The sequence below is a fragment of the Bufo bufo genome, chromosome 9 (assembly GCF_905171765.1).
Source record: "Bufo bufo chromosome 9, aBufBuf1.1, whole genome shotgun sequence".
Lineage (NCBI taxonomy): Eukaryota > Metazoa > Chordata > Amphibia > Anura > Bufonidae > Bufo > Bufo bufo.
The window spans coordinates 11,284,014-11,411,581 of NC_053397.1; the positions used below are offsets into that span (position 1 = coordinate 11,284,014).

Below are 127,568 nucleotides of genomic sequence, written 5' to 3' on the forward strand. Positions count from 1 at the left end.
TACTGTCCTCTGTAGTATATATACAGTATACTGTCCTCTGTAGTATATATACAGTATATTGTCCTCTGTAGTATATATATATACAGTATACTGTCCTCTGTAGTATATATACAGTATACTGTCCTCTGTAGTATATATACAGTATACTGTCCTCTGTAGTATATACACAGTATACTGTCCTCTGTAGTATATATACAGTATACTGTCCTCTGTAGTATATATACAGTATACTGTCCTCTGTAGTATATACACAGTATACTGTCCTCTGTAGTATATACACAGTATACTGTCCTCTGTAGTATATATACAGTATACTGTCCTCTGTAGTATATATACAGTATACTGTCCTCTGTAGTATATATACAGTATACTGTCCTCTGTAGTATATACAGTATACTGTCCTCTGTAGTGTATATACAGTATACTGTCCTCTGTAGTATATATACAGTATACTGCCCTCTGTAGTATATACACAGTATACTGTCCTCTGTAGTATATATACAGTCTACTGTCCTCTGTAGTGTATATACAGTAGACTGTCCTCTGTAGTATATATACAGTATACTGTCCTCTGTAGTATATATACAGTATACTGTCCTCTGTAGTATATATACAGTATACTGCCCTCTGTAGTATATATACAGTCTACTGTCCTCTGTAGTGTATATACAGTATACTGTCCTCTGTAGTGTATATACAGTATACTGTCCTCTGTAGTATATATACAGTATACTGTCCTCTGTAGTATATACGCAGTATACTGTCCTCTGTAGTATATACACAGTATACTGTCCTCTCTGTCCTCTGTACTATATATACACACAGTATATTGTCCTCTGTAGTATATATACAGTATACTGCCCTCTGTAGTATATATACAGTCTACTGTCCTCTGTAGTGTATATACAGTATACTGTCCTCTGTAGTGTATATACAGTATACTGTCCTCTGTAGTATATATACAGTATACTGTCCTCTGTAGTATATACACAGTATACTGTCCTCTGTAGTATATACACAGTATACTGTCCTCTGTACTATATATACACACAGTATATTGTCCTCTGTAGTATATATATATATATACAGTATACTGTCCTCTGTACTATATATACACACAGTATACTGTCCTCTGTACTATATATACACACAGTATACCGTCCTCTGTAGTATATATACAGTATACTGTCCTCTGTAGTATATATACAGTATACTGTCCTCTGTAGTATATACACAGTATATTGTCCTCTGTACTACACACACAGTATATTGTCCTCTGTAGTATATATATATATACAGTATACTGTCCTCTGTAGTATATATATACACAGTATATTGTCCTCTGTAGTATATATATACACAGTATACTGTCCTCTGTGGTATATATATACACAGTATACTGTCCTCTTCTGTGTCAAATACTTTACACAGTTTAGTGTCATCTGCATATTATTGCCATGCAGAAATCACAGTACTACACCATGGAACACTAATAGTGTTGTAATAATCCCACCATACAGTGCCACATCACAGTGCCCGCAGCACCCACATCACAGTGCCCGCAGCACCCACATCACAGTGCCCGCAGCACCCACATCACAGTGCCCGCAGCACCCACATCACAGTGCCCGCAGCACCCACATCACAGTGCTCGTGTGTCTGGGGGTTTAGAGCAGCTGGTGCATAATGGTGATATGGCTGTAGCCTATACAATATCATCAAACCTCCCAGTGCTACAGCACCAATGTATAAATCCGCCCTATAGCCTCCTAACAAGGACAACCACGCCAATGTCACCCGCTTGTAAATGAGACCCAGAGGGCGTATCTCTGGACTAAGAGCAGATTCAGGAGAGCGGGGGAGATTTACAAAACTGGTTTAGTTACCCGTAGCGACCAATCAGATTCCACCTCTCATTTTTCATCACTCCTTTGGAAAAACGAAAAGTGGAACCTTATTGGCTGTCAATGGGGCAGCGCAGATTTTGAAGGGGTTCTGCACAACTAATGTAAATTCTGGTGCAGAGAACAAGTGGGCCCTGTTTGTGGTGCCCCCTCCCCATAATCTGCCCGCACTCATATCCATGCACCCCAGTGTCTTCCTACACGCAGCCTCAGCCGCACTGTTCCCTGTGGCCTCACCTGCATACTCAGCTCTGGCCTGGTTCTTAAAGGCACAGGACCCCTTTTTAATGCAGTGCACAGAGAAATGTTGAAGTGAGAGGCAGGTGCACCTGAGATGGTCATCAGAGCTGATTGTCAGGTGTATATAAGGTGCATGAGCTGCAGCGGAGCCCAGAGGACTACTGATCAGGAGGAAGCATGGCCCCCAAGAAAGTGGCTGCTGCTGCTGCTGTTGTTGCAGTATCTGCTGAAGAGAAAGTGGCTGCTGCATCATCTTCTGCTGAAGAGAAAGTGGCTGATGACCCTGCTGCAGGTGAGGAGACTTGGAGAGGGGCTTGATTCATGTGGGATTATATAGGAGGTGTAGGCAGAATAAGGGTTTAGATGTTGAGGCACAGTTCACATGTAGCTGATTTAATACAGGTTTTTTTTTGTGTGGAGTCTATGCTGAAAATCCACTGGGCAATGCCAGGCAATGGGTATCTGGGCTGTGTGTAATACTCCTCCTCACCTGTAGAGGCTGCTGTAGCAGATCCCAGCTTACAGTGCCTGTACCAGTCCCCTGGTTGTGGTGGCTCAGCTTCATGGGGTGGTCTATGATGGGGCAACCTTCAAATAACTGGACTGTCCCAGTCTCCTAAATTGACCAAGGTTAGAAACTGTGCTGCACTTGCCCACAGGTTGTCTGGTATTGCATCTCGGCTCTATTGAGGTGCATGGTGCTGAGATGCAATACTGCACTCAACCTGTGGACAAGTGTGGCGCTGCAGCCATGACTAGTGTGTAACCCCTTTTTAATTAAACTATCTGCAGTGAAAACTAAAGTAAAACCCAAAGTGACAAAGCTAACCACCACGGGCCACCCCACAACACTTGCCATGGTGGTGGAGGTTCTAAAGAAGAACTCCGAGCGGAAGGGGACGTCGGTACAAGCCATCCGCAGTCGTATCCTGGCCACACACCCCACCGTAGACCCTGTGAGGCTCAAGTCCCTGCTGAGATCTGCTCTGAACAAAGGGATTGAGAAGGGTATCCTCATCAGGCCGCTGAACTCCATCGCAACAGGGGCCACTGGCCGATTCAAGGTAAGCGAGCTGATGTTGGAAGGACCCCTGAAAATCTGAGGTTTTACTGGTCTATTGCTGTGAAATTGGGGGATGATGGGGGTTATACTTTACTTGACAGCTGGCGAAACCTGGACCAAAGTCAAAAGCTGGAGAGGGTGACAAAATGTCTGAGAATGTGGATCCCAATGAGCAACCAAAGGAGAAAACTAAGGAAAAGGCCAAGAAGGTGGTTAAGAAGGTCCCCAAGAAACCGAAGGTGGAGAAAGAGGAGACTAAAGGTACCTGGGTACTGTGCCCCCAGTATAACATCCCTGATGCTATAGGGGGTAATATGGTGGTGGGCTTCCATTGGTCATGGGGCATTGATCTGGATATTAAGGCTACTATTAGTCTGACTTTATTTCTTTCAAGGAGATGAGGTGAAAGCGACCAAGAAGGAAAAGATGCCTGAGGTGAGGAACCTGTAGTGCAATGTGGTTGCTGTCATGTACGCCCAGCCGGGACCTCCAATTAGTGGCTGGTGCAAATCTACAACTCCCAGCCTGCTCCACACTGGGGGTTGTAGTCTTGCAATGGTTGGAGGTTAGATCTTGGGTGCCATGGGGTGGAACATGGTTACTGGAAACCAAGATGACTAGCCTGTCTGTGTCCAGGTGAAGCCTAATGATGTTCCAGCTGGAAGCCCAAGGGGAGGGGGTGAAGCATCTGTAGAGGGTCGTTGGGAGGCAGTAGATCCAAAGAATCTGTTAGATTACATTGACAATTAAAGGGGTTTCCAGGACTATCTAACATGGTGGCTGGCTTCCAGACATGGCACCACCCTCTCCACACGTTGTGTTCTTACAGCTCACCTCCATTAAAGTAAATGAGCTGAGCTGCTGTACCAAACATGACCTGTGGGCAGAGGTGGAGCTGTTGTAAAAAAAAGTCATGGTCAATGACCTGTATTCTCTTCCTTTAAGGCCAAGGCAAAGGCCGCTGCCAGTAAACCGAAGAAAGATGCTGCAGAGAAGACTGACAAGGCCCCGGTGCCCGCCAAGAAGCCAAAGTCCAAAACACCGGCTGCAGAGGAAGGCACGAAACCCAAAAAGGAACCGGCCAAGAAGAAGGCGGAGCCCTCCAAGGCAAAGGACTCAGAGGAGAAACCGGCAGCTAAAGATGGCAAGAAGGGGAAGAAGTGACAGCGGGAGGGCAGAGGGGCTTTTATCTTGTGTAAATGTGACTTTAAATTCAGAATAAAGCTTTAATATAATGTGAGGTTGTCCTGGTGCCTCTTTGGCAGTCTGGGCATCTGCCCTGGCACTGCCTGCTGTCAGAACTGTGCTTAACTTGCAGGTGTCATACATAATTTGTGAATGCAGCTTTTGCTGTGACTGGAGTATATGGCTGGTGTTCTGTTACTTTCTGCAGAAAGCTTCACTGCTGGTTCAGTCTCTGCACCGGCCAGACCCAGGAGTGATGTGGGTGCTGCTGGGAAAAGTGACTGCCGCTTTGGGAGTAGAAATGTAATAAAGTATCAGACTTTAAATATTTAATTACAAAGAACACAATGTCACCATAGACTTTAATACATAAAGGGATCTGGCATTATATACATCTACATACAGTGTGCATAATCGCCTCGCTGTGCGGGCCCCTGCCACCAGAGGCATTAAAGGGTTAAAGTCTGAATTTCAGACCCTGATCTACTGCTGCCCAGTTACTCTGTGGAGGGTGGTGGTTGTTGTCCGGACGGATTATCCCAGAGACATACTTGAGATTGTCAGTCTGTGTTCTCCAGACTGGGGTAACAATAGGTAGTGCCATTCTCTGCATGGAAGTGTCCCACAATGCATTGCAGGTGAGATTGGTGGCACTTGATTAAAGCTTGAGGGGTGCAGGCTTGTGGTGCCTCCTCTGCTCGGTGGGTAGACCCTGAACAAGTCTGTGCAGTGCGGAGAGGCAGTCTACTGTGCTGTCTACTCAGTGCATACATCGCTTCTGTCCTTGAAGGTGGCAGAATCCACACGAGGATGGAGTCGGTCTATGGCACTTGATCAGGTGCAGAGACACTGGAGGTTTTACCACTTGTGTATACATCACTTAACTACAAATCGGACAGGTGACCATTGATTGCTTCACCCACAGAACCAGTGACATTACTGGACACAGTAATGTTATGGGATTCCTGACACCCTGGATGTTCTAGGTTGACAACCTTGAACTTATCACAGACCCTTTCACTCCCCTAGACCACAAGGGAACTTGCAAATTCTCCTTTTACTCCCCTAAAACATCAGGGCATCTGCAGATTACCCTTCTGCTCCTAGACCACTAAAGAATTTGCAAGTAACCCTTCTACTCCACTAGACCACCAGGGAATTTTGAGACTAGGGGCAAAAATGGCGCGTAGTGGGCCCTGCCTTGTTTTATTTAATAAAACCAGCTCTGGGCACTGACTACAGGATGACCATGTCCTCTCCCCTTCATTGATATATTGCATCGTTATTGGTTCAGCCCCATGTGATGGCTGCAGGTCCACGGTGCTCGATCAATCTGCTCAGCAGATCTTCACCGCGTTCAACATATGGCTGTTATATATTAGTGATAGGTTTTTGTGATGGCATCCTGGATTGAGCAGCCATATTTAAAAGGCTAGGCTGGAAGTTTGCAAGATTTGAGGATTTATCCGCTAAGAGCAGCCATCAATGGTTTGACCTTCTGCTCAAGAGAAAAGGGCATGGAAGCTACAAAATTCATCTGGTCAACGACAACTACATTTCAAATGATGCAAAAGCAGTCCTACAGAATCACCAGGCTTAGTCGTCGTCCCCCCCCCCCCCCCCCTTAGCTGGAATGGATTTGAGTGTACAGTGACAAGCTCCACATGTTTCTTTCCAAGGGTTAAATGGTGTCACTAGATCCTGGAGATCACTGCACTCCCTGTAAGTATGCTGAGATCTAGGACTATAAGGCACTCGCAGAGTGATGGGTGTATATGAGACCCGAAGTCAGAGTTACGGACCCGTAACTCCAGTGGTTGTGCCCTTGCAGCTTTGATGCGTTTCGAGGACAATGGAAGAGTCTTTCCAAGAAGGGATGTGAAATGCCCCATGGGCCTACAGTAAAGGGTTAAATATTTTGTGACTGGCACAATGAGTATGTCCAGAGCATAACCCAAAGAACCCAACACTTCTTGGTCAGCTGATGGCCGAGAATGTCCTTAAGTGGCCAAGTCTTGAAATTTCCTCGAGTAGATGTGGTGGGCGATGACTTCTAACCCTCTTGAGCCTGCTGTCTGTAGAGTCCAGTGCACACCTTGAGGGTCATTGATATCTGCCATCTTGGAGGTGGCGAGTAGTGCCATGATTAGAAGTTCCACCAACACCAATTCTGCAACAAGACCTTGGCCTTCAGAAGAAGCTGGGGATTCATCCCGACCCTTCTACGCTTCACTGCTGCACGTGTAGATATCGTCCTCCATCAGGACAATCAGTTGCTCAAACTTGTGCTGCAGTTGGCCTCGTCGGGTGATGGGATTTGTTTCCAGGGCGTTGACGATCTGCGGGGCAAGAAGGTAAAGACGGGTCACGGCCTGGTAACAGTAGAGTGTTACGGAGCGGTTTTTGGCGCTGCTTACCTGTGAGCGGTATTTCTTGGCATACTTGTAGATTTCGGCCAGCGCCACGTTGGTGTTGAACTTGTTTTGGTATTTCTATGGAAAATGGGGAGAAGATGTAGGAAATGTGGATGATGCCATCTCATGGCAGGGCCTAGGTGTCTCATGCTCCTCTCATGGAGCCGTCACTTACCCGCGACTCCTCGGCCAGGTGGGCGTTCATCTCCTGCTCGCTCAGGGGGCTCATCTCCTTGATCTGACGGTAATATTTCTGCACAATCTTCCTGTATTCGGGAATCTCCTTGGCGTAGAGCAGTTTGTTGGTGGGTGAATCCTTGGATAGGTTCAGAAGACATACATTTTAGTAGAGACTATGACGGGGGGGGGGTCACCCACAAATGTGACGCCCCCATAGACTATATGCTATAAAGTTCTCCTCTAAACAGCAGCACTATCATCCTTTTGGGGGGGGGGGGCCCCCATGGACAGACTCGCTGACAACCCCTCCTCCCTGCGCTCTCACGAGGTCTCCTGTGTGTGGTCTCTTGTACTGTTAGTCTGCAGTCTTTTGATGTCCCCCCCCAGAGGCGCTATCCTGCAAGTATTTATCTTTGTAGGTCGCTGAACCCTGGTCACCGAAAACATTCCCAGCTGTGCAGCGACCTCCGGAGGCCCAACCCACAGTGCAGGCAGAAAACACCCGCGGGTAACGGGGAGCCCGTCACATGTGGCCGTCGTCTTTGCTGAACTGTAAATAAAGTTTGGGCTCTGGGTTGCGCCTGCGCCACCATGACACCTGTGTGCAGGGAAAGCATCTCACAAAGCAACAGCATCAGAGTGCAGACACTTGGACGCAGCTTTGGATGTGAGCGGAGTATAAGAGAGGACAGCACTAGATAATTAAAGCAAAAGTGCTCAACTTTCTGTGCAGACTTCACTTCTACAGTGAAGTTCAAATGTAATGAACCCCTAGTCGTATATTACAACCCCCGATATACGTGACTAAGGCTGCGTTCACACGGGCGAGATTTCCGCGCGGGTGCAATGCGGTAGGTGAACGTATTGCACCCGCACTGAATCCCGACCCATTCATTTCAATGGGGCTGTTCAGATGAGCGATGATTTTCACGCATCACTTATGCGTTGCGTGAAAATCGCAGCATGCTCTATATTCTGCGTTTTTCATGCAACGCAGGCCCCATAGAAGTGAATGGGGTTGCGTGAAAATCGCAAGCATCCGCAAGCAAGTGCGGATGCGGTGCGATTTTCACGCACGGTTGCTAGGTGACTGTCTGTACACTGTATTATTTTCCCTTATAACATGGTTATAAGGGAAAATAATAGCATTCTGAATACAGAATGCTTAGTAGAAGGTCAATTGAGGGTTAAAAAATAAAAAAAATTAACTCACCTTGTCCTCTTGTTCGCGTAGTTCTCCCGGTCTTTAGTTCTTTAAAAAGATGAACTATGGGCTAAAGGACCTTTGATGACGTAAGATCACATGCTCCAATCACATGGTCCATCACCGCGGTGATGGACTATGTGATTGGAGCATGTGATCTTACGTCATCAAAGGTCCTTTAGCCCATAGTTCATCTTTTGAGAAGTAAAGAAGAGACCGGGACTTACGCGAACAAACGGAGAAGGTGAGTTAATTTTTTAAAAATTTTTTAACCCTCAACTGATCACCTACTATGCATTCTGTTTTCAGAATGCTATTATTTTCCCTTATAACCATGTTATAAGGGAAAATAATAACATCTACACAACACCGAACCCAAACCTGAACTTCTGTGAAGAAGTTCGGGTCTGGGTACCATAGTCGGTTTTTTATCACGCGCGTGCAAAACACATTGCACACGCACGATAAAAACTGAACAACGGAACGCAATCGCAGTCAAAACTGACTGCAATTGCATTCCTACTCGCGCGGGTTTGCCGCAACACATCGGGATGCATCCGGAACTAATCCGGACACGCTCGTGTGAACCCAGCCTAAGTCTCGAATAAAGCCCCACTCTACATATCCGCTCTATCGTCGGCAAATGTAATACATCTTACCATTATAGCTCTTTTCATCCTTTTTTCCCCCCTTCTTTTTTCTAGTACAATCTAATATTTTTAAATGGAAACCATCAGCAAGCTGATGTTGACAGATCTGTTGCAATCAGAAATATAGTGTATATATATATATATATTAATCCGGCTGGATGTTCCTTGTGTTAATAAGTGTCAGATATTGATGAGCTGGGCCATTTTTGGCCTCCCTAGAGTTCTATGTAATTGGAATCTAAATCAAACCATTCCTAGGACTACTATCCTACTTGCTGACGGTTTCCATATCGCAACAGATTAAACATAAGCAGCATAAGAGTTGATGAATGTCTATTGAATATAGTCGTCTGAGGTCTGTGACTGGCATCGAGGGGACACGTGAACAGCAGTAGATGCGGGTTTGGGGCGCTCATAGGAAAGAAATGAACAAAGCCGATCCGTTCTACCCCTGAGACGTTAAAGGCTTAGTAAGAAAATCTACAAGACGCTCGGCGCTGTCCACGCGCGATGCCGTCTCACCTTGCCCAGCTGCATGTCGGAGATGGAGCAGGCGTCGATGAAGGCTTGGGCGATGACCGACAGGCAGGCGTCCATGTGGTCGGACTTCTCCATGTCAAACACAAATTCTGGATTTTTCAGGATATTCACCCAGAAGCGCAGGGGGAGACTGGAGGATAGAGAAGTAGAACGGTGGGATGGCATCATCCTGAACTTGCAGCGCTCATCACAGTGCATCTGTCTTTTAGGCTAGGGCCACACCAAGACTGTATCTCAGGTTATAGCTGAGAACGTCACATCTAATTGCAGACAAATCGCATGCGTTTTTTGGCTGCACGACTCGTATGCCACCTTAACCTTGCCATGCGGCCCTAGCCTAAACGTGTTGTCCACCTGTGTCAGCCAGACATGGTCAAAGCAGCTCGTAAATGAGAAGGTTTCCACTCACTGGCAGCAAGCAGAGATATTGACTGTGGTAAATCTCTTTGCGATGGGTCTGTCTATAGACCTGGATGCTGCCATTTGCTTCTCACCTGTTGGTCTTCCATATGTGCAGGGTGTCTGGGTCGGAGATCCCCCTCTTCTCTGCCTGCTCCTCGAGGAAGTCAAAGAAGTATTTGATGGCCAGGGGCGGCCGGTCGTCGCGGATGCTGAGGATGGCTCGGAAGAGGTCGTCCAGGAATTTCTGCAAGGTTCCCTGAAAAGCAGTAGTAATGTAGAAGATGACCCCCAGAGAACCCAGACCATCAGCCAGCGCGGGGGCAGAGGACTACGATACACCCTATAGATGAGTCAGGAAGCCCCATTCCACAATGGTCGCCATCTTTAATAATGGCGTGTCAGGGGCAGGACACAATCCTGACATTCAACTGTCCGCGGCTGACGCAAGTCAGTGCTAATGCCAGGGACAGGTTCTCCTACCTTTGTGGACAGCAGGCGGGTGAGATAGATTTCGGGCAGGACCTTCTTCCTGTGACTCTGCCGGTGAGATTTCCTATTTTCTAGAATGTCGTCAGTTGGGAGAACCTGAAATGTGAGCATAGATATATATCAGGGTCAGTATCACTGTGAACATGGTGCCTTTATTTTTTAAAGGGGTTCTCCACCCCTGATTATGGTAGATAAATATATTAAATACATGATTTGGACACTGCCCAGCCTCCCGCCATGGGGACGCATCAGGTAATCTGACAGACTGGTTGCTAGGAACAACTCCACTGAAAAGACTGGTTGCTATGGACAAATCCACTTAAAAGACTGGTTGCTAGGAACATCTCAATTGAAAAGACTAGTCGCTTTGGACAACACCACGGAACAGACTGGTTGCTATGGGCAACTCCATTGAAAAGACTGGTTGTTAGGGAAAACCCTACTGAAAAGACTGGTTGCTAGGCAGTGTATCCCTAGCAACCATTCTAACTTGACCATTCAGCTGTATTGGCAACAGAGAAGTGGGAAACAACCCCCCCCCCCCCCCCGATACCCAGGGTCCATTTATAAAAAAAACAACAAGGCCCTAGAAAACAAGCAGAGTAGGGGCCCAGCCGCCATTTTAGTCACTTTTACTCCTAATTTCAGAAATATTGATGGCAAAAGCAGGGAAGAGGTTGATTTAGCATTTTCTGGCGGTCAGTGGTAAATTCAGACTGCTCCTGTGGGGGTCCCATTCTCAGGAGCCCGGGCAGTTGCCCATTTTGCCATCCTATACCACCCTCCTAACGCCCCTCAGTCACCCATTAAGGGGGTCCCCCTATTTCTTATTTGCCCAACTGTGAACAAGGAGGATGAGGCCTACCCGAACCGGAGCCTCTTCCCTCTATGGACCCCAAAGTGGCCGCGGGGCCCTTCTTTGTGGTAAAACGCCCTTGTCGCCATCAGGTCTGCAATGGTGGCCATGTTTTTAAGGAATTTTTCCTGTGAAATAGACCTCCGAGGGGCAGGGCTTATACAAATGTGCCTGAAAGCAGCCATTTTGGGGAGGTTTTGTGGACTTTCCATTGAATGGGGACTGAAATGTGGGAGGTGTAATATTTAGGGAAGTCGCCCGGTGGTCCCCCCCATAGAGACGTTATGAGGCGATGTACCCCGATGTGTGTGACAACTCTTAATATATATCGGAGAGTAGTGCGGAGACGCTGCTGTAACCCGGCATTCCTGCGCTGACCCTGCCGGAGCTGACGGAGTGCGGGCTGCTTCCAATTACACAGCGCTGTGTCTGATCGCCGTCTGCTTCACTTTACTTTCTATAAATATACATTTATCCGCTGCCCCCCCCCCCCCCCTCACTAGCGGCACAATGCAGCTCTAGGCGCTACCCTTTATGTGCCGCCATTGCTTTGGCTGCGCCAATCGGCACCCGGCTGCAGTGCACTGTGGGGGTTGTATGTTTTGTTCACCTACCTACGCTGCACTACCTACATCAGCCTGTCTCAGGGTAAATTCACAAGCGGCAGATTGATTGCAGAATTATGCACAGAGGTCCCTTTTCTCACGGGTCTTGCAGAAATCACGGCCATTTAGATGAATTGAACCGATTTTTCATGGTGGGAATTCCTGCAACAAATCTGCCACATGTGAACACACCCCAACAATGACAGTTCTCTGGATGCAAATGTGCAGACACTGTAGCAGCAGACAGAGATCAGCTTCTACAGTCTCTGCTTGACGCAGCTCTTGATGTGACTGGAGTATAACACTACAATGCAGCGCAGCAGAGCGCGCTCTGTGCACACGACCCAACCACCGACTACTTACCAAATGAAAATACTTGTCTGTGTCCAAGTCTTTCACTGCAAGAAAATAAAAGGTATACTGAATTGGACAATCACTCCCATCATTGCAGATGCATAGTAGTCTATGGCCTTTAAAGGGGTTTTCCAGATTCAGGATCTGCAGACTACTGGCACCCCCACCGGTCAGCATCCATTGCTGTGCCAATGGTGCCACCAAATGAGACGGTCCAATCTTGCATGGCCGCCTGACACAGCTGCAGGGCTCATCACAGTGTGACACCGCTATATATGGGTCACATGGACATAATAGAGGATCCGAAATGTGAACAATGGCAACTCTATTCACTGACAGCAAGCGGAGATCTTAAATTAGTGAGAAACTGACACCCAAATCTATTAGAAATTTGCAGAACCTTCCGTTATACAATGTAACGCTCTATTATGTGTGGTTTTCAGTCTCACCTCGCCCCAGGGTGTTATCATCGCGTTGATCTTTCAGACTCATCGCCAGCGATGCGCCGTCACACACCTGGCACATTACGAAAAATAATAATAATAATAATGTTATATACAAGTGACTGTAATAAGAGTATAAACACCGGGAGGTTCTTATAAGCAGTGGGCAGGTCCTCGGGGGACTGGGATCTACATGTATATGATACTGGGGAGTATTAGATTATAGGAGGGGGCTGATTGGACAGGGATGCGGAATATACTGGAGCTGAGGTCACATGGGCATAAGTTTGCGGTCAGGTACCTTATAGTGCGACAGAGTGTTCAGTTTCTTCCTCCCGTCCTCCATGATGGACGAGTCATCGAGATCTCGAAGGATGTAGCCCCTCGAACTGAAGGCAAACCATTCTATGGGAAGGAGGAAAGACGTGAAGAGCTGCACAAGTCATACACACGCGTGTCACACGGGTGTTAGCAAACCGCGCACAATATGTCAGTAAGATACAGTCTATAAAACGCGTGGGCGTCACCAGCGCCATTAGACACAGGTCATAAAACGCGTGGGTTAAAAAATGTGACTGTGGGATCCATGTTGGGTCATCCAGACACATGCAGCTCATGCCCAGCAGACGTGGTGTCCACCGGTGTATGATGTCACCTCCAGGTTTACCTAGGTCCACGTCTTCCACTTGCGGCCACTGTGAGTAGGGCAGGTTCTTGCAGAAAGCTTCCAGTATCTTTTCCTTGCACTGGCTGACGGTGTCCGTGTCCAGCACGCGTACAGGCAACGAGTCCATGCCGCAGCCCTGGAAGGAGACGTTGATGTTCTGCCAAGAGAGGTCATGAGAGGGGGTTAGTCGCCGACCAGTGATAAAGAGCAAAAGATACATGTTAATACCCATCGGGGCGGGAGATATTAGCAGCCACCAGACAACAGGAATCAGAGGAGGACTGGACTATCCCCCCCCCCCCCCCCCCCCCACAAAAAAAACAGGAGACTCAACAACCTCTATAGCGAAATTTCCATTTGTTCAGACTTCAGTAGTGTCTGTCTGCAACTTTTTAGGAACAAGGAACAGAATTGTGAGTGCAGCTCTGAAGTATAATACAGGATGCAACTCAGGATCAGTACAGGATAAGTAAAGTAATGTAATGTATGTACACAGTGACTGCACCAGCAGAATAGTGAGTGCAGCTCTGGAGTATAATACAGGATGTAACTCAGGATCAGTACAGGATAAGTAATGTATGTACACAGTGACTCCACCAGCAGAATAGTGAGTGCAGCTCTGGAGTATAATACAGGATGTAACTCAGGATCAGTACAGGATAAGTAATGTATGTACACAGTGACTGCAGCAGCAGAATAGTGAGTGCAGCTCTGGAGTATAATACAGAATGTAACTCAGGATCAGTACAGGATAAGTAATGTAGGTACACAGTGACTACACCAGCAGAATAGTGAGTGCAGCTCTGGAGTATAATACAGGATGTAACTCAGGATCAGTACAGGATAAGTAATGTATGTACACAGTGACTGCAGCAGCACAATAGTGAGTGCAGCTCTGAAGTATAATACAGGATATAACTCAGGATCAGTACAGGATAAGTAATGTATGTACACAGTGACTGCACCAGCAGACTAGTGAGTGCAGCTCTGGAGTATAATACAGGATGTAACTCAGGATCAGTACAGGATAAGTAATGTATGTACACAGTGACTGTACCAGCAGAATAGTGAGTGCAGCTCTGGAGTATAATACAGGATGCAACTCAGGATCAGTACAGGATAAGTAATGTATGTACACAGTGATTGCACCAGCAGAATAGTGAGTGCAGCTCCGGAGTATAATACAGAATGTAACTCAGGATCAGTACAGGATAAGTAATGTAGGTACACAGTGACTACACCAGCAGAATAGTGAGTGCAGCTCTGGAGTATAATACAGGATGTAACTCAGGATCAGTACTGGATAAGTAATGTATGTGCACAGTGACTCCATCAGCAGAATAGTGAGTGCAGCTCTGGAGTATAATACAGGATGTAACTCAGGATCAGTACAGGATAAGTATTGTATGTACACAGTGACTGCACCAGCAGGATAGTGAGTGCAGCTCTGGAGTATAATGCAGTGATTTCCCGCTGGAGTGCAGCTCTGGAGATTAATCATATTGTGACCTGGTGTTTAGAGTAGAATATATGTTTTGCCGAAGCTGCCTTAATTATACTTTTCTTGCCTTTCATTCTAGAGATGACATGTTGCAGTTTTACTTCCCGTTTTATAATGTGTTGTGAGTCTCGTTTATTTCCTTGCTATTATGTAACATTCCTGTGTAATGACGTCTTAATGAGATAACTCGATTATCATATCATCTGAATGGCTGGAACCTGATAGTGTAAAGTCTCCGCTGATATCATCAGCTGTGACATCACAAGAGGTCAGCAGAGGGGAGCCAGCGTCCCTTACAGATATAAGACGACATTCCTCCACTGGTTACATTGTAAAGCACTGCGTTCTGGTCGATGTTTCCGGACACAGAGAATCGCAGTAACAATCCTCCCCTTATATCATGTCTGCTGTTCGGGGTCTCGTAGATCTGGGCGCAGCCGTGTGAGACCCATAATCACAGCCACAATGTGACTTATCTCTGACCGGCGGTTTATGGAAATTGCAGTTTTTGTATTAAATTCACCATGTTCAGCCTTTTCTCACTGATATCCGTTTCTTAAACTCTGGGCCAGAATAATTCACTGCCTTATAATATATTCTGCAAATCTCTGTCATACTTTAGATTTTGATTCCTCGTCCTTTTTAACATCTCTGCTTGCTGTCGGTGAATGAGAATGCTGAAAACCTGTCCAGATCTACGGTAATACTTCTCACAGCAGAGGGCCTGCTACAATTGTATCCAGTCTAGACAGTCCTCAAACCGTCAGCACAAATCTCTCTCCTCTCCTGATAGTTTGTTACAATGTTTTAGTGCAGGTAACATGTATCAGGCCAGAGTCCAGGCTCTTTATATCACAGAGGATTGTCTAGGCTGGAAACAACTGTAACAAACCCTCAGCAGTGATAGTATCAGACTCACCTTAACCATCGCCGCTTGCTGTCAGTGAAGGAGAAGGCTCTTGTTTACTTACAGAGGCTTAAACCTTTACTGACCTAAAACTTCTCACAGCTGAGTGTTTGTTACAATTGTATCCAGTCTAGACAATGAGATAAATCATCAGCAGTACAAATCTCTCAGTTGTCCTGATAGATACAATGTATCAGTCTGGGGGCATTGTATAGACTGGATACAACTGTAACATAACCTCAGCAATGATGGTGTCAGATATTAGTGTGTTGTCATTCACTTACAGCAAGCAGAAATATTTTAAACAGTGAGAAATTTAAGCACAAGGGCTATTAGAAAGCTGCGGTGCTTTTCATTATCTGGCGATCAGACCTCTGCCGGGAGCTTCTCTCCCCTCCCTGGAAAGTCTACATAGGAAATGAATGGCCTTCCCTTCTGTCTGTACCTCGCTCCCCGTGAGGTAGGAGCCATAAATCACAGCTCTCCTGGGGGACGAGAGCCTCCATCATCCATCCTGCCGCAGCGGATGGGGCCGCGGGTGAAATCTTTCCTCTGTCTGGGATATTTCAGGGAATGTTAGAAGAGACGGCTCGAAAAACAATGGATTAGTTCCGTCATATATCAAAAGCTTCAAATCCGTTTATAAAAACATGAAATATTTTTGCGCTCATTTTTCATTCTGTCACCCTGTGTGTACTCAAGAGGAGGCCACGCCCGCTCCGATGACGTCACTTTTTGTACTGGACAGCAAGGTTTGGGCTCATGCGCACGACCCTGTTTTTTTTGTCCGCATCTGATCCGCATTTTTGGCGGGTCGGGTGCGGACCCATTCACATTCACTGTGTGCTATGCCCATTCTGCGGCCTCGCAAAATTAAAAAAAATTAAAACGGGACAAGAATAGGACTATTCTATAGATGTTACGTTCTGCAAAATGCGAAATGCACGCGGCCGGTATCCGTGTTTTGTGGACACACTGCAAAAATGCATGAGCCCTTTGTCATAGGAGATCCAGACCGCCAGGCCAAGCTCTCCTATAGGGGCCCCAATTTTCTAGGGGGCCCCTTCTCTCCTATGTATAACCCTGGTTGCACATTCTCCTGCATGAAGCCAAGACAACAGCTGCGTCTCTTCCTATGGGAGCACATGTCACTCAGGAAGCAGCCGGCCATCACTTAACAGGTTAATCCCACCTAACCTAACAGCTGTGTCGGCCATAGCCTGCCCTGCGGGGGGCGCTACTTACCATGGGCTTGGCCTCAATGTTCTCTCGCAGCAGCCATTCCTCATTCAGCGTGTATCTGGCCTTCCCTGTGATGGCGTCAATGGATCCCTTGTTGATTTGCTGTTTTATGGCGCAGAGCAGCAAGAAAAACGGCTCCCCCACCGTCTCCTGCGGAAAGACAAGCGGATTAATCCCACGGGGCGTGCTTAATTCTGCAATGATACAGCAGCGCTCAATGCATAACTAAGGAGATTTGTTATTCGGACACTTGGGGTGGAAGGACAGCCTAAATGACTGCCACCCAACTTTCCCAGGAACAGATAAGCAAGCTGAATACAATTGTCGCCCCACAGACAGACAAGGGGGAGTCAAGATTTTAGATTTGTTGGCGATTCATGATTTGGGAAGATAGGATAGGTCACCAATATAAGATCGTCGGGGGTCAGAGTCCTGGTACCCTCGATGATCAGCTCTACAAAGAGGTCAAGCCGCTCAGTGAGCCCTGCGTTTTCTTCCTTGGCCAGTGACGTCACATTCAGGTGAATGGAGCTAAGTTGTAATACCATGCACTGCCACTATCCTATGTATGGCGCTGTGCTCGGCGATCTGTGAAGAGGCCGCAGCGCTCACCAAGGCTCGGGTGTGTGCCACAGCTTCCTCAAACAGCTGATCGTTGGGGGTGCCAGAAGTCGGACCCTCACCGACCTCATATTGATGAGCTATCCTGAGCAGATGGCCATCAATATGAAAATCCCAGAAAACTCCTTTAAACATGTCAGCATGATCAACCCCAATACACCAGCCATAACCTGGCACGGGTCATCCTGCTGATTAAAATGATACCTGTCTGGTGTATCAGTTGTGGCGTTCCAGAGAAAAAAGACATCTGTTCTTTAGGCAAATGAGGACCTCAGTGCACCAAGCGGCAGGGCCTAGCCCCTCAGTGCACCAAGCGGCAGGGCCTAGCCCCTCAGTGCACCAAGCGGCAGGGCCTAGCCCCTCAGTGCACTTCAGCTTTCTAGTGCTGGCCCCACCACCTCTGTGAATTTTTTTCTCTGGAACGCCACAACCAATTTTCCTGAGACAGATGTCCTTTTAAACAGCAGGGTCAACCCTACCAGACAGTGTGTCTGGTGTAATAGGGTAGATCCTGCTGACACGCGCCCTTTAAATGTATATCGGCACTGGGAACCTATAATGTTACCAGCCTGGATGCAGATGTCAGGCCGCTGAGCATCATATAACAGTACAATGGGTTGTAGTAATATATCCACGCTAGGGGCTGGGTGGTGACTGGAGGCGACGGCCGCACAGACGGCGATAATCCCACAGACCCTTCCCCAAAGTCTTGAAAACTAATATTCTAATACAGGACGTCTGGGTGCAGTGGATGGAAGAGTGCAGACAGGCCGTGCAGTCACCCTCTGCCACCCCCCCCCCCATCATCCTCTCCTGGTCCACAGGATCACAGAGGTAATTATATTAGGATTTGTTTGCACAATCCAACTGACTGGAACTAATCAATTCCAGGCCGCTCCCTCATGCTTATTAGTGGGGGGCTTCACTATCATAATACGACCTGCAACCTTTCACCTCAATGCCAGGGAGGCAGCAGAGAGGGAGATGGAAATATAGGATGTAAAAAATGCTGCTGAAAATTAACTGGATCAAGGAATTTTTTTTCTTCCTCCTAGAAAGTATCTGATGTATCATCCTGAAAGCTCAGGTCCGTCAGAGTCCATAGTGACGCGACATACGAAGTACACGCAGCAGATCAGCGGTCGTTGGGACCTCCGTACCCTCAGGCAGCTGTACATGCAGATGGACATCCAGTTGGTCAGCATCTTCTCCACCACCGATTCTGTCCGGCGCAGCATCAGTTTGGGGTTTTTGGAAGCCGAGGAGTCTATGAGGTCGACCAGCAGATCCTTCATAATACTTGTGTAGTACTCCAGCTTCCCGTGGAGGGCGATGGTGAGCAGAGAGGCCAAATTACATCTGGAAAAGGTAGAAATGATGGAGATGAAGCGTCAGAGGAGCTTGGACATGGGGCGAACGTACAGAAGGGCAACTCGTGAGAATTGCAGGTGTTGCTTGGTAAAGGCGGTGAGTTTACCGCCATTTTGTACCTTCTATTATTAATAAAATGACGCTCCCTATATAAAATGTCACATATGTACGTCCCACCGATAACCTACCACACTGCCATCAGTCCACCATCAGGCTATAACATTACTTTAAGACCTTCCCTACTTGATAGGTTGTGCTACTGCCATAAGCTCGACCCCTCCTCAATAGGCCATACCACACCCTAAGAACCCGCCACTCAACAACAGTAACACCCCCATAAGCACCACCTCTGCTTATCTGACAGTAACACCATCATAACTCCAACCCCTGCTTATCTTGGAGTAACACCACCATAGGTCCCACCCCGGCTCACCTGAGAGTAACACCATCATAAGCCCCACCCCTACTCACCCGGCAGTAACACTACAATGGGTCTGACCCCTACTCACCCAACAGTAACACTGTCATTAGCTCCACCCCTGCTCACCCACTAGTAATACCGCCAAAAGCCCCACCCCTGCTCAATCAGTAGTAACACTACCATAAGCTCCAACCCTGCCCACCGGGGAGTAACACCACTATAAGTCTCACCCCTGCTCACCTGGTACTAACATCACCATAAGCCCCACCCCTGCTCGTCCAGGAGCAACATCACCATAAGCCCCACCCCTGCTCATCCAGGAGTAAGATTACCATAAGCCTCACCCCTGCTTATCCAGGAATAGCATCACCATAAGCCCCACCCCTGCTCACCTGGTAGTGACACCATCATAAGCCCCACCCCTGCTCATCCAGGAGCAACATCACCATAAGCCCCACCCCTGCTTATCCAGGAGTAAGATTACCATAAGCCTCACCCCTGCTTATCCAGGAATAACATCACCATAAGCCCCACCCCTGCTCGTCCAGGAGCAACATCACCATAAGCCCCACCCCTGCTCATCCAGGAGTAAGATTACCATAAGCCTCACCCCTGCTTATCCAGGAATAGCATCACCATAAGCCCCACCCCTGCTCACCTGGTAGTGACACCATCATAAGCCCCACCCCTGCTCATCCAGGAGCAACATCACCATAAGCCCCACCCCTGCTTATCCAGGAGTAAGATTACCATAAGCCTCACCCCTGCTTATCCAGGAATAACATCACCATAAGCCCCACCCCTGCTCATCCAGGAATATCACCATAAGCCCCACCCCTGCTTATCCAGGAATAACATCACCATAAGCCCCACCCCTGCTCATCCAGGAATATCACCATAAGCCCCACCCCTGCTCAGCAGACTATCTCACTAAATATTTCATTTAAATGTAATAAATGAGTCCAAGTAGCAAAACCTATTAAAAAACCCTGTAAGGATGAAGAATTCATGGAAAAGTGCTGAATATGCAGGAAATGATCTATGTGAGATCTCAGAGACAATTTTCACTTGCAGATTTTTTCCTTCTACAAAACACGTCGCGGCCTCAGGTGAAAGTAATCAAAGGACGATAATGTATTTTCATAATCTCCTCCTGTTGGGAATACACAATGTGAAATACGGCCGCTACCTGTCTCGCACGGCGAAGTCCTTCTGCGCCTCGACCGCATGGATAAAAGTGACCAGGAAGTGGCGGTTGCTGAGCAGGGTGGACAACGTTGCGATTCCTTCCTCCATGTTTGTGCGGCAATTCTCTGGAACCTGCCAGGGGGACAACAGTGATAAATTGTTGCAAGAAATATATTTACTGCTTGCTGTCAGTGAATGGTAGTGATGAGCGGCAGGGGCAATATTCAACTTCGCCATATTTAGCGAATATTTTGTAGAATATTCGTCATATATTCGCGAATTCGCTATTATTTTTTTGATTGCGAAATTCGGCAATGTAATATTCGCGTAAAGCGCGCGCAATACAGGCGTGGGTCACTTTTGCTACATTTTCCAAGCTGCTAGAAGTTTCCTGAGACTGGAGCAAATGGTTGGCACGGCAGAACATAAAAAATGGCTTTGTATACAGATAGAGGGCTCCAATAATTGCGCTAATCGGTAGTTAATGATGAGCATATTTGGCGCAATACGTGAAACTTTACATTTTATCACGTCTGACTACATATTACTGATTGGTGCACTATATATTGTTGTGACATCACAGCGCTGTGTCTGTAGCCTGTATGTATGGACAGCAGAGAAACAGTAATCCCTATCACACTACCTAACACCCTGCACTGGAACAGCTACACTATATCACTATCTAACCTACACCCGTGCATCCGTGCACCTGAGTCATTTTTTTCGACTCTGAATAAACAAAACATGAATCGAATATTGCATTTCCATTCACTGACAGCAAGCAGATATCTTAAACAGTAGCTGCAGATTTTTTCATTAAGTTATGATTAAAATAACAGCTGCCAACAGTCGTACTCTTGCAGGACTGTCTCACAGAGAGATAGAGGTTAGTCACATTGCGTCTATGTGAATTGGGGGACATTCCCTGGGTGGCGCTAAAAGGGAATCTGTCAGCAGGATCAACCTCATGAAACCAGCTGAATAAAAACATATCTGTCTTCCGTCGATCTGTTACTATGTTTAGGAGAAATACATTTTTGTTTTATTTTTAGATGCAAATTAAAGCTTAAGTGCAGAGAGGGCAGCGCCACAGTCAGGAGTCAAAGTGGTGTGGGGAGTGTCCAGGGAAGCAGAAAGGAGGAGCCAAGGTGCACAGAGGGGCTAGGGTCCGCCCTCAGTGCATGTAAGCCCTAATTTGCATATTGTTTAGACATGTATTTCTCCTAAATGCAGCAACGGATCGAGGAACGAAATGGTTTTAATTTGCAGGATCAACCCTTCCATGCATTAATGGGGTATTCTGGTTATATCAAGTTATCCCCTATCCTATCCCAGTGGTAGAACCTCAACCGATCACGAGAACAGGGGCCCCTAACCCTGTGGAGCCCCCCCTGAAATGAAAAAAGAGGGTGGTCTGGAGTGTGCATGGCTGCTCCATTAATTTCTATGGGAGTTCTGGAGATATAGCACTCGGCTTAACTTGATATAACTGAAATACCACTTTAAAGATGGTTCAATAGGGTTGATCCTGCTGATAGATGCCTTTAGATATTGGGAGGGATGGATGACACCAACAAGCAATCGCATTTGAGTCTTTTGTTTTTTTTCCCACTGCTTTTATAATATGCTTTCGTCCCGGCCCCGCTAAATAATTTGTGATTTCCTGCAGGATGATAAATCGATTCTTAGTGAAATAAAGATATCAAGAAAAAGGGATCACAAGACGTAAAAGGATACAACAAAGACGTTATAAAAAAGAAAAAAACTCTTTGTGCGCTGATCGTGTGACTGACCTCGTTGCCCACGTACTGAAAGGTGACCATTGTGTCAGTGTCTGATCTATTCCCCGATGGAAAAACGCAGGGCTGCCTGATCTAGTCCCTGATGGAATAACACAGCGCCGTCAGATCTAGTCCCCAATGGAAATACGCAGGGCCGCCTGATCTAGTCCCCAATGGAAATACGCAGGGCCACCTGATCTAGTCCCCAATGGAAATACGCAGGGCCGCCTGATCTAGTCCCCAATGGAAATACGCAGGGCCGCCTGATCGAGTCTCTGATGGAAAAACGCAGGGCTGCCTGATCTAGTCCCCAATGGAAATACGCAGGGCCGTCAGATCTAGTCCCCAATGGAAATACGCAGGGCCGCCTGATCTAGTCCCCAATGGAAATACGCAGGGCCGTCAGATCTAGTCCCCAATGGAAATACGCAGGGCCGCCTAATCTAGTCTCCGATGGAAAAACGCAGGGCCGTCAGATCTAGTCCTCAATGGAAATACGCAGGGCCGTCTGATCTAGTCCCCGATGGAATAACGCAGGGCCGTCAGATCTAGTCCTCAATGGAAATACGCAGGGCCGCCTGATCTAGTCCCCAATGGAAATACGCAGGGCCGCCTAATCTAGTCCCCGATGGAAAAACGCAGGGCCGTCTGATCTAGTCCTCGAAGGAATAACGCTGGGCCGTCTGATCTAGTCCTCAATGGAAATACCCATGGCTGTCTGATCTAGTCCCCAATGGAATAACGCAAGGCCGTCTGATCTAGTCCCCGATGGAATAACGCAGCGCCGTCAGATCTAGTCCCCAATGGAAATACGCAGGGCCGTCTGATCTAGTCCCCAATGGAATAACACAGGGCCGTCTGATCTAGTACCCGAAGGAATAACGCAGGGCCGTCTGATCTAGTCCCCAATGGAAATACGCATGGCCGTCTGATCTAATCCCCGATGGAAAAACGTAGGGCCGCCAGATCTAGTCCCCGATATAATAACGCTGCGCCATCAGATCTAGTCCCCGATGGAATAACGCAGGGCTGACAAGACATTGAGAAACATAGGCAGGATGAGGGGACATAGGAAGGATGGGGGAGGGAACATAGGCAGGATGGGGGAGAGAACATAGGCAGGATGGGGAGGGAACATAGGCAGGATGGGAGAGGGAACATAGGCAGGATGGGGGAGGGAACATAGGCAGGATGGGGAGAGAACATAGGCAGGATGGGGAGAGAACATAGGCAGGATGGGGGAGGGAACATAGGCAGGATGGGGGAGGGAACATAGGCAGGATGGGGAGAGAACATAGGCAGGATGGGGAAGAGAACATAGGCAGGATGGGGAGAGAACATAGGAAGGATGGGGAGAGAACATAGGCAGGATGGGGGAGGGAACATAGGCAGGATGGGGAGAGAACATAGGAAGGATGGGGAGAGAACATAGGCAGGATGGGGAGAGAACATAGGCAGGATGGGGAGAGAACATAGGAAGGATGGGGAGAGAACATAGGAAGGATGGGGAGAGAACATAGGAAGGATGGGGAGAGAACATAGGCAGGATGGGGAGAGAACATAGGCAGGATGGGGGAGAGAACATAGGAAGGATGGGGGAGGGAACATAGGCAGGATGGGGGAGAGAACATAGGAAGGATGGGGAGAGAACATAGGAAGGATGGGGGAGGGAACATAGGAAGGATGGGGGAGAGAACATAGGAAGGATGGGGAGAGAACATAGGCAGGATGGGGGAGAGAACATAGGAAGGATGGGGGAGAGAACATAGGCAGGATGGGGGAGAGAACATAGGCAGGATGGGGGAGAGAACATAGGCAGGATGGGGAGAGAACATAGGCAGGATGGGGAGAGAACATAGGAAGGATGGGGGGGGGGGACATAGGCAGGATGGGGGAGAGAACATAGGCAGGATGGGGAGAGAACATAGGCAGGATGGGGGAGAGAACATAGACAGGATGGGGGAGAGAACATAGGCAGGATGGGGGAGAGAACATAGGCAGGATGGGGGAGAGAACATAGACAGGATGGGGGAGAGAACATAGACAGGATGGGGAGAGAACATAGGCAGGATGGGGAGAGAACATAGGAAGGATGGGGAGAGAACATAGGAAGGATGGGGAGAGAACATAGGAAGGATGGGGAGAGAACATAGGCAGGATGGGGAGAGAACATAGGCAGGATGGGGGAGAGAACATAGGCAGGATGGGGGAGGGAACATAGGCAGGATGGGGAGAGAACATAGGAAGGATGGGGGAGAGAACATAGGCAGGATGGGGGAGAGAACATAGGCAGGATGGGGGAGGGAACATAGGCAGGATGGGGGAGGGAACATAGGCAGGATGGGGAAGAGAACATAGGCAGGATGGGGAGAGAACATAGGCAGGATGGGGAGAGAACATAGGCAGGATGGGGGAGAGAACATAGGCAGGATGGGGGAGAGAACATAGGCAGGATGGGGGAGAGAACATAGGCAGGATGGGGAGAGAACATAGGCAGGATGGGGAGAGAACATAGGCAGGATGGGGGAGAGAACATAGGCAGGATGGGGAGAGAACATAGGCAGGATGGGGAGAGAACATAGGCAGGATGGGGGAGAGAACATAGGCAGGATGGGGGAGGGAACATAGGCAGGATGGGGAAGAGAACATAGGCAGGATGGGGAGAGAACATAGGCAGGATGGGGAGAGAACATAGGAAGGATGGGGGAGAGAACATAGGCAGGATGGGGGAGGTACAGGCAGTGTCGGACTGGGGTACCTAGGGCCCACCAGTAAAATTTATTTTGGGGGCCCACCGTACCATACATTCGAATATAATAAATAATTTAACAAGTTTTTTATATGAACATAGGCTGGTTGAGGTGCTGTACATTGAATATATGTATGTAGCACAGTCAATCTAATGTATGTGCCACTTGTACTTGGGGTGGGAGACTAGGGGCCCACCTTGCTCAGGGGCCCACCGGGGGATTCCCCTGTACCCCTGTGGGCCAGTCCGAGCCTGGGTACAGTTAAGATACTGAGACATAGTTTGAAGCTTCAAAAGGCTAAACATTCACCTGGTGCCCAGATTTCACTTGCCACTAATAGCACTGCTGCTCTCTTATGTGACATAAGGACCTATGGACCCCACATTTGCCGCCTCAGGATCCCCTGTAGCTACATCACTGTACAGGGAATGGGAGAAAAGGCAGGAGCATGGTGGGAAGAGTCCTGATAACATGGAGACGCACAGGAGGCGGGGCTGTGACAACCCCCATTGTGGCTGCACTGCTAATATATGACACTATACAATGGAAGAAATAAGAAACAGAATGTAAGTCTGAATATGTCCTATAAACGTGAGAGCGCCAGAATCGAGAGTCATGGAAAACCCCAACACGGGTGGAAACAGATGGGAATTTCCACTGATTCTAAAGATTCTTTGGGGAATTTTTGGTGACATGATGCAGAACCAGACAAATTGGGGGGGGGGGGTTGGAGACTCACCTTCCATTCTGAGCACAGTAAAGGGTGCGTCTCCGGGACCTGTATCCCCAGCTGGTTGTTGAAGTTTTTGGGGGGTAGGATGTAACATTCTTCGTAGATGGAGGAACACTGTGAAAAGACGGAATATAAGAAATATGTCTCAATGTCATCACTTTCCCAAGATGTCCTGCCACTTGGACCTTCGGTGATCCATTGTGATCAGTGGATGAACCTGGCAGCAACTGTGTAATTTTCCTGCAGTGCCACCACAGGTGAAATAAAGCATTACATGGCTGAAAGTGAAATCAATGGGCAGTCTGTGTAATGCAGGACATGATGGGTCCTCCAGAGTGGGAGACACTCACCATTCTAAAGGATATATATGAGGACCCTCAATGAGTGGCCCTTTAATTGACGATCTTTGCCCTGGTTTTCTATAAACCTGCCCCAATCAGAGTCCAGATGTCCACAGAATGGGAAGTTGGGGCACAGAGTTTCAGAACATGATACTTTATTTATGACATGTGCTTTCCTTCCTTATTTCCCTCCTTGAAATAAAGATGTCATCTCTTCAACATTAGGACCTGTGGCGCCCAGGCCTCTTCTCGCTTCCTCTTCTGTATTTGCAGTTTCATAAACCCCCTCCATGAACTCCGCTAGTGATATGAAGCCCCTGCCTCACCCCTGGTCTGCATCCAAACCCCTGCAATGTATACTAGCTACACAAGAAATACAAAGTATCACGTCTGCCTCTTGTGTAACTATGTATCATCCTGACTGTAAAGTCATTTTTAACCCTAAACCTAATTCTAGCGATCTTTTCACTATTCTTGGTATGGTTGTGTGTACTCTATAAGCGCTCATGCACACCTGCGGTGCGGTATCCTGCAGAGGAACAGTTTGCCGAAGTTCACCGGATCTGGCCTAGATGGATATTGCTGGGGCTCATTGACTATAAAGGGATCTAGATGGTTTCCAGCATGAGGGCTGGGTCTCAGCCGCAAAAAAAACAGTGCATGCACCAGTTATCATCCGGCTGAAACCCATCGCTCATGGCAGAAACTGGCTGCATCCCTCCCGGATCCCATTATAGTCAGGGGGTCCAGCAGTGCACGGCCTACTATGTAGAATACGGTGAACTCCGGCAGGCTGGTCCTCTGCCGGGATACTGCAGGTCTGTACGTGGCACTATTGCTGTTACCAGCCATTTAGGGACAGGGGAAGCCTCTCAAAAGCACCTGCAAATAGAGTCAGACAACAAGACAGCTGAATACAATCTATTGCTCCCTGTTATCAGCCATTTGTAGGGGTTGTTCTACTTACTTCCAGAAACAGCGCCACTCTTGACCATGGGTTGTGTCTGGTATTGCAGCTCGGCTCCACTGAAGTGAATAGGGCTCAAATGCAATACCACAAACACCCTATGGACAGATGTGGCGCTATTTTAGGAAGAAAGAAGCCATGTTTGTTTACTGATGAACAACCCCTTTAAAGCTAGTGGCAAGTGCATTGTGGGATAGGTCAACAATCTACTGGTCCCAGTTATCAGCCACATCAAGCTATAGGGCAAGTTTTTTTTTATGCTGCCTTACCTTTGGAAAGAAAGTTCGAGTCACAAAATGTTTGTACTCCAGGAATGGGATTCCCTGGCTGCGGTTTAACTCCTTGGTCAGGTCTGTCATGTCAGTCTGCAGTTCTGCAAATCCTACAAAGAGAGCGGAAACCTCATTAATCCGGATATGAGGGACGGAGCTAAAACTGGGGGCGAAAATGAATATTTGATCTTTTTGTATGATATAGATTGTATACAGCCTGATATAGGGTAGTAGTGCACCAGATATGGCATTTGGCCTGGAGCTCCACACTCCGCCGCTGCTTGCCCCCCCTCACCATAATTGCAATTACAGTAAAGCAAAGTTCTGCACATTCATTGGTGACACTGCTGCAGCTGCTGCAAAAAAAAGTCATCTCCTTTCTTTACCTTTCCGGATCTCCTCCCGTATCTGGGACTCCATTTCCTCCATCTGCACCAGAGTTTTCTGCCAATAGCGCTCAGCCCTGCGGCTCTTGGTGCAGAAAACAAAGAGGGCTATAAGAAGAGAAGAGATCGGTCATAGAAGTGACCCCCAAAAATTATCCAATGGGGGGGGGGGGGGGGGGTGGTAAGTAGAAAGTGCACAACTTACCCACTACACAAAGTAGCAACAATACGATGAAGACGACTATGGAGATGATGATGGGCATCTCTATCCCGGCCAGGTGCAGCATGGTGATGGTCTGGTTAAGTTTACCCACTTGTATCTACATAATGCAAAAAATAAAAAAGTCAATATATTTTCATAAACGCTTTACATATAAATATATATGAAGTGATGCTGCCGGCAACTGAAAGTGACACTCGTATCAGTCAGGCTGAATGTGACTACACACTCGTTCCAGCAAAACCTGACAACACTTTTCACTTGGTTTTCACAGGGGAATGTGTCACTTTCATCGCTGCAAAAATAAATATTTTGTAAAATAGTATCAGCAGAACAATCTGCATAGAGCAATAATCTGTGCATGATAGCAATAATCTGTGCATGATAGCAATAATCTGTGCATGATAGCAATAATCTCTGCATGATAGCAATAATCTCTGCATGATAGCAATAATCTGTGCATGATAGCCCGTATATACCGATAACAGACAGCTCGTCAGAAGAACAGAAAAAAAACTGATCCTTTAAAAAATAAAAAACGGAACCTGTGCACATAAACGTTTATTTTTCCAGTTTAGGCCTCATGCACACGACCGTTGTTTGCTTCCGCGTCCGTTCCGCCAATTTTAGCGTTTCAGGTGCGGACCCATTGATTTCTATGGAGCCGTTGAAAATGCAGATAGTGCACCGTTTGCCATCCGCGTCCGCAATCCGTGGTTCCAGTCCGTCAAAAAAAGATAACCAGTCCTATGCTTGTCCGCGGAAAACATTTTGCGAACCGATTCAAGTCAATGGGACCGCTAAAAAACGCAGAGGCACACAAGATTGTCATCCGCGTCCGCGCGTCCGCGTCCGTTTTATTCCTATCATTTGCATGGCAAACCTGTCTTAGACTTTTTTTTTACCTTCCTTTATGTCTGGCGGTCCTCCAAAAATAAAGGAAGACACACGGAAACAAAAACGGAAACGGATCACGGAACAACTGAACCCCATTTTGCGGAACGTAACACAACAATGGTCGTGTGCATGAGGCTTTACTTTCCGTTTTATGGCGAACTATTCATTGTAATGGATCCGCAAATAAAACGGAATGTACTCCGTATGCCTTCCGTTTCCGTATTTCCGTTTTTCCGTTCCGTTTAAAGATAGAACATGTCCTATTATTGTCCGCATAACGGACAAGGATAGGACTGTTCTATTAGGGGCCAGATGTTCCGTTCCGCAAAAAACTGAATGCACACGGATGTCATCCGTATTTTTTGTGGATCCGTCAAAGGATCTCAATACCGGAGGAAAACGCTTCAGTTTTGTCCCCGTTCATTGTCAATGGGGACAAAAAGGAATGGAACGGAGTCACGAGAATGCGTTCCATTCGGTGGTTGTGTTCTCATAAACAGCAGTTTTCTGCCGGCATGGGATGCAGAACAAGACGGATCCGTCATGACACACAATTATTTTTTTGTATAATCTCATTTTATTGTTTTAATTGTTTCAAGTAGGAATAAAACAATGACTTCTAACAATTGAGATACACAGCATCTGAAATGATAAAACATCATTGCAGCATGACATAAGACAAAGCTGTATATGTATATAAGCACATCACAATTAGAATGTGCAAAGGATACAAAAAGTGCAAAAAAATACTAAAAAGGTGGGAAGAACTGGGCTCTGAAGCGGCAGGAGATATGACACACAATTTAAGTCAATGGTGCCCGATCCGTTTGCTCGGACACAAAAGAAAACGGATCCGTCACCCATTGACTTACAATGGTTTTAGTGCCGGATCCGTCTTGGCTATTTTAGAGATAACACAACCGGATCTGTTTATAACGGATGCACGCGGTTGTATTATCGTAACGGAAGCGTTTTTGCTGATCCATGACGGAGCCAGCAAAAACGCTGGTGTGGAAAGTAGCCTTAGGTGTAATTGTATCTATGTGAATCAGAACTGGTTCAACATAGAGGCAAATGCAAATGAAAGGCTGTCCATAAAGGGTTAAAGGTAAGTGCGCCCACTTTACACCCGGTGAACTGAGGGCAGCACAGCCCAGGTTGTCACTGGTCCAGTAAGCAGTGCAAGGCATAGCCAATCAGTGTTACTGTAAGGGTGCGGACACAAATATTCGGTCGTCTGAATGAGCCCTGACTGAGAACCTGAAGATAGTTCATTGAGAAAGTGGGGCAGCAATGGTTACTTGGGTGGCATAAACAGTGGACTTGAATGGGGCTAGATTGCATTACCAAACACAACCACATGGACAAGAATGCCACTGCTACTGAAAAAAAGCGGATTTTTATTTCTGGACAATTCCTTTAAATGGCATCTGTCAGCAGTTTTGTCCCTATTACACCGGCTGACCTGTTTCATGTGCACTTGGCAGCTGAAGGCATCTGTGTTGTTCCCATGTTCATATGTGCCCGCATTGCTGAGAAACATGAGGTTTTAATAAAGGCAAATGAGCCTCTAGGAGCAACGGGGGCGTTACCATTACACCTAGAGGCTCTGCTCTCTCTGCAACTGCCGCGCCCTCTGCACTTTGATTGACAGGGTCAGACACTGTAAGCATCATCATGCCTGGTCCTGCAAATCAAAGTGCAGGGGGCACAGCAGTTGCAGAGAGAGCAGAGCCTCTAGGTGTAATGGTAACGCCCCCGTTGCTCCTAGAGGCTCATTTGCATATATTAAAACATAATTTTTCTCAGCAATGCGGGCACATATGAAGATGGGACCAACACAGACGCCTTCAGCTGCCAAGTGCACATGTAACAGGTCAGCCAGTGTCATAGGGACAAAACTGCTGACAGATGCCCTTTAAGGGCTCATGCACACGACCATTGTTTTTGTCTGCATCCGATCTGCACTTTTTGTGGTTTGGATGTGGACCCTGCAAAAAAAATTTTTTAAATAGTATATGTTTTATTCTTCTCTGTTCTATTATGGGCCGGACGTTCCATTTCACAAAATGTGGAATGCACACGGCCAGTATCTGTGTTTTGTGAATCCGCAAAAACAGCTACGGCTGTGTGAATGAGCACTAAGGCAGAGACCCTTTAAAAGGACAACACATCATTATTAGATGCCCCGATGACACATTGTTCTCAGCCCTGTAGGGAATTTCTGGATTTAGAGGGGATTTCATCTGAACTCACACGCATCCATCATCTGACCAGACGGCAGGAAAATGCTGCTAATTTCATGGAGTCATAGCGCCAAGAATAGAGAACAAGGATTATTCTGATCAGTTCTTCCTTCTGCTGAAGGGTTGTGGTCATCCCAGCATGTGACCAGCGTGTGTTACTAAAGATTCGCTGTATCATTTAAAGACGGAAATGATTGCTTGAGAGTCCAGCTGGACAACCCAAAATATTACACGGGTAACATCCTACATAGTCAGAAGAGTCCCTGAAAATGAGATGATTGTAGTCTATCCTTATGCAGAGACCTCCAGCGATGATTTGTAACCTGTAGAAGAAGCTCGCAGGAGGTGTTTGCTTTCCCTACAGCACCACCGCAGGGAAAATGAAGTATTACACTTTGAAGTCCTTTGGCATGGACTTGTCAGGTCCTCCAGAGTGACAGACACTCTTGATAGCTTCTCTTTGCTATGGTTAATGGATGGGGGTCTTGAATCAGGGACTCCCATCTACTAGGGATTCCATGACAGGATCTTAGAGTTTGAGGTTTGAAAGATAATGTTAAGACATGAGATTCCAGTGGTTGTTCTGAGATGGTTGATTGCATTTTAGTGACCACCACAAAGGTGGGGAGGTGGTGAAGTGATGACTTTGCATATAGACATTTTTGTGAAGGTCATGAAGAAGTGGTCATAGGACAACCCTCTGCCAGGATTTTGTAGACTTTCATCATGAGGTGGCAGTCATGGGATGATTTGAAGACCATTATGATGGTGAAGATATGTCTATGTGATGTCTACATTGTGTAAATGCAGCCAAACATAGCATATATTAAAGGGGTATTCCCTACTTGTTGAAGGATTGTTTGACATATCACAAAGTGTCCTCCCTGCTAATAGGGTGTATGGAAATAGTTTATTTTATTTTATTTGAGCAACCCCTGAACGAATAGCTATATCACATGAAAACAGATACTTGACCAGTGTCCAAATGATACTGATGAGGATATTTTTGATAACATGAAAAACCCAGTACTGGTTACTACTTACTGTCACAGGTAGGTAGTGGTCTGAAGAACTTAGTGATTCGTTGATGCTGCAGTGGATAACTTTGTCATTAAAAACTATCAGCTCGCAGGGAATCTGTCCGACCTTCACTTGGTATTCATCCACCCTCAAGCCCAGATCGTCATGTTCTTTCTGTAAGACATCGGACAATTAGAAAAGAATCAGACCTCGATAAGTCAATGTTTGTTTGGTCAGCCCATTTGGATTTCTTACGTGTATCACTAGGGTCAGCGGTTCTCCGACGTGGTGCTTGATCAACTTCTCCTTCTTGGCGGTGAAGAACATGGGATCGGGCTGATACTCCAGGCTGAACCTCTCTTCTAAATGCTCCTCTGCAGCTGGGTCATCACTGAGGTCGGTTCTCTCATCAGACACATAGACGCCATTGATGTAGAAGCCCACACTGACATTTTTTCTCTCCAGGGTGGAGTTTGGGGCAGTGGGAGAAGGGCAGATGATCACAACGTCACTGAGAACGGTGCAGTTCTAGGAAGAGGAATCGAAGGATCAACCATGGCTTTTGTTGATGTCTCAGGGCCCTTATAGACGACCACAACATCATCTCCTTCGAGCCCTCCATACACATGCAAAATCAGATCATGCAGTAAATTTCCTGTACCTCCCCATCCCCATCCATTGTCCAAACCTTAGTCCATGTATCACTGCTCCTCAAGTATTAAGACTCACCATAAGTTCTCCCTTGTGATTTATAATCTTCATCTTCACATCTTGTACCATATCGAACCTTTCTCCAGTCAACGTGATGATCCGGCCACCACTGAGGACAACATAAAACACATGGTGGGCATGCAAAGCCTCAAGACCTTCTGCTATTATAGTGTGGACCTGCCTTGGAAGGGTCATTATCTGAATACAGGCACCATTTATGCTACTACTGCAGTTCCCATCAGGGAATGTAAGCAAAGGAAAGCTAATCTGTGTGCGACCTAATGCCCCAACACCTAGTACAGTGAAACCTTCTGTAGTCTTCATGGTACAGACCCCAGGAGACGTCCCTACCTCATGTGACTACTCCTAGGCTCCATACTTCTGATCACCGGGTCTTCCTTGTACTGGAACGTGAGGTTACCGTTCAGACATGATTTTCGCTCAAACTGGACACAGACGCTGACGCTCGTGCTGGGAATGGACCCCATTGCTGGAACAGTGCAGCGGATACTGCTCTCCGTTCGCCTGGTGACACAACATGAAGGAGAAGACTTGAAGATATAAGATGGAAACCAATCAAGGGAAGGATGTGAAGAGACCATTTCTGGTGGTGGCAACATACGAAATGTCTGAGGAAAGGGAGAACATCAACATACGAAATGTCTGAGGAAAGGGAGAACATCAACATACGAAATGTCTGAGGAAAGGGAGAACATTCTGAGATTAAGATGCTCACACAAGGTCTTTGCAGTCCAGGGTTTCGTTAAACAGAACGCGGACTTCTCCACCGATGTCCAGTTGGTTGCCGGATAGGGTGATCTTTGTTCCTCCAGCTCTGGGGCCAAAATCTGGAGACAGGCTGAAGACTTCTGGTAACTAGAAATACCCGAAATAAGGAAAGATCTGTAATATGTGCCATAATGATATGATAGCACAAAAAGGGACTCTGTAAGGGACCTTGGAGCGGGGCCACACCCTGGGTATGACCAGTAAAATCTAGCATTGGAAAGGCACTTCTCATTCCTGTATTCAACACATCTCCTATGCTTCGCCTACACCCTCACTACCTCTATCCTTTCACCCCCTCCACTTCCATGGAAGCTATTATGGCTGCTACTCTAATGGTTACATTGTATGAACAACAATCAACATATCTTCTACAAAGAGCTACAAGATAACACTCCAAGCATAATGGATACATTTATATTACTTCTATGCCTAGTGAGGACCTGCAAAGAGAAGCTCAAAGAGAGTATCATGTGCTCTTCAGGCCCTGCTCTATACATAGCAGCAGTTCTGCCCGGAGTCCTCCTTTAATGTGACTGTGGATTCCTTCCTGATGTATTTTCTGATATGAGACATTCCACTATGATGGAGTAACACTATTCTTACCATAAAGGAATATTTCTCCTTGGATCGACCTCTCCCATTGATGTCTACGGAGACCCATTCGCTGAGCTCTGTTGGGGACTCTCCGGTCACGCACACAATCCTAGACATAAAGAATACTTAAAGGGGTTGTCCACTTTCTTCTTACATTTGATGCAATGACATATAAAATGCTAAAATGGTACGTCCATAGAAACCCCCTCTGCCCATGAGTGGCGCATATGAACACAGACTGCCACATCCCAAGTGTCGGGGTTGATTTCCCCAAGTGACCATCTCTCAGGCTGCGTCCTCTACTGCACAGGTGCAGATACAGGCAACAGAACCTCCTGCGTCAGCGCCTGTACTGGACTCTTCCCGGACCTGCACAGTGGAGGATGCAGAGAACGCATGGCTGCATAGATGGGCAGATTAGCTTTTTAGAGCTTAGAGAAATCTGGGTGATTTTCCCTGCAATGGCAGCCATATTGTCACCCACTTTTTAAACTTTTGCAAGGCATGATCCAGCTTATGTGGTGGGTGTTCAGGACCCCAATTCATGTCCTGAAAGGGGAGGTCCTGACACATAGTAAAGGGTCAGGCTTGATGACAACCCTTATGTAAGTTTTAATGGCAGTCATATTGGTTGTCAGAAGGAGGACAGGGAATCAGGTGGAAATGTCCTTCATTTAATGACTGTGTAGCACTCACTCTTCAGACACCAGATATCTCTCCAGGACGGGGTAACACGGAACGTCTCCGATCTTCACCTTGTCAACAATGTCGCTAAAGCGACTCCCAAGATTGCGCCCCTGTATGGTGAGCAGCGTGCCTCCGAGCAAGGGGCCGCTCACCGGCTCTATCTGAAAAGACAAGGAAATGAGCAAACGGCGTCATTAAAATTACATGAGCTGCAAAGCAATTCCCCACGGCCCCTGGTAATGTCTCCATATTTACGAGCCAGATCCTAATAACGAGCCGCTCGACATGGAGAAGACGTCACACCATAGTGGCCTCATCCCATAAATATGCAGCTGGTGCTACCTTCCTAATCTCTGGGGTTGGGCAGGTGTTCTGGATGGGTAGCAGTTCACTGTTCAGCCTGCAGGAGGCGCTGCTCTCACTCCATGTGCACAGGTGTCCTAAATCTGTCCGTCCAAGACATCGGGAGCAGTCCGTGGCTTCTGAAGCGCAATTGTAGACTTCAACTAGAAGACAAAATACAGAATCAGCGCCCGGCGTCAGGGAGAAGGTGAAGAAGTCCTCCTCAAGTCTGGAAAAGGCAGGTCTCCAATATGGACAGGATGAGGGGTAATTTGGGTGACAACCTCTGTGACAGTCACATCGGCTGCATCCTGTGTTGTCATTTGAAATTGATGGTCACTTAAAAAAAATAATAATGCAAGTTCCCCTTTAAATATAACATTACAAATCACACAATAGAAAACGGATCCGTCCCCCATTGTCTTTCAGTGGAGCTCGTGACGGATCCGTCTTGGCGATGTTACAGATAACGGATGCAGACGGTTGTATTATCAGAACGGAAGCGTTTTTGCTGATCCATGACGGATCCAGCTGGTGGGAAAGTAGCCTAACTCACATCAAGACCTACACGAAGCTGGATTATTCTAAGCTCTTACACATCCCAGCAGCCCCTTCTAGTTCATGCTGATTTCTAGGAGTTCTGGTCTCCCAAAATTCAGTGGAGCAGATGTTCAGGGGAGTGGCTGTCGACACAATGTCGATTGAATGACTGATTCCAGATAACAGCCAGAAGAATTGTGAATGCAGCTCTGGGTGTAACAATGAAACAATGTAACACACTGTATTTTCGGTCCGTGTCCGATCTGCATCTTTTGCAGACAGCACACAGACCCATTCATTTCTATGGGGCCGCAACAACATGTGGACAGCGCACGGATGTCATCTGTTTGCTGAGCCGCAAATGATAGAAAATGTCCTCTCCTTGTCTGTTTTGCCGGATGAACATGAACCGCATCCGCGTTTTGCACACCAGCAAATTTGTGGACCGCAAAATAGATACGGTTGTGTGAATGCCCCCTTTGTGTGCGGAAAATCTGCACCGTGGGTCATGTACATTGTATTCTATGAGAATTTGAAATTCTCATGCGCACAATGCGGATTTTTTCAGTGCGGATTTTGACCTGCAGTGCGGATTTTAAAATCTGCAGCGTGTCAATTTATTTTATTTTTCCTGACCGGATTTTCTACATTCACTTCAATGGGGAGAGTAAAATCCGCATGCGGAAAATCTGCAACAAATCCGCATGTAAATCCGCACCAATTGATACAGATTAGGCTACATGCACACGACCGTTGTGTGTTTTGCAGTCTGCAAATCGCGGATCCGCAAAACACGGATGGCATCCGTGTGCATTCCACAATTTGCAGAACGGCACGGACAGCCTTTAATATAACTGCCTATTCTTGTCCGCAAAAAACGCAGAAAAGAATAGGACAGGTTATATTTTTCTTGCGGACCACGGAACGGAGCAACGGATGCGGACAGCACACGGAGTGCTGTCCGCGTCTTTTGTGGCCCCATTGAAGTGAATGGTTCCGCATCCGAGCCGCCAAAACTGCGGCTCGGATTAAAACACCTGCAGATTTCAGTGCGGATTTACCCTAAGGGGTCATGCAAACGACCATGCTTTGCAGACAAGAATGGTAATTTCTAGTAATAGGTGGGAGAAAAGTGCGGATTGTATACGGAAGGTGTCCGTATTTTGTTGATCCGTGGTTTGCGGACTGCAATAAGAGCACAGTCCGTACGGGCCTTAATGCATCAATTACATTTAGATATAAACTAACAAAACTTTAAAAAATTGAAACTTTGTCCGAAATTTTGTTACATACTGCGGCTATACATTTACTATATGGCAAAAATGTTTCCTAAAATGTATCCTTTCCTCTGTGTCTGCTCTTCTTCCCAGCAGACAGCCGTCCCGGGGGTCATCGTACGGACCATATATCCCCTGTGTTTACTGTAACGTTCACCCCCTGTCTGCAAAGTGGCGTAAAAAATGATTCGGCTTCAAAAAAGCCTCAACTCCCCGACTTTTCCTCCCACACGGATAAAACTTCCTGCGCCTTTCTTCGGGGCGGATTTTATAACTTGGTAAAGGAACAGGGGCCAAGTTCAGCAGCCTGTTATCATCCCGAGCTGTCTCCTTGTATATAGTATACATCAAAGAGTGTAAGAGTGACCTCCCTGAAACACATCCACAAGCAGATAGCGACTGCTTATCATTGCCCCAGCAGGGGGCGCCCACGAGCCCAGGACAAAGCTCCCCCCAGAGGTCTGTGCTCCAGGACAAAGTGGCATTTAGCAATATCTATCCTATAATTGTCATTAACATGTGACTCTGGGATGATTACTGTGTATTCTGTGCTAATATTAATGGTGTCTGGAGTCGCCCTTTAAAGTTTCCACATTATTGCTCCATCTGGGTTCGGCTGCCATTGTCTGACGTTACCCATATGCGATATAATTGTAAGCTATAAATTAAACCTAATATATGACATAATAAATGCAATAGCCATGATAAATGTGATTAACGCACCAGTCAGCGTGTCCGGATTGTCCAGAAATTGTCCAGAACGGTCCATTAGCTGCAGGTTGACTGGGAATTTCCGGCTGCTCTCCGACGTGTGGAGCTGGTGGAAAGGAATATAATGGAGGATCAGTCCTGGAGACGGACATGCAGCACCCCGCTCTAGAGATGGAAGAGGTGGGTGCAGCCCCAGGTAACTAAGAGGTGGCAGGTCTGGAGACGGGGATCAATACTGACGTGTGCAGGGCCAGAGCACCACCGACCTCTGGAGATCCCCAGATGCATCAAAACCAAAGGGGTCTGGCCTTATACTGGGGACTGGCAAGTCCTCGACACCCACTGCATAAAGTACCAAGATTTGCCATTCAGGAGTCTGGGAAAGCTGTGTGAAATGCATGGTAACGGCAGCATTATTAGTTGTCACCCAGCTTCTTGGGACCCCTGACTGGTGAATCAGCTTCATTATACAGAGATGAGGGAGCATCGGATGGATCATCCAGGAGTCTGGGAAAGCTGTGTGACGTGTCCTGTGATGGTGGTCGTATTGGCTGTCACCCAGCTTTCTGAGACCCCTGAGCTGTAGATCATCACATAAATAATGATATGGCTGCCACCCTGCTTTCCCAGACTCCTGAATAGCCCATCGCTGATGCAATAATACATCCACTGCTCCTTTATCACTGAGCTGATTTACGTACCATTCAGGAATCTTAGAAAGTTGAGCTGCCATTAAAAGACAATCCACCCAGCTTTCCCAGACTCCTGCAAGACAAATGGCCATTACTCACTTATGTTACATAATAACTGGCCTGTGTTGTCATTCAGGAGTTTCAGAAAGCTGGGTGACCACCCTTACTGCCCATCGTCAGTGGAGCTATGGACAGAGCTGAGTTTGCAGTCGCACACGAGGTGACACGATGGCGGCATCACATATAGAAGACCATTCTCCTCACCAGGACGTTGCTGCATAGGACGGACGTGGAATTTAACCATCTGGCTGGGAAAGTCTGTTCTCCTCCAAAGTCACATTCCAAGGCGAGATCCTAGAGGGTGAGAGACATAGGAGACATCTGCTGGGCCTGCAGCGCCGCTAACTTCACAAAGTACGAGCCCGCCGGGGTCCCGGGACCACTCAGCTCCTATATTTCATTTGAAGTTTGTCCTTATGCTTGTGGCAACTTCTTGAACGCTATGGATCTATTCGCACATTGCATTCATGCTGTATTGTTTGCTGCGTGGTATGTGGGGCATAGCGGAATTAAAGCATGAACTCCATTGGGTCAAGAATAAGGCCCATTGCACACGACCGTATGGCTTTTTCAGTATTTTGCGGTCGCGCAAAAAATACGGGTGACATCCGTGTGCATTCCGTTTTTTTGCGGAACGGAACAGCTGGTCCCTAATAGAACAGCGATATCCTTGTCCGTTATGCGGACAATAATAGGACATGTTCTAATCTTTGAACGGAAGAGAAAAACAGAAATACGGAAATGGAATGCATACGGAGTACATTACGTTTTTTTTGTGGACCCATTGAAATAAATGGTTCTGTATGTGGACCGTATACTGAACGCAAAAAACGGAACGTAAACGGAAAAAAAAAATGTGATTGGATAGGCATACAGGTGTCTATAAAATATTCGGTAACTATTCGTTCAAATCTATACCAGAAGGCGGAGTTCTATCCTATAGTTGTCACTTAAAGGACATTTCCATCCAAAAGTAAGAAAAGGTTTTTGCTACAGTAGGTAAAAAAAAAAAAAAATACTACTAATAAAAAATTCTATAATAATAATAATAATATTAAATAAAATAATAACCAAAATAATATTAGGGATAGAGATTTCCTATCCATTAACATGTCCCTTGGATTCAGCTGATGCTTATGTTTGCTGGAGGGATGGAGATAAGGGGCCGCCTCCGATGCCACTTATTTCAGAGGCTCAGACAACTAGATCTATGACCCAGTTGCTCAGATTTATGTCTGGCTTTAAAATGTCGGGCCTTGAATAAAATCTTAATACTCTGCTATGATAGGTGTAACAGGGGCGGGGCTGTGACAACTTTATAGAAAAGGTTGTCACTACAAAAAAAAAAATATTTAAAACCTAATAATTTTCATCTGGGGGTCAGTATTACCCATCTGTAGTGGGATCTGACTTATAGAATTTTGACCTATTCTACCGGGAGATGACCCCCTTCCTGAGTTTTAGACCATGCGGAGCATACAGTAGCGGATAGGTTACCTGGGGCGTGTTGACATTTGCTACAGACAGGATGAAGTCCTTCGCGATCCCCGTCGGCGTCGGTGCGATGTGCCTGGTGGTTATCTGCGGACAGTCTGTGCTGTTCTGTGGAGGACAGATAAAGGTGTCAGTAAGCTGCCGCACGGCCGACCATTTTCAGTGGTGCTGGAAAATGAACATTTACGATATTGATGCGTTGCTTCTTTTTGTTACATGTCATCACGTATGTTACTATGTTTGTGCTCCTTGGTCCGTCTATAGGATTTCCCTCTCAAAATAAGGCTGCGGCTCCGAACAAACATCATTTTAAGTGGAAGCGAGAGCAATTGCAATCACCACACTGCGTGCGCCATGCGGACGGCAATCAACCATAGTTCCCATGATGCATTGCATGAAGAGAACATACCATCACGTTGGGGATTTGGATCTAATGCTCTGGACTTTATGAACTGGGATTTACTGGAAATATACTACAGGGAGTTGTCAGCTTGTCTGGGGGGGGGGGGGGGGGGGGGGGGTGTCAGCCGGCCTTGGCTTGATGAATTCGCTTTTATCCTGGTAAAAAATCTAAACACAACAAACAGACAAATCAGCCGGGGGGTCAGAGGACAAGGGGAGAGCGTCATATGACCAACATGGCTTAGAACGGAGGAAATCCGGGCTGCTTCTCAGTGCCCCCTAAATGTAGCCCCTCACACTAATTACTCCATTGGTTTATGTGTCACATCCGCCCGCACTGTACTGTACACTACTCCTGTGCTGCACCTTCATGGACAAAAACATGTAAAAAATCCTCTATCATTTATTGTTTTCTGCCTCTATATTTGCAGTACCTTTTTATTAGGGCTTTCAGCAACCAGCCTGACCTTATTTATTGCATTTGCTCTTTATTTTATTTCTTTCTATTTAACTTTTTTTTCTTCCGATTGTACAAGGCCTTGATAACAGTACAGAAGGGGCGAACCCTTTGCCCGTACAGACCATACTAGCGCACGTATGAAGAAGATGGCGGAGGAAGTGGCGCGGGACGACTTATTTCTCCAGTCTCAGGTCACACAATCTCTTGGGACTTTACACTGTGCGCCTATTGTTCCAAGTCCAAGTTTCCTCCAATTCACGGCTCGCAGCAAAACAATAGGGGAGTCTCTGGAGCTTCCGTTTGGGAGGTCGCGTTCGGGACAGGTGACCTCGGCTATTTTTAAAATGGCTTTATTTTGGATTCGGATAATGGCTTCCTAGTGTGTGGTCCGATATACCGCGAACGGAGGAATCCGGATGAGGGTGCAAGCAGGAATGTCAGAACCTGAAGAAGGCTTAGATGCTGGTGGAGTGTCTGAGAAGAACACAGTGTGAAACAATGTATCGAGATGTTCAAAACAAAACAAACAAAACTTCCTTCTATGATACAAAGTATCAATTATAAGTGCTCAATGCTGAAGTGCTAGTGAGGGGCTGGAAAATAAGTTTTCACAAAAACCTCTACACTTTTTGAGTCCTCATATGAGAAATCCCTTCACAGTCCTGATCCCCTTAAAATATGAAGCGTCACAGTTTTTATTTTATTGGGGCGAAGCATATACCCCTCTGACTCTGACTGTCACTCAGAAGGAGTCATTGCACCACATTTACCAAACTTTTAAAAAGTTGCATCAAATACGTGCAAAAAACTAGGCCAAAACTAAGAGGAATAGGTGTCAATCTATGGAGCTCATAACAAATTTAGGTCAAAATGCGTCAAATTTATTGAGGCAGACATCGTTTAAAAAAATTTGCGTAAATGACTCCAACTACCTCCTCCACTTTGACTGCAGCTTTTATACACAAACTTTAATCCAAGAGAAACCTACAATGGTTAAAAGTACTGGGGGTCATTTATCAAGGCCCTCTGTGCCAGTTCTAAGCGTACAAAAGTCGCACGTTACTGGGGACTGGCGGAGACATGGTGGAGGGGCCCGGCTATCAGCCCCAGAAAATTCATTAACATTTAAACCTGTTTCCAGACGTAAATGATTGAAATCTACTCTAATCAGGGACTGGAGAAGATTTCAATCTCAGCGCAGGGACTGCCAGAGGATGCACCTAATTTATGAGCAGGTCTGCACCTCGTTAAAAATTAGGCTCATCACCGGGCAGCGCGCGGGGGCGAGCAAAGATAAGCATAAAACCTGGTCTTTGATAAATGACCCCCATTCTTGCAGATTATCTCATTTGCATAATATTTTTCCCAGGAGGCATTGCCAGTCTCCCTAAGGGCTCATGCACACAAACGTATTTTCTTTCCATGTCTGTTCCGTTTTTTTTTGCGGACCGTATGCGGAACCATTCATTTCAATGGGTCCACAAAAAAAATGGAATGTACTCGGTGTGCATTCCATCTCTGTATGTCTGCTACGCCAAAAAATAGAACATGTTCTAATATAGTCCACATTACGGACAAGGATAGGACTGTTCTATTAGGGTCCAGATGTTCCGTTCCACAAAATACGGAATGCACACGGACGTCATCCGTATTTTTTGCGGACTGCAAAATACATACGGTTGTGTGAATGGACCCTAACGCTATTCTGGTGAGTATAGAGGTAGATAATCACCGCTAGGTAGATATAGGGTACGGGTACACAGCACCTATCACAGAATTTCATTATTAACACTCAAAATGATACATTTTGTTGGTCTGCGTTAAAATATCCCCAAAATGAAACAATTTTTAAATAGATAATAAAAGGAACTAAATACCGTAATACTATTGTCTTATATAATGCACGAAGCCAGATTCTACAGGAAATGCTTTTCACATTGAGTAAACCGTGAACGCTCTCGTGTGTATAAACAATTCTTACGGCCGTAAACCCTGCATACTTCACGCTGTGTGAAAACTTCGACAATTTGATCTGTATGACCGTAATGGAAGCTCAAGGCATTTCAGATGTGATATATCAGTCGGTGTATATGACAAGTTTCCTGCAAATTGTCACGTCGACTGGACAAAAACAAAATAAAAGAAACTGCAAAAAAAAACAAAAAAACATCTCCAGCCACCGGCCTAATGCAGCTGCTAATTAGATAATGAGTTTTCAGACCATCTTTTCTAATTAAGGGATGAGATTGCTCGGTAAAGGAAGATTCAATTTCACTCCTGGTACAGGACGCGCCTAATGGGATTATGGCCGAGGTCTCGCAGTTCAGGTAGGGGCCTCATTAGTTCATGTCGCTTTGTGCTGACACCTTGGTAACACTCGGGGCAGGACGTAATGAGCAACTAATCTTTTTGTTTTGCTGATCCTCAAATGGCAGCTGCAGTGACAGGGGCTGCGGACAGCGCAGATATGGCGGGCACGCCGCGGCATCAATCACAAGAGGCATTTGTTTTTTACATTTTTGAATTTTGCAACTGAAATGTCTCCAAGTAACGTCCTAACGAGTCGGGTTATAAGAACTTCTACTGACAAAACCGGGTTGGGGGACGCTGAGATATGAACCCAACACAAATGGACCCGTCTGCATTTTCCATATCTGACACTAATGGAAAGAAAAAGCCATTGTAAACATCATCACACATCTGCAGGCTCCAGAGCTGAAATCTCACAGCACCCGCTGCATGGCTCATATGGGAACTAATCTTACTCTGGTGATTTACATTCTGGGAAGTAACTCAAGCGCAGTACCTGCCCTTTACATTATAGGAGCTCAGCTAAGCCATGAGCTGATCACCACGAGCTTGTCAATGGTTTTCAATAATAACAAGCGGAATAGCGAGTGCAGCTCTGGAGTATAATACAGGATGTAACTCAGGATCAGTACAGGATAAGTAATGTATGTACACAGTGACTGCACCAGCAGAATAGTGAGTGCAGCTCTGGAGTATAATACAGGATGTAACTCAGGATCAGTACAGGATAAGTAATGTATGTACACAATGACTGCACCAGCAGAATAGTGACTGCAGCTCTGGGGTATAATACAGGATGTAACTCAGGATCAGTACAGGATAAGTAATGTATGTACACAGTGACTGCACCAGCAGAATAGTGAGTGCAGCTCTGGAGTATAATACAGGATGTAACTCAGGATCAGTACAGAATAAGTAATGTAATGTATGTACACAGTGACTGCACCAGCAGAATAGTGAGTGCAGCTCTGGAGTTTAATACAGGATGTAACTCAGGATCAGTACAGGATAAGTAATGTAATGTATGTACACAGTGACTGCACCAGCAGAATAGTGAGTGCAGCTCTGGAGTATAATACAGGATGTAACTCAGGATCAGTACAGGATAAGTAATGTAATGTATGTACACAGTGACTGCACCAGCAGAATAGTGAGTGCAGCTCTGGAGTATAATACAGGATGTAACTCAGGATCAGTACAGGATAAGTAATGTATGTACACAGTGACTCCGCCAGCAGAATAGTGAGTGCAGCTCTGGAATATAATACAGTAAATAGTAAATCACCAAAATATATAATGTTAATGTCTATTGGGTTGCAGAGTTTTGCAGTGGGATACATTGTAATGACCAGTAAGTGGATTACACTGTAATTATTTCTTTTTTTCTTACCTTGACAGCAATGTCACATTGTAATGCGTTGTACATGCACTTGTACTGCTTCTCGCACCACGTACAGGGCCACGGGGAGGTCACACAGCTTGTGCACCTGTGGTTATTATAGGGACTATGGTTAGAAAATGGGAATTCAGGGTATTTCTATGATAAATTACAGGCGAGGTAACTTACGATGTTTTCAAGTGGATCCTTTGTGTCCTTTCACAGTCATAGATCACAAAGCTTTGCAGAGCGATATGGATGCCGTCTACAGTGACAGCCATGGGAATGGTCACGTGATCTGGATGAAAAACGTGGGTGTGAGAACTTATGAAAATATAAAAGTCAACATTCTGCTTTAAAAACCATTTCCATAGGGATGTAACGCATACTTGAAAGAATGATATGCCTGAGGCCTAATTCAGATGACGTGTTCTCCAGGGACAGCACACGTACCCATTGATTTTAATGTGCGGATTCACATATCCCTGATTTACTATGGTCTGGGGGTCCGAGGTGACGCCACAGAAGCATGCCCTATTTATGTCCGTGTTTACGGATCCATCATACCCATTATAGTCTATGAGTCCGCGAAACAACACGGACGCGACATGGATGGCATCCATCTTTCATATGTGTTTCACAGATCATTGCTAGGAGATGGTCTTGAAATTCATTTTCAGCCTAGCAGTGTCCGTGAAATACAGATGACACACGGAGGACAAAAAATGGCCGAGCCACGGACCGTCGTGTCACTGATGTCATCACGGACGTGTGAATGAGGCCTTAGAGGTGCAGGGTTACTGTGGTAAAAGACTGAATAACAGGACAATTTCACGGTAATCATCACAGACTATGGCAGCTCAGCGCTTGCAGTTTCATGGTAATTTGGCCATTAAAGGGGTTTCCTGTTCTATGTAACGATGCAACAAAATGTATCCATTTGGAATCCAGATTGTTATCTAGAGGATTATCTAGACTGGATACAATTGTTGCGAGTCCTCAGCTGTAGGAAGTATCAGGACAGAATTTCAGACTCTTGAATTAAACGAGCATCTCCCATTCCTTGACAGCAAGCAGACATTTTGAAAATTGTCAGAATTCTTAACTTAATGGGGGGTTATTTACAGAGACCAGCAATTTACGCCAGTCTTTGTTCCCCCATGTGCTGCTCGTCATATATTAGGCGCACCAGTCCGCATGCTTGGATTAAAAACCAGGGGTCTTGCTACTTTTTTAAGCCAAAAACTAGTGTCAAAATGTGAGTAAATGACCCCCTATACGGATCACAACAGAGCACTGTAAAGATTGATGTCATGGGGCTACACGCTAACATTTGTAGAAAGTTCCAGGCTTTTCACTGCTTGCAACGTACCTCGATTATCAGGGAATGCTGGGATTTGATCTTTTGGAAGGAAGGCACAATGGGCCCATTGCTGGGAAGTATCGGCATCGTAGACGATGATCGCCGGCATGAACGCGCCATTCCCGTAATCACAGGACGTGTTCATGAGCGCGAGGCTGGGAAGATTCCCCGTGATTTGTAAGAGGATTGTCTAATGGAGGAAAAACAGCAGGTTACATCAGATCAGCAAATGTGGTGCACACAGTCCGCCTTCCTTCATCTCACTGGGGTCCAGGAAGCTGAGATATGGGGAGCTGTATGACAAAGTCTTCACACTGTAGACCTGCTTCATCTACCTCTCCATTACCAGTGACATGGTGGAGGCGGAACCAGTGTTATTAGGTATTTTCCATCCCTGACTAGTTAACAGCTCGTGGGATATTGGGGTCAATTGCAATTATTTTTTGGTGAGCGGCGTTCAATGTAGAGACATTGTTAAAGGGGTTGTGTCACTTCAGCCAGGGGCATTTATTATACAAGTGCCATCCTCTCTGGTGGCCAGGACCGTGGGAGCGCACATAGGCTGGCGCTTTTTCCGATAGTGTGCAAGCACGACCACTGCTGATGGATTGCAGGGTGGTTGTAACCATGGAAACAAGCAGTGTACAATGTGATGGAAAAATGAATGAAACCAGCAAAGGAGGCAATATGGAGAATCACAATACATTAGTAAGGGCCTTGTGTTATCTTTCACTACACAATAAATGCCATTTGCTGAAGTGACACAACCCCTTTAAGGAGGCATGTGGCTGGCACTATTATGCTGACAGAAGGGCATTTTGGGCACTTTTATAGTGGTACTGTTCCTGGCAAAACTGTATTAATGTTGCTGTAATAGGGGAGCTGTGGTTGGTTTGAATGTGAGCCCTTCGGCTGATGCTGTGATAGAGCCGAAGGCTGGCAATGATATGGGGGCACTGTGTCTGGTGCTGTTATATAACCATTATGACTGGCACTATTATAGAGGTCTTTAGTTGGTGCTGTTTTAGCGCTATTCACTTGCACTGTTCAGGCTGATTTTGTAATATAGGCACTATGGTTGACATTGGTATAGAGGCAGTGTTCCTGGTAGTGTTATGGAGGCACTATGTCTGGTGCTGTTATAGATGCACTGAGCCTGGTGCTGTTATGGAGGCACTGTGCCTGGTTCTGTAATGGAGGCACTGTGCCTGGTGCTGTTATGGAAGCACTGTGCCTGGTTCTGTAATGGAGGCACTGTGCTTGGTGCTGTTATGGAGGCACTGTGCCTGGTGCTGTTATGAAGACACTGCGCCTGGTGCTGTTATGGAGGCACTGTGACTGGTTCTGTAATGGAGGCACTGTGCCTTGTGCTGTTATGGAGCCACTGTGCCTGGTGCTGTTATGGAAGCACTGTGCCTGGTGCTGTTATGGAGGCACTGTGCCTGGTGCTGTTATGGAAGCACTGTGCCTGGTGCTGTTATGGAAGCACTGTGCCTGGTGCTGTTATGGAGGCACTGTGCCTGGTGCTGTTATGGAAGCACTGTGCCTGGTGCTGTTATAGAAGCACTGTGCCTGGTGCTGTTATGGAGGCACTGTGCCTGGTGCTGTTATGGAAGCACTGTGCCTGGTGCTGTTATGGAGGCACTGTGCCTGGTGCTGTTATGGAGGCACTGTGCCTGGTGCTGTTATGGAGGCACTGTACCTGGTGCTGGTATGGAGGCACTGTGCCTGGTGCCATGCTCTGTGTCCATGCTTTGGATTGCCCCCTTGCCTTCACCCTCCAATTAGTAATAATACCTGTTTCTACTGTTCAGTAATAAGCAGTTATCATCACCTGGGTATCGGAGTACACGTCGATTTCCTTAGGGATAATCTGCAGCGCAGGGCACAGGTCTACGCCATCTCTGCTCGGTCCAGTCCAGAACATGGAGTCCTCCGAATGTCGGCATTCCTGCTGGATGGAGCACCTGTACATAGAAGAGACGGTGACATGTAACGTGGGCACCGGCTCCACTCACCCTCCAGAACCGCAGAGTCCGCCCAGACAATGGAAAATTTCCGAGGTTATAGACGCAAGCCGAAGTGAAATTAATGAGCCTGATACGGTGTGAGCCGGAATGGAGATAAGTAATTAGCGGCTGATCGGACACTTTCGCTTCCGGTGACCTTCACAACTCAGTGACAGTATCTGAAGCTCCCGTCAGCGGTGGCGCATATATTAATCTGCTGCCTAATTAATCAGATGGAAGCATCAGGATGAACCTGGGACGCCGGCGCTGATTTACGTCCGGTCCATTAATGAGCACATTCTATGTTATATTGCTATCGGTGGCGCGTGATTAGTTTATTTGGCGCCAACTGGGATGGATTTCATGACACCTCACAAATTAAGATCTCCACAACCATATCAGATCATTGCACGGTGTAATTAGCGGTCTGCCCCAAGCCAGGGGTCCTTTAAAATCTCCCAGTAAGGCTTTATGACCAGAGGAAACAAATACACAAGCAATTAATGGGCCGTCAAATTGGACGTGGCTCGTAGACAGCACTGCGCATTGGTGGTAAAGAGGAAATCATGGACATGGCTGATCTTAGGGCAGAGCGTAGGAGAAGGAATCGTCCATGAACCTCTCAAGAATGGTGAAGGTGGTGGCACCATCTAGAGTGACTGACCTAGCCTCCATGGCACACCATCCGCAATAGGGATCGGCAGCTTGTAGGCACTCTGAGCAGGTCAGGAACTTTTCACAGTCAGCAACTTTCACTCGAGTCATCTGCAAGATGAGAAGATTGAGGGGGTCACAGAAGGCACTTAGTTCTAAGCTTGAGGTTTGATCTTTGAGACTGGAGAAATAATTGATGAGATACCTGGTGAGAGGTCATCACGTAGAGGTAGGTGGGATCCACAGGGTCAAACTGCATGATGTGGTGGACCGGCTGCCCCCGAGCGATCTGTATAGACTGTCTGCTGATAATATTCATGTCTGCATCAAGATTAATCTGTAGAAATACAAACCAGTCAGATCTCAGTGTTACATTGTATCTCATACTTATCTGCGCTAAAACAGATGCCGAGGTGTGAACTTACATCTAAGTAACGACTGAAGGGGGAGACTTACCTCATACTGACTGTCTTCACTATTGCAAAAAATGTATGATAATAGTGATCAGTGACTCCAGCTCAGCTACATTATCTGTTGGAGTCTATTGGTAATCTGAATCCATATCCTAAAGAAGTCTATGTTTGGAAATATCTCCTACCTGATTATTATTGTGCATAGGAGCAGTATTATAGTAGTTATATTCTTGTACATAGGAGCAGTATTATAGTAGTTATATTCTTGTACATAGGAGCAGTATTATAGTAGTTATATTCTTGTACATAGGAGCAGTATTATAGTAGTTATATTCTTGTACATAGGAGGCAGTATTATAGTAGTTATATTCTTGTACATAGGAGCAGTATTATAGTAGTTATATTCTTGTACATAGGAGCAGTATTATAGTAGTTATATTCTTGTACATAGGAGCAGTATTATAGTAGTTATATTCTTGTACATAGGAGGAAGTATTATAGTAGTTATGATCTTGTACATAGGAGCAGCATTATAGTAGTTATATTCTTGTACATAGGAGCAGTATTATAGTAGTTATATTCTTGTGCATAGGAGCAGTATTATAGTAGTTATATTCTTGTACATAGGAGCAGTATTATAGTAGTTATATTCTTGTACATAGGGGCAGTATTATAGTAGTTATATTCTTGTACATAGGAGGCAGTATTATAGTAGTTATATTCTTGTACATAGGAGCAGTATTATAGTAGTTATATTCTTGTACATAGGAGGCAGTATTATAGTAGTTATATTCTTGTACATAGGAGGCAGTATTATAGTAGTTAAATTCTTGTACATAGGAGGCAGTATTATAGTAGTTATATTCTTGTACATAGGAGCAGTATTATAGTAGTTATATTCTTGTACATAGGAGGCAGTATTATAGTAGTTATATTTTTGTACATAGGAGGCAGTATTATAGTAGTTATATTCCTGTACATATGAGGCAGTATTATAGTAGTTATATTCTTGTACATAAGAGGCAGTATTATAGTAGTTATATTCTTGTACATAGGAGCAGTATTATAGTAGTTATATTCTTGTATATAGGAGCAGTATTAAGTATATAGGAGCAGTATTATAGTAGTTTTATTATTGTACATAGGAGCAGTATTATAGTAGTTATATTCTTGCATATAGGAGCAGTATTATAGTAGTTATATTCTTGCACATAGGAGGCAGTATTATAGTAGATCTATTCTTGTATATAGGAGCAGTATTATAGTAGTTATATTCCTGTACATAGGAGCAGTATTATAGTAGTTATATTCTTGTACATAGGAGCAGTATTATAGTAGTTCTATTCTTGTATATAGGAGCAGTATTATAGTAGTTATATTCTTGTATATAGGAGCAGTATTATAGTAGTTATATTCTTGTACATAGGAGCAGTATTATAGTAGTTATATTCTTGAACATAGGAGCAGTATTATAGTAGTTATATTCTTGTACATAGGAGGCAGTATAATAGTAGTTATATTCTTGTACATAGGAGGCAGTATTATAGTAGTTATATTCTTGTACATAGGAGGCAGTATTATAGTAGTTATATTCTTGTACATAGGAGCAGTATCATAGTAGTTATATTCTTGTACATAGGAGGCAGTATTATAGTAGTTATATTCTTGTACATAGGAGCAGTATTATAGTAGTTATATTCATGTACATAGGAGCAGTATTATAGTAGTTATATTCTTATACATAGGAGCAGTATTATAATAGTTATATTCTTGTACATAGGAGGCAGTATTATAGTAGTTATATTCTTGTACATAGGAGCAGTATTATAGTAGTTATATTCTTGTACATAGGAGGCAGTATTATAGTAGTTATATTCTTGTACATAGGAGGCAGTATTATAGTAGTTATATTCTTGTACATAGGAGCAGTATCATAGTAGTTATATTCTTGTACATAGGAGAAGTGTTATAGTAGTTATATTCTTGTACATAGGAGGCAGTATTATAGTAGTTATATTCTTGTACATAGGAGGCAGTATTATAGTAGTTATATTCTTGTACATAGGAGCAGTATTATAGTAGTTATATTCTTGTACATAGGAGGCAGTATTATAGTAGTTATATTCTTGTACATAGGAGGCAGTATTATAGCAGTTATATTCTTGTACATAGGAGGCAGTATTATAGTAGTTATATTCTTGTACATAGGAGGCAGTATTATACCGTCTTTCCCCGAAAATAAGACATCCCCCGAAAATAAGACCTACTTCCAGTTTTGCCTCTCGCTGTAATATAAGTCATCCCCCCGAAAATAAGACCTCCCCGATAATAAGGCCTCCCCGATAATAAGGCCCCGCCAGAATATAAGGCCCCTGACGCTACCATAGGGCGTCTGATTCCTCTGGACTGTAGCGGCGGCTGCCGCCGCGCAGCTCACTGATTGGCCGCAGCGCATCCAGAGCTGTTCAGGCAGTGCGAGGTCTCTTTAAATCAGAGAGCCTGCGCTGCCGCCAGGAGAAGCTGCCGCCTGCTGCTCGCTCTGCCCTGACGGAATCTGGCTGACTCGCGATTAGACAGTGAGTCGCGCGGGGCAGGAGCTGGGCACATTGTGTGGAATCTGGCTGGCACGGACACACAGGGGTGACTGAGGTGGTGGTGGGAAATGTTTGATAAGGTAGTGGGGGATGTCTGGTGAAGGTGGGAGGGGGGAGAGAGACTAAATAATCCACTGTCCACTGGCACAGGGCAGTGGGATCACTTAAAATAACACAGGGGGATCAGAGGTGGGAATCAAAATGACACAGGATGATCAGAAGGGGGTACTACCGTAAAATGGTAATCCCCCTCCCCTCTGATTCTCTTGTGCCATTTTGATTCCCCCCTCTGATCCCCATGTGTCATGGAAAATAAGACCTAGCGCATTTTTGGGAGCAAAAATTAATATAAGACACTGTCTTATTTTCGGGGAAACAGGGTAGTAGTTATATTCTTGTACATAGGAGCAGTATTATAGTAGTTATATTCTTGTACATAGGAGCAGTATTATAGTAGTTATATTCCTGTACATAGGAGCAGTATTATAGTAGTTATATTCTTGTACATAGGAGCAGTATTATAGTAGTTATATTCTTGTACATAGGAGGCAGTATTATAGTAGTTATATTCTTGTACATAGGAGCAGTATTATAGTAGTTATATTCTTGTACATAGGAGCAGTATTATAGTAGTTATATTCTTGTACATTGGAGCAGTATTATAGTAGTTATATTCTTGTACATAGGAGCAGTATTATAGTAGTTATATTCTTGTACATAGGAGCAGTATTATAGTAGTTATATTCTTGTACATAGGAGCAGTATTATAGTAGTTATATTCTTGTACATAGGAGGCAGTATTATAGTAGTTATATTCTTGTACATAGGAGGCAGTATTATAGTAGTTATATTCTTGTACATAGGAGCAGTATTATAGTAGTTATATTCTTGTACATAGGAGGCAGTATTATAGTAGTTATATTCTTGTACATAGGAGCAGTATTATAATAGTTATATTCTTGTACATAGGAGCAGTATTATAGTAGTTATATTATTGTATATAGGAGCAGTATTATAGTAGTTAATTCTTGTACATAGGAGGCAGTATTATAGTAGTTATATTCCTGTACATAGGAGCAGTATTATAGTAGTTATATTCTTGTACATAGGAGGCAGTATTATAGTAGTTATATTCTTGTACATAGGAGTAGTATTATAGTAGTTATATCCTTGTACATAGGAGCAGTATTATAGTAGTTATATTCTTGTACATAGGAGCAGTATTATAGTAGTTATATTCTTGTACATAGGAGGCAGTATTATAGTAGTTATATTCTTGTACATAGGAGCAGTATTATAGTAGTTATATTCTTGTACATAGGAGGTAGTATTATAGTAGTTATATTCTTGTACATAGGAGCAGTATTATAGTAGTTATATTCTTGTACATAGGAGGCAGTATTATAGTAGTTATATTCTTGTACATAGGAGCAGTATTATAGTAGTTATATTCTTGTACATAGGAGGCAGTATTATAGTAGTTATATTCTTGTACATAGGAGGCAGTATTATAGTAGTTATATTCTTGTACATAGGAGCCGTATTATAGTAGTTATATTCTTGTACATAGGAGGCAGTATTATAGTAGTTATATTCTTGTACATAGGAGGCAGTATTATAGTAGTTATATTCTTGTACATAGGAGGCAGTATTATAGTAGTTATATTCTTGTACATAGGAGGCAGTATTATAGTAGTTATATTCTTGTACATAGGAGCAGTATTATAGTAGTTATATTCTTGTACATAGGAGGCAGTATTATAGTAGTTATAGTCTTGTACATAGGAGGCAGTATTATAGTAGTTATATTCTTGTACATAGGAGCAGTATTATAGTAGTTATATTCTTGTACGGAGGAGCAGTATTATAGCAGTTATATTCTTGTACATAGGAGGCAGTATTATAGTAGTTATATTCTTGTACATAGGAGCAGTATTATAGCAGTTATATTATTGTACATAGGAGCAGTATTATAGTAGTTATATTCTTGTACATAGGAGCAGTATTATAGAAGTTATATTCTTGTACATAGGAGCAGTATTATAGTAGTTATATTCTTGTACATAGGAGCAGTATTATAGTAGTTATATTCTTGTACATAGGAGCAGTATTATAGTAGTTATATTCTTGTACATAGGAGGCAGTATTATAGTAGTTATATTCCTGTACATAGGAGGCAGTATTATAGTAGTTATATTCTTGTACATAGGAGCAGTATTATAGTAGTTATATTCTTGTACATAGGAGCAGTATTATAGTAGTTATATTCTTGTACATAGGAGTCAGTATTATAGTAGTTATATTCTTGTACATAGAAGGCAGTATTATAGTAGTTATATTCTTGTACATAGGAGGCAGTATTATAGTAGTTATATTCTTGTACATAGGAGGCAGTATTATAGTAGTTATATTCTTATACATAGGGGCAGTATTATAGTAGATATATTATTGTACATAGGAGCAGTATTATAGTAGTTATCTTCTTGTACATAGGAGCAGTATTATAGTAGTTATATTCTTGTATATAGGAGCAGTATTATAGTAGTTATATTCTTGTACATAGGAGCAGTATTATAGTAGTTATATTCTTGTACATAGGAGCAGTATTATAGTAGTTATAGTCTTGTACATAGGAGCAGTATTATAGTAGTTATATTCTTGTACATAGGAGCAGTATTATAGTAGTTATATTCTTGTACATAGGAGCAGTATTATAGTAGTTATATTCTTGTACATAGGGGCAGTATTATAGTAGTTATATTCTTGTACATAGGAGCAGTAATATAGTAGTTATATTCTTGTACATAGGAGCAGTATTATAGTAGTTATATTCTTGTACATAGGAGCAGTATTATAGTAGTTATATTCTTGTACATAGGAGCAGTATTATAGTAGTTATATTCTTGTACATAGGAGCAGTATTATAGTAGTTATATTCTTGTACATAGAAGCAGTATTATAGTAGTTATATTCTTGTACATAGGAGGCAGTATTATAGTAGTTATATTCTTGTACATAGGAGGCAGTATTATAGTAGTTATATTCTTGTACATAGGAGCAGTATTATAGTAGTTATATTCTTGTACATAGGAGGCAGTATTATAGTAGTTATATTCTTGTACATAGGAGCAGTATTATAATAGTTATATTCTTGTACATAGGAGCAGTATTATAGTAGTTATATTATTGTATATAGGAGCAGTATTATAGTAGTTATATTCTTGTACATAGGAGGCAGTATTATAGTAGTTATATTCTTGTACATAGGAGTAGTATTATAGTAGTTATATCCTTGTACATAGGAGCAGTATTATAGTAGTTATATTCTTGTACATAGGAGCAGTATTATAGTAGTTATATTCTTGTACATAGGAGCAGTATTATAGTAGTTATATTCTTGTACATAGGAGGCAGTATTATAGTAGTTATATTCTTGTACATAGGAGCAGTATTATAGTAGTTATATTCTTGTACATAGGAGGTAGTATTATAGTAGTTATATTCTTGTACATAGGAGCAGTATTATAGTAGTTATATTCTTGTACATAGGAGGCAGTATTATAGTAGTTATATTCTTGTACATAGGAGCAGTATTATAGTAGTTATATTCTTGTACATAGGAGGCAGTATTATAGTAGTTATATTCTTGTACATAGGAGGCAGTATTATAGTAGTTATATTCTTGTACATAGGAGCCGTATTATAGTAGTTATATTCTTGTACATAGGAGGCAGTATTATAGTAGTTATATTCTTGTACATAGGAGGCAGTATTATAGTAGTTATATTCTTGTACATAGGAGGCAGTATTATAGTAGTTATATTCTTGTACATAGGAGAAGTATTATAGTAGTTATATTCTTGTACATAGGAGGCAGTATTATAGTAGTTATAGTCTTGTACATAGGAGGCAGTATTATAGTAGTTATATTCTTGTACATAGGAGCAGTATTATAGTAGTTATATTCTTGTACGGAGGAGCAGTATTATAGCAGTTATATTCTTGTACATAGGAGGCAGTATTATAGTAGTTATATTCTTGTACATAGGAGCAGTATTATAGCAGTTATATTCTTGTACATAGGAGCAGTATTATAGTAGTTATATTCTTGTACATAGGAGCAGTATTATAGAAGTTATATTCTTGTACATAGGAGCAGTATTATAGTAGTTATATTCTTGTACATAGGAGCAGTATTATAGTAGTTATATTCTTGTACATAGGAGCAGTATTATAGTAGTTATATTCTTGTACATAGGAGGCAGTATTATAGTAGTTATATTCCTGTACATAGGAGGCAGTATTATAGTAGTTATATTCTTGTACATAGGAGCAGTATTATAGTAGTTATATTCTTGTACATAGGAGCAGTATTAAAGTAGTTATATTCTTGTACATAGGAGTCAGTATTATAGTAGTTATATTCTTGTACATAGAAGGCAGTATTATAGCAGTTATATTCTTGTACATAGGAGGCAGTATTATAGTAGTTATATTCTTGTACATAGGAGGCAGTATTATAGTAGTTATATTCTTATACATAGGGGCAGTATTATAGTAGATATATTATTGTACATAGGAGCAGTATTATAGTAGTTATATTCTTGTACATAGGAGCAGTATTATAGTAGTTATATTCTTGTATATAGGAGCAGTATTATAGTAGTTATATTCTTGTACATAGGAGCAGTATTATAGTAGTTATATTCTTGTACATAGGAGCAGTATTATAGTAGTTATAGTCTTGTACATAGGAGCAGTATTATAGTAGTTATATTCTTGTACATAGGAGCAGTATTATAGTAGTTATATTCTTGTACATAGGAGCAGTATTATAGTAGTTATATTCTTGTACATAGGGGCAGTATTATAGTAGTTATATTCTTGTACATAGGAGGCAGTATTATAGTAGTTATATACTTGTACACAGGAGCAGTATTATAGTAGTTATATTCTTGTACATAGGAGGCAGTATTATAGTAGTTATATTCTTGTACATAGGAGCAGTATTATAGTAGTTATATTCTTGTACATAGGAGCAGTATTATAGTAGTTATATTCTTGTACATAGGGGCAGTATTATAGTAGTTATATTCTTGTACATAGGAGGCAGTATTATAGTAGTTATATACTTGTACACAGGAGCAGTATTATAGTAGTTATATTCTTGTACATAGGAGGCAGTATTATAGTAGTTATCATCTGAACACGCTGAACAGCAAACAGTTAACAATGAGAAGAAGTATCTAATGCTTCTGTCACTGACAACAAAACAATAGTCTATAACCACTGAGGAAATTCCATTAAAGCATTTCCCAAAAATTGCACCCCACCTCCTCCTCATCTCATTCATCACCTCCAGCTCATAACCTCAGTCTTCTCATTCCTGCTTCCACTGCCCCTTGAGAATATTAAGCGCCTCAGTCCCCCCCACAACATCGGCCGCTCTCTCCGGCAGGACCGAGTCGCCTCATTTCCATCACTTTGGTTATTAATACTGTGACGCCATAAGATGCTGCTACCGGGGGAGATAGGTGTGAGAAGAAATACTGTGCCCAGGATCGCTAATGACCAGCCGCTCCCTCTGGAGGACTAAATCCGGGGGAAGTTTTCATTCCAGCTGTTAATACATTATCACAACCTCGCCCAGAAACACGGATTTCAATTACACGCTATTATCGGGAGGTTAGGGGTCTCCCTAAGTAGGGGGAATTGGATTAGTAATGTATGAGATGAGAGAATGAGCGATCGCTGTAGATAGGAGGCGATTTCCACTCTAAAGCATCACAGAAAAAGTTTATCAGATAAACAACCGGTGAGTGGTGACCACTAATAGGACCACGCCGACGCTGGACAGTCTTAAAGGGCCAGTGCACCTAAAGTTTGGAACTGATAGAGATGTATCTGGAGCTTCTCAATGCAGCTATAATTTAGGGAGAGTTCAATTCATGGTTATTTTCCATTCTTCTGATCCGTCAGAAGAACAGAAATATAAAGGGAAAAAAATGAATCCTGTAAAAAAAAACACATCCTGAGCATCCGTTTTAGCCATTTCTATCTCAGATCAAATTTTATTTATTTTTTACAGGAAAAAAAGTCCTGCATGCATTTTTTTTTTGTTTGTTTAAGGATGCATTCACATCGCCATTTAGCTTTCCGTTCTTCTGATCCGTCAGAAGGAGCGAGAGAGAGAAGAAAAAAAAGCAGATCCTTTTGCATCAGTTATGCATAGGATTGTATAGGATCCGTTTTTTTTTTTAACAGGATCCTTTAAAAAAATGAATCCATTTGCATTAGTTATCAGTTTTTTAGACTGAAAAAAGTACTGCCTGCAGGATTTTTTTTACCCCCGTTTTTTTTACAGGATCCTGTTTTTTTTTTTCTTTCTCAGAAGAATGGAAAGCTAAACGGTGATGTGAACGCACCCTCAGAAAATGCATCTCAGACGGAAATGGCTAAAATGGATGCAAAATGTGGAAAACAAATCCTCAGGGACCAATTTTTTTAAAGGATCCGTTTTGTTACAGGATCCGGTTTTTGTTCTTCTCAAGGATCAGAAAGACGGAAAAATAACAGTGATGTGAACTCTCCCTAAGGGCGCATGCAATTGACCATATGTATTTTGTAGCCTGCAAAACACAGATTCGCCAAAAAAACTGATGACATCCGTGTTGCATCAGGTTTTTTTTTTGCAGATCAATAGTAACAACTTCTATCCTTGTCCGCAAAACGGACAAGAATAGGATGTGTTCTATTTTGTTTGCGGAACAGACATGGGGACATACGGACACGGAATGCACATGGAGTCATTTCAGTTTTTTTCAAGTTCCATTGAAGTGAATAGTTCTGCATATGGACCTGTAAAAAAACGGAACGGAAACAGGAAAAAATATATATGTTTGTGTTCATGAGCCCTGATATTCTGTTACTCCTGGCATCAGGTTCCATAGTGAACGGTTCTCGTTTCTTCTGCTCTGCGCTCTTTTCCTCAGTCGCACCCACACGACTTCGGAGGTGCAAACAGAAAACGTGCACAAAATAACCTCAATTATGGCTAAGGAGAATTTGCAGTTTTCACAGGAAAGGTACGAAGCAGCGACAGATGCGGAATAGACAAGTAGCGCGGGTGAGAGGAGGCAGCGAATATTTACCAGGTAAAGGTGAGACGGAAAACTGGGGCAGAAGAAAGAGAAGCGGTGAGAAGGGGCGAGCACAGAAAATCCTGATACTACGGCAGCCTATAATCCAGAAATACCGTGGGACTGAATTATTATTATATTCTGGATTACCAGACTCCTTAGGGCGCATTCAGACGACCGTAGTATTTTGCGGATCTGCAAATTGTGGATTCACAAAACATGGATACCGGGAATGTGCGTTCCGTAATTTGCGGACCGCACATGGCCGCAACCATAATAAAAAATGCCTATACTTGGGTAATGACTCAGAGTGCCATTACCACTCCGCACCCCGCTACTGTCTTCTATGGGCTAACACAGTGTCATCTTGTGCATTTATTTCCGTCCACTACAATGTGCAATGCTATTTCTATGCAACTGTTCATGTTCATGTAATGTACCTGGTTCACCAGAAGGTGGCAGCAAGCATGGCAGAGCTACATTTGCAGAGGATGGAACCTTCTTTCCATTCTAATTCTCCCTCTAAGGAGGAGTTTAGTTAGTTAGAGGTCAGTGGAGAGTACCCCCTGCTTGGGGAAGGAAGCAGGTCCATGTCCCTGCTGCATGTGTCCTGCTAAGCCAGCTAGAGCACCTTCAGCTCGGCTAAAGCCCGAAGCCTCTGAAGCCAGGAGGTATAGATTCCCTGGTATTAATCTAGAGACCGACTACAGAGAGAAGTTGCAGCATAAAGAAAGAAGCAAAGTTATACAGTAAGCTTGTCAGCACAGCAGAGCCAGAGAGCAACAGATGTAGCAGAGTTGAGTTTGTTTGCCTGCCAGAGTTAATGCTAATGCCTGCTGGGAACCAAGACAAAGCCTGAAACTGTTGGAGAAATGTTTATTCAAGTAAAGCTGTTATTGAACTTCATCACAAGGTCTGGACTCAATTTATTTCTTCAAATCCCTCGATTATTCCCCCTATTTGCTCTGCTTCGGACGACACTGCCTAGGGTCCAGCGTATCCAGGTAGGAGCACCGTGACACGTGCACCAACATTAAGGGACATTTAGGCCACCCTACACCACTCTGGCATTCCTACACCTGGGTACCATCTACCACACTATCACTAAAAAGGGGCCCTGTGCCCTTGTAGCTTCACTGCAACTGGCGTCACGAAGAACATTTGCTTTAAGGGACCCACAGCCGGTTGCCATGCGTTGCACTTGTCTAGGACATGCTCTATCTAGCTGCAAAACCACATTAAAGGGGCATTCCCTAGACATATGTATATATATATATATTAATAGCATGCCCGCAGTGTCCAGACTTACAAGGAGAGACTTACCATGATGTACGGTCCCTTACTGGGCGAGCTCTGAGCGTCCCGGGCTAATTCCATTGCGGGCGCTTCTGGGATCATGTGCCGTACATAAGGGAATGTACATCATAAGTCTGGACACTGCGGGCACGCTGAGATAACACGGCCATCACTCCATTCACTTCTATGGGGGCTGATGAGGCTCCCATAGGAATGAAAGGAGGGCGGCTGCGCATGTGCGTTCCCCCCTCGCCCGGCACTTTGCAGGCTCAGACATTGGGGGCATATCCTAGCGACATGTATCCAATGACTGAGATGGGAAAACCCTTTAAGGGCTTGTTCACACGAACGGAAGGGCTCCGTGCCCGTGCTGTGGACCGCGAATTGCAGTCCGCAATGCACGTGCACCGACCGTGGGCCAGCCGCATGCGGATCGTGGAGCCATTCACTTGTATGGGGTCCGCGATCCGTCCGTTCCGCAAAAAGATAGAGCAAGTTCTATGTTTTTGCGGTGCGGAGGCACGGAACAGAACCCCACGTAGTGCTTCCGTGGGGTTCCGTTCCGTGCTTCCGTTCCGTTCCGCACCGCATCTTCGGACCTGCGGACCCATTCAAGTGAATGGGTCCGCATCCGTGATGCGGAATGCACGCGGCCTGTGCCCCGTGTATTGCAGACCACCCAATACATCCATCTTTATTTCACATGCATTGATCAGGCAGGTGGCACATTCTTGTGATTTACCTTCTGAAGTTGCCCCCCGGCCGTGCCCAGAAATGCCACGTTGTAGCCGCCGACATTGGCCACTGCCACCGAGGTCAATCCGGGAGCCTTGAAGATCGCTGTGGCAGACAGAGGGCGATTGATAGCTAGCGGGTGCTGGAGATGAGCCGCTCCACAGTCCAACTGCTCTTCCTGCAGCTGTAAAGAATAGAGATCAGTGTGAGACAAGGGAAGTGGTCGGGGCAGCCGCGAGGGCGCTCGGCCGCACAACACGCTTATTATACGCAGGCACTGGCATCGTCATCTCAGTCAATTACAGGGGGCCGCTATGAGAATCAGAGGAGAAGGATCGGGGGGGCTTTATTATCAGATCATAAAATACATAGATTCTGTAGTTACGTAAATCACTCGTTTCAGCGAAAGGTCAATTAACTCTCCGGTTGCCAGAGTGCTTGCAACAGTTGCCACTGAACATGGGATTGAATAATCAAGGTCTAATTGTTTCTGTCTGGAGTCTTTGAGATAATTACTACAAACTGTTATTTGGGATCGTGCCAAGGCGGCTGACACCCCGCACCCCCCTCCATCCGCCTTTCCCCCCCCCCACCATCCATTCGCCGCTGGGGCACATGCAAATGATACACAATACAAAAATACTCTCTGAGAAAACTGCTCCCAGGAGCCGGACGCCACGATCTGCACATTCCCAACGTGCATCCATGGCGGCTGCAATTGTATGCACCAAAAAAAGGAGAAAATAGGGTATGCGTTTTCAAGAACCAGCTTGCTGTCAGTGAATGGAAACATTCTCATTTACATGAAAACCCGTCCTGATCACGTGCTGCTCACACAGCTGTGTGTCTGGTGCTCTCTTGTAACAAGCTATGCACATGGGTCCGGCAGACATGATCGGGACAGCTTTCCATTCACTGCGCCAGCAGAGATCTTGAAAATGGCAACAAAGTATGTCAGAAAGCTGCAGAACATTTTATTACTGTGGCTGTCATGGAATGCTGAGGGTTGTAGTTTCCCAGCAGCTGGAGAGCCACAGGCGTTGGAGGACTGGTCTGCAGCTGGAGAGGAGTCACATGACGCGCTTGATACAATGTGATATATGAATGATTAGATATGATCTATGGAAATACAGTTTCCTCCTCATAGACCCCCCGCCCCCCCCCTCTCTCCCAGCCCTGGGAAGCATGCAGCCTAAATTTAGAAAAATTCCATTGCACTTATGCGGCAGGATTCCCAAGACTCCAAACATTTCATTTTGGGTCCATTGTCATGAACTGGGGTCAGCAACATTTATAAAATTACTGCATTATTTGTTCAGACGTCAATGACACCAACCAAGGGCCCCCCTCCCCTGTCCCTCCGCGTGATGCTGTCCCATTATCCCAAAATTCCCCATATCCCAGCCCCTACGGACAGTGTCTGCAGATGTAAGTAAAGTATTGGATCATTTTCATTCCTGGGTGGTGGCGCTGTTGCATTGATATCTATAGCACTAGCTCCATGGTGAAAAGAGGTACTGCAATTTGCAAGGTTATGTCCGAGTTGGCTGTTTTTGCCCTATTGAAAATGAACATTCAACTTTTGCAAAACATCACAATTCAAAGTTTTCAGCTCCTATGTGTCTCCATGGTAAAGGACAAGAATGAATCCCTGCTTAGTCCGTTGTGGCAGTCGCTACCTTCACAATCTGAGTATGAGACAAATAGAAAAAACAACCAGACTACACAGAGTTTGCTTGTAGTCTGTTACCATGGAGATGCATAGCTCAGAGCTGTAGACTCAAAACGATTGGAAATTTTTTAATTGAAACTATATAGAAGGTTGCTTTCATTTTCAATTTAAATTCACCGGAGAGATAAAAACAAAACGCGGACTTCGCCTTTAAATGATAACGCTTATGTGATATTTAATAGGTGTTACGTCCCCTTTAAGACTCCATCCAACTACTGTACAATGGATATTGGAAAAGTTACCCTAAGAGGATTAGTATCATTAGGTAGCAGTGTTTTTTTTCCAGAGAAGACCCAGACAGAGATTATCCTGGATATCCTATCCCTGGCTATAGGCTGGAAGGAATGCTTGCAGTGCTTACATTGCCTGCTGTGGCAATATCTGTCGGCCTGCCCGGATTACGCCGCTGGCCTCACACACTTCCCCGCATTCTGTGCTCTCCAGGATTTCCAGCCACAGATGTTTCCAGTTGTGTGAATATATTAAGCGTCCATGAACTACCTCCCCCCTCGTCCTCACAGCTGTTCGGAGTCCCTGCCAGTTAAACAAAGAGGATCTGAGGCATCAATGGCGCTTACAAGCGTGCCCGGCGTTTTCTGGCGCTGGTCATTCATATAGAACAGAGGGTTATATCATCCTATGAAAGGAGCTTATAGTGGAGGAAACACAAGGGTAGTCGCTGCCATGGAGTAAGAAGGGTCGGTCCCGGGCCCCTTGAATGTGTCCCAGGTAAAGTTTAGCAGTAGCTGGTATTCTGCTCCTAGTTCTGTTCTGCCGACCCGCGCTCAGTCCGAAATGTTTTAAAAAATCATTAGACGGAGCACTCAGTCAGGCGGAGCACTCAGTCAGACCTTAGGCTAGGTCTACACGACGACATTTGTCGCACCAATGTCGCGGGACAATTTTTATAATGGCAGTCTATGGTGTCGCACTGCGACATGCTGCGATGTGACAGTCGCAAAAAATCCATTCGTGATGGATTTTTTTACGACTGCTGCATCGCAGTCGCAGCATGTTGCAGTGCGACACCATAGACTGCCATTATAAAAATTGTCGCGCGACATTGGTGCGACAAAATTTTGCACGACAAATGTTCCAGTGTTGACACAGGTGAGGCGCTGACAACACTGACAACTGCAACATATACCATCCTGATCTAGTTCTAGTAGTGCCCAATCCAGCTATACCAAGGCATTCTCAACAATGGCAGCTGTACCCTGTGAAACCCTGGTGGCACCCTAATCCAGCTGTACCCAGTCAGAACCAGATGGCACTCTAATCCAGCTGTACCCAGTCAGACCCTGGTGGCACTCTAATCCAGCTGTACCCAGTCAGAACCAGATGGCACTCTAATCCAGCTGTACCCAGTCAGACCCTGGTGGCACTCTAATCCAGCTGTATCCAGTCAGACCCTGGTGGCACTCTAATCCAGCTGTACCCAGTCAGAACCAGGTGGCACCCTAATCCAGCTGTACCCAGTCAGACCCTGGTGGCCTCCTGATCATGCTGTACCCAGTCAGACACTGGTGGCACTCTAATCCAGCTGTACCCAGTCAGAACCAGGTGGCACTCTAATCCAGCTGTACCCAGTCAGAACCAGGTGGCCCTCTAATCCAGCTGTACCCAGTCAGACCCTGGTGGCACTCTAATCCAGCTGTACCCAGTCAGAACCAGGTTGCACTCTAATCCAGCTGTACCCAGTCAGACCCTGGTGGCACTCTAATTTAGCTGCACCCAGTCAGAACCAGGTGGCCCTCTAATCCAGCTGTACCCAGTCAGAACCAGGTGGCACTCTAATCCAGCTGTACCCAGTCAGAACCAGGTGGCACTCTAATCCAGCTGTACCCAGTCAGAACCAGGTGGCACTCTAATCCAGCTGTACCCAGTCAGACCCTGGTGGCACTCTAATCCAGCTGTACCCAGTCAGAACCAGGTGGCACCCTAATCCAGCTGTACCCAGTCAGAACCAGGTGGCACTCTAATCCAGCTGTACCCAGTCAGACCCTGGTGGCACTCTAATCCAGCTGTACCCAGTCAGAACCAGGTGGCACCCTAATCCAGCTGTACCCAGTCAGAACCAGGTGGCACTGTAATCCAGCTGTACCCAGTCAGACCCTGGTGGCACTCTGATCCAGCTGTACCCAGTCAGACCCTGGTGGCACCCTGATCCAGCTGTACCCATCAGACCCTGGTGGCACCCTAATCCAGCTGTACCCAGTCAGAACCAGGTGGCACTCTGATCCAGCTGTACCCATCAGACCCTGGTGGCACTCTGATCCAGCTATACCCAGTCAGAACCAGGTGGCACTCTGATCCAGCTGTACCCATCAGACCCTGGTGGCACCCTAATCCAGCTGTACCCAGTCAGACCCTGGTGGCACTCTGATCCATCTGTACCCATCAGACTGTGGGGGCACTCAGATCCAGCTGTACCTAGTCAGACCCAGATGGCACCCTGATCCAGCTGTAAGCAATCAAACCAAGATCCAGCTTACACAGGCAAACAAAGGTCATTCCCTGATACAACTATGCCCATTAATGCCCAGGCAGTGCTATGATTCAGCTGTACCCAGACAGACAGTGGTACCTCAATTCAACTCTGCCCAATGAGACCCTGGTGGCATCCCGATTCAGCTGTACACGTTCAGGGTCAGATGGTTCCCCGGTAAGCTTGTATAATCTGTAGCACATAAGACCCAGGTGGTACAATCATAACCCAGCTGTACTCAGGCCAACAGATGCCACGGTACCCAGCTAGGCCCAGTAAACCTTACAATCAGACCCAAGTGGCACCCGGATACCTCTGTACTAAACCCAGGTTGCACCTTTATCCAGCTGTACCCGGCCAAATTCTGATTGTTCCCTGGTAAAACTGTCAATCAGACTCAGGTAGCGCCACGATACAGCTGTACTCTAGGTGACAGAGCGGTCGGACTGTACCCAGACAGGTTTGGATGGGTCTCTAGGATGGTACAGAACCGGGTGGCATCCTGACCCAGCTATCTGGCCAAGCACAGATGGTTCCCTGGTAAAGCTGTAGTCAGTCAGTGCCAGGTGGCATCCAGATCCAGATGTATTCTGTCAAGCTCTATGCAGCTGTTCCCGGGCAGACCCAGGTGGCACACATGCCCAGCTGCAGAGATCTGGGTGGTGATCGTTGGCGGTTTCTGGCAGCTGACGCTCAGCAGTATACTTTACAGTGAAGCGGGCCATTATCAGGCTTTTTATCAGCGCTCATTAGATTAGTGTCAGGAGTGCGGCAGGGAGATGGATTCGGAGAGCGGCGGTTCCAGGCAGGCTGACGCTGCTGTTCACACGTTATCGGGGGCAGGGAGCAGATGCTCTTGACACTCGGCTCAGGTACCTGCGAGCTGAGCTGGCTTCTGTCACGTACAACAGGTGACATCTCACATTAACCCACAGATTACTGCGCCGGTCACTGCCTGATCAGACCGTGAGCTTAGACACCTCCACGCTGGGAGTTGTAGTGCACAGCACAATGCTGGCCACTTTCTGCAAAAAATGCTGATTGGACGCAGACCCAAAATACAGTTGTGTGCGTGATGGACACAATCATTTTTTCCAGCCGTGTGATGCCCAGATTTTTCCACAATGGCCCAATTCATTTCTATGGAGCCATGCACACATGCTTTCTTTTTGCTGATCTCTGTGGATGTTCCCTAAATTCTAGAACATGTCCAATTATGGTCCATTTAGTGAAGCATTTCTATTGATGGGGGTGAGAAAAATGTGGATTGCACACGGAAGGTGTCTGTATTTTCAAGATCCGTGGTTTGTGGACCGAAATACAGATTTGGTTGCGTGCAGTACACAGAGCCTCCACTAGAGTGAAGGAGCGCCCAATGATTGTCTCACTGTCCGTCCCTTGAAGCTAATTTTACTGGTGTTACTGGGAATATATGAAGCCTATGGGAGCGCACAGGGGTGTAACTATACTGGATGCATAGGTAGGAGCCCTGCTAATTCCGGTGATAGTCTACTTTCACACTCGCGTTTTGGCTTTCAGTTCAGGGCTCTCACAAGTGGTCCAAAACGGATCAGTTTGCATTCTAATGCATTCTGAATGGAAAAGGATCCGCTCAGTTTGCATCAGTTCCGTCTCCATTCTGCTTGCAGCGTTTTGGTGTCCGTCTGACGAAACTGAGCCAAATCTGTCTTGACCACCATTGAAAGTCAATGGGGGACGGATCCGTTTTCTATTGTGCCAGATTGTGACAGTGAAAACAGATCCGTCCCCATTGACTTTCACACTTGCGTTAGGTGCGTGAAAACTCAGATCCGACAGTATATTCTAACACAGAGGCGTTCCCATAGTGATGGGGACTCTTCAAGTTAGAATATACTAAGAACTGTGTACATGACTGCCCCCTGCTGCCTGGCAGCACCCGATCTCTTACAGGGGGCTGTGATCCGCACAATTAACCCCTCAGGTGCCGCACCTGAGGGGTTAATTGTGCGGATCTAAGCCCCCTGATCGGGTGCTGCCAGGCAGCAGGGGCCAGAACCCCCTCCCTCCCCAGTATTAAAATCATTGGTGGCCAGTGCGGCCCCCCCTTTGGTGGCCAGTGCGCCCCCCCCCCTCCCTCGCACAGACCTGTCACTTACCAGTAGGAGGAGCACCGGCCGGCCACAGACAGCACATGTAAGTATTAGCTAAGTAACCATGGCAGCCAGGACTGCAGTAGCGTCCTGGCTGCCATGGTAACCGATCGGAGCCCCAGCGATTAAACTGGGACTCCGATTGGAAATGCCGCTCCGCTGCCACCAATGATGGGGGGGGAGGGGGGTTGTTAGCCTGTGGCCACTGCCACCAATGCTTTTAATACTGGTGAGGGAGGGGGGGTCTGGCCTCTGCTGCCTGGCAGCACCCGATCAGGGGCTGAGATCCGCACAATTAACTCCTCAGGTGCGGCCCCCTGTAAGAGATCGGGTGCTGCCAGGCAGCAGGGGGCAGTCATGTACACAGTTCTTAGTATATTCTAACTTGAAGCATCCCCATCACTATGGGAACGCCTCTGTGTTAGAATATACTGTCGGATCTGAGTTTTCACGATCTAACTCAAATCCGATGGTATATTCTAACATAGAGGCGTTCCCATGGTGATGGGGACGCTTCAAGTTAAAATATACCATCGGATTGGAGAAAACTCCGATCCGATGGTATATTAATAGGGACTCCTGACTTTACATTGAAAGTTAATGGGGGACGCATCCGTTTGCAATTGCACCATATTGTGTCAATGTAAACGGATCCGTCCCCATTGACTTGAATTGTAAGTCAGGACGGATCCGTTTGGCTCCGCACGGCCAGGCGGACACGAAAACGCTGCAAGCAGCGTTTTGGTGTCCGCCTCCAGAGCGGAATGGAGGCGAAACGGAAACAAACTGATGCATTCTGAACGGATCCTTATCTATTCAGAATGCATTGGGGATGAACGGATCAGTTCGGGGCCGCTTGTTAGAGCCCTCAAACGGATCTCACAAGCGGAACCCCAAACGCAAGTGTGAAAGTAGCCTTACATTGTGTGTCAGGACAGATCCGTTTTCACTGACACAATCTGGCACAATAGAAAACGGATCCGTCCCCCATTGACTTTCAATGGTGTTCATGACGGCTCCGTCCTGGCTATGTTACAGATAATACAAACGGATCGGTTCTGAACGGATGCAGACGGTTGTATTATCTGAACGGATCCGTCCATAACTTATCTGCACAAAACGTGAGTGTGAAAGTAGCCTTATAAATGGCACATGGTAGGCGGGGGCCCTGTTACAGATTTTGCATTGGGGCCCCAAGACCTTCACGTTACAACTCTAGGATCGCTATCAACATGGCTTTGGAGATCAAGAGACATCTGAGCTAAAACTCGGAGAGTCTGAAATTCAGAGGCTCCCATACTGCAAAAAGTTTTGAAATCTCGGAGGTACACTGCCTCATATTTTTTGATCAATGTCCATTTGATAACTCACCCCATCATCCCCCCCGGGTAGTCGTACACAGTTACCAGCGCAGCACGGCCAAGAGAGTTATATATTCTACCCATTTATTTAAGTAGCACCAGATGTGATGCAGCATTTCCATGTATCCATCAGATGTCACCATCATGATTGCAGCTCTGGCTGCTCGGCATTGCCCTGTAACCCCACAAGGGGAACCTGACACTGCGGCTGCCCTTGTCCTGTCCTGCTCACATTTGACTGTCAGAAGGCTGCCTCCAGAATCTGATCCTCATGTTAAGAGAAGCAATCATCGCTCCCCGGCCGCTGCTGTGCACCGCACTTGTGTTTTCAAAGCATCTGAAGTGGGATTAGGAGGTGCTGACAGCCGGGATGTTGAGACATTTCTATCCACATCAAGGCAGCAGTGGAGTGTGCCCCAGCCAAGTGTCATACTGCATCATGCTGCCAAGTGAGGGGCGTCATTATTGTCCCATCTCATTAACCCCTTCACTGCCACACTGCAATGCACTGCGCTGGTCAGAAAATAAATGACAGGTCACCCCCTAAATAAGGTATTAATAAAACCACAGTTCTTCAACTTTCTTCAAGATCTCTGCTTGCTGTCAGTGGACAAATACTGTGGGAGGGGGGGGGGGGGCTTGTTACAATTGTATCCAATCCAGAAAATCCTCTGTGAGCTCAAACACATCAGCAGGGCAAATCTCTCTCCTGTCCTGACAGCTTGTTACAATGTATCAGTGCAGGTGACATGTATCAGTCTGGAGTCCTGGTAGCTTAGGCCTCTACACTTTGGGATGGAGCTGTGCTTCCTGCTCCATTCAAAGAGCTAGTTCTATCTATCCTGAGGATATGTTGTCAATATCAGGAGCCTGGAAATCCCCTTTAAGATTTTTTTTTAGCTTCCAAAACAGGAAAATTGCTACTTTGTAGAAGCCGCAAAATATCACAATACAATAATAAACACCAATAACAGCAACACTATTTACAAATAAATCATTTCAAACAAAAAATGAAAACTATATATAAAGAAAATTGTTCACATTCACTTACAGCAAGCAGAGAAAACGGTGAATAATTGAAACACTAAATATATGCAGTTGCAGGAATATTAAGCTCGGCATTGGGGAATTATTAATTAAGCAATTTTCTTCATTTCTGTAGAGTGGAGTTTCGCCAACATCTTCTGTGACTCATTAAATGAAGACTAATCATAGACAAGCTTCTATCTTTGGTGGTGTCAGTTTGTAAAAGGGAACCACCAGCAAGCAGATGCTACTACTGCTTTACTCTCTGGGTTTGCAGTCACATCTCTTACATAAACTAATAACTCTCTATATTTCTATGAAAAAGTTCTGAGAAGTTTGAGGTCAAGACCTACAAGAATAAGGAGATAATGCAAATGGAAACTCCAGGCGGCTCAGTGGTTTCTTTTTTTACTGACGTGTAGAGATTTTCTTGCTGTCAGTAGATGCAGGGGACATGGTGGGGTTATCGTCAGGAGTCTGTCAGCGGTGTCTACCCAACTCTTAAAATGATCTTACTGAGTGATAATTGTGTGTTACATTATAATGATTGTGGAGAATCATTGAGTGACCGCAGTAGATCGTCTTACCAATGAACTCTCAAAAGAGGGCGCCGGGGAGCAGGAGGGTCAATGATAAAAAAAAAATGGGGTGGAAACATCAAGATCCCTGGAGGGGGGTATCCATGAAAGCATCAGATCCTGGCATGTTGCAGACTGGTTTTGATAGGCTTAGATACACAGCTCAGCAGACAGTATCACACATGATGGGCTTAGATACATCAGCTCAGCAGACAGTATCACACATGATGGGCTTAGATACATCAGCTGAGCAGAAAGTATCACACATGATGGGCTTAGATACATCAGCTGAGCAGAAAGTATCACACATGATGGGCTCAGATACATCAGCTCAGCAGACAGTATCACACATGATAGGATTAGATACATCAGCTCAGCAGACAGTATCACACATGATAGGATTAGATACACAGCTCAGCAGACAGTATCACACATGATAGGATTAGATACACAGCTCAGCAGACAGTATCACACAGGATAGGATTAGATACACAGCTCAGCAGACAGTATCACACATGATAGAATTAGATACAGTTCAGCAGATAGTGTCACACATGACGGGCTCAGATACATTAACTGAGCAGAAAGTATCACACATGATGGGCTTAGATAGATTAACTGAGCAGAAAGTATCACACATGATGGGCTTAGATACATTAACTGAGCAGAAAGTATCACACATGACAGGCTCAGATACATCAGCTCAGCAGACAGTATCACACATGATGGGCTTAGATACATCAGCTCAGCAGACAGTATCACACATGATGGGCTTAGATACATCAGCTGAGCAGAAAGTATCACACATGATGGGCTCAGATACATCAGCTCAGCAGACAGTATCACACATGATGGGCTCAGATACATCAGCTCAGCAGACAGTATCACACATGATGGGCTTAGATACATTAACTGAGCAGAAAGTATCACACATGATGGGCTTAGATACATCAGCTCAGCAGACAGTATCACACAAGATGGGCTTAGATACATTAACTGAGCAGACTGTATGACACATGATGGGCTTAGATACATCAGCTCAGTAGACGGTATCACACATGATGGGCTTAGATACATCAGCTCAGTAGACAGTATCACACATGATAGGCTCAGATACATCAGCTCAGTAGACAGTATCACACATGATAGGCTCAGATACATCAGCTCAGTAGACAGTATCACACATGATGGGCTTAGATACATCAGCTCAGTAGACAGTATCACACATGAAGGGCTTAGATACATCAGCTCAGTAGACGGTATCACACATGATAGGCTCAGATACATCAGCTCAGTAGACAGTATCACACATGATAGGCTCAGATACAATAGCTCAGCAGACAGTATCACACATGATGGGCTCAGATACATCAGCTCAGCAGACAGTATCACACATGATAGGCTCAGATACAATAGCTCAGCAGACAGTATCACACATGATAGGATTAGATACACAGCTCAGCAGACAGTATCACACATGATGGGCTCAGATACATCAGCTCAGCAGACAGTATCACACACCACGGGCTCAGATACATCAGCAGACTATTTTCTGACGCTGGCGGTGTTCGCGTTGTTGATGCGCCCAGGTCATTATTGGTCTCCAAAGCTCTAGAGAACAGACGGCTGCACCCTGCCAGCTCTGCTACATACTATTTCTATTACATGCATTGTCTCCCTCTTCCGCGTCATACAGACTTCTCGTGTGAATTTCGCCTGGTGCAGAAGTAACAGATTTGCGATCTGATGGGCGTTCCCCTCTTCTTTGGCTTCTTCACCTACATCTTCATAATGTTCCTATTACCCAGATATGTAATACAGCAGACATCCGATTACTTCCAGACCTCCAGCGTTTATCCTGATTGATGGCTCTGAAAATGATCGCTGAATCTTCCGTTTTGTCGCGGTTACCTGATAAAGGGCTCCTGTGCACAGGTAGGGCTAGGATACCGCTGATGGTGACCCTACAGAAAGACCGCACTAGGGCTGGTACTATTATATGGACACTGGTATGGCTGGGACTGGGAGATGGGTACTGATAAGGGTGACATTGTATTGCCAATAGTTTGGGGTTACTATTAAATGGGCACTGACAGGGCTGCTGGCAATGGTAGGGTTGGTTCAGTTATATGGACACTATTAGGAGTAGTACTATTATACGGATACTTTTCGGGGTGGTATTATTACATGGACACTATTTGGGTTGGTACCAATATATGGATACTACTAGAATTGGTACTATTACATCTGGCAGGGGTGGACACTGCTAGGGGTAATACTACTGTACAATATGGACACTGGCACGATTGGTACTATTATTATGGACACTGTCATGTGTTATAATTGAATCTGTTAGGGGAGGTAATGTTCCATGGGCACGGCATTGTTGGAACTATTATATGGACACTATTGGGGGTGCTAATACTTTATGGGCACTGGTTGGGCTGGTACTACTATATGGACACTGGTACTTTAACATGGACATTGGTAGGGGTGGTTCTATTGTATGGTTGGTACTAATATACTGACACTGGTAGGACTGGTACTATTACATGGACACTGGGAGGGGTAAATCTATCGTATGGACACTGGCAAAGCTGGTACTATGACATGTGCGTGGCCATAAAACTGGCACAGATGTATGGGCACTAATATGTCCGATTTTACATGGGACTGATATGTGGTTTGCACTCTTTTATGCACAATGTTATAGCTGGCACAATATAATGGAAGGCACACAATTGTATAGACACTAATACGGTTGGTTGTACCTATAGAAACCTGAGGGATTGGACTTGAGTTTTTGATTTGTGGTGGGAAATTTTTGGGTGAATGTTCCTTTAAATTTGCTTTAAATAACAGCAATAGCAAATGGCAGACAAATGAAATTAATTAAAATCATCCCTTTTTATTATAAATAACCAAAAAAAAACAATTTTCAGCTAATATGGCTTCTATTTAATTGAATTCTAACATCCTGTAATTTACACCTTGCTGCTCAAGGACTCACAACCGAATGACTGGAGTTGTGCTGTAAATTAGTGGTCAGCACCGGGTGGAGTTGGACATATTTCCATTAGGCTCTGGCCTGAAACCAAATGACCTAAAAATACCTTAAAGGAGTCGTCCAGGATTAGAATAAGAATCTGCAGAAACAGCGCCACGTCCACCCATGTGGCTGTATATGGTACTACAGTTCACCTTCCTTCAAGTGAATGGAGCCAAACTACAAGAACTAAACTTCCATAAACTACATCCAGACGTGGAAAAAGCATTTAATTATGGACGTCCTCCTTGAGGCTGAAAAGTTGCAAGTGTTCTAGAAATTATTGTAAAAGTTCCAACTGTGATTGTGATGTTTGCAACTTTATTCCCCACATGGGACAATAAAAACACAAGGTGACTGAGCTTTTCTCATAATACTAAATTACCATGTTACTTTGTGAATACGTAACATTACATCCTGTATTATACTCCAGAGCTGCACTCACTATTCTGCTGGTGCAGTCACTGTGTACATACATTACATTAGTTATCCTGTACTGATCCTGAGTTACATCCTGTATTATACTCCAGAGCTGCACTCACTATTCTGCTGGTGCAGTCACTGTGTACATACACTACTTATCCTGTACTGAACCTGAGTTACATCCTGTATTATACTCCAGAGCTGCCCTCACTATTCTGCTGGTGGAGTCTCTGTGTACATACATTACTTATCCTGTACTGATCCTGAGTTACATCCTGTATTATACTCCAGAGCTGCACTCACTATTCTGCTGGTGCAGTCACTGTGCACATACACTACTTATCCTGTACTGAACCTGAGTTACATCCTGTATTATACTCCAGAGCTGCACTCACTATTCTGCTGGAGCAGTCACTGTGTACATACATTACCTATCCTGTACTGATCCTGAGTTACATCCTGTATTATACTCCAGAGCTGCACTCACTATTCTGCTGGTGAAGTCACTGTGTACATACATTACTTATCCTGTACTGATCCTGAGTTACATCCTGTATTATACTCCAGAGCTGCACTCACTATTCTGCTGGTGCAGTCACTGTGTACATACATTACTTATCCTGTACTGATCCCGAGTTACATCCTGTATTATACTCCAGAGCTGCACTCACTATTCTGCTGGTGCAGTCACTGTACATACATTACTTATCCTGTAGTGATCCTAAATTACATACTGTATTATACTCCAGAGCTGCACTCACTATTCTGCTGGTGCAGTCACTGTGTACATACATTACTTATCCTGTACTGATCCTGAGTTACATCCTGCATTATACTCCAGAGCTGCACTCACTATTCTGCTGGTGCAGTCACTGTGTACATACATTACTTATCCTGTACTGATCCTGAGTTACATCCTGTATTATACTCCAGAGCTGCACTCACTATTCCACTAGTCATCTTCAGAAACAATCAACAAGCTTGACATCATGAGACAAACCTCAAACAGTTAGCTAAGCTCCAATAATACAATATTTACCCTCCATCAGATGACTGATCAGAGCCGGGTGTGAAGAGGACACTTCCCAAAATAAAAATTCAGCAGAGTAAGCTCTGAATAGACACTGAACAAGCAGGGAATGCTGGGAGATTTCAGCTCTAAAAGCTGCAAAATTGTGCAGCTCTGGAGAATGGCTAATCCGCCTATTGATACAGTAATACATATAGTTTGCCTATGGTTACATAACTAGTCAGGACTCTAGAAAAGCTGGGTGACATCCCCTGCTGGAGCTCAGTGAGGGCCGTGTTGGCTGCCACTCAGCTTTCCCAAAAACAGATATAACTAAAAAAGTGCTGAAAAAAATTCCCCAGCAGCTTATGATTCAGGGTCTTACTTTGCGGATGGAGAGTTTTTAGGGGGAAATACCTGGGGGCAGAGTGATTCGGTGTCATGTTGTGAATTACATCCCCGTGGAGCGCTACCGACACACCCGCCTCACAAACTGCCGCAGCTCTAGGTGCAAAACTCCTCTTTACAACTCATTTATTTTCAGCCTGTGACTTGCTGTGTCAGGAAGGTATCACCACGAGACGCAGATCTGAAGACGAGGTCATGAAATGCCAAGGAAAAGCAAGAGAAATGATTCCGCTACTGCAATGCTGGGAGTTGTAGTTCATAACAGCAGAAGACTAGGGTAAATGGTATTGCATAAATCTAGTTTTCCGCTGCTCGACCCCCAATATGGAGATAATGGTGGTGGATCAGTAAGGACCTCCCTGACACCTCTGTTACCTGGACACAGACAGGTAGGTGCTCAGATAGTAGTGTTGGGGAAAGAGGGGGCACTTTATAAAGGTGAGGGCACCCAAAAAATCTGCGCAGGGTCCGCATCTCACGTGTTACATTTCTCTTCTTGCTGTGACATCCCGGATTGTCAGGAATATTGATTTCTATAGGAATCAAGGATGGAGAAGAAGTTAGCTATTTCTTCTTTCATTCTTACAGGCTGCTCAGTTGTCAGTGCACAGTTAGGACATTTTGAGGTGCTTAGAGCGCCCCCTGTTCTGTCACCCTAAGGAGAGATTCCGCAGTGGAAGTCGCTCGCTCTGGAGGCAGCGGCCATTGCTTTCAGGGGGGCACCATATAATTCTTCCTGTACTATCAGTGCCAGGCTCCCGCCGGAGGGTCCCATCCGGTCAGAGATCACGCAATGTGTGAACACAGTTTTATAACAGGACACACACAGAAAAAGCACCGGCTGGCACAGACGGCAGAAGAGGGTGTCAGCCCACCCAGCGCCCCCTCTGAGGTGTCGTGTATTCTTGGCTTTGCATAAAGCCCACGCAGTTCTGCTAATAACCGCCATCACCTCTAATATGGGTCAGGTCAGAGAAGGGGCGGCGGGCGCCGCTGCCCACTTCCTGCAGAAGCACACACTTGTGCAATTTTAAGATGTTTATTTAACCCTTCGCCATGCAAAACCGGCAGAGACGTCAGCTGGAGGATTCCAGAAACTATAGAGGGGAGCGGGGATCACGCCGGGGGCCCCAAGTGTCATGTGCCAGGAGCCAACTTCTTATGTGGGCACCGGGAGTCATTCCGGCCCACATCCGAAAAGTAAAAAGAAAGACAGGAAGCGTCCCATAACAGTCCCTGCTGGAGTGCCCCCATAAGCAGTGTCTCATTATCAGTGCCAGAGTACCCCCATAAGCAATGCCTCATTATAAGTGACAGAGTGCCCCCATAAGCAGTGACTCATTAACAGTGCCAGAGTACCCCCATAAGCAGTGCCTTATTATCAGTGCCAGAGTACCCCCATAAGCAGTGCCTCATTATCAGTGCCAGAGTACCCCCATAAGCAGTGACTCATTAACAGTGCCAGAATACCCCCATAAGCAGTGCCTCATTATAAGTGACAGAGTGCCCCCATAAGCAGTGACTCATTAACAGTGCCAGAGTACCCCCATAAGCAGTGCCTCATTATCAGTGCCAGAGTGCCCCCATAAGCAGTGCCTCATTATAAGTGACAGAGTACCCCCATAAGCAGTGCCTTATTATCAGTGCCAGAGTACCCCCATAAGCAGTGCCTCATTATAAGTGCCAGAGTGCCCCCATAAGCAGTGCCTTATTATAAGTGACAGAGTGCCCCCATAAGTAGTGCCTCATTAACAGTGCCAGAGTCCCCCCATAAGCAGTGCCTCATTAACAGTGCCAGAGTACCCCCATAAGCAGTGCCTTATTACCAGTGCCAGAGTACCCCCATAAGCAGTGCCTCCTTATCAGTGTCAGAGTGCCCCCATAAGCAGTGCCTCATTATGAGTGCCAGAGTACCCCCATAAGCAGTGCCTCATTATAAGTGACAGAGTGCCCCCATAAGCAGTGCCTCCTTATCAGTGTCAGGGTGCCCCCATAAGCGGTGTCTCATTATCAATGCCAGAGTACCCCCATAAGCAGTGCCTCATTATAAATGACAGAGTGCCCCTATAAGAAGTGCCTCCTTATCAGTGTCAGAGTGCCCCCATAAGCGGTGTCTCATTATCAATGCCAGAGTACCCCCATAAGCAGTGCCTTATTAACAGTGCCAGAGTGCCCCCATAAGCAGTGTCCCCATAATCATTGCCATTCAGAGTGCCCCAATAATAACCGTACCTCCCGACTATTCTGCTTTTCGTGGGTTTTCCTCGTGAAATGGGCATTTCTGGGATATTTTGTAGAAATTCCTGAGCGGAAGGGGCGGGGCTTAGAATATATACCGCAAATGGGGATTCAAACGTTAGGAGGCGTGCGATAACATTAGAGTGCCCCCATAACATGCCCCAGTGGTAGTGAAAGCAGCCACATAAACGCCTGCAGCAGCCGCCCCTTAGATGGGGGGGGGGGGGGAGATATATTGGACTAAATATGGCGTGTTTCCGCACCATATTTTCGGACGTACTGACGGATGATACATAAGACCCAGATGCAGATGTGAACACGGCCTTAGAAGACTCGGCCGTTGTTTTTCATCCTTCCTATCTCAATATACATATGAACTTGATTGATGGCGGGAACGACCGCGTAACAGCGGCGAATCGTCCGGGGAAGGCCTGTTCTCTGTGTCCCCCGAGGGGATTGTCCTCCAGATTTTGGAAAATTCTTCTGTGGCTTTCTTTTTTTATGTTCTCTGACGAGATGTTTACATGAACCCAGCGCGGACGCGGTTCAGAGACTCGGAGCCATTGTGGTCACGCAGTGCGTGCTGGGAGCGGCTGATAACGCCAGCAGCGGAGGGATGCTCCGTGACCGACAGTAGAACCCCCCACGCCGCTCCTCGGGGACACGGCGGTGACGAATTTCACAGAGTAGTCATGAGCAAACCACGAAGCCACAGAAATGGCTGTGAGGAAAGATTCGCCGTGTGGGGCCCAGAAATGAGGATCTGCGTCAAAAGGATCACGTGACGGCGGCGAAACAGATGTTACCCGTCTACCCTTTAATCTTCGATATACCTCGGAGCCCTGGAACATTCCATCCTCCCCACACGGACAAATCCTAATTCTACTCGTTTTCTGGATTACCGGACGCCGCATTATCAGACTGGTCCTAGATTTCAAGAATTATGACGCTAATTTTGTCGCAAATCAATAGCGAATGCGTACGTGCTGCGTACTGCGGATTTGCAGTAGATACCGCCCTTTGCAATTGCATCACAGCCACGCTGCAGGCGTGAAAACCCGCTACATGCCACGAAACCTGCGCAGATTTTCTCCGCCATATTTCCATGGGGTTTGATTAGATTTTTTCATTTATAGCCACTCATTAACCCTTTTATGACCGGTATTGCCGCATACAGCAGCTTTTGTCTTGGTGTCTGACTTGTGCATTTTTGTGGTGTTTTTGCCCAAGTAACGTGTTGGCGATTTTTTTTATTAATTTTTTTTGCCACGCCTTGCGTTTTTATATAGGGAAGTATGTGCCCATCCGGAATGTCACTTCTAGAGCAGCATGGGAAAAATACAGAAAAAAAAAAAAACCTGATGTAACACAGGTGTCATCCGTTTTTTTGCGGATCCGTGTTTTGCGGACCGCATAATACATATGGTCGTGTGCATGAGCCCTAACCCTTCATGATGCAGCAATGAAGCCACGACCTCGTCATTGATCCCATCTCTTCGTAAATGGACGCCTTGGATTGTTGGCTGAAATCCGGCGCGGCGCAGGAGCCTGGAAGAGAAGCCAAACGCCCCTGACAGCCATCGCTTCCCGCAGATTCCTCAGAGAAGGATCCGTTTTCATGACCCGCAGATCTATTTACAATTTCCACAGATTTATTTCATTTTTTTATAACCAAGAAACATTTTGGGCTCGGATTCCGTAACTTGACGATGAGTCACCAAAGCGTGAAGACAATGGAAGGAACGGCGACGGCCCAGAAGCCAGCGCGCAGCTCACGTACAGCAGGCGGATTATTACAACCAGCTCTAACCCTGCGCCGCGCACATCCGACCTTGATCTTGTCGTCCACTTTGTGCCGGTTTCATAAATTACTCGCAGATGTCGCTGACCCCAACAACGGAACGGAAACAGCAGATTTCTCCCCCCTAGTTACCAAAATTGACTGCATTTGCAGACCTTACAAAACACGGAAAAAGGAACATAAAGGGTTAAGGTGAAACCAAAGTCAACGCTATATTAGGGAATGGCTCTTCAAGCGATTCCCTATGTTTTTTTTACATTAACTATTGTATAATATGCATAAGGGCTCGTTCACACGACCGTTGGTGTCCCGTGCTGTGAACCGCAAATTGCGGTCCGCAATGCACGGGCACCTTCCGTTGGGCAGGCACATGGGGATCGCAGACCTATTCACTTGAATGGGTCCGCGATCCCTTTGTTCCGCAAAAAGATAGAGCCTGTTCTATCTTTTTGCGGTGCGGAGGCACGGAACGGAACCCCAGAAAGCACTCCGTAGTGCTTCCGTTCCGCATCTCCGGATTTGCGGACCCATTGAAATGAATTGGTCTGCGTGCGTGATGCGGAATGACAACGGAACGGTGCCCGTGTATTGCGGATCCGCAAATGCGTTCTGCAATGCAGGAACGGGACACCAACGGTCGTGTGAATGAGCCAGGCTGCAGAGAAATCAGAATCGACTGACGCCCCAAACCGCTGGTCGCCTTACTAATGTGTTGTGATTCTCCATATCGCCTCCTTTGCCAGCGGACAGCGGCGGGAAATCTGATGCCGGTTACTGGAATCCTTACTCACTGTAAAGGGACTGATTCCAATAATAACACTGCATGAGGCAATCGCTTGAAAGGCAATTCCTCAAACATGATTTAAAGTGAAGTGCACGTAGCTCGTTCTGGTCAGGATGGCATGGCCTGCAACTGGTGCCCCCCCCCAGCTGTTGCCAAACTACAACTCTCAGAATGGAGGCTGGAGGCTGTCAGGGCATGCTGAGAGTTGTAGTTTTGCAACAGCTGGAGGGCCACAGGGTGCAAACCCAGGAGCACAGAAATAGTAGCCCCTGCATCGCACTCCTGCCCCGGGTTAGAGGGGCTACTCGCTGCATCCAAAATATTCCGGACTTCCACACCGAGAGGACGTGGGAAATGGAGCAGCTGTGATCTCAGCGCGGGATCCGAGCGTCTGTGACTCATTAAGGCGCCGAGGACAGAGGACGTGGGAAAACAAACTAACTCTTTATTCCCCTCCCAAAAAAAGCTTTATTGGCTAAAAGAGGAGTCAGAATTCACTCTTCTGGCATCTTTAAATCCACAGCCCACTCATAAAGCAGCAACGACAATATATGGGGGTATCGAGTGTCACGTCACGCAGATATACTTCCTTTCTCACACACGATACCGCTATAGGTTCCGCGTGCTATAGACTTACATAAAAAGTCGGGTTACTTTGCAAACACTTTGCTGTACTTTTTTTTCCCATGTTCCTTACTCCATTCACATCCAAAGCAGCTTTCAAATTGTGGCTGACATTCCTAGTCATGTTTCAAGGCTCTTTAACGGGTCGGATGTTGACTTACAGGACAGTTACCTATAGAGGGCGCAGTTTTCCACTATCTAGAGGAGAACTCATTTGCATAATTGTTTTCCCCATGGAGCACTGCTTGTAGGACCGCCCACAAGGAGAAGTAGCACCTCTTGAGAGTCTGGCAAAGATAGTGGTTTGGCTCCACCCCTCTATCAGTCATGTGACTTGAATACTCAGCCCCCACAATGCATTGCAGAATTCTGGCTTGAGCTTGAGATGTGAATGGAGAAGAAAACATGCAACTCAAGATCACTACAGAAAAAAAAAAAACGTACAGGCTTCTTCAACATTTTGAGGAATTGTTTCCATGGAATGTCGTACATCAGGGCAGATCAACCTCCATCGCTCCAGCTGTTGTGAGACTACTACTCCCAGCATTCTCCACTCCCTTCAATGGGAGTTCCGAGAACAGCTGCGGAAGTGTGCACATTGGGAGTCGTAGTTTTACCGCGTCTGGAGTGGCGAGTGCATACCCTGCTGTGTGTGATCATGGCAGGCAGCCTGAACTGGCTGATAACAGGGAGCAATAGGCTAAATCCAATCTGCGGGTTTAGGGCCCGGCCACAGGGCAACATGTCTTTCGTGTCGCAAAAAAAAAAAAAAAATCCAACTAGGATGGATTTTTTTGCAACTATCGCAGCCGCAGCATGTCGCATTGCGACACCATTTACATTACAAAAAAAACGTAGCGCAACGTTTCTGCAACAAAAAGTTCTGCAGCACATGTAGCCGTGCCGCTGGATCCTTGCATATATGACGCCCCGTAGAGTTCTCTGTCTGTTCAGTGCAGCCTCCAGAATCTATTAGATTTAACACAATTTCCGACTGTACAGGTAACAAACAAGTCCAAAAATATCCGCAGCGCACGCTCGGACAGAAATAGCAGTCGTCAAAAAGAATTCTCGCAGGCATTTCTGGGCGATTAGACGTTTAATCGAGATAATATCTGAAATTTAACTGGAAAACGACACGATAAAAAAAAAAGGCCAGGGAGGGAATTTTGTGAACACATTAAAATTTGGAAAACATCCAATTTTTTTTTTCTTTTTTACTTTTGGATTGATTTTTTTTTAAAACTTTTTTATTTTTGTATATTTTTCCCTGCAGTATCGAGCGAAACCCTGTGAATTGTGCAGCGCGGCTTTACAATCAGTACTTTACTGTTATACGGCGCTCAGTCATCTCCTGGGCATTGTGCTGTCAATAGTCCCCAGCACCTGTGGCGGTCAGGGTGCGACCCCCGCTACCGCTGAGCGCAGGTGTCAACCCATACAGGTCAATGGAGCAGAGCTGTGTCTGTAGGCTGCCGTAAAGCCCATTGTGTGTGACCTGTCCCCTGTGCTGATAAGAGGTCTGCCCACACAGCTGGGATCAGGGTCACACGGCAGACACGTCCTCCCAATAAAACTAAAGTGAATTCACCCCTAAGATTAAAAAAATAATAAAAAAAACTCCCAATAAATCGAAGAAATGACGTCGTCTTTAGTTTAGTCGTGTGGTTCTGCCATTGACTTTAGTGAAGGAGTTTTTCCATTTTTCTTTTTTTGCATTCAAGTTCTGCAACTTTCTAATGCACTTTATGGTTTCAATTTCTCATGGATTTCACAATGATGCTTGCTGTCAGTGAATAGGAATCTGCTTCATTATATTTAGAGGTTTAAAGGTTTTTTTACAGGAGTTAAAGGGGTCCTCTCACGTCAGTCAATGGCATTTATCATGTAGAGGAAGTTAATGCAAGGCCCTTACTAATGTGTTGTGATTCTCCATATTGCCTCCTTTGCTGGCTGGATTCATTTTTTTCCATTGCATTATACACGGCTCGTTTCCATGGTTACGACCACATCCAGCAGTGGTGGTCGTGCTTGCTCACTATAGGAAAAAGCAGCGGCCTCTCTGGTGGCCGGGACCACAGGAGTGCGCATAGTCCAGAACTTTTTCCGATAGTGTGCAAGCACGACCACTGCTGATGGATTGCAGGGTGGTCGTAACCATGGAAACAAGCAGTGTATAATGTGATGGAATAATGAATCCAGCCGGCAAAGGAGGCAATATGGAGAATCACAATACATTAGGAAGTGCCTTGTATTAACTTTCTTTACGTGATAAATGCCATTTGCTGAAGAGTGACAACCCCTGTAAATATTGATGAGCTATCTTCGTCTGTGGAAAGGGGCCGCCACGCTCGTGCTAGCGCTGCAGCATCTTTCTTGGCCTGTGACATCACGTCCATCAGGTCACATGGCCTTTCTGCAACTCAGTCCGATTCAAGTGCATGGGATGGAGCTGCAATACCAAGCACCGCCACTACAGAATGGACGGCGCTATGTGTAATATATTATGATGAGGCCACAATACTTGTCCAAGTGCAGTAGCCTCTTCAAACCGCTGATGGACAGAGGTTCCTCGGAGTTGGCCCCTGACCGATCCTGATTATAAGGCCTTATGCACATGGCTGTGAATTTTGTCCACGTCTGATCTGCATTTTTTTGCGGACTGCATGATGACCCATTCATTTCTATGGGTTCACACAAAAAATGCACCCAGCACACAGATGTCATCCATGTATATCCGTGTGCCGTCTAGATCTGTGTGCCGTCTACATCCGTGTGCCGTCTACATCCGTGTGCCGTCTACATCCGTGTGCTGTCTACATCCGTGTGACTGTCCCGCAGATTATAGAACATCTCCTACTGTCTGTTTTGCAGACAAGAACAGGCATTTCTACCGACAGGAGTGAAAAACTGCGGAATGCACACCGCCGGAATCTGTATTTTGTGGATCCGCGGTTTGCAGACTGAAGAATGGATATAGTCTTGTACATGAGGCCTAAAACTCGTCCTAACCTTATAATTCTCACAGCTGAGGGTTTGTTACAGTTGTCTCCAGTCTGGACAATCCTCTGTGTGGTAAAAAGCCCAGACTCCAGACTGATACATTTTACCTGCACTGATACATTGTAATAAAGGCTGTTACAATCTTACATTTCGGTGTCAGATATTTTGGCTGCCCACAGAACTACAAAGGTTCCCGGCTCAGACCGCGTCCGTCTTTACACCTCTCTGTCACCCATGACTCCTAAGATTTTACTTTCTTGGGGGAGCGTCTCACTGGAGGAAGTTTGCTCAGTCCATAAACTCCACCACTTTCTTCTTTTTTTACTAGAACAAGCAATAAAACACGATCCCATTCCTGTTAGTCTACAGCACATTTGACCGCGGTTTCCTTTTTCGGACGTGCGCAGTGACATCATTCCCTCTTAATTCACATATTCGGTTTTATCCTTTCTGATGACCGGATACAAACTGAAAATATTTTGTGTATGCATTATCTAAAAGTTTGTTCTTGTAGTCAATAGATGCAATGCACTAGTATTCAGCCTTTCCAAATCACTAGGGAACATCAGTGAGGCATGAGGCACGTGGTGCCACTAGTCCCTCGCTTCCCACATAAACAGAAATCAATACAAAGTGGAAACTTGAATTAGAGGTCATTATAAAACTACAAGTGCCAGCATGGCGGGCACTGATATCTGACAACTCTGGCCCCCCCCAGCTATAAATAAACTACATAAGGTCAGTTATGCTGGGCATGCCCCTGGCGCTACACAGAGGTCATCCTCAGCAAAGGGTCAGTCTTCAGTTTGTAAAGGTGACGTGTGTGGGAACCGAATAACATATGTCTAGCAATTACGGAGGAGTGACTGCTGCAGAATCCAAGGGAATTTTTGCATCCTGGTCACTCTTAAAGCAACAGGCCGCAAAGGCGATTTCTTTCTTTTTCTGCACAGATTTTCATGCAGAAAAATCACAGTGTAAGTGCTCATGAACGCGACAGTTGGCTGTTTTGCAGTCCGCAAATTGCAAATCCGCAAAGTACGGATACCGGCCATGTGCGTTCTGTATTTTGCTGAATGAAACATCAGGCCCATATTACAACAGTCCTATCCTTGTCCGTAATACGGACAACAATAGGACATGTTCTATTTTTTTGTGGAACGGCCATGTGGACATGGAAGTGGAATGCACACGGAGTCAATTCCGTTTTTTATGTAGACACATTAAAGTGAATGGATAAGCATACGGGCCACAAAAAAAGCATGGAATGAAAAAAATATATATATATGTTCATCTGCATGAGCCCCAATACAGCACCAGCAAAGTCAATGAGATTAGACAAATCCCTGCAGTGCAGATTTAGAAATTCACAGCATGTCAATTGTTTGTGCAATTGTTTTGCACGGGTTTCACCCTTTGCAATGCAAAAAGTGAGATCTGCGTCAAATCCACACCAAGAACCAATAAGTAAGGGCTCATGCACACGACCGTATATTGCAGACCTGCTGTTTTAGCACCGCATCACGGATGTGGACTAATTAGCTTCAATGGGTCCGAAACGCGGTGCAGAATGGAGGCACGGAACCCCGTGGAAGCATTACAGAGTGCTTCTGTGGATTTTCTGTCCGTGCCTCAGCACCGCAAAAAAGTAGTGCATGCACTACTTTTTACGGTGCAGACTGAATGGGTCTGCGTCCACATATGGCGGCCCCACGGTCTGTGCCCATACATTTTGCGGTCCGCAGCACGGCACTGGCCAGCACACAGTTTGTGTGCATGAGCCCTTACTCCCGCAGTTTTTAGTGCAAAAACACTGAAGTTTCTGTTTGTAAAGCTGCAGCAGGTACCCTTAGGCCTCTTTCACACGACCGTATGCCTTTTTCAGTGTTTTGCGGGCCGTTTTTTTTTCCGGATCCGTTGTTCCGTTTTTTGTTTCCATTGTGTTTCCGGTTTGGTTCCGTTTTTCCGTAGGGCATACACAGTATACAGTAATTACATAGAAAAAATTGGGCTGGGCATAACATTAACATCAATAGATGGTTCCGCAAAAAACGGTCGTGTGAAAGAGGCCTTAATTTAATTACTACCTATGAAGAGCCAGGGGCAAGCACGGATCAGCAGCGCACAGTTCCAAAGTGAAGTACACTTACGGCTCTGCCATAGTTAGGGAGCATTCACACTGCGCTTGTGGTGTACGTGCTGGGAAAGCTCCTCAGTCACACGTATCCATAGGCCCCCATTCTACCATACAGAGGAATCCTATACGGTGCCCTACCTTGGAAGCATCCATCCATCTAATAAACTTATTTTTTTGTTTCTTACCATTTTCAGTATCTCCTCTCACTTTCTGTGAAGATTTTTGTTTAAAACCCCAAACATGACTATTTTCTATTAGTTGAATGATTGTTACAATTGTATCCAGTCAGGACAATCCTCTATTATGTAAATAGTCTGGACTGCAGATTGATACATTGTAACAAAGTATCAAGACAGGAGAGAAGCTTGGCTGTAGATGTGTTTCGCTCACAGGGGCTTCTGCAGGCTGGATATAACTGTACCAAACCCTCAGCACTAAGACTTATTAGAGCTGGGCAGGTTTTCAGCTTCTACATGCAAACAAGAACGTTCACATTCATTGACAACAAGCAGAGACCTTGAAAATGGCGAAGAACTGAAACACAAAAGTCTATTACAAAGTTGCAGAACTTTCCACTTTACAGAGATTTATTCATCTTTGTAGAGAGAACCGATCACATGGGATCAGAGGGGCGTGAAAAGGACAGAAAAATAAATCCCGGTATTATAGTCCGCTGTATGCTGATGCTGCTGCGGAACATCTTGAGGAGAACAACGGTCAGTCACATCTCAGGACCTCTGCCATGTTCTGACCTGGTGAGACCATAAAATGGTGCGGTGCTGGGATCAGAGACCCCTGGCACTCCAGGTTTGGTGAAACTACAACTCCCAGCATACACACCTACTTGACTGAACTCCCATAGAAGTGAATGCAGCATGCTGGGATTTGTAGTTTCGCCACAGCTGGAGCGCCAGAGGTTGCTGACCCTCGTTCTTGCTGACCCTCGTGTTTATTCAGTGCTGGAAGATGCTGAGGATTGCACCCAGGTCACAGGATGAGTCCGTTCTGCCAGGGTCGATCCGCTGCCGCCATACTGGATTCTCACCATTGTTTCCAATAGGATCTTTTCAGACACCGCCAGCAACACATCATTTACAACAAGGCATCTCTCTTGGCTGATTGGCCAAAATGGATCACCTGACCCATTACAGGTACAGGTATGCACCCAAAGTCTGAGGCTGCACTACTGAGGCTCTGAATCTGTTGCTTGGCTACTTTTTCCAGGAAAATGATTAAAGCCCAATGGGCCCCTAATATGTCAGTGGACTGTTGGGTAAGAAATCTCTAAGCAGTACCAAAGGGAATAGATGGAGCCCTCCTGGAAGCAAGTGGGGTGGTCTTGAGAGTGAAAATCGGTGGTGGTGGTGGGGGTTTAGCCATAGATTTTACCAAGAAGTAGGGTGCACATATTTATGCAATATTTCTTAAAGGGCACAGACACAGTGACATCATCACCACTTATACACATATAATGTATAGCACTTTTTTGGGGTGTATTACCTTTACCTTGATGTTGTTCTTCCATTCGCAGCTGGGCCCGCTCCCCTGCACCACACTGGCCAGCACAGACACCTCTCCATTGTCCCGGCTCTCGAAGCATCCTCTGCGGGCCCCGCGGATCTTCCGCCCCACTTCCTCCAGGCCAAAGGCGCAGAGCGCAGCCTCCCTCCGCCCCTCGAACACCCCGAATATCCGCCCAGGCTCCGCATACACTGACAGCAGGCGCCCATACAAGGTTCCTCGGGGCCCCTCGCAGCGCAGCCTTAGCTGAATGTAAGATTCAGTGAGTTTCCGCGGTTCCCCTCTGGGATCCGGCTTGAGGCAGATCCGCGCTAGGACGCTGCTGGGCAGGCTCTCCTTCTCCGTGGAGGCGGGGTCTACGTTCATTGCCAGGTAACCGAACCCGCCCTGCTGGAAGGCCCGCACGAACACCATGCGGTTCTGCACCTTGTGGCCCTGTTTGACCTTAAATATGTTATCATCCGAGGGGCTGATGTCAAAGGTGAAGAGCCTGGAGGGGTGACTGGTGTTCAGCGCCCGGATGGAGATCTCAGGGCTGTTCTCAAAGCGCAGATCCGCCACACTGTTGTTCCAGGAGAAGAACTGGCTCCCGAAGCCGGTGTAGGTGGCCCCTACCAGGAGCCTGGTGTCACCTTCTTGGCTTCTCAGCAGCAGCCCCACTGTGGAGGCATTGGGGTGATTGGCAGCCACGTTCAGCATGCTGGGCACCACATTGCGCGGGGGGAAGGGCACTGCGCGCCGCGTAAGGTTGCCCAGGGCGCGTAAGTCGCATAGCCCCTGGTGAATGGAGCCACAGACCAGCAGGAGCCCCTGGTCCGGGTCCAGCTCCAGGATCTTGTTGTAGTTGGGGGTCCAGGTCTTGGGGAACTCGCAGTAGGACTCTGGGATTTGGGGGGCATGGCACAGGGGGGAGTCCTGCACAGGTCCCGTCTGCTCCTCCAGCTCCAGGCGTAGATCCCCTCTCAGCTGGTACAGGTGGTTGACGGCTGCCAGGTAGACCCGGTGCCCGGCACCGTCCAGGGCGAAGTTGTTGGTGGGCTGGCTGGAGAAGAACCTGTTGACCAGCTCAAGCCCAAGAGCCGGGGCCAGCAGGAGCAGCAGGAGGGCAGGAGCCATGGGGGCGCAGGGCAGGCTCAGCTGGCACAGGGCTGCATGGCATCAGCTGGGGGTCCGGAGCTGTCTCTGCTCCTTCTCTGCCTCTCTCTCTGGTGGATCACTCTGATGCTCAGTCTCTCAGCCCCCCACCTCTCAGCCTCCCGACCCTCCCCCTCTCTCTGCTCCTCCTGCACAAGTTCTACCCTCTGCTCCACTCTCTCATTTGTTCTCTAACTTTCCAGACTGTCACATCTCGCCCCAGTCTCTTCCCCTCTCCTGCAGTCTCTCCCTCCTCTCCACCGTCTTCTGTCATGTGAGAATGATTACATTCTGGAATTTCTTTTTGTTTGCAAAAATAAACTGTCCCCCTCTAAATAAGTCAGAATAATGAGTAATGAGGGGGGTGGGGGTGACTGGGAGGATGGGGATGACTGGGAGGATGGGGATGACTGGGAGGATGGGGGTGACTGGGGGGAAGGGAGTTACTTGGGTTGACTGGGAGGATGGGGGTGACTGGGAGGATGGGGCTGACTTGGAGGATGGGGGTGACTGGGGGGAAGGGAGTTACTTGGGTTGACTGGGAGGATGGGGGTGACTGGGAGGATGGGGCTGACTGGGAGGATTGGGGTGACTGGGAAGGATGAGGCTGACTGGGAGGATAGGAGTGACTGGGGGTGACTGGGGAGGATGGGGGTGACTGGGAGTTACTTGGGGTGACTGGGAGGATTGGGGTGTCTGGGGAGGATGGGGCTGACTGGGAGGATGGGGGTGACTGGGGATGACTGGGAGGATGGGGGTGACTGGGGAGGATGGGGGTGATGGGGATGACTGGGAGAATGGGTGTGAGTGGGAGGATGGGAGTGACTAGGGGGATGTGGGTGTCTGGGAGGATGGGGGTGACTGGGGATGACTGGGAGAATGGGAGTGACTGGGGGGATGTGGGTGTCTGGGAGGATGGGGGTGACTGGGGATGACTGGGAGAATGGGAGTGACTGGGGGGATGTGGGTGTCTGGGAGGATGGGGGTGACTGGGGATAACTGGGAGGATGGGAGTGATTGGGGGGATGTAGGTGTCTGGGAGGATGGGGGTGACTGGGAGGATGGGGGTGACTGGGAGGATGGGGTGACTGGGGGTGACTGGGAGGACGGGAGTGACTGGCGGTGACTGGGAGAATGGGTGGATGGGAGTTACTGGGGGGGATGTGGGTGTCTGGGAGGATGGGGGTGACTGAGGATGACTGGGAGAATGGGTGTGACTGGGAGGATGGGTGTGACTGGGAGGATGGGAGTGACTGGGGGGGGGGGATGTGGGTGTCTGGGAGGATGGGGGTGACTGGGGATGACTGGGAGAATAGGAGTGCCTGGGAGGATGGGGGTGACTGGGATGATGGGGTGACTGGGGTGTGTGGATTATTAGGGTCTCACTGGCAGAAGTGCTATGCTTTGTTACTCACCAGTTTGAGGTGGGGGTGGCACAGGGTGGGTATAGTGAGCAGGGCACTGGGCATTGTCTGCTGGGCAGCATCTAATTGTACCAGGCATCATAATGGAAGGAATCATTCAATGCACTTCATCTCAGGCAGGGGAAGCTGACAGCTGGTGTTCTGCTTCTTGTAGGACTACAGGTACCAGCAAGTGTCAGAAAAATGGTCTGTCAGCAGTCTATAATTAGATGTAGCATTTTAGCTTGTAACTACTCTATGTAGAACTACAAGTCTCAGCATAGTGACTTATAAGTGTTGGCTGTAGAACTACAAGTCTCAGCATTTCAGCTTGGAACTGCTCTATGTCTACTGGCTGTAGAACTACAAATCTCAGCATAGTGACTTTTAAGTGGCCAGTCTGTTGAATGCAGAGCTACAAGTCTCCATGTCTACTGGTTGTAGAACTACAGGTCCCAGCATATCAGTTTAGAACTGGTAAATGCCTACTGGCTGTAGAACTACAGGTCCCAGCACAGGGGTTTGTAAGTGGTTAATGTCTATTGGCTGTAGCAGACACGACGCTCTCGGACCTCACAATACTGGTGTCTTTTTATGTGGCCTGGGCACCACTACCGTCTCTGCACTCCTTATAGCTTTGCCCCTTGGCGGTAGAACCACAAGTCCCAGCACGCTGGTCACAGATACTGGGGGATTACTGGCTGTCTCCTGTAGCCCTCATTCGGGGCTTCTGACCCAGTTCCTGTGAGTCATTTTGTTGCCCCCTCAGCGCTCCAGTATTGGGTGGTGACATAGAATTTCTGGACGGGCCCCTCATCTCGCAATCTCCTCTGTCTGGTAACGAAGTAGGCGATGAGGCCAAAAAATCCCAAACAATGAGCGTCTATAAAAAAGAAGGGAAAACATAAAAAACAATTGCTCAACTACTTACATTTCCCTCCATACTTTGTATCGCTTATAGTTACATTGACCTGAAAGCGCGTGGGCGGGTATGTGGGCGTTCTTATTCAGGGTGCCTACCCCCTGAGGTTTGTCCAGGAGCAGAGAATTGATGCCCTATCATTAGGGTAATATCAGATTGGGAGGGGGGTCCAACTACCTGCACCCTGATCAGTAGCGGCATAGAGCTCTGTACACTGTATAGAGACCATGCTGGTTACTGCAGCGCTGCTCCAATTCAAGTAAAATACCGCATAGATAGACTAAGGTAGCAGGAAGATTGATTACACAAGTAAAGGTTTATTACTTGGACTGGGCAAAGCCATACCCGTCACAGAGACTGGGCATACAGTGTGCTGTTTGACCTACATGCTGGCACTACCTCCAGCCGCCACCAGGGGGAGCTCACTAGATGCAGATTTATAAAACACATAAAGAGCTAAGCTGTGTAATTAGCTCCCCCTAGTGGTGACTGCAGGCAGCCAGAAATATATAGATGTAATGATATTCATCAGCACAGAATCCTGAACCACAGCCACAGGGATTACCACGGAGACCTGGATGAACAAGGCATTGTTGTGGAGTGTGGAATTGTGGGAGAATGTAAAGAAAGTGAACCCTATCCTCAGTAAGCCACGCTGCACTGGAGACTGCAATCCATGGGGCTTGGAGGGATAGTCCTTTAATAGAATATACAGTTCTGCTCCATGATAGTTTAGGGTTGGCACAAATTCCTTCCACAAGGGGGCACTATGGGCAGCATACAGGATGGTAGGCACATAATACCCTAGAAGTTGTCATATTTACCCTCCACACCACAATGCAGCAGTCACAGTGGAGAATCGATGCCCGTCCACGTGTCCGGCTTCATTCCTGGCATGATCTCATTATATCACAAGGGCCAGGACTGGCAAACGTCCGGATATTGGTTAAAGAAAACAACCTTCCTTCTTCTACCAGCAGTGAAATATTCAGTGTGAGCCGCCTATACCCTGTGGCATTGGGGGTCACTCGATCAGCCCCTGAACGGGGCAACCTTTGCATAGCTTTGTCTGAGGGTCTGAAACCTCTAGTACTTTTTCTGCTTCTGTGTCAGTGTTTACTGCACTTCTGGCATTCCGTTCATGAAGCAGGAGGCTCAGGATGAACAGAAGTATAGGTCATTGATAAATAGTGAGAACTTGTCGTTTGCGTAACATAATATATGGCGGAAACTATTCTGAAGAAGAGCTGAGGCGGCAGAAATATTTTACCTGATATGTAATGAGTGGACGATGTGCGGGCGCCGCTTCTCAGGCTGAAGATCTGACACACGCTGCTCACGCCGGCCTGGCCTTGAGATAAAAATAAATTGCCTAAAATTATCTGCACATCCAATCAGCGCCTATTACTGAGTATAGGGGGGAGGTGGGGGGGGGGCACGGAGTCGAAACAACGGTCATCAAATCGCTGATTATTTGACATTCAGGAGCCTGGGAAAGCTGGGTGACAGCCAGTCATCTTCTGACTTAGATGTATCTGTGTTTTGGAAAGCTGGGTGATGGTCAGAACAGCCTCTTTAAAGAGACGGCGCTATTTTCAGTGCAGGCTCCTGAGAAGTGATTGGGCTCCAAGGGAAGATGGAAGGGGGGGGGGGGGGGGGGACCAGATGATCGCAGCTGTGAAGGTTCTGCACCTGGTAAATACAGCCCCAAAAATAAGATGATCAATTCTGAAGGTGTTAACACGAGAGTATGTGTCAGAGCGAACCGCACGGAGTCAGCACGTCGCAAGCTGCCAGGGGGTATACACAGGAAGCTGTATCAGTGCTAATGTATGATAAGTGTATGTGGAGGTGCAAGAACCTGCCAGCCTGCAGGGGTACACCGCCGGTACGGGGCCAGGTAACCAGAGGACTTCACCTTCACTCCAGCCAGATACAATATATATACTCAGAGAAGCGGCGAGAAACAGTAATATAGTAGTTATATCCTTGTACATAGGAGCAGTATTATAGTAGTTATATCCTTGTACATAGGAGCAGTATTATAGTAGTTATATTCTTGTACATGGGGGCAGTATTATAGTAGTTATATTCTTGTACATAGGAGGCAGTATTATAGTAGTTATATTCTTGTACATAGGAGCAGTATTATAGTAGTTATATTCTTGTACATAGGAGGCAGTATTATAGTAGTTATATTCTTGTATATGGGAGCAGTATTATAGTAGTTATAATCTTGTATATAGGAGCAGTATTATAGTAGTTATATTCTTGTACATAGGAGGCAGTATTATAGTAGTTATATTCTTGTACATAGGAAGCAGTATTATAGTAGTTATATTCTTGTACATAGGAGGCAGTATTATAGTAGTTATATTCTTGTACATAGGAGGCAGTAATATAGTAGTTATATTCTTGTACATAGGAGGCAGTATTATAGTAGTTATATTCTTGTACATAGGAGCAGTATTATAGTAGTTATATTCTTGTACATATGAGCAGTATTATAGTAGTTATATTCTTGCACATAGGAGCAGTATTATAGTAGTTATATTCTTGTACATAGGGGCAGTATTATAGTAGTTATATTCTTGTACATAGGAGCAGTATTATAGTAGTTATATCCTTGTACATAGAAGCAGAATTATAGTAGTTATATTCTTGTACATAGGAGCAGCATTATAGTAGTTATATTCTTGTACATAGGAGCAGTATTATAGTAGTTATATTCTTGTACATAGGGCAGTATTATAGTAGTTATATTCTTGTACATAGGAGCAGTATTATAGTAGTTATATTCTTGTACATAGGAGCAGTAATATAGTAGTTATATTCTTGTACACAGGAGCAGTAATATAGTAGTTATATTCTTGTACATAGGGGCAGTATTATAGTAGATATATTCTTGTACATAGGAGGCAGTATTATAGTAGTTATATTCTTGTACATAGGAGCAGTATTATAGTAGTTATATCCTTGTACATAGGAGCAGTATTAGAGTAGTTATATTCTTGTACATAGAAGCAGTATTAGAGTAGTTATATTCTTGTACATAGGAGGCAGTATTATAGTAGTTATATTCTTGTACATAGGAGGCAGTATTATAGTAGTTATATTCTTGTACATAGGAGCAGTATTATAGTAGTTATATTCTTGTACATAGGAGGCAGTATTATAGTAGTTATATTCTTGTACATAGGAGCAGTATTATAGTAGTTATATTCTTGTACATAGGAGCAGTATTATAGCAGTTATATTCTTGTACATAGGAGCAGTATTATAGTAGTTATATTCTTGTACATAGGAGGCAGTATTATAGTAGTTATATTCTTGTACATAGGAGGCAGTATTATAGTAGTTATATTCTTGTACATAGGAGCAGTATTATAGTAGTTATATTCTTGTACATAGGAGCAGTATTATAGTAGTTATGATCTTGTACATAGGAGAAGTATTATAGTAGTTATATTCTTGTACATAGGAGCAGTATTATAGTAGTAATATTCTTGTACATAGGAGCAGTATTATAGTAGTTATATTCTTGTACACAGGAGCAGTATTATAGTAGTTATATTCTTGTACATAGGAGCAGTATTATAGTAGTTATATCCTTGTACATAGGAGCAGTATTATAGTAGTTATATTCTTGTACATAGGAGCAGTATTATAGTAGTTATATTCTTGTACATAGGAGCAGTATTATAGTAGTTATATTCTTGTACATAGGAGGCAGTATTATAATAGTTATATTCTTGTACATAGGAGCAGTATTATAGTAGTTATATTCTTGTACATAGGAGGCAGTATTATAGTAGTTATATTCTTGTACATAAGAGGCAGTATTATAGTAGTTATATTCTTGTACATAGGAGCAGTATTATAGTAGTTATATTCTTGTACATAGGAGCAGTATTATAGTAGTTACATTCCTGTATATAGGAGGCAGTATTATAGTAGTTATATTCTTGTACATAGGAGCAGTATTAGAGTAGTTATATTCTTGTACATAGAAGCAGTATTATAGTAGTTATATTCTTGTACATAGGAGCAGTATTATAGTAGTTATATTCTTATACATAGGAGCAGTATTATAGTAGTTATATTCTTGTACATAGGAGCAGTAATATAGTAGTTATATTTTTGTACATAGGAGCAGTATTATAGTAGTTATATTCTTGTACATACAGTAGTATTATAGTAGTTATATTCTTGTACATAGGAGGCAGTATTATAGTAGTTATATTCCTGTACATAGGAGCAGTATTATAGTAGTTATATTCTTGTACATAGGAGGCAGTATTATAGTAGTTATATTCTTGTACATAGGAGGCAGTATTATAGTAGTTATATTCTTGTACATAGGAGGCAGTATTATAGTAGTTATATTCTTGTACATAGGAGCAGTATTATAGTAGTTATATTCTTGTACATAGGAGGAAGTATTATAGTAGTTATATTCTTGTACATAGGAGCAGTATTATAGTAGTTATATTCTTGTACATAGGAGCAGTATTATAGCAGTTATATTCTTGTACATAGGAGCAGTATTATAGTAGTTATATTCTTGTACATAGGAGGCAGTATTATAGTAGTTATATTCTTGTACATAGGAGCAGTATTATAGTAGTTATATTCTTGTACATAGGAGGCAGTATTATAGTAGTTATATTCTTGTACATAGGAGGCAGTATTATAGTAGTTATATTCTTGTACATAGGAGCAGTATTATAGTAGTTATATTCTTGTACATAGGAGGCAGTATTATAGTAGTTATATTCTTGTACATAGGAGGCAGTATTATAGTAGTTATATTCTTGTACATAGGAGCAGTATTATAGTAGTTATATTCTTGTACATAGGAGGCAGTATTATAGTAGTTATATTCTTGTACATAGGAGGCAGTATTATAGTAGTTATATTCTTGTACATAGGAGCAGTATTATAGTAGTTATATTCTTGTACATAGGAGGCAGTATTATAGTAGTTATATTCTTGTACATAGGAGCAGTATTATAGTAGTTATATTCTTGTACATAGGAGCAGTATTATAGCAGTCATATTCTTGTACATAGGAGCAGTATTATAGTAGTTATATTCTTGTACATAGGAGGCAGTATTATAGTAGTTATATTCTTGTACATAAGAGGCAGTATTATAGTAGTTATATTCTTGTACATAGGAGGCAGTATTATAGTAGTTATATTCTTGTACATAGGAGCAGTATTATAGTAGTTATATTCTTGTACATAGGAGGCAGTATTATAGTAGTTATATTCTTGTACATAGGAGCAGTATTATAGTAGTTATATTCTTGTACATAGGAGCAGTATTATAGCAGTTATATTCTTGTACATAGGAGCAGTATTATAGTAGTTATATTCTTGTACATAGGAGGCAGTATTATAGTAGTTATATTCTTGTACATAGGAGCAGTATTATAGTAGTTATATTCTTGTACATAGGAGGCAGTATTATAGTAGTTATATTCTTGTACATAGGAGGCAGTATTATAGTAGTTATATTCTTGTACATAGGAGCAGTATTATAGTAGTTATATTCTTGTACATAGGAGGCAGTATTATAGTAGTTATATTCTTGTACATAGGAGGCAGTATTATAGTAGTTATATTCTTGTACATAGGAGCAGTATTATAGTAGTTATATTCTTGTACATAGGAGGCAGTATTATAGTAGTTATATTCTTGTACATAGGAGGCAGTATTATAGTAGTTATATTCTTGTACATAGGAGCAGTATTATAGTAGTTATATTCTTGTACATAGGAGGCAGTATTATAGTAGTTATATTCTTGTACATAGGAGCAGTATTATAGTAGTTATATTCTTGTACATAGGAGCAGTATTATAGCAGTCATATTCTTGTACATAGGAGCAGTATTATAGTAGTTATATTCTTGTACATAGGAGGCAGTATTATAGTAGTTATATTCTTGTACATAGGAGGCAGTATTATAGTAGTTATATTCTTGTACATAGGAGCAGTATTATAGTAGTTATATTCTTGTACATAGGAGGCAGTATTATAGTAGTTATATTCTTGTACATAGGAGGCAGTATTATAGTAGTTATATTCTTGTACATAGGAGCAGTATTATAGTAGTTATATTCTTGTACATAGGAGGCAGTATTATAGTAGTTATATTCTTGTACATAGGAGGCAGTATTATAGTAGTTATATTCTTGTACATAGGAGCAGTATTATAGTAGTTATATTCTTGTACATAGGAGGCAGTATTATAGTAGTTATATTCTTGTACATAGGAGCAGTATTATAGTAGTTATATTCTTGTACATAGGAGCAGTATTATAGCAGTCATATTCTTGTACATAGGAGCAGTATTATAGTAGTTATATTCTTGTACATAGGAGGCAGTATTATAGTAGTTATATTCTTGTACATAGGAGGCAGTATTATAGTAGTTATATTCTTGTACATAGGAGCAGTATTATAGTAGTTATATTCTTGTACATAGGAGGCAGTATTATAGTAGTTATATTCTTGTACATAGGAGGCAGTATTATAGTAGTTATATTCTTGTACATAGGAGCAGTATTATAGTAGTTATATTCTTGTACATAGGAGGCAGTATTATAGTAGTTATATTCTTGTACATAGGATCAGTATTATAGTAGTTATATTCTTGTACATAGGAGCAGTATTATAGTAGTTATATTCTTGTACATAGGAGGCAGTATTATAGTAGTTATATTCTTGTACATAGGAGGCAGTATTATAGTAGTTATATTCTTGTACATAGGAGCAGTATTATAGTAGTTATATTCTTGTACATAGGAGCAGTATTATAGTAGTTATGATCTTGTACATAGGAGAAGTATTATAGTAGTTATATTCTTGTACATAGGAGCAGTATTATAGTAGTAATATTCTTGTACATAGGAGCAGTATTATAGTAGTTATATTCTTGTACACAGGAGCAGTATTATAGTAGTTATATTCTTGTACATAGGAGCAGTATTATAGTAGTTATATCCTTGTACATAGGAGCAGTATTATAGTAGTTATATTCTTGTACATAGGAGCAGTATTATAGTAGTTATATTCTTGTACATGGGGGCAGTATTATAGTAGTTATATTCTTGTACATAGGAGGCAGTATTATAGTAGTTATATTCTTGTATATAGGGGCAGTATTATAGTAGTTATATTCTTGTACATAGGAGCAGTATTATAGTAGTTATATTCTTGTACATAGGAGCAGTATTATAGTAGTTATATTCTTGTACATAGGAGGCAGTATTATAATAGTTATATTCTTGTACATAGGAGCAGTATTATAGTAGTTATATTCTTGTACATAGGAGGCAGTATTATAGTAGTTATATTCTTGTACATAAGAGGCAGTATTATAGTAGTTATATTCTTGTACATAGGAGCAGTATTATAGTAGTTATATTCTTGTACATAGGAGCAGTATTATAGTAGTTACATTCCTGTATATAGGAGGCAGTATTATAGTTGTTATATTCTTGTACATAGGAGGCAGTATTATAGTAGTTATATTCTTGTACATAGGAGGCAGTATTATAGTAGTTATATTCTTGTACATAGGAGCAGTATTATAGTAGTTATATTCTTGTACATAGGAGCAGTATTATAGTAGTTATATTCTTGTACATAGGAGCAGTATTATAGTAGTTATATTCTTGTACATAGGAGCAGTATTATAGTAGTTATATTCTTGTACATAGGAACAGTATTATAGTAGTTATATTCTTGTACATAGGAGCAGTATTATAGTAGTTATATTCTTGTACATAGGAGGAGTATTATAGTAGTTATATTCTTGTACATAGGAGCAGTATTATAGTAGTTATATTCTTGTACATAGGAGCAGTATTATAGTAGTTATATTCTTGTACATAGGAGGCAGTATTATAGTAGTTATATTCTTGTACATAGGAGCAGTATTATAGTAGTTCTATACTTGGTTATGTTCTTTCCTTTATCGGACAGTATGAAGGCAGACAGAACTGACATAATGGACTTGAAGTGTGACATCTATTGTGTGAGGCAGCACTCTCAATCATTTTAGTGTCATGGTCCTGTGGGCCATTTTAGGTGACACTTTCTCTAATCACAATATCTTAGCGATGTTTTCTTTGCAGAATTCCCGTCATTGTTTTAACCAAAAATCTATAATGCAAACAAATGTGTCTGGCAAGCCATACCAGGGCAGGGTAACGATGAAAGGAGCTGGGGACTCTGTAGGACCCTCAGAAACAGCAGGAAGGAAGCCTGCAGCATTAGCATGCTGACTGAGGAACACCAATTCCTGTTGTTTGGAGACTTCTCGTCCGGTCTGGGATGAGGAATTCCTCAGCTTTTTTGGTCTTGAATGAAAACTTGACCTCATTATCAGCCGTCACCCTGTTCTTTCAGGATATTTACCCTGGAGATGTTGTGATATCTGGTGATGAGGTGTTTTTAATATGTAATCTCAGTTATGGACATTAATCACCACGCAACAAAAAAATACTTTTCGTCTGCTACTGGGCAAAAACCATTTGTCCTATACTAAACCGAGTGTACGGATTACAAATCCGAAGTCAGAATTGTTGTAACGCGTCACGAAATTTTGCTCTGCATAAGTATGCCTAAATGAATGAAGCACTTGGAAAGCATTGAGTAATTTCCTGATCTACATCAAAGTTTGCGCAGTAAACAGTGTATGAAAATGTAATAGAATAACAAAATTTCAAAAAGTCTCGTTTTTCAATTTAAAAGTCTTATTTGAGCGAGGCCCAGAACTGTTACAAGTGCCTCAGACTTATGCTTTTGCGTTTGTGAACGGTCATATTTTCCAGTTGCAAAAACCAGCAGTAGTCGCCATCATGTTGGGATTCCAGCGGCCTTGATATCTGTTCTCCATTGTAGAAATATCTTTATGGAACCGCTCTCCATGTTCGTCACTTACGTGTCCCAAATTGGGTGGGAAAAAGTCAAGATGGGAATGTAAGAAATGCACTTTCACTGACATTCGGCAGCCAAGCTGTTCATGTGCTGTAAGCGTGTTGTCTACTAATTCAGCAGAGTCTGCAGCTCGTCTGCTCCCAAGGAAGTTCTGCACAAACGCATCCCGAGCTGCAAGACGCACTCGCTTTGTCAGATTCTTGCGCTGATCATAAGTAGTGTATTTGCCACATATGTAGCAGAAATTGTCTGGATCGTTAACACATTTGCGTTTATCCATCTTAAGTTTTAAAACTGATAGCACTATAACAGATCACTTTATCAAAATCTGTCCTGCTTGCCTTATATACTTACCACTGACATCAGCCTGAGTGCGTCCGGACAGGTCTGGACTCTGGACATGTCCATTGGAATATCTCCAATATAATGCATTAATATTCTAACTGAATAGGCTTTGCATGTATAACTTAACCCTTTAAGGACCTCCACCATACATGTACGGCGAAAGTCTAGTACCAAAACATGGCGCCCGCTCGCACGTGCAGCGGGCGCCATAGCCACCGGGTTTCTGCTATTTTAAATAGCAAAGACCCACGGCACATTTCCCCTTTCAGATGCCGTGGTCAAATGTGACCACGGCATCAGCGCAGTCCGTAAGCGGAAGTCGAAAACTTCCGCTCCGGTAACAGCGTTCCCAGGCTGAGATCGGGGAACCTGTTACATTGATCTAATAGGCTGGAGCCTCAAGCAGGCTTTGGTGCCTATTAGATGACTATACCAATAAAGGCCACTAGGTGGCAGCATTGTATTGGTATAGTGCAAATGAAGTGTTCAATGAACACAATAGGCAACCTAATAATTGCCAGTTATTGTCGCCCAAGGTGACTTAAAAAAAGTAAAAAAATGTAAAAAAATGTTTTTGCAAATATATATATATATATATATATATAAAAAACTAAAATTTTAAAATCACCCCCTTTCCTTAAAATAAAAATACTTAAACAATAAAAAAATAAACATCATGGGCATCACTGTGCGCGAAAATGCCCATACTGTTAAAATATAACAATATTAAAGGCAGACGGCAAATGGCGAAATGGGAAAAAAAATGTAAACAGCCAATTTGCCATTTTTTGTCACTTCAACTATCCAACAATTTTTTTTATAAAAAGTGATCAAATAGTTGCACACACTTCAAATTAAAAAAAAAAAAAACCTTTATCAGAATTCTGTTATTCCCAATTCTTCTCCATTTGGTATGCAACCGTAAATGGTGCCAATAGAAAGTACAACTTGTCCCGCAAAAAATAAGCCCTCATAAGGCTATGTGAATGGAAAAATAAAAAAGTTAGGACTATGGGAAGGCGGGGAGTGAAAAGCGAAAGATGCAAAAATGGAAAATCCCAGGGTCCTCAAGGGGTTAAAATCTAGATGTGTCAGGCAAATTCCGAGTTCATATTTGGAATCAGCGCGCTCATTTTAGTATAAATCACATGTTTTTCTCTCAGTAGCAAAATCATTGTTGCGCGGTGAAGTAATTATATGCACATTCTTTACTGCGCTGTATAATCTAACTGGTAAACAGCGCCTCTAGTGGTAAGATGTGGTATAACATGTCAGAATAGTAATAAGAATTTATTACTAATAATAAAAAATAATAGTCAGAGTAATATCTATGGAACTGCACACAAGGGGATTGAATGGGATTCTCAACCCAACTATTTATTATACTGTTGGACTAATATAAAGACCAATACTAACATCTAATGGATATAATAACCGTAAAAAAATGTATTAAACAGGAAACGTACAGCATCACATAGGCTGGTCCATTGCTGGAGCCTAAAGGGCCCAGTATCATACGTAAAGATTAATGACTCTACAATGGAAAGTTGTGCAACTTTTTTGTAAGATCTCAGCTTGCTGACAGTGAATTGTTTAAACCTAGAGACTGAAATCCTGTACAGACATAATCTTAAGAGAGGTTGTCCCATGAAAAAATTCCACATTTTTCAAGCCAAAATCTGGATCTGAATACTTTTGTCATTGCAAGTAATTAAAAATGTAGTACAGTCACTGAGTTATTCACTGAAATCTATCTGTACAGCGCCACCTGCTGTTTGCACTTCTTATAAATTCTCTGTCCACCTCACTGAGATGGAAGCACATGCTCAGTTTCATTCTTCGACTGCCACCACCTGAAGCAGAAAGGACACACCTCCTGAGAAAGGACACACCTCCTGAGAAAGGACACACCTCCTGAGAAAGGACACACCTCCCGAGAAAGGACACACCTCCTGAGAAAGGACACACCTCCCGAGAAAGGACACACCTCCTGAGAAAGGACATGCCCCCTGAACTGACGTCTTAAAATTAATCTAGTAGAGCAATTGCAGCACTGAATGGGCAAATATCTGGATCCATGGGAGGTACAGGGGTGGTTCTAAGTTAGTTAGAAAGAGGTTGTTATGTTCTATATGGTCTGTGATTTTAAAGGGGTTATCCAACCCCAAAAATGCCCCCCCCCCCATATGCCCGGACCCCTCCCTAGCTTCACCCGGGGGGCATTATAGGGGTTGGATAACCCCTTTAATTTATATTACTACTAATATTACTTATGCGATAACCCCTTTAAGGTTTGCAACAATTGTATCCATTCTAAGCCAAGCACAGAACCTCTCTCCTGTCCTAATAGTTTGCTACAATGTATCCAGGGCTGTTGAGATCACTGGGAATTGGCCAGACTGGATACAATTGTAACAAACCCTTAGCCGTCAACCCCAATGTTCCAGTTTATTTGTCAAGAAGCAGAGCTCTAGAAGATAGTGAGTCATTTTTATTAATTTTGGTAACTTTATATTCTGGAGATCTGTGAGCGACCGACTCATCCCATTGACCTGGGGACCAGAAATCTCCACCACAGAGATGAATATGTGGGAAGGAAATATATAATTTAGAAATGTAGAAATTCAGAAATGTTTTTTATCTGTTACAGTTCTAGGTCTGATGGAGAGGAGCTCTGTACAACTGACACTCACCCTGCAGGAAGCCCTATATGCCCGATCATGTCACTGGAATCCCCAGAAGCTTACACTCTAATCATACACCTATAGGCTTAGACCAACATAAAGCCAGCTTAAAGTATGGAAAGGAGACCCTAGATGTGTTTTATACCACCACCCACCAAAACTGTCCATGCAGCCGTAACAACAGCCAGGGTGCCCCCATAAAAGTGCCAGTGATGCCATAACATGACCATAGTGCCACATAATATTGCGAGAGTGCCCTGTATGCCCCACACAGTGCCACTTACTATTCCAGCTTGCTCTATTCAGTACAGTATTTCCCATAACTGTTCGAGGGTGTCCCATAGAGTGCTACTGTCCCTTAACACCTCGAGTGCCCCATGACTGTGCCAGAAAACCCCATGAAAATATGAGTACTCCATAACAGTGCCAACATATCCCATGACAATAGAAGAGTGTATCAGTGCCAACATACCCCATGGCAATAAGAGTGCCCCATAACACTGCCAGCATATCCCATGACAATAAGAGTGCCCCATAACACTGCCAGCATATCCCATGACAATAAGAGTGCCCCATAACACTGCCAGCATATCCCATGACAATAAGAGTGCCCCATAACACTGCCAGCATATCCCATGACAATAAGAGTGCCCCATAACACTGCCAACATACCCTATGACAATAAGAGTGCCCCATAACAGTGCCAGCATACCCTATGACAATAAGAGTGCCCCATAACAGTTCCAACATACCCTATGACAATAAGAGTGCCCCATAACAGTGCCAGCATACCCTATGACAATAAGAGTGCCCCATAACAGTGCCAGCATACCCTATGACAATAAGAGTGCCCCATAACAGTGCCAGCATACGCCATGACAATAAGAGTGCCCCATAACATTGATAGCATATCCCATGACAATAAGAGTGCCCCCATAACACTGCCAGCATATCCCATGACAATAAGAGTGCCCCATAACACTGCCAACATACCCTATGACAATAAGAGTGCCCCATAACAGTGCCAACATACCCTATGACAATAAAAGTGCCCCATAACAGTGCCAGCATACGCCATGACAATAAGAGTGCCCCATAACATTGATAGCATATCCCATGACAATAAGAGTGCCCCATAACACTGCCAGCATATCCCATGACAATAAGAGTGCCCCATAACACTGCCAACATACCCTATGACAATAAGAGTGCCCCATAACAGTGCCAGCATACCCTATGACAATAAGAGTGCCCCATAACAGTTCCAACATACCCTATGACAATAAGAGTGCCCCATAAGATTGATAGCATATCCCATGACAATAAGAGTGCCCCCATAACACTGCCAGCATATCCCATGACAATAAGAGTGCCCCATAACACTGCCAGCATATCCCATGACAATAAGAGTGCCCCATAACACTGCCAACATACCCTATGACAATAAGAGTGCCCCATAACAGTGCCAACATACCCTATGACAATAAGAGTGCCCCATAAGATTGATAGCATATCCCATGACAATAAGAGTGCCCCCATAACACTGCCAGCATATCCCATGACAATAAGAGTGCCCCATAACACTGCCAACATACCCTATGACAATAAGAGAGCCCCATAACATTAATAGCATATCCCATGACAATAATACAGTGCCCTATAACAGTGTCAGCACACCCCATGACAATACAAAAATTTGCTGTGGGGCCCAATCAGTTATTCCACTGGGCAGAGCCATTCACATTGCATCCGAGTGATCATTCACATGACAGCAGCAGTCACCCAGCTTTTCCAGACTCCCGAACAGCAAATCTGCCAGATTATATAAAGATATCGGAGTGGGGAATCTATTACTGGGTAAAGCAGCGGATTCCATTATAGAGAATGGAGTGACAGTTGTGGGAACCTTATGGCAGCGGGAGGATCCTCACCCAGCTTTCCTAGAAACAGATAAAACTAAGGCTACTTTCACACTGGCGTTTTGGCTTTCCGTTTCTGAGATCCGTTCAGGGCTCAGCGGTCCAAAACGGATCAGTTTTGCCCTAATGCATTCTGAATGGAAAAGGATCCGCTCAGAACGCATCAGTTTGCCTCCGATCAGTCTCCATTCCGCTCTGGAGGCCGCCTGCAGCGATTTGGTGTCCGCCTGACGAAGCGGAGGCAAACGATCCGTCCTGACACACAATGTAAGTCAATGGGGACGGATCCGTTTTCACTGACACAATCTGGCACAATAGAAAACGGATCCGTCCCCCATTGACTTTCAATGGTATTCAATACGGTTCCGTCTTGGCGATGTTACAGATAATACAAACGGATCCGTTCTGAATGGACGCAGACGTTGTATTATCTGGATGGATTTTACTAGTGCAAAATCTTTTTTTCTTTTTGTTTTCTTATTTTAGATGGTATAAACCCCCCACTCTCTATGGACAGGGGCTCTGCTGGGGCTTGTCATTGTAAAAACATTACAGCATCAGGCAGGAGGCATCTAACCGGCGCCCCCGGGGGGTAAAACAAGGAAGTGACTGAAGGAAACACAGATTTAGAGGCAGGAACCAGACAAAAAAATAGGCGCGAGGACCAGGAGGAAGAGGATATAGGTACAATATACCTACAGGAAGGGGGACTGTGGGAGATCCAATAACATGCTGCCTGTCAGGGAATAATGCCCTAATATCCCCGGGGAGCAGCTCATTCTAAATATGGAAATCACTGACAAGTAGACAGGACCTGAGCTCTAACTATTCAGTCTTATATATGTACAGCTGCTATAACATAAGCGTCTCCCTGTATAGAGTGATAAGAACTATGCTTCTATAACCTGGGCATCTTCTGTATATAATTATATAGGTACAGCTGGTATAAGTTATACATCTTCTTGTATATAGTGATATGGACCATGCTGGTATAACCTGGGCATCTCCTGTATATAATTATATATGTGCAGCTGGTATAACCTGGGCATCTCCTGTATATAATTCTATATGTACAGCTAGTATAAGTTATACATCTTCTTGTATATAGTGATATGGAGCATGCTGGTATAACCTGGGTATCTCCTGTATATAATTATATATGTACAGCTGGTATAAGTTATATATCTTCTTGTATATAGTGATATGGACCATGCTGGTATAACCTGGGTATCTCCTGTATATAATTATATATGTACAGCTGGTATAACCTGGGCATCTCCTGTATATAATTATATATGTACAGCTGGTATAAGTTATACATCTTCTTGTATATAGTGATATGGACCATGCTGGTATAACCTGGGTATCTCCTGTATATAATTATATATGTACAGCTGGTATAAGTTATACATCTTCCTGTATATAGTGATATGGACTATGCTGGTATAACCTGGGTATCTCCAGTATATAATTATATATGTACAGCTGGTATAACCTGGGTATCTCCTGTATATAATTATATATGTACAGCTGGTATAACCTGGGTATCTCCTGTATATAATTATATATGTACAGCTGGTATAAGTTATACATCTTCCTGTATATAGTGATATGGACTATGCTGGTATAACCTGGGTATCTCCTGTATATAATTATACACTGCTCAAAAAAATAAAGGGAACACTTAAACAACACAATGTAACTCCAAGTCCATCACACTTCTGTGAAATCAAACTGTCCACTTAGGAAGCAACACTGAGTGACAATCAATTCCACATGCTGTTGTGCAAATGGGATAGACAACAGGTGGAAATTATAGGCAATTAGCAAGACCCCCCCAATAAAGGAGTGGTTCTGCAGGTGGTGACCACAGACCACTTCTCAGTTCCTATGCTTCCTAGGCTGATGTTTTGGTCACTTTTGAATGCTGGCGGTGCTTTCACTCTAGTGGTAGCATGAGACGGAGTCTACAACCCACACAAGTGGCTCAGGTAGTGCAGCTTATCCAGGATGGCACATCAATGCGAGCTGTGGCAAGAAGGTTTGCTGTGTCTGTCAGCGTAGTGTCCAGAGCATGGAGGCGCTACCAGGAGACAGGCCAGTACATCAGGAGACGTAGAGGAGACCGTAGGAGGGCAACAACCCAGGAGCAGGACCGCTACCTCCGCCTTTGTGCAAGGAGGAATAGGAGGAGCACTGCCAGAGCCCTGCAAAATGACCTCCAGCAGGCCACAAATGTGCATGTGTCTGCTCAAACGGTCAGAAACAGACTCCATGAGGGTGATATGAGGGCCCGACGTCCACAGGTGGGGGTTGTGCTTACAGCCCAACACCGTGCAGGACACCAAGATTGGAAAATTCGCCACTGGCGCCCTGTGCTCTTCACAGATGAAAGCAGGTTCACACTGAGCACATGTGACAGACGTGACAGAGTCTGGAGACGCCGTGGAGAACGTTCTGCTGCCTGCAACATCCTGCAGCATGACCGGTTTGGCATTGGGTCAGTAATGGTGTGGGGTGGCATTTCTTTGGAGGGCCTCACAGCCCTCCATGTGCTCGCCAGAGGTAGCCTGACTGCCATTAGGTACCGAGATGAGATCCTCAGACCCCTTGTGAGACCATATGCTGGTGCGGTTGGCCCTGGGTTCCTCCTAATGCAAGACAATGCTAGACCTCATGTGGCTGGAGTGTGTCAGCAGTTCCTGCAAGACGAAGGCATTGATGCTATGGACTGGCCCGCCCGTTCCCCAGACCTGAATCTAATTGAGCACATCTGGGACATCATGTCTCGCTCTATCCACCAACGTCACGTTGCACCACAGACTGTCCAGGAGTTGGCAGATGCTTTAGTCCAGGTCTGGGAGGAGATCCCTCAGGAGACCGTCCGCCACCTCATCAGGAGCATGCACAGGCGTTGTAGGGAGGTCATACAGGCACATGGAGGCCACACACACTACTGAGCCTCATTCTGACTTGTTTTAAGGACATTACATCAAAGTTGGATCAGCCTGTAGTGTGTTTTTCCACTTTAATTTTGAGTGTGACTCCAAATCCAGACCTCCATGGGTTGAAAAATTTGATTTCCATTTTTAAATTTTTGTGTGATTTTGTTGTCAGCACATTCAACTATGTAAAGAACAAAGTATTTCAGAAGAATATTTAATTAATTCAGATCTAGGATGTGTTATTTTTGTGTTCCCTTTATTTTTTTGAGCATTGTATATGTACAGCTGGTATAAGTTATACATCTTCTTGTATATAGTGATATGGACCATGCTGGTATAACCTGGGTATCTCCTGTATATAATTATATATGTACAGCTGGTATAACCTGGGCATCTCCTGTATATAATTATATATGTACAGCTGGTATAAGTTATATATCTTCTTGTATACAATGATATGGACCATGCTGGTATAACCTGGGCATCTCCTGTATATAATTATATATGTACAGCTGGTATAACCTGGGCATCTCCTGTATATAATTCTATATGTACAGCTGGTATAAGTTATACATCTTCTTGTATACAGTGATATGGACCATGCTGGTATAACCTGGGCATCTCCTGTATATAATTATATATGTACAGCTGGTATAAGTTATATATCTTCTTGTATATAGTGATATGGACCATGCTGCTATAACCTGGGCATCTCCTGTATATAATGATATATGTACAGCTGGTATAACCTGGGCATCTCCTGTATATAATTATATATGTACAGCTGGTATAAGTTATACATCTTCTTGTATATAGTGATATGGACCATGCTGGTATAACCTGGGTATCTCCTGTATATAATTATATATGTACAGCTGGTATAAGTTATACATCTTCCTGTATATAGTGATATGGAGCATGCTGGTATAACCTGGGTATCTCCTGTATATAATTATATATGTACAGCTGGTATAACCTGGGTATCTCCTGTATATAATTATATATGTACAGCTGGTATAAGTTATACATCTTCCTGTATACAATGATATGGACCATGCTGGTATAACCTGGGCATCTCCTGTATATAATTATATATGTACAGCTGGTATAACCTGGGCATCTCCTGTATATAATTCTATATGTACAGCTGGTATAAGTTATACATCTTCTTGTATACAGTGATATGGACCATGCTGGTATAACCTGGGCATCTCCTGTATATAATTATATATGTACAGCTGGTATAAGTTATATATCTTCTTGTATACAATGATATGGACCATGCTGGTATAACCTGGGCATCTCCTGTATATAATTATATATGTACAGCTGGTATAACCTGGGCATCTCCTGTATATAATTCTATATGTACAGCTGGTATAAGTTATACATCTTCTTGTATACAGTGATATGGAGCATGCTGGTATAACCTGGGTATCTGCTGTATATAATTATATATGTACAGCTGGTATAACCTGGGCATCTCCTGTATATAATTATATATGTACAGCTGGTATAAGTTATACATCTTCTTGTATATAGTGATATGGACCATGCTGGTATAACCTGGGTATCTCCTGTATATAATTATATAGGTACAGCTGGTATAAGTTATACATCTTCTTGTATATGGTGATATGGAGCATGCTGGTATAACCTGGGTATCTCCTGTATATAATTATATATGTACAGCTAGTATAAGTTATACATCTTCTTGTATATAGTGATATGGAGCATGCTGGTATAACCTGGGTATCTCCTGTATATAATTATATATGTACAGCTGGTATAAGTTATATATCTTCTTGTATATAGTGATATGGACCATGCTGGTATAACCTGGGTATCTCCTGTATATAATTATATATGTACAGCTGGTATAACCTGGGCATCTCCTGTATATAATTATATATGTACAGCTGGTATAAGTTATACATCTTCTTGTATATAGTGATATGGACCATGCTGGTATAACCTGGGTATCTCCTGTATATAATTATATATGTACAGCTGGTATAAGTTATACATCTTCCTGTATATAGTGATATGGACTATGCTGGTATAACCTGGGTATCTCCTGTATATAATTATACACTGCTCAAAAAAATAAAGGGAACACTTAAACAACACAATGTATCTCCAAGTCCATCACACTTCTGTGAAATCAAACTGTCCACTTAGGAAGCAACACTGAGTGACAATCAATTCCACATGCTGTTGTGCAAATGGGATAGACAACAGGTGGAAATTATAGGCAATTAGCAAGACCCCCCCAATAAAGGAGTGGTTCTGCAGGTGGTGACCACAGACCACTTCTCAGTTCCTATGCTTCCTAGGCTGATGTTTTGGTCACTTTTGAATGCTGGCGGTGCTTTCACTCTAGTGGTAGCATGAGACGGAGTCTACAACCCACACAAGTGGCTCAGGTAGTGCAGCTTATCCAGGATGGCACATCAATGCGAGCTGTGGCAAGAAGGTTTGCTGTGTCTGTCAGCGTAGTGTCCAGAGCATGGAGGCGCTACCAGGAGACAGGCCAGTACATCAGGAGACGTAGAGGAGACCGTAGGAGGGCAACAACCCAGGAGCAGGACCGCTACCTCCGCCTTTGTGCAAGGAGGAATAGGAGGAGCACTGCCAGAGCCCTGCAAAATGACCTCCAGCAGGCCACAAATGTGCATGTGTCTGCTCAAACGGTCAGAAACAGACTCCATGAGGGTGATATGAGGGCCCGACGTCCACAGGTGGGGGTTGTGCTTACAGCCCAACACCGTGCAGGACACCAAGATTGGAAAATTCGCCACTGGCGCCCTGTGCTCTTCACAGATGAAAGCAGGTTCACACTGAGCACATGTGACAGACGTGACAGAGTCTGGAGACGCCGTGGAGAACGTTCTGCTGCCTGCAACATCCTGCAGCATGACCGGTTTGGCATTGGGTCAGTAATGGTGTGGGGTGGCATTTCTTTGGAGGGCCTCACAGCCCTCCATGTGCTCGCCAGAGGTAGCCTGACTGCCATTAGGTACCGAGATGAGATCCTCAGACCCCTTGTGAGACCATATGCTGGTGCGGTTGGCCCTGGGTTCCTCCTAATGCAAGACAATGCTAGACCTCATGTGGCTGGAGTGTGTCAGCAGTTCCTGCAAGACGAAGGCATTGATGCTATGGACTGGCCCGCCCGTTCCCCAGACCTGAATCTAATTGAGCACATCTGGGACATCATGTCTCGCTCTATCCACCAACGTCACGTTGCACCACAGACTGTCCAGGAGTTGGCAGATGCTTTAGTCCAGGTCTGGGAGGAGATCCCTCAGGAGACCGTCCGCCACCTCATCAGGAGCATGCACAGGCGTTGTAGGGAGGTCATACAGGCACATGGAGGCCACACACACTACTGAGCTTCATTCTGACTTGTTTTAAGGACATTACATCAAAGTTGGATCAGCCTGTAGTGTGTTTTTCCACTTTAATTTTGAGTGTGACTCCAAATCCAGACCTCCATGGGTTGAAAAATTTGATTTCCATTTTTAAATTTTTGTGTGATTTTGTTGTCAGCACATTCAACTATGTAAAGAACAAAGTATTTCAGAAGAATATTTAATTAATTCAGATCTAGGATGTGTTATTTTTGTGTTCCCTTTATTTTTTTGAGCATTGTATATGTACAGCTGGTATAAGTTATACATCTTCCTGTATATAGTGATATGGACCATGCTGGTATAACCTGGGCATCTCCTGTATATAATTATATATGTACAGCTGGTATAACCTGGGCATCTCCTGTATATAATTATATATGTACAGCTGGTATAAGTTATATATCTTCTTGTATACAATGATATGGACCATGCTGGTATAACCTGGGCATCTCCTGTATATAATTATATATGTACAGCTGGTATAACCTGGGCATCTCCTGTATATAATTCTATATGTACAGCTGGTATAAGTTATACATCTTCTTGTATACAGTGATATGGACCATGCTGGTATAACCTGGGCATCTCCTGTATATAATTATATATGTACAGCTGGTATAAGTTATATATCTTCTTGTATATAGTGATATGGACCATGCTGCTATAACCTGGGCATCTCCTGTATATAATGATATATGTACAGCTGGTATAACCTGGGCATCTCCTGTATATAATTATATATGTACAGCTGGTATAAGTTATACATCTTCTTGTATATAGTGATATGGACCATGCTGGTATAACCTGGGTATCTCCTGTATATAATTATATATGTACAGCTGGTATAAGTTATACATCTTCCTGTATATAGTGATATGGAGCATGCTGGTATAACCTGGGTATCTCCTGTATATAATTATATATGTACAGCTGGTATAACCTGGGTATCTCCTGTATATAATTATATATGTACAGCTGGTATAAGTTATACATCTTCCTGTATACAATGATATGGACCATGCTGGTATAACCTGGGCATCTCCTGTATATAATTATATATGTACAGCTGGTATAACCTGGGCATCTCCTGTATATAATTATATATGTACAGCTGGTATAAGTTATACATCTTCTTGTATACAGTGATATGGACCATGCTGGTATAACCTGGGCATCTCCTGTATATAATTATATATGTACAGCTGGTATAAGTTATATATCTTCTTGTATACAATGATATGGACCATGCTGGTATAACCTGGGCATCTCCTGTATATAATTATATATGTACAGCTGGTATAACCTGGGCATCTCCTGTATATAATTCTATATGTACAGCTGGTATAAGTTATACATCTTCTTGTATACAGTGATATGGACCATGCTGGTATAACCTGGGCATCTGCTGTATATAATTATATATGTACAGCTGGTATAACCTGGGCATCTCCTGTATATAATTATATATGTACAGCTGGTATAAGTTATACATCTTCTTGTATATAGTGATATGGACCATGCTGGTATAACCTGGGTATCTCCTGTATATAATTATATAGGTACAGCTGGTATAAGTTATACATCTTCTTGTATATGGTGATATGGAGCATGCTGGTATAACCTGGGTATCTCCTGTATATAATTATATATGTACAGCTAGTATAAGTTATACATCTTCTTGTATATAGTGATATGGAGCATGCTGGTATAACCTGGGTATCTCCTGTATATAATTATATATGTACAGCTGGTATAAGTTATATATCTTCTTGTATATAGTGATATGGACCATGCTGGTATAACCTGGGTATCTCCTGTATATAATTATATATGTACAGCTGGTATAACCTGGGCATCTCCTGTATATAATTATATATGTACAGCTGGTATAAGTTATACATCTTCTTGTATATAGTGATATGGACCATGCTGGTATAACCTGGGTATCTCCTGTATATAATTATATATGTACAGCTGGTATAAGTTATACATCTTCCTGTATATAGTGATATGGACTATGCTGGTATAACCTGGGTATCTCCTGTATATAATTATACACTGCTCAAAAAAATAAAGGGAACACTTAAACAACACAATGTATCTCCAAGTCCATCACACTTCTGTGAAATCAAACTGTCCACTTAGGAAGCAACACTGAGTGACAATCAATTCCACATGCTGTTGTGCAAATGGGATAGACAACAGGTGGAAATTATAGGCAATTAGCAAGACCCCCCCAATAAAGGAGTGGTTCTGCAGGTGGTGACCACAGACCACTTCTCAGTTCCTATGCTTCCTAGGCTGATGTTTTGGTCACTTTTGAATGCTGGCGGTGCTTTCACTCTAGTGGTAGCATGAGACGGAGTCTACAACCCACACAAGTGGCTCAGGTAGTGCAGCTTATCCAGGATGGCACATCAATGCGAGCTGTGGCAAGAAGGTTTGCTGTGTCTGTCAGCGTAGTGTCCAGAGCATGGAGGCGCTACCAGGAGACAGGCCAGTACATCAGGAGACGTAGAGGAGACCGTAGGAGGGCAACAACCCAGGAGCAGGACCGCTACCTCCGCCTTTGTGCAAGGAGGAATAGGAGGAGCACTGCCAGAGCCCTGCAAAATGACCTCCAGCAGGCCACAAATGTGCATGTGTCTGCTCAAACGGTCAGAAACAGACTCCATGAGGGTGATATGAGGGCCCGACGTCCACAGGTGGGGGTTGTGCTTACAGCCCAACACCGTGCAGGACACCAAGATTGGAAAATTCGCCACTGGCGCCCTGTGCTCTTCACAGATGAAAGCAGGTTCACACTGAGCACATGTGACAGACGTGACAGAGTCTGGAGACGCCGTGGAGAACGTTCTGCTGCCTGCAACATCCTGCAGCATGACCGGTTTGGCATTGGGTCAGTAATGGTGTGGGGTGGCATTTCTTTGGAGGGCCTCACAGCCCTCCATGTGCTCGCCAGAGGTAGCCTGACTGCCATTAGGTACCGAGATGAGATCCTCAGACCCCTTGTGAGACCATATGCTGGTGCGGTTGGCCCTGGGTTCCTCCTAATGCAAGACAATGCTAGACCTCATGTGGCTGGAGTGTGTCAGCAGTTCCTGCAAGACGAAGGCATTGATGCTATGGACTGGCCCGCCCGTTCCCCAGACCTGAATCTAATTGAGCACATCTGGGACATCATGTCTCGCTCTATCCACCAACGTCACGTTGCACCACAGACTGTCCAGGAGTTGGCAGATGCTTTAGTCCAGGTCTGGGAGGAGATCCCTCAGGAGACCGTCCGCCACCTCATCAGGAGCATGCACAGGCGTTGTAGGGAGGTCATACAGGCACATGGAGGCCACACACACTACTGAGCTTCATTCTGACTTGTTTTAAGGACATTACATCAAAGTTGGATCAGCCTGTAGTGTGTTTTTCCACTTTAATTTTGAGTGTGACTCCAAATCCAGACCTCCATGGGTTGAAAAATTTGATTTCCATTTTTAAATTTTTGTGTGATTTTGTTGTCAGCACATTCAACTATGTAAAGAACAAAGTATTTCAGAAGAATATTTAATTAATTCAGATCTAGGATGTGTTATTTTTGTGTTCCCTTTATTTTTTTGAGCATTGTATATGTACAGCTGGTATAAGTTATACATCTTCCTGTATATAGTGATATGGACCATGCTGGTATAACCTGGGCATCTCCTGTATATAATTATATATGTACAGCTGGTATAACCTGGGCATCTCCTGTATATAATTATATATGTACAGCTGGTATAAGTTATATATCTTCTTGTATACAATGATATGGACCATGCTGGTATAACCTGGGCATCTCCTGTATATAATTATATATGTACAGCTGGTATAACCTGGGCATCTCCTGTATATAATTCTATATGTACAGCTGGTATAAGTTATACATCTTCTTGTATACAGTGATATGGACCATGCTGGTATAACCTGGGCATCTCCTGTATATAATTATATATGTACAGCTGGTATAAGTTATATATCTTCTTGTATATAGTGATATGGACCATGCTGCTATAACCTGGGCATCTCCTGTATATAATGATATATGTACAGCTGGTATAACCTGGGCATCTCCTGTATATAATTATATATGTACAGCTGGTATAAGTTATACATCTTCTTGTATATAGTGATATGGACCATGCTGGTATAACCTGGGTATCTCCTGTATATAATTATATATGTACAGCTGGTATAAGTTATACATCTTCCTGTATATAGTGATATGGAGCATGCTGGTATAACCTGGGTATCTCCTGTATATAATTATATATGTACAGCTGGTATAACCTGGGTATCTCCTGTATATAATTATATATGTACAGCTGGTATAAGTTATACATCTTCCTGTATACAATGATATGGACCATGCTGGTATAACCTGGGCATCTCCTGTATATAATTATATATGTACAGCTGGTATAACCTGGGCATCTCCTGTATATAATTCTATATGTACAGCTGGTATAAGTTATACATCTTCTTGTATACAGTGATATGGACCATGCTGGTATAACCTGGGCATCTCCTGTATATAATTATATATGTACAGCTGGTATAAGTTATATATCTTCTTGTATACAATGATATGGACCATGCTGGTATAACCTGGGCATCTCCTGTATATAATTATATATGTACAGCTGGTATAACCTGGGCATCTCCTGTATATAATTCTATATGTACAGCTGGTATAAGTTATACATCTTCTTGTATACAGTGATATGGACCATGCTGGTATAACCTGGGCATCTGCTGTATATAATTATATATGTACAGCTGGTATAACCTGGGCATCTCCTGTATATAATTATATATGTACAGCTGGTATAAGTTATACATCTTCTTGTATATAGTGATATGGACCATGCTGGTATAACCTGGGTATCTCCTGTATATAATTATATAGGTACAGCTGGTATAAGTTATACATCTTCTTGTATATGGTGATATGGAGCATGCTGGTATAACCTGGGTATCTCCTGTATATAATTATATATGTACAGCTAGTATAAGTTATACATCTTCTTGTATATAGTGATATGGAGCATGCTGGTATAACCTGGGTATCTCCTGTATATAATTATATATGTACAGCTGGTATAAGTTATATATCTTCTTGTATATAGTGATATGGACCATGCTGGTATAACCTGGGTATCTCCTGTATATAATTATATATGTACAGCTGGTATAACCTGGGCATCTCCTGTATATAATTATATATGTACAGCTGGTATAAGTTATACATCTTCTTGTATATAGTGATATGGACCATGCTGGTATAACCTGGGTATCTCCTGTATATAATTATATATGTACAGCTGGTATAAGTTATACATCTTCCTGTATATAGTGATATGGACTATGCTGGTATAACCTGGGTATCTCCTGTATATAATTATACACTGCTCAAAAAAATAAAGGGAACACTTAAACAACACAATGTATCTCCAAGTCCATCACACTTCTGTGAAATCAAACTGTCCACTTAGGAAGCAACACTGAGTGACAATCAATTCCACATGCTGTTGTGCAAATGGGATAGACAACAGGTGGAAATTATAGGCAATTAGCAAGACCCCCCCCAATAAAGGAGTGGTTCTGCAGGTGGTGACCACAGACCACTTCTCAGTTCCTATGCTTCCTAGGCTGATGTTTTGGTCACTTTTGAATGCTGGCGGTGCTTTCACTCTAGTGGTAGCATGAGACGGAGTCTACAACCCACACAAGTGGCTCAGGTAGTGCAGCTTATCCAGGATGGCACATCAATGCGAGCTGTGGCAAGAAGGTTTGCTGTGTCTGTCAGCGTAGTGTCCAGAGCATGGAGGCGCTACCAGGAGACAGGCCAGTACATCAGGAGACGTGGAGGAGGCCGTAGGAGGGTAACAACCCAGCAGCAGGACCGCTACCTCCGCCTTTGTGCAAGGAGGAACAGGAGGAGCACTGCCAGAGCCCTGCAAAATGACCTCCAGCAGGCCACAAATGTGCATGTGTCTGCTCAAACGGTCAGAAACAGACTCCATGAGGGTGATATGAGGGCCCGACGTCCACAGGTGGGGGTTGTGCTTACAGCCCAACACCGTGCAGGACACCAAGATTGGAAAATTCGCCACTGGCGCCCTGTGCTCTTCACAGATGAAAGCAGGTTCACACTGAGCACATGTGACAGACGTGACAGAGTCTGGAGACGCCGTGGAGAACGTTCTGCTGCCTGCAACATCCTGCAGCATGACCGGTTTGGCATTGGGTCAGTAATGGTGTGGGGTGGCATTTCTTTGGAGGGCCTCACAGCCCTCCATGTGCTCGCCAGAGGTAGCCTGACTGCCATTAGGTACCGAGATGAGATCCTCAGACCCCTTGTGAGACCATATGCTGGTGCGGTTGGCCCTGGGTTCCTCCTAATGCAAGACAATGCTAGACCTCATGTGGCTGGAGTGTGTCAGCAGTTCCTGCAAGACGAAGGCATTGATGCTATGGACTGGCCCGCCCGTTCCCCAGACCTGAATCTAATTGAGCACATCTGGGACATCATGTCTCGCTCTATCCACCAACGTCACGTTGCACCACAGACTGTCCAGGAGTTGGCAGATGCTTTAGTCCAGGTCTGGGAGGAGATCCCTCAGGAGACCGTCCGCCACCTCATCAGGAGCATGCACAGGCGTTGTAGGGAGGTCATACAGGCACATGGAGGCCACACACACTACTGAGCCTCATTCTGACTTGTTTTAAGGACATTACATCAAAGTTGGATCAGCCTGTAGTGTGTTTTTCCACTTTAATTTTGAGTGTGACTCCAAATCCAGACCTCCATGGGTTGAAAAATTTGATTTCCATTTTTAAATTTTTGTGTGATTTTGTTGTCAGCACATTCAACTATGTAAAGAACAAAGTATTTCAGAAGAATATTTAATTAATTCAGATCTAGGATGTGTTATTTTTGTGTTCCCTTTATTTTTTTGAGCATTGTATATGTACAGCTGGTATAAGTTATACATCTTCTTGTATATAGTGATATGGACCATGCTGGTATAACCTGGGTATCTCCTGTATATAATTATATATGTACAGCTGGTATAACCTGGGCATCTCCTGTATATAATTCTATATGTACAGCTGGTATAAGTTATACATCTTCTTGTATACAGTGATATGGACCATGCTGGTATAACCTGGGTATCTCCTGTATATAATTATATATGTACAGCTGGTATAACCTGGGCATCTCCTGTATATAATTATATATGTACAGCTGGTATAAGTTATATATCTTCTTGTATATAGTGATATGGACCATGCTGCTATAACCTGGGCATCTCCTGTATATAATTATATATGTACAGCTGGTATAACCTGGGCATCTCCTGTATATAATTATATATGTACAGCTGGTATAAGTTATATATCTTCTTGTATATAGTGATATGGACCATGCTGGTATAACCTGGGCATCTCCTGTATATAATTATATATGTACAGCTGGTATAAGTTATACATCTTCTTGTATACAGTGATATGGACCATGCTGGTATAACCTGGGCATCTCCTGTATATAATTATATATGTACAGCTGGTATAAGTTATATATCTTCTTGTATACAATGATATGGACCATGCTGGTATAACCTGGGCATCTCCTGTATATAATTATATATGTACAGCTGGTATAACCTGGGCATCTCCTGTATATAATTCTATATGTACAGCTGGTATAAGTTATACATCTTCTTGTATACAGTGATATGGACCATGCTGGTATAACCTGGGCATCTGCTGTATATAATTATATATGTACAGCTGGTATAACCTGGGCATCTCCTGTATATAATTATATATGTACAGCTGGTATAAGTTATACATCTTCTTTTATATAGTGATATGGACCATGCTGGTATAACCTGGGTATCTCCTGTATATAATTATATATGTACAGCTGGTATAACCTGGGCATCTCCTGTATATAATTATATATGTACAGCTGGTATAAGTTATATATCTTCTTGTATACAATGATATGGACCATGCTGGTATAACCTGGGCATCTCCTGTATATAATTATATATGTACAGCTGGTATAACCTGGGCATCTCCTGTATATAATTCTATATGTACAGCTGGTATAAGTTATACATCTTCTTGTATACAGTGATATGGACCATGCTGGTATAACCTGGGCATCTCCTGTATATAATTATATATGTACAGCTGGCATCAGTTATACATCTTCTTGTATATAGTGATATGGAGCATGCTGGTATAACCTGGGCATCTCCTGTATATAATTATATATGTACAGCTGGTATAAGTTATACATCTTCTTGTATATAGTGATATGGACCATGCTGGTATAACCTGGGCATCTCCTGTATATAATTATATATGTACAGCTGGTATAAGTTATATATCTTCTTGTATACAATGATATGGACCATGCTGGTATAACCTGTGCATCTCCTGTATATAATTATATATGTACAGCTGGTATAAGTTATACATCTTCTTGTATATAATGATATGGACCATGCTGGTATAACCTGGGCATCTCCTGTATATAATTATATATGTACAGCTGGTATAACCTGGGCATCTCCTGTATATAATTCTATATGTACAGCTGGTATAAGTTATATATCTTCTTGTATATAGTGATATGGAGCATGCTGGTATAACCTGGGCATCTCCTGTATATAATTGTATATGTACAGCTGGTATAACCTGGGCATCTCCTGTATATAATTATATATGTACAGCTGGTATAAGTTATACATCTTCTTGTATATAGTAATATGGACCATGCTGGTATAACCTGGGCATCTCCTGTATATAATTGTATATGTACAGCTGGTATAACCTGGGCACAATGATACAGTTACAGCTGTTGCCCCTGTGCAGGGATGTATTTTAGCAGTGTATTTGGTAGTTGTCAGATGTATACAGATCCCACTTCCCTGATGATGATGATGGGGGTTGCACAGGATGATGTGAGTCATTATCACAGCTAATGCCACTTCCTATGGGGGGGGGGGTATCAAATCCCAGTAAAACCAGAAGAGGCCAATTGACAATTTGTTTTTCCTGCATCTTACATCCCATTTCCTGTTTCAGGGGCGGCTGCTGATAATTGGGGTCTCCTCCATAGAGCGGTAATAGCCTCCGTAGACCCCAGAAGTAATTCCCCGCTCTATTATCACCCGGGACTCGGGGCGACTGTTCATAGAGATTCATTATCTCTGCCAAGTTGTAATATTGTGGTTTAACCCTTATCAGGACTTTTACATTACGTAAGTAATGGAGTCATTGGATCAATGGAAAACCGTGTATGGAGGAGCTATAGGTGGTGCGATAATAGCCGGGGTATTAACGCCGCGGTCCAGATTTTGTATTTGGGGACCTGGGACTTCATGTCTTTGCATGTTAAAGACCAAGATGTAAAATGGCGCACTTTACTTTACTTGAACCACTGGACTCCATATTGACTTTTGCTATGGGGCCCTGTTGTCACTTATTTACAGCACAGTAGACCCAGCGACTGTCTCCCCTCCCCCACCATCTCCTGCAGTAGAGATAAGGGGTCCTAGGCAGAGATTAAGGGGGTGAACACTACAAGAGGGTATCTCCTGCCGGGTGGTTTGAGGCTCATGTCTAGAGATGAGCAAAGTACTGAAAAATTTGATTCGACTGCTTCGCCGAACTTTACAAAAAAATTTGCTTTTTGGCGAATTACATTTCTTTTTAAGTAGTGGATGCAATGACAGTGATCGGCGATTACGCCGATCCCCATCATTGTGCCCCTCAGATGGGGCATTCATAGCTGATCGTGGTATCTGACAGTAATAATAAAGTGTAAAATGACAAAAAAAATCATACTTACCTCCTTTGTTTGATTGTGAAGAACCGGCTGTCGCCATCTTGATTCAAGATCTAGGGTGAAATCTTGCGTGGCCCGTGATGACGTCACCGCACACAGGATTTCATGCAAGATCTTCGATTTATTCCAACAGCCAACCGATACCTTGGCGTGACATGGGCATGTGACACATGTCGCAACCAAAATCGCTGTGTAGCCATACCCTTAGGCCTCTTTCACACGGGCGAGTTTTCCACGCGGGTGCAATGCGTGACGTGAACGCATCGCACCCGCACTGAATCCGGACCCATTCATTTCTATGGGGCTGTGCACACGAGCGGTGATTTTCATGCATCACTTGTGCGTTGCGTGAAAATCGCAGCATGTTCTATATTTTGCGTTTTTCATGCAACGCAGGCCCCATAGAAGTGAATGGGGCTGCGTGAAAATCGCAATCATCCACAAGCAAGTGCGGATGCGGTCCGATTTTCATGCATGGTTGCTAGGAGACAATCGGGATGGAGACCCGATCATTATTATTTTCCCTTATAACATGGTTATAAGGGAAAATAATAGCATTATGAATACAGAATGCATAGTATAATAGCGCTGGAGGGGTTAAAAAAAAATAATAATAATATAACTCGCCTTAATCCACTTGATCGCGCAGCCGACATCTCTTCTGTCTTCATCTTTGCTGTGTGCAGGAAAAGGACCTGTGGTGATGTCACTGCGGTCATCACATGGTCCGTCACACGATCCATCACCATGGTGATGGATCATGTGATGAGCGCAGTGACGTCATCAAAGGTCCTATTCCTCAAAGGTGAAGACAGAAGAGATGCCGGCTGCGCGATCAAGTGGATTAAGGTGAGTTAAATTATTCTTAATTTTTATTAACCCCTCCAGCCCTATTGTACTAAGCATTCTGTATTCAGAATGCTATTATTTTCCCTTATTATAAGGGAAAATAATACAATCTACACAACACCTAACCCAAACCTGAACGTCTGTGAAGAAGTCCGGGTTCGGGTCTGGGTACCAAACATGACGATTTTTCTCACGCGTGTGCAAAACACATTAAAATGTTTTGCACCCGCGCGGAAAAAACGCAAACATGGAACGCAATCGCAGTGAAAACTGACTTGTTTTAGTGTCAAAATCGCAACATTTTCCCTGAACGCATCAGGCCCCAATCCGCAACGCCCGTGTGAAAGGGGCCTTAGGAGCACGGGCTTAGGCGTCTTTCACACAAGCGTGACGGATTAGGTCCGGATGCGTTCAGGGAAACTTGTACCATTTTGCAAGCAAGTTCAGTCAGTTTTGTCTGCGATTGCGTTTAGTTGTTTATTTTTTTTCCGCGCGGGTGCAATGCGTTTTGATGCGTTTTTCACGCGCGTGATAAAAAAAACTGAAGGTTTACAAACAACATCTCTTAGCAACCATCAGTGAAAAACGCATCGCACCCGCACTTGCTTGCGGATACAATGCGTTTTTCACGCAGCCCCATTCACTTCTATGAAAAACGCAGAATATAGAACATGCTGTGATTTTCACGTAACGCAGAACTGATGCGTGAAAACCAACGCTCATGTACACAGACCCATTGAAATGAATGGGTCCGGATTCAGTGCGGGTGCTATGCGTTCACGTCACACATTGCACCTGCGCGGAAAACTCGCTCGTGTGAAAGGGGCCTTAAAGATGCATCAGATTTATCGAACATTGGGGGTCATTTATCGAAGAACAGCTTTTCACGCTTTATTTCCAACCTGTGCCGCCAGAGAAAGCGTCTAAGTTATGGCAAAGTGGAAGCTTCATCATTAATTAGGTGCACCCGGGGCAGTCTGTGCACCTGGAGTGAAGTCTAAGGCCTCTTTCACACGGGCGTCATGGATTTGGGCCAGATAAAATGCGGGTGCGTCGCGGGAAAATGCACGATTTTTCCGCGCGGGTGCAAAACATTTTAATGCGTTTTGCACGCGCATGAGAAAAATCGGCATGTTTGGTACCCAAACCCGAACTTCTTCACAAAAGTTCGGGTTTGGGTTCGGTGTTGTGTAGATGTTATTATTTTCCCTTATAACATGGTTATAAGGGAAAATAATAGCTTCTGAATACAGAATGCAAAGTACAATAGCGCTGAAGGGGTTAAAAAAAAAAGAAAAAATAATTTAACTCACCTTAATCCACTTGTTCGCGTAGCCGGCATCTCTTCTGTCTTCAGGACTTGGGTAAAGGACCTTTGATGACATCACTGCGCTCATCACATGGTCCATCACATGATCCATCACCATGGGGATGGATCATGTGACGGACTATGTGATGACCGGAGTGACGTCACCACAGGTCCTTTTCCTGCGCACAGCAAAGAAGAAGAAAGAAGAGATGCCGGCTGCGCGAACAAGTGGATTAAGGTGATTTAAATTATTTATTTATTTATTTTAACCCCTCCAGCGCTATTGTACTATGAATTCTGTATTAAGAATGCTATTATTTTCCCTTATAACCGTGTTATAAGGGAAAATAATAATGATCGGGTCTCCATCCCGATCGTCTCCTAGCAACCATGCGTGAAAATCGCACTGCATCAGCACTTGCTTGCAATTTTCACGCAGCCCCATTCACTTCTATGGGGCCTGCGTTGCGTGAAAATCCCTGCTCATCTGCACAGCCCCATAGAAGTAAATGGGTCCAGATTCAGTGCGGGTGCAATGCGTTCAGCTCACGCATTGCACCCGCGTGGAAAACTCGCCCGTCGCCGTATTGCGGCCTCCCTACGATGGGTCCGCAATAAACCTGAATGGATCCGCAAATCCAGAGATGCGGTGCGGAACCGAACCTCAGAACGGAAGCACTACAGAATGCTTTCGTGGGGTTCCGTTCTTCTGTTCCGCAAAATAGATAAAACTTGTCCTATCTTTTTGCGGAACGGACGGATCGCGGACCCCATTCAAGTGAAGTGAATTGAGGTAGATTTCAAGCGTCGTTCCCTGGTGTAAATCTTTGTTAATTTGCAGAGGCTCCTGCCGCGCCCCAGTGCTGAGGTCGACATGAAAACGCTGCATGAAAAATTTTGTCGCACAAGTGTTAAAAAGTCACAAAACGGGGTCATTCTTAACGTTGCAATTTGCTTTCTGTTCTTCTGATCCAAATGAAATAAAACTGATCCGTCTTATTTTGAGGTTGCACTAGAAATAACATCCGTTTTTTTTTTTTAGCATCATTTATGATCAGTTTGTGTCATTACCGTCAGAGATCCGTTTTGGACGGGAGACAAAGGCCTGCATGCAATAACTGATCTCTGACGGAAGTGACACAAAGTGATCAGAACTGATGCTAGAAAAACGGATGTTGTTTTTAGTGCAATCTGATGCTATTAACCCGCCGTAAGGATTGTTAGTAGATGACCCCCACTGTGTTTTATGGACTTTCCTGTGCCCGTCTGATAATCCAGAATATCTGGTCATTCAGCATTGAGGTTCCTGTATATATAATTGTAGATTGGGAGCTCTGGCGCGGGGCCGGTGCACACAGAGCAGGGGGGCGCTCTGAGGAAGGGCGAGGGTGTAATCGGGGTCGCCATTTCCCTTAAGGGAAGTGTAAGCTGTACTTCTGTGTGTGCAAAGGATTGTGTTTCCTGTAGATAAGCGGCCGCCTGTGTTTTCAGATCCGGTGGAAGCTGCGAGGCTTGATAAGAGATGATATCACTGGCTGGGAGGAGGGGAACGGCCATCACCTCAGCGCCAACCGGACAAGACCCCCGGCATCCATACTGGGTGCTAATAGGGGAAGATTATCCCCCTGGAATCACACTCTCTGACCGCCGGAGGGCAATCGACAGGCGGAGTTGTCCTGTCACTGAGGGCTCATGCACGTGGCCGTTCCGTGCAATGGGGGCCCCAATTTGCAGTCTCCAATGCACGGGCAACATCCATGCGGCGGCCAGGACGGATCCGTCCACACCATAAAAAAAATAGAACATGTTCTATTTTTTTGCGGTGCGGAGGCATGGACAGAAACACTGTGGAAGCACTTTGTAGTGCTTCCGATCCGTGCTTCCGATCCGCACAGCACCACATCTCCCGGATTGCGGACCCATTCAAGTGAATGGGTCCGCATCCGTGATGCAGGGTGCACATGGGCGGTGCCCTTGTATTGCGGACCCGCTGTATGCGGGCCGCAATACGGCCATGGCCGGGCAACAGCCATGTGCATAAGCCCTGACACACAGGAGCATCCAGAAACCCACAGCAAGTCCTTCAGTCGTCCCCATGGACATTCTTTTGTAATATCTTTTCCCGAGAAAGTTGGGTCACAACAGATATGTAACTCCCACAGCTTTCCAAGATTTACGGTTCAGGTCTCTAGGAAAGCTGGGTGACAAAATCAGAAACAGGAAGAACTTGAGGTTACTATGGAAACTGGGTATAAGAAAGGGGGAAAAAGTAAAAAATGTGTAGGAATAAAATGAATAGGAATAAAACAATCCTGTGTGTTCAGCGCCACCTGCTGGCTGTAACACGTATTACGTTGTATGTGACATTATACAGTAGTATCCCAGCCACACAGCTTTGCATCAATTGCATGATCGATGTCTTCTATGTTCACACGCAGCAGATTTGTTGCAGAACTTTCTGCACCTGCACCATACATGTAAACAGCGTTGATTTCCATGCACATGGTGCAGAACAAGCACAGTCACGTGTAATGGGATCTATCTTTTGCGCTGGATGCGGTTCTCAACCACATGAATACGGTGAAGATCTGCCTTATCTCTATAACCTAGTCACTATTGTCCATGGCCATGTTCAGCATCACAGCTCAGCACCATTTACATCAAAGGTGTTCTCCCAAGACTGATGTTCATACAAAAACTCCTGCAGTGCTGTCAATGGTCATTTTACAGTAATTTGCAGACGTCATTTTCAATTTTTTTTGCTTCCATGTGCACCAATTGGTGCTTCTGGGGTGGACTCTAAGCAGAATCAGTCTCCTTCCCCCTCTGGTAGCTGATAATATAGTCTCTTCTGACTTTCCCTGGAGGTTAAGTGTTCTATACTGCCATGTTCTGCAGAGGCTCTGCCGCTCCCTAACAAGCAGAAAGCTACTTCTATTGGCCGCCTAAGTGTGAGGAGAGGGACTGAGCGTGTGTGACCACCAGCACTCAGCTCTAAGGTGGACCTGCACATTGCTGTACACAGTGTGAAGACCCGGTGGAGCCATACTATGTAACTGAACACCAGGTGGAGCCATACTATGTAAGTAAATGAACACCCGGTGGCGCCATACTATGTAAGTAACTGAAGACCCAGTGGAGCCATATTATGTAAGTACCTGAACACCAGGTGGAGCCATACTATGTAAGTAACTGAACACCAGGTGGAGCCATACTATGTAAGTAACTGAACACCAGGTGGAGCCATACTATGTAAGTAACTGAACACTAGGTGGAGCCATACTATGTAACTGAACACCAGTCGGTGCCATACTATGTAAGTAACTAAATACCAAGTGGAGCCATACTATGTAACTGAACACCAGGTGGCGCAATACTATGCAAGTAAATGAACACCAGGTGGAGCCATACTATGTAACTGAATACCAGGTGGTGCTATACTATGTAAGTAACTGAACACCAGGTGGTGCCATACGATGTAAGTAACTGAACACCAGGTGGTGCCATACGATGTAAGTAACTGAACACCAGGTGGTGCCATACTATGTAAGTAACTGAACACCAGGTGGACCCATACTATGTAACTGAACACCAGGTGGAGCTGTACTACGTAAGTAAATGAACACCAGGTGGCGCCATACTATGTAAGTAACTGAAGACTAGGAGGAGCCATACTATGTAAGTAAATGAACACCAGGGGGAGCCATACTATATAAGTAACTGAAGACTAGAAGGAGCCATACTATGTAAGTAAATGAACACCAGGGGAGCCATACTATGTCAGTTAATGAATACCAGGTGGAGCCATAATATGTAAGTAAATGAACACCAGCTTGTGCCATACTATGTAAGTAACTGAACACTAGGTGGAGCCATACTATGTAAGTAAATTAACACCAGGTGGAGCCATACTATGTAACTGAACACTAGGTGGAGCCATACTATGTAAGTAACTGAACACCAGGAGGAGTCATACTATGTAAGTAACTGAACACCAGGTGGTGCCATACTATGTAAGTAACTGAAGACCAGGAGGAGCCATACTATGTAAGTAACTGAATACCAGGTGGAGCCATACTATGTAAGTAACTGAACACCAGGTGGAGCCATACTATGTAACTGAATACCAGGTGGAGCCATACTATGTAAGTAACTGAATACCAGGTGGAGCCATACTATGTAACTGAACACCAGGTGGCGCCATACTATTTAAGTAACTGAATACCAGGTGGAGCCATACTATGTAAGTAACTGAAGACCAGTTGGCGCCATACTATGTAAGTAACTGAACACCAGTTGGCGCCATACTATGTAAGTAACTGAATACCAGGTGGAGCCATACTATGTAAGTAACTGAAGACCAGGAGGAGCCATACTGTCAGTAACTGAAAACCAGGTGGAGCATACTATGTAAGTAACTGAACACCAGGTGGAGCCATACTATGTAACTGAATACCAGGTGGAGCCATACTATGTAACTGAACACCAGGTGGTGCCATACTATGTAAGGAACTGAACACCAGGTGGTGCTATACTATGTAAGTAACTGAACACCAGGTGGAGCATACTATGTAAGTAACTGAACACCAGGTGGTGCCATACTATGTAACTGAACACCAGGAGGAGCCATACTATGTAAGTAACTGAACACCAGGTGGCGCCATACTATGTAAGTAACTGAACACCAGGTGGACCCATACTATGTAACTGAACACCAGGTGGAGCTGTACTATGTAAGTAACTGAACACCAGTTGGCGCCATACTATGTAA

General features: G+C 44.4%; 2 protein-coding genes across 4 annotated transcripts; one reads left to right on the top strand and one right to left on the bottom strand.

Moving 5' to 3' along the window:
• The first annotated feature begins 2,321 nt into the window (after positions 1 to 2,321).
• On the top strand, positions 2,322 to 4,371 carry LOC120979390 (protein B4). Its single transcript, XM_040408114.1, has 5 exons — positions 2,322 to 2,436; positions 2,937 to 3,208; positions 3,309 to 3,468; positions 3,602 to 3,642; positions 4,153 to 4,371. The coding sequence occupies exons 1-5, from the start codon at positions 2,322 to 2,324 to the stop codon at positions 4,369 to 4,371; spliced, it is 807 nt and encodes a 268-aa protein (XP_040264048.1).
• Positions 4,372 to 4,706: 335 nt separating this feature from the next.
• Positions 4,707 to 88,392, bottom strand: PLXND1 (plexin D1). 3 transcript variants are annotated; one of them, XM_040408358.1, is made up of 36 exons: positions 87,007 to 88,392; positions 60,718 to 60,894; positions 48,739 to 48,870; positions 48,544 to 48,644; positions 47,705 to 47,837; positions 45,880 to 46,060; positions 44,697 to 44,805; positions 44,520 to 44,616; positions 39,961 to 40,065; positions 38,668 to 38,757; positions 37,724 to 37,817; positions 35,184 to 35,347; positions 34,851 to 35,002; positions 34,164 to 34,263; positions 33,508 to 33,647; positions 33,123 to 33,296; positions 32,790 to 32,880; positions 32,316 to 32,588; positions 32,085 to 32,234; positions 27,883 to 27,997; positions 27,678 to 27,785; positions 27,289 to 27,401; positions 25,718 to 25,825; positions 20,449 to 20,579; positions 18,628 to 18,826; positions 16,850 to 16,996; positions 13,197 to 13,353; positions 12,831 to 12,934; positions 12,536 to 12,602; positions 12,096 to 12,130; positions 10,263 to 10,367; positions 9,875 to 10,038; positions 9,363 to 9,510; positions 6,982 to 7,122; positions 6,810 to 6,884; positions 4,707 to 6,731 (listed from the first exon to the last, which is right to left on the bottom strand). In XM_040408358.1, the coding sequence occupies exons 1-36, from the start codon at positions 88,135 to 88,137 to the stop codon at positions 6,615 to 6,617; spliced, it is 5,628 nt and encodes a 1,875-aa protein (XP_040264292.1). In that variant the 5' UTR covers positions 88,138 to 88,392; the 3' UTR covers positions 4,707 to 6,614. The 3 variants fall into 3 exon arrangements, with proteins under 3 accessions (XP_040264292.1, XP_040264291.1, XP_040264293.1); XM_040408357.1 differs by having other exon boundaries at positions 87,001 to 88,392; XM_040408359.1 differs by lacking the exon at positions 87,007 to 88,392 and adding an exon at positions 78,983 to 78,987.
• Positions 88,393 to 127,568: the final 39,176 nt, after the last annotated feature.

What these genes read in the sequence shown, in the direction of transcription:
- LOC120979390 (XM_040408114.1), top strand. Translation starts at nt 2,322, where the DNA reads ATGGCCCCCAAGAAAGTGGCTGCTGCTGCTGCTGTTGTTGCAGTATCT. An exon ending in GGCTGATGACCCTGCTGCAG is followed by an intron (nt 2,437 to 2,936) that starts GTGAGGAGACTT and finishes AACTATCTGCAG; the next exon opens with TGAAAACTAAAGTAAAACCC. An exon ending in GGAGAAAGAGGAGACTAAAG is followed by an intron (nt 3,469 to 3,601) that starts GTACCTGGGTAC and finishes ATTTCTTTCAAG; the next exon opens with GAGATGAGGTGAAAGCGACC.
- PLXND1 (XM_040408357.1), bottom strand. Translation starts at nt 88,137, where the DNA reads ATGGCTCCTGCCCTCCTGCTGCTCCTGCTGGCCCCGGCTCTTGGGCTT. An exon ending in CTGGACTGCAAAGACCTTGT is followed by an intron (nt 33,297 to 33,507) that starts GTGAGCATCTTA and finishes TTGTGTCACCAG; the next exon opens with GCGAACGGAGAGCAGTATCC. An exon ending in CCCGCCTGCTGTCCACAAAG is followed by an intron (nt 10,039 to 10,262) that starts GTAGGAGAACCT and finishes ACTGCTTTTCAG; the next exon opens with GGAACCTTGCAGAAATTCCT.